The sequence below is a fragment of the Aotus nancymaae genome, unplaced genomic scaffold (assembly GCF_030222135.1).
Source record: "Aotus nancymaae isolate 86718 unplaced genomic scaffold, 86718_ANA_hifiasm-v0.15.2.pri h1tg000040l, whole genome shotgun sequence".
Classification (NCBI taxonomy): Eukaryota; Metazoa; Chordata; class Mammalia; order Primates; family Aotidae; genus Aotus; species Aotus nancymaae.
In genome coordinates, this window is record NW_026988454.1 from 104,578,216 (window position 1) to 104,722,394 (window position 144,179).

The 144,179-nt window shown below is 37.9% G+C and overlaps 1 pseudogene; it reads left to right on the forward strand.

Annotated features, from left to right (window-relative positions):
• Positions 1-88,447: 88,447 nt before the first annotated feature.
• LOC105709591 (prohibitin 1-like) lies at positions 88,448-89,271 on the forward strand (annotated as a pseudogene).
• Positions 89,272-144,179: the final 54,908 nt, after the last annotated feature.

Genomic DNA, 144,179 nt, shown 5'->3' on the forward strand with positions numbered 1-144,179 from the left:
AGTAACATCAAAGATCACTGAGCATCATAACAGATACAATAATAATAAAGTTTTCAAACTTTATTTGTTCAGCTGTGAGAATTCTAAGGTCCCCTCAAGAGACAGAATAATAAAGTTTGAAAACTTCATAATTATATCTGTTATGATGATCTGATAAGAATGAGAGGAAAAAAGAGAACTATAAAATATTTCAAACTTTATTATTATTGTATCAGTATTAACAAAATGAGACACAGAGAAATGAAGAAAGCATATGCTGTTGTAAAAACAGCAATGATAGACTTACTCAATGCAGAGTTGCCACAAACCTTCAATTTGTTAAAAAAAAAAAAATCTGTGAAACACAATTAAGTGAAGCACAAAAAAATGATCCATGGCTGATTTTTCCTCATATTTCATTAGTTTTTATATATAATATTTGAATAATAGCAGTTTATTTGGGATTATACTATAAATTTTCATTGCCAAATATAGTAGCTATCTGCAGTTGCAGTGTCACTAGTTTCTCATATTACAGAAAAAATTTTGCTTGACAAAATCCTCAAAACAACCTAGTAATGATGACAAGAAAGATTTAAAAGGTAACATCAATTTTTTTGCCATTGTTAAGAAAAACGTGTAATTTTTTTGATTTGAGGGGTCCACAATTCCTAAAATCTATGAGAATTGTGCTTCTAGTAACAAACAAAAATATCCTATGAGAAGACTATATGAAATTCTGGAAAGGTGGGAACCCCTTGTTCCCTCTCTTCTTGACTCCTATCCAGCTACTAAACATCCCTTAAATGAAGCAGCTGTTACCTTCTCCTCCATCTACCCTCTCCTAGTAATAGGTTCCAGGAGTAAGAAAGAAAATGAACAGACACACCACCTTGTGAAACAGAGCTACCAGAGGAAAGAAATGACTACCGAACAAAAAATGCATGTGGATTAAGATTCAGTATTACAAAAGATTTTCTAAAAATCGACACTATTTTCAAATTAAAAATTCATTAAATCTCAGGATTGGAAGAATTTGCTTAAAAAAATTTAATTCAGTAAATAAATTTAGCAAAAAGACTTCTAAATCTCTTAGGTCACTAGCTCAGGTCCCCAAAGGGCAAATATCTTAAGGGAAGATATAAGGGGCTTCAAGGGAAGATCACAAAGAGTAGACAGCTGGGGATGGTGGGGTGTAGGAGTAGAATAAAATGTGATAATGATGCAGATAATAGATAAAATTTCCCTGAGCTGAAGAAAATCTTGAGTTCTCTTATTAAAAGAGCTCACTAAATCCAGGAATGTTTGACACACACATAAGCACATCATGGTAAAATTACTGATTTTTAAGAATGAACACAAAAATATTATACAATGTCCTTGATTATTAGTAAATGTTACCTTGCAATATAACGTAAGCAATCATCAGACCAGATATTTCAAGAAGGATAAGGAAAAAATAAAGCAGGGTGTGGGGAGGTTGAGGAGGGATAACATTAGGAGAAACACCTAACATAGGTGAAGAGGGGATGGAGGCAGCAAACCACCATGGCATGTGTATACCTATGTAACAATCCTGGAAGATGTGCACATGTACCCTAAAACTTAAAGTTTTAAAAAAAGGATAGAAAACCATAGTCACTGAATTTTAACTGAAGATCTTTAGAAGCAATGAAGATCAGAATCAACACTGCGTTAAATCTAATTGGAAAAAACCTTTAGAATTTTATGTGCAATGCAGAGAATATAATTAAAAGATAAAAATTCACCATCACAGATAGAGCTACTCAAAAGAAAAAATAAAACCAAAATAGTACAAGAAGTTATAATAAAAATAACTCTCCTGAACTTGAATACGAATCTGTATATTTAAAATAACATTTTAATTAAAGCACAGAAAATGAAAGTCGAAATTTGGACATAGCTTGATAAATTTTTTAAATTTTAATAACAGTGATTCATATGTACCCAAGGACGAAAAAGAATTTGTCATATGTTAACAAATGCAAATCAAGCCATCTTCATTAAATAGTAAAGTATAATAGATCGATGTCTACAGTATTTTGAGTGAAAAAGGTTGTATCTAAGCAGTTTGTATTTAATCCTGCTGACATTTATATGTGAAATCAGCAAATATATTTAGTCCATCTGTAGACTCAGAAAACATACTCTCCACATACAACAAAATCAATTTCCAATATAATAAAAAGTAAAATGTACAACAATAAAATGAAAAATATTAGAAGAATATGCTAATGACTGATATTCTGGTCTCATAATAAGGAAGACTTTTTTAAGCATAAATACAAAGGCAAAAAAACAGAGGAAGAGACTGATGGAGTTCATGTAAAAAATTAGCTCATATACATAAAAATCAAAAGCCAAAAATAAACTGGAAAAATTAAGCCCACATATAAGACAACTAGAGCACTATTACTTTTACTACATAAGGAAAATTCACACAGCAGAGTGAAGATAACCCAATGAAAAAAGGGCCAAAAACATGATCAGTTAAGCTTCTGAAAGAAAATTAAAAATGCATTAAACTGAAAAAAAAATTAAAGATCAACATTGCTTTTAAACAAAGGTAAATTAAGGTTAAAGGCAATTAGTTTTGAATTGATCATTATAACTCATCCTAGAACGTGAACACTTTCATATATTATTTCATGGAATATAAAACTTTCCTTGAGAGATTTCTGGCAATATATTCTATTATCTTTAAAATACGTATATGCCTTAACATAGCAATTCCAATTTCAAAAAAAACCACCCAACATGGTTTACAGTGGACCAAGATGTGATAGCCAGAAAAGCTCACCAGTACACCATGTTACTATTTTAAGTTACCTGTATATGTAAAATATCCATAGAAAAAGTAATTGAAAGATGTATGCAAATATATTTATCATGACTATCTTTGCAAGATGAAGTTGTTGATGATTTTTACTTTCTTCACTATACTTTCATGAAGTTTCCAGAATTATTATGGTAAATATCTATTAACTGATGGCATTAGTCAGGATTCTCCAGAGAATGTATTTGTGTGTGAGTGTGAGTATGAGTGTGTGTGTATGTGTGTACAGAGAGAATATACAATCGCATATATTTGTGTGTGTGTGTGTGTGTGTTTGTATATATATGTAGGCAACACTGATGCCTATAGATAGAAATAGACATTTATTGTAGGTATTTGCTCATGCAATTATGGAGGCTGAGAAATCCCACCATCTGCAAGTTGGAGAACCAGAGAAAACCAATAGTGTAATTCATTTCAGTTCAAGTCTGCAGGCTTGAAAACTGTGGTGGTTATGGGTAGGAGCCCCAGAGACCAAAGACCAGAGAACCAGGACGTCAAATATCCAAGTTCAAGAGAATCTGGATGTCCCAGCTCCAGAAGGGAGACAGAGAATTCATCCCTTCTCCACTTTTCTGCTCTATTTAGGCCCCCTATGGATTGGATGATGCCTAAGCACATTGCCCAAGCGAAAATGCACACAATGTTTTTTGTTAACTCAGTTCTACTGATTCCAATGTTCATCTCATCTAGAAACACCCTCTCAGGCACACTCAGAAACAATATTTTGCCACCTATTTAGGCATCCCTTTGCCCAGTCAATTGACACATTAAAATTAGCCATCGCACTGATGTAATAGGAAATAAGTACAAAAATTTTGTGTAAAGCATTTGGCCTAGAGTAAGAGATCCATTAATTGCAGCTATTTTAAAGTACGGCATATATTAAAATGAAGTAATTATTTTCCTCTTTAATCAAAAGTAGCTCAAGTCCAGAGACAAAGACAGCTAATGTAACAATAAATATTTACTGGCCATGTATTTGTTATATTAAACCTTACGTTATTTTAGAATCCTTCCTCTCTTATATGGAATTATTACATTATATACGAGAATTGTTAGTCCTCAGCATTTGAAACAGCCATTCTAGAGTTTCTCAAGGGCTTGAATTCCAGCTCATTTATTGGGTCATTTCAAAGGCATAGTACATGACCTCTGGTTCATGACACACAGGAGTGATCAATCAATGTTATTTTAACAAAACTGAGCTGCTGAACATATCATAATTATATGATTGTACAGCAATTGATTTTTAAATAAATTATCACGTTAAATCAAAGAGATGAGCTTTTCTTGTAAGAATTTTTTAAGATCTCGACCAGAGATTAGGATGGGGCAGAGCGAGTAAACTTCCCTACCTTCCACGAACAGATGAACATGCTCGCAACTCATGCTTTCTGTGTACTACAACCACTTCTTCACTATACAAAAACTCCTAATTTTCTAGGAGTAAGAATGCAATTCCATCATTCCTGTATATTCTGCAAGCTGTAATACAACTTCCTGGCATCAAAATAATTAGTTTTGCAGAGCGAGGAAGATCTAGCATTAAAATTATATGGAAGAAATAATTACAATATAGTGATCACAAAAACAAGCATACATCAGACACAACTTGCAACATAACATCAGCCACCACCTTGACAAATTTATCTAAATTTTACAAACAAGACAAATGAAAAGGAAGAGTAAGGAAAAATTATATAGGAAACTGAATATCCATCAAGGCAAATTATCTGGAAACAGGCTTATGTGGTTAAAGTAAGCAGGTAAGGCCATTCAGTTCCACAAAAACATCCCTTGCCTTCCTCATTTGTGAGCTTGATGGTACCATCCTAGCCAATATGGTGAAACCTCATCTCTACTACAACTATGAAAATTAGCTAGGCATGGTGGTGCACTTCTGTACTCCTAGCTACTCAAATGCTGAGGTAGGAGAATTGCTTGAACCCTGGAGATGAAGGTTGCAGTTAGCTGAGATCGCACCACTGCGCTCCAGTCTGGCAACAGAGCAAGACTCTGTCTCAAAAAAAAAAAAAAAAAAAAAAAAAAAGATATTATCTGTGTTATCCCATCCAAGGTTGAAGTCTACACATGCTGTATTGTTAGCATGGAGACACTGAGGAAGTTAAGGAGTATCAGACAAGATGGATGCATCTGTCAAGAAAAAAAGGAAAATCCCAGTTTCTCCCTGTCTCCTGAGCTTTAAAGTAAGTGGATTCCTTCATTTATCTGTGCTCAAGACATCATGATTGTACATACTGCATTATCTTGTAATGTGTATGATTACAGATGAACAGTTAGACTAGCATACAGCCTCTGATCTGAGCTGATGACATGTAAACACACACAATTTTTGTAAATAACAATCAAAATGGCAATCTATATGGGTGCATCACATAAAAACTGAGAATGTTTACATTGACTTCTCCACTATGAATCGTGAATCTTTTATGAGAATAGAGAATATATTTATGAAAAGCATATTTTAAAATAAAAATAAAGCTTCTTTAAAGTAGCGATATGGTTTTGTTAAACATACATTAGGTATTATTGCCTATAACTATGACACTTAATTTTTAGAAAATAATATATCTGTCATATATTATCCTTTTGTTGTATACCCTTAGTTAACTGCAGTTTTCAAAATTAGATACCCCTGTCTAACACAAGAAGTTTCGTATCTTGAAGACATTTTTGCAGTTATAATGTTAAGGCCATTAGGAATTCAACAATACAATATGTAAAGCTAAAATAGGTATGCATTCAATCAAAACTGGAAAACAAGCATTCTCCCAACTCTCATGGTTAATATGTACGATTAATGGAATTGTAGTTTATGTATTCGCTTTTTGAAATTTGATTTGCTGTCATTTTATTGTTTTGTGAATCGGAATAACAATAATATTAATAAATCATGTAATTTTGGACAATGTAGGAGAAATAAAATAGGTGGAGTCATCAGCGGCACAGTTTAAAATATACCCAAATTCATCTATCTCAAAACAAAAACTTGATGTACAGTTTGAAAAGGTTTTAATCAGTGCATAAATGCAGGAAACAAATGAATGGTGTAATTATAGAAAAGGTAAATTCTTATTTTACATATTTTAGAAGTTCTAGCCAATGCAACGAAACTGGAAACTCGCTTTTGAATATTATCTATTTTAAAGTATTTTTGTAATTTCATCTGGCTAAATATATTAGGATTATATGAAAGATCACCGGAATTCAGAATTACTTAATCCCAAAAAACAAAATCCAGTAGCTCTCATATATATTTTTGCAGTGACCAACTAGAAAACAAAAAAGAAGACCCTCCTAACAGAATGGACTAAAAATTAGCAATAAATCTCTAGGACAAATAAAAAACTTAATACCTTATAGGTAGAGAGAGATAACATGAGCCAATGAACAGATTTAAGTATGTTCTTTAATGAAAATGTAAATATTACAAATATTTCAAAGCTCCCTAAATTAATGTATAAACTTAGAACTAAACAAAATAATGTTGAAGCTTATCAGAAAGATTATATGACCCAGAAAAAAATAGCCAAGAACAATTTGAATACAAAAATGAGAAAAAAAGGTAACTACCAGATATTAAAATCTAAGATTAAGAGTAAATTAAATAACCTAGTAGAGTCTCAATTTCCTATTATGGAAGTATTCAACTGAAAGATGTAACAAAAAGGGTGTAATAGAATCTTCTTATTGGACCATAAGTTGTTCTACATCATTTCTAAGGTTCCTGAAACTCTAAACTTTGCCTGTACATGTTAACAAAGATGATGTACCAGATATCCCCTGAAAAACATATTGTTTTATAGCAGGACCTTATTTTACATCAAATCATTATATGCAAACACCTGCTAAGCCTGCTAGCCTATAACTAGGGTACCCTAAAATAGCACGTAGTGAAACCTACACGTCCCCAGAGGGTATGTAGTAGCCTTTCAGTTTATCCCCCAGACATATATGGGGATTCAAGCCAGTACCCAGAGCCTTGGGTCTAGGTACCCTCTAGTATCTTGCATCTAGGGGCTATACAAACTCACTTCCCCTAACTTGTCAGGTAAACCACACTTCACTCCAAGTCTGGAAACTCCTTTCTCCCAAGACAATCAGGGTTTCTCCATTTATGTGATTGCGAGGTATCCTCCAGCCATCATCTTTAAAGAGCCAATGCCCCATAACACTAACAGAATTTCAGGTTCCCAACTTTACTCTGACACACGGGAAGCTTTCCTCACCGAAGAAAATAAAACTAATGTAAAAGTTAATCTCTGGAGGATTTTCACTCCCAAATCTCACCCATTTCAGGGGACCTTTTTATAATTCTCCCAAATCAGATCTACTGAATCAAACTCTTTTGAGAAGGAGTTCAGGGATAGCTATGTCTTTTAACAAGCTCTCCATGAAACACTTAGATATTAAAGTTTGAGCATCACTGCCCGAGGCGTTCATCACTTTGCCACTGTCTCTTCTTCCATTTCATCAACATAAAACAATATTGCATTATCTCAATTATGCTTTCTATTTCTGTGGCTTCAGCAAAAAGTTCTTATGCAATTTGAAAGAATAGGAAGACAAGCCACAGAAATCATGGCGTGGTGGTGGGGATAGCTATCACAAACAGGAACAACAAATTATGGATTCTTTTGCAAAAAAAAGTAAAGTTAGCAACAAGGAGAAGGAAAGGTGTAGATTCATAAACTGCAGAGTAGAGGCAAACTACTCTGTCGGCCAGTCCTTTCACCCCTGTAAGCACATACACACAAAAAAGCTTCACACATCTTGCTGCCATTTCCGTGCATGCTCTCTTTATTAATTCATTAATTTAGAAGGTTATGCCAAGCACTGTGCTAGGTTCTGCATATTCAACGATGAACAAAACAGACAGGATCACTGTCATTATGGAACTCACTATCTGGTAAGGGAAATAAGCACTAACCAAGCAAACTCTCAAAATTTTAAGTGTAACAAGTTCTAAAAGATACCGGTGAGTGATGGGAGAGAATACTGGGGAAGGTGAAAGAGAAGGCCTCAATGAAAAGGCAACACTTAAACAGACTTTCTAGATTAGTGTGAACTAGGTAGAGAGTATGGAAGGAGGAGCTCAGGGTGCTCAGGAAAAGATCCATAGGCACAACATAAAGCAAGTGCAAAGGCCCTGAGGCAGAAACAACATTAGTGCCTTACTGTCTAAGAGATACAGTAGTTGTAGAAAATCAACAAGTAGAAGGATGAAAAGATATTATGTTGAATATTCAGATATCAAATCACACAGAATCTTAAGGACATTGTCAAGATTTGGGGCTTTAAGTGTCATGTGAAGTCAATAAAAGGTTTTAAGCCAAGACAGTTAATCTCCTTTTTAAAAAATCACTCTGGGTACTATGTGGAAAATGGATATAGATAGTTAAGAAAGGAGATGAAGTGAATATTCTAGGCCAGGGATGTTGTAGTTTACATAGAAGTGTTTGCTTGTGTGGCAAGCTTCGTAGAAACAGGACACCAATAACTAAATGAAAATAGGGGTAGAGCAGGCTTGTAGGATAAAACTCAGAAATTTAATCTTGGGCACATTATGTTTAAGATCTCTTGACAAATATGAAAAATATAGGCAGCATAATATAGGTATCAAGTGCAAAGAACTGTGGACTGACCTTGAAGTATGAATTTGAGTTCTTTACCTAAAAGTGCTACTGAAAACTGTGGGATTACATGAGATTATCAAAAGGTGGTACGCACCTAAAAAGAAAAAGAAAGCCAAGATGAATCTTTGTTAATTCCAACATTAGAAGTTTATGGGAAAAGAAGTTACTTGTATGTAACTAATCTCAAGAAACCTGACAACAGTGAGCCATGCCAAGCAGTCAATCAACAGATGAGACGACTGGGATTTGCCATTGTAGGACACACTGTAAACCCTCTAGTTTTGTGTCCCATCATGTCAACAGATATATTTCTATCTCTATGTGCATCATAACCCAATAAAAGCAGTTCAAGGAAAAGTTACTAGTTATCGACTATTATATCTCAGATATTATATACTGATCTATGTACTTTGCATGTATTAGAAGATACTGGGCTTTGGAGACCAACGGCTAAGCATAGAGTCCAAAGTTTCTTTTAGAAAGACCTACAACCTTGGTACCAGGCAGCAGTGGAACACTCCAGCAGCAAGAAACAAGGTCAGCAAGTGTGTCATACTCAGTATCTCTCCATCCAGCATGTAGAAGACTGATTGCTTCCATCTCCCACTTTGCACTAATTAAGATCCCAGGGCTCTTTGCCAATTCTGGGATGGAGAAACTTCGAGAGGATGATAGGCTTTGTGTAATAGGGCAGAATGGTACTCAAGTGAAATATGTTCATAAGTGTATCCAAAGCTGGTAGAATGGTTAATGGGGGTTAAATATATAACTAGGATATTAAATTAGCATGCTCAGTAGGATACAATCTAAAAATACCATTTTGTTCTTCCTGCTATCTTTCCAGTCTGTTCTACTGTATTTCACATCTCTTTGGTGGGGTGCAATGGGGGCATGCTCCTATTTCTCAAACAGTAGACCAAGAATGTTTCCCAATAATCAGAGCTGACTTTTTATTAAAGAGTATGGGCAAAACCATCCTAATAGGATTCTCTCCTTCAAAGACTGCGGGGGTGAAGCCATAGCATCAGGAAGAAGCTGTATGGGAAATTGGGGTCATGCCTTTTAGGCTGAAAAATCTCAAGTAAATCCTCCTTCTTGTCAGAGTAACTCATGAGAGCTCTGTTATGTGACCTTTTATGTCTCAAGTAGCTTTGGCTAGTTAGCAAGTCACTCCATTTACAATGTTTGGGATCTTGTTATCTATTGTGTTTAGCATTGAGTTTCCATCCAGAACGTTCAGACAAGATGGTAGCCCATTAAGTAACTCCTTTGTCATGGAAGATACTATCTCCATCTTCCGAAGAAGAAAACCAAGGTCCAGAGAGAATAAGTGGCTTGCTACCGGCACAAGTCCAACAAATGACAGTGAAAGATTTTCACTTCGTTCTGTTGAACCTCTAAATTGTTTCAGTTGCACTGCAGCAATCTGTGTTTAAGAAATCAAGCCACATAGAATATAATTTAGAAATTAGCCACATAAGTAAATAATTTGCATGTAACAGATTAAAGCAGTGATTTTTATTTTCAACCAGGGGTATAAATCAGAACCACTTTTTAAAACTATAGATGTCAAAACTCCGATCTTGGAATTCTTTTAATTTTTATTATACTTTAAGTTCTGGGGTACATGTGCAGAATGTGCAGGTTACATAGGTATACCTGTGCCATGGTGGTTTGCTGCCTCCAGCCCCTTGTCATCTACATTAGGTATTTCTCCTAATGTTATCCCTCGCCAACGCCCTACCCCCAGCTATTCCTCCTCTAGCCCCATCAACCCCCAGCAACAGACCCTGACGAGTGATGTTTCTCTCTCTGTGTCCATGTGTTCTCATGGTTCAACACCCACTTATGAGTGAGAACGTGCGGTGTTTGGTTTTCTGTTCTTGTGTCAGTTTGCTGAGAATGATGGTTTCCAGCTTCATCCATGTCCCTGCAAGAGACATGAACTCATCCTTTTTTGTGGCTGCATAGTATACCATGGTATATATGTTCCACATTTTCTTTATCCAGTCTATCATTGATGGGCATTTGGCTTGGTTCCAAGTCTTTGCTATTGTGAACAGTGTCACAATAAACGTACGTGTGCATGTGCCTTTATAACTGAATGTTTTATAATCATTTGGCTATATACCAAGTAATGGAATTGTTGGGTCAAATGGAATTTCTATTTCTAGATCCTTGAGGAATCACCACACTGTCTTCCCACAATGGTTGAACTAATTTACACTCCCACCAACAGTGTAAAAGCGTTCCTATTTCTCCACATCCTCTCCAGCATCTGTTGTCTTCTGATTTTTTAATGATCGCCATTCTAACTGGATGAGATGGCATCTCAATGTGGTTTTGATTTGCATTTCTCTAATGACCAGTGATGATGAGTTTTTTTTCTTATGTTTGTTGGCTGCATACGGACTTCATGACTAAAACACCAAAAGCATTGGCAACAAAAGCCCAAATCAACAAGTGGGATCTAATTACACTTAAGAGCATCTTCACAGCAACAGAAACTCTCATTAGAGTGAACCAGCAACAGAATAGGAAAAAATTTTTGCAATCTACCCATCTGACAAAGGGTTAATAACTAGAATGTACAAAGAACTAAAACAGATTTACAAGAAAAAAAAAAAAAACAAAGCAATTCAAAAGTGGGGGAAGGATAAGAAGAGACACTTCTCAATCTTGGAATTCTGATTCAAAAGTATGAGACAAGGTTTGTTAATCTTTATATTAATTTTTAATGTGGGAAATTCCTGGGTTAAACTTTCAACTTTTCTTTAGTATGTTATTTGAGGTTGTCTTGCCTACTCAAGCTCTTAGTGAATAAGTATATTTAGAAATCTGCAAACTTAGGAGTAGAAGTAGATTGAAGGATATTTGTTTAAGGTGAAATGGGAGCAGGAAATTCTACTGTTGTATCAGTCACTCAGGTACACCAGGACTAAGGAAGGTTCTTTCTGTAAGCAAATTACAAAACCAGCACAAAGGTAAGCAGTGATTACAAACTTCAACTAACCTTACCATTGCTTGGATTCTGTCCAAATTTTATCAAAACATAGCATAGGTGCATTCATAGCATACCTTACTCACATTTTCATCACTTCAAAAGCAAATCAAGAGCCAACAAGATTTCTTATTTAAAAAGGCTCTTGTTTACATTTCTTCATGTTGCCTTTCCTATCTTTTAACTGAAGTACTTATACAAACATAGGAAAAGATGAAAACACTCCACCACCTAAAATTAAGATCTAGGGACAACTTAAAGCAAACACCTAGAAAGAATCTCCACAAAGCACAAGACAGATAATTAAGTTTGCCTTCAAATGGAAGCCTGAGTACATTTTTTCTCTCAACCTGACTTCCAAGTATAAATCTCAAAAGTAGATTCAGTCATGACTCAAATGGAAACAGAGACTGAAAAAAGACAATCTAACATCTTGCCCATGGAAAAATACATTTAGGCAGATAGAATCTCTTTCAAAAATTAGTAAAGGAAAGAGCCAATATGAAACACATAAAATATTTCTTTATCACTGACAAAGATCAGAAAAATATTTCTTAATAAACTTAAGACTGATATTTTTCTGAATACCACTTCATCTATATCTCACAAGTTTATATACATGTTTTTATTATTGTTCAGCTCTAAAAAGTTGCAATCCATGAGTTATTTGAGAATGTTTTAATTTCAAACATGATTTTTTCTTCTATTTTCATTTCACTGTTACCTAAAAATGTTTTAAGATAAATTTAAGATAATAAAATTGCTTCTAATAATTTTGTTTTCAAATAAAATTGTTTTAAGATAGGAAAAATGTTCCATACAATGTCTATGTTTTGAAATTCGTTGAGCTTACTTGTGAGCTAGTTGATGATCAATGTGTACTTGAAAAGAGTATGTTTTATCTTGTGTGTATGATTTTCATGATTTATCTTTAGATCAATAGTATCAACCTACAGCCGGCCCAGATATAACATAAAGCAGAAAAATTATAAAATCCCACATTATCAAGAGTAAACAGGAAAGTCAGTCTGTGGGACTAGACAAATTTTGTTTCAGATTTCAGAGGAAACATGACCCTGTCAATACTTTAATTTCAGTCTTCTAGCTTCAAAAAATGAGACAACAAATTTCATTGTTCGAAGCCACCTAGTCTGTGATACTTTGCCACCTAGTCTGTGATACTTTGCTATGTCAGCCCTAGAAAATTCACACAAAGAAGTTTGCAGATATTTCTTAGAAAATCTAAAGAGTTTGTAACAGCATCAAAATATAAAAAATTCCGGCCGGGCGCGGTGGCTCACGCCTGTAATCCCAGCACTTTGGGAAGCCGAGGCGGGTGGATCACGAGGTCAAGAGATCGAGACCATCCTGGTCAACATGGTGAAACCCCATCTCTACTAAAAATACAAAAATTAGCTGGGCATGGTGGTGTGCGCCTGAAGTCCCAGCTACTCAGGAGGCTGAGGCAGGAGAATTGCTTGAACCCAGGAGGCGGAGGTTGCGGTGAGCCGAGATCGCGCCATTGCACTCCAGCCTGGGTAACAAGAGTGAAACTCCGTCTCAAAAAAAAAAAAAAAAAAAAAATTCCAAGGAATATTTTTAAATTAAAAGTGGGATAAAGATCTAGCTGGAAATCCTGAATGAATATCAGAATAAAATTCTGGAATGAATGAGTGGCATGAAAAACTGGAATTCATTTCAACTCATTGCCAATGCTCAGTCTTGAAAAGTAAAAAATGATACAGGTGGGTATTTTAGCATTTTTAAATTACTGAGTGAAGAGCCAAAATGGCTGACTAGATACAGCCAGGAAGAGTTTCTCCCACTGAAAGAGACCAGACCATGAAGTAGACTAGCACACTCTAAACAGATCTTCAGAAAAAAGGCATTGAGAATGGATAGAGGGAGGATGCCGATCTTGGGCTGAAAGGGGAAAAAGCTAGGAAGACTGCACAGGGCTGCAGAATTCACTCCTTGCCATGAGCACATCCTAGGGAAGGGTAAAGGAAACTGGTGTGTAAGAGCCCACTCTTGCTACAGACCTCCAGGATCCTAGCTGTGGAGACTGAATATCCCCCATGGACATTTTGAGTTTTGGAGGGAGAATTGCCTGTTGAGTTGGCAGAGACAGAATGCCAGTCTGTACAGAGCCCAAAGGGTTTGGTGTGGCAATGGCTATAAGAGCGTAGCCATTGCTCATCCTCCAAAGTTCATACTCCTCTATGTGGCTTTAGCTTTAACTGCCAGACCAGGAGAAGAGCAGGGCTGTCTTGCCCACAAGACACAGCCAATCTAATATGAATGCCTTCTCTATCTGCTGGCCTCTCCCAGGGTCCCTGACTGGATGTACCTGCTTACAGGACAACCTCAGTTGCCCTGCCAAAATGCTTGCCTGTGGTCACCAGCATAGCTCTTTTACTGACAGCCCCCATCATCCCATCGGAGTACTACTGCAGATGGGCCCCTGCTAGGGCACACTCACTGGCAACCTCCCCTCATCACCTTGTTGGTGTGTGCACCCATATATACAGAAACCCCACTGCCCCGCTGGTTCACACATACACAGGGCCCCCTGCTACTCCACCAGCATGCACATGTCTGTGGCTCATCTACCACCCTGTTGGTGTACATTCACCCATACTCTGCCTACCCCACCCTTCACTAGTGCACATGTGCCTGCAGCTGTCCCGCTGGTACACCCTCATCAAGGACCCTCTGCTTAAATGCACTCTCACACAGCAAACCCGCTGTCCTGCCAGAGCACTTTTACCAACAGCTCCCATCAGAATGTTATTGCCTGTGAACTGGGAACACCTCTTCCCCTCCAGTACAGCTGGTGCTTGGCCTTGAGGAACCAGACAGCAAAGCCAGGGTCCTCATCCCAGGCCCCAGCATTAGAACACCTAGCCCACTAAAGTTTATAGCACTAAATACTCACATCAAGAAGTTAGAAAGATCTCAAATTACCAACCTAACATCACACCGAGAGAAACTAGAAAAATAAGAGCAAATCAACCTCAAAGCTATCAGTAGAAAAGTAACAACCAAAATTAAAGCTGAGCTGAATAAAATTGAGGTACAAAAATCCATACAAAAAGATCAATGAAATTGAAAGTTGGTTCTTCAAAATGAACAAGATAGACTAACTAGAGTAATAAAGAAAAAAAGAGGGAAGATCCAAATAAACACAATCCAAAAACACAAAGTAGAAACTACAACCAACCCAACCAAAATAACTAAAACTGTCACAGAGACTTTTACAAACCCTTTCATGGATACAACCTAGAAAATCTAGAATAAATAAATTCTTGGAAATATACAACCTCCCAAGATTGAAGGAAGAAGATATGGAAATCCAAAATACACCAAGTTCCAAAATTGAATCAGTAATTTAAAAAACTACCAAAAACAAACAAACAAACCAAAAAAAAACAAAAAACAAAAACAAAAAAAACAACACAGGACCAGATAGATTCACAGCTGAATTCTACTAGACATACAAAGAAGAGCTAGTATGCTGGTACCAATCCTACTGAAATTACTCAAAAAAATTCAGGACGAGAGACTCCACCAAACTCATTCTATGAGGCCAGCATCACCTTGATATCAAATCCTGGCAGACATAACTGAAGTAAAAAAACTTCAGACCAATTCCCCTGATGAGCATAGACACAAATATCCTCAAGAAAACTCTGGCAAATCCAGCAGCACATTAAAAACAAATGCATCACAATCAAGTAGGCTTTGTTCCTGGGATGCAAAGTTGGTTCAACACATGCAAATCAATAAATGGAATTCACCACATAAACAAAATTAAAAATAAAACCATATGACAGTCTCAACAGAAACAGAGAAGGCTTTCAATAAAATTCAACATCACTTCATGTTAAAAACCCTCAACAGACTAGACATTGAAGGAAGTTACCTTAAAATAGTTAGCGTAATCCATGACAAACTCACACCCAGCATCACACTGAACAGACAAAAGCTGGAAGCATTCCTCGTCAAAGCTGGAACAAAAGGATGCCCTCTCGTGCCACTCCTATTTAACACAGTACTAGCCAGATCAGTCAAGAGAAGAAATAAAAGGCATCCCAATAGGAATAAAGGAAGTCAAGTTATCTGTTGTCACAGATGATATAATTCTGTACCTAACACACCCCATAGTCTCTGTCCAAAGGCTCCTAGAACTGATCAACAACTTCAGTAAGGTTTCAGGATTCAAAATCAACATACAAAAATCAGTATCTGTACACACCAACAACATCCAAGCTGAGAGACAAATCAAGAACGTAGTCCCATTCACAATAATGACAATAAGAATCAGATATCTAGGAATACAGCTAACCAGGGAAGTGAAAGATCAATACAACAAGAATTACAAAACACCACTGAAAGAAATCAGAGATGACACAAACAAATGGAAAAACATTCCATGCTCACAGATTGGAAGAATCAATATTGTTAAAATGGCCATACTGCCCCAAACAATGAACTGATTCAATGCTATTATCAAAATACCAACATCATTTTTCAAAAAAAATAGACAAAAACTATTCTCAAATTCATATGGAACCATGAAAAGCTCAAATAGCCATGTGTATTTTGAAAATAGCTCCAAAGACAGCCATGTGTATAAGATTGAAACTGGACCCCTACCTTTCACTATTTACAAAAATCAACTCAAAATGAAATAAAAACTTAAACATCAGAGTAAAAGTATTAAAACCCTAGTAGAAAACCTAGGAAATGCCATTCTGGAGATAGGTCTTGGCAAAGATTTCATGTCAAACTCTCCAAAGAAATTGCAACAAAAATAAAAGTAGACATGGGGGACCGAATTAAACTGAAGAGTTTCTGCACAGCAAAAGAAACTACCAACAGGGTAAACAGAAAACCTAGAGAATGGGAGAAAATATTCATCAACTGTGCATCCAACAAAGACCTAATATCCAGAATCTATAGGGAACAGAAAACCTAATACCACCTATTACCACTAATAAAGGGGAGCTAAATGCTGAATACACATGGACTTAAAGGCGGGAACAATACACACCAAAGCCTGTTTGAGTGGCGAGAATGGGAGGAGAGCAAAAGTTAACAAACTGCCTGTAAAGCACTATGCTTACTACCTGGGTAAAAATCATCTGTACATCAAACCCCAGTGACACATAATTTACCCATGTGAAAAACCTGCACATATACCCCTTGAATCTAAAGTAAAAATTGAAAGAAAAAAATATCCTAAATTAAGCATAACAGAAAACTTAGTAAACAACTGGTCTTTGTCTAATATATGCCTGTCTTGTTTGCTCTTAGAAATTCCTAATAATACACTATTTGTGGTTCCTTTATTAAATCTTAAATTACCTAGTGAACATATACATATGTATCTAACCACATAAGACTTGGGGAGGGTTAGTCAAGCTTTTCCTTTGGATATCAAGTCTATGGTTTATTTTATTCCATTCAATAATGAGATTGAGCAAGGGATAATTACTTGTGTAGAAGAGTTCAGCAATAATTTTTTTTCCAAAGAAGAAAATACAATTTGGAAATAGCAAATGACTGCTATAACCAACTGAGCAATTACATCCCTTTTTAATAGTGCATAAAAACATGCATTCATTAACCCTTGTTATGGTAGTACGAATAAATTAACATAGTATGAATAAATTGACATCACTTATTTCTTTGGATTACCTGGACTTACCTTTAAAGATTATAGACTGGCCAGTTATAAGTTCAATGGCTTTTTAAAAATGCGTAATTAATTACATATAATGACAGAGTTCATATGTTATCAGTCTTATCTTTGCTTTCTTTCCTGCTCAATGATAGGAAAAAATGATCATTTTCAATAGAAGTCTTTAAATGGCACATTTCATTCTTTAGAGTAAATTAATTCACAAATTTAGGCTCTTCTCATATGGCTATAAAGACAGGCCTGAGGTTGGGTAATTTACAGAGAAAAGTTTAATTGGCTCATGGTTCTGCAGGCTGTACAGAAAGCAGGATGCTGGTGTCTGCTCAGCTTCTGGAAAGACCTCAGGAAGCTTACAATCATGGCAGAAGACCAACGGGGAGCAGGTACTTCACATGGCCAGAGCAGGAGCAAGAGAGAAAGAGGGAGATGAGTAGGGGAGATGCCATACTTTTAAACCACCAGATCTCATGAGAATTCACTCACTATCACTAGGACAGCACCAAGAGGATGGCACTAAACCATTCATGAGAAGTCCAGTTCCATGATCCAATGACCTCCCACCAGGTCCCACCTCCAACACTGGGGATTACAATTCAACCTTAGATTTGGGCAGAGACACACATCCAAACTATATCATTTACCATAAAACAAAAAGAAAGACAAAAATCGCCTGAAGTGTACTTTATGAAATCAGCTGTGTTACCGAATTTTCACTCTAAAAGAGCTCTGCTCATCATTTGTACACCAATCCTCAGCCACATACAATTCACCTGTGTACAAAACTGCCCATGTACCCCCGAATCTAAAATAAAAATTAAGAAATTATGTTAAAAAAATAAAGTAACATCAATTTAAATAACTCTTACTTCCAAATATCTGTCCTTTTTTCTACAGAAATCAGATTAACATTGAAATTATGAGTCTGATATGCCAGGAAAATGTATTTGTATTAGTCCATATCACATATTTATCAATTGAGAAACATTTCTCAGAATTAAAAATGAAAACAGAAGAAATATGTTATTTTCCTCCTCTAATAGCACAAAAATCCTGAATCCTTCAGAAAAAGGGAAAAAAAAAAAACAAGAGCTCTGCTATGGCGTAGTTGACCCTGTTTTTTCCTAAATAAATATGTTTCAAAAAATTAATATTTTCTCAGAAAAAAAGCACATCTGTATAATTTTTTTTGAGTTTTTACTTTAAATGGTTACTGCTGTAACAATATATAAAAACTATTGCCATTATTTTAAGAATACAGACCTAAACATGTAAGGCTAATTATGCTTCTATACATTAACAAGTCATGAATAAGAATAAACTATTAAAACTCCCAAATCCAAAAAAGATTTTGTAGCACATATAAATTGAAATTTTGCTATAGCAAAAACAAATTCAATTCTATCTGTGCTACATATATGTATAATAAAATAAGCAATCAGATAATCTATACACATAAGTGACGTAAAAACTGGGCATTGATTAAATTTAGTGATATTTCAAATGCTAGCATTTTCTTTAAACTGAAAGGAAATGTATCATTGAATAGAAATCTTATACTAGAATACAACTATCAAAATGTCTAAGTTTTTAATCTAATTTTAAGTAACCTAACCAATGAAAACAAACACTCAGTGGTTCTAAATTATTTGTATTTGTGCCACCTACGAATCTGACCACAACAATTCTAGCAGTCAACACTAATATTGAATTAATTCAGGTATTAAGCACTATAAACAGGGTCATACAAGACAGCTGCATATGCATTCACTTTTGCAGTGTATGGCTCAAGCCTGTAATCCCAGCACTTTGGGAGGCCGAGGCGGGTGGATCACGAGGTCAAGAGATCGAGACCATCCTGGTCAACATGGTGAAACCCCGTCTCTACTAATACAAAAAATTAGCTGGGCACGGTGGCGCGTGCCTGTAATCCCAGCTACTCAGGAGGCTGAGGCAGGAGAATTGCCTGAACCCAGGAGGCAGAGATTGCGGTGAGCCGAGATCGCGCCATTGCGCTCCAGCCTGGGTATCAAGAGCGAAACTCCGTCTCAAAAAAAAAAAAAAAAAAAAAAAAAAAAAAAAGAAATATATATAAAATACTTGTCATTGTCCATTATTATTGTATGGATATTTGTTTCAAAGTGGTTATTTTCTTGATGGGGTCTCCAATATATATATAATCAGGGGACATTTTGAAATAACCTAATAAATACGTCGCTTTGTTTCCAGTTTGACGTCATAAGCCCCTTGCCTCTGACTCACAATGAAGTGTGTATTTCCCTCAACACAATAATATGTGGATTGAGCCTTTCCTGAATCACCTTTTATTAAATATACCTAGGAGGAAAAATTATTCCTCTGCCCTCTCAGGTTGAGTGCCCTGTTAAATTGAAAGAAAAAGGTCACTTAACAAGAGAAAAAGTTTATTCACATTCAAAATGGAATTAACTAAAGAAGTAGCTGGCTCATTAAATGAGTAAAGTTAGAGACTTACACACCCAATTTAGAGAAAAAGGGAGGTGGGACAAAAGGTTTCTATCCTAGGAATAAATAGGTTTCGTTAGGATGCCACATGTGGTTTTAGGAGAACAAATGGGAGATGAAAAATTTTGCGGTAAGTTTTATGCAGGTGAGAGTGGTCTTTCCAGCTTCTTAAAAGGCCATGAAACTTTTTGCTCCCCCAGGAGATTTATGGCAGGCTTCCTCTTGGTCTTTCTCTGGGGAATAGACTTGAAGTGATTTATGGCAACCTCATTTCTAGGAAGTTTCCACTTTCAATCAGATAAGAGAAACTCCTAGAAAACGCCTTTTACAAAACATGATTGGTATCTTGATATCTGTAAGTAGGTCTGTATCACAGCTTTACTGTCACTCACTCTAAGACTTGGGTTATTAAAAACTAATTCCTAGAATATTTCAATTACGATACTATTAAACAATTTCTATTACTTTCAGTGACAAAAACCACAATTACTTTTTCAGCAACCCAGTAATATCCCTTTGAAGCTGCCTATCAACGTTACTAGTCATTTTATTAATAAGAACTTGTGATTTTAAGTTTCATCCACATCTGTTACATGCTACTGAAAGTTTTCCAGGACACAACTCTAAGCCTTTTTTTATCCTTCGTTTTAGAATGTTTACATCTCTCTAGAAAATCTCCACTCACTTCTTTCAGGATGTAACACAGTTATCAAATCCATATAAACTTTCCATGTCTATTTCTTATCCTACGTGCCTCCTACTAGGGCAATGAATAAAATAGTCAATTATATAGAGAGGATGGAATATTATACATTTATTAATAACTTGCTTAACATACATCATGAATTAAATTTCAAAGTCAATGTTCAAAGTAAAGCAAAACAAGTTTATTCATATAATTTTTTTAAAATACCCAAACGGTATTGCTATAAAGAAATGCCTGAGGCTGGGTAATTTATAGAGAAAAGTTTAATTGGCTCATGGTTCTGCAGGCTATACAGAAAGCATGATGCTGGCATCTGCTCAGCTTCTGGAAAGGCCTCATGAAGCTTACAATCATGTCAGAAGACTAAAGGGGGGCAGGTACTTCACATGGCCAGAGCAGGAATACAAAGTAGACAGTAGAAAACATGCATAGGAATGATATACATGAACTTAAGAAGTGTGGTAACACCTAGGGAAAAAGATTTAGCTACGGTTGCAAATTTTTTTTAAGACAGAGAAAGAAGGAGAGAGGGAGAGAGAAAGAGGGAAGGAAGGAGGGAGGGAAGGAACAAATTGTTAATATATTTTTAATTTCAATGATGTATATGTAAGTGCCTAACGTTTTCTCTACATTTTATTATGAGTTAAACATGTTTAAAGCTTTAATTTTACCTTAAAGCTTACATAATTTTAATCACTCTTTAAATTTTTGGAGAAAAAAAAATGTCTTTATTGGTTCAATCTATCCATATATACTGACCATCAACCCAACAACCTAGAAACTCCACTCTCTCTCAACTAGAAAGAAATCACAATGGGCCGGGCGCAGTGGTTGTGCCTGTAATTCCAGCACTCTGGGAGGCCGAGGTGGGCAGATCATGAGGTCAGGAGTTCCAGACCAGCCTGACCAACAGAATGAAATCCCACTCTACTAAAAATACAAAAATCAGCAGGGCGTGGTGGCACATGCCTGTAGTCCCAGCTACTCGGAAGGCTGAGGCAGGATAATCACTTGAACCCAGGAGGCGGAGGACGCAGTTAGCAGAGGCAGCGCCACTGCACTCCAGCCTGGGTGACAGACCGAGAGTGCGTTCTCAAAAACAAACAAACAAACAAAAAAAAAAAAACAAGAAAAGAAATCAGAGTATCTTATTCCCTCAAGAGAGCTGGGCAGTTATAAAAACTGCTTTCTTCCTTTAGTATTTTCGTGTGCCAAAATGGGAAGAAGTAAAATGGTACAAGTATCCAACTGTCTATAGCTACAGCGGGGGAAAAAATGAAATCGGCCTCTTAAGGGGTTGAGGGCTTGGAGAATTCACACAACACGTCGTAGTTCTTTGATTTCCACTCTCCTCTAAAGGAATGAATCTTAGGAACAATAGTAAGTATGTCAAGGTCATGTTTACCTAATTCCAGTGAAGCGAATCATAAATCTCCAATTGTTAACCATCTGCAGGGAACAAGTGAATCTTTTTTTTTTAGAAGCCAAGTAATTAAAATGGAAAAATGTGGTTAGTGTTAAAAGAAACTAGAGTGTATCTATATTAGATAAGGGAACAGTCCGTGACCACATAATGCCATTAATGTGATAGGAAATTATGTGGTCTTTTAAATTGCTTTATTTCCCTCAGCAGAATATTAATTTCAGGTGAGTAATTTAAATTGCATTAACAGCAGACTCCTTAAGATGACACTTCATTTAGTGTTGAAAGTTGCTGCTGTTTAAGATATCCCCCCAGCCTGCCATTTCACACTGGTGCTAACTTGTGCCAGATTGTATATTGTTTTTTTTCAAAATACCATGGGGGTGTCAAATGCTTTATTGCAACCCTGCTGCTTTATGGGAATACGCAATGTAAATAAACCAGAGAGACACTTCTGTAAATTGCCCTATTTTAGAAGGAAAATGTTTCAATTAGATGTATGAAATCAACTGACAGTTTTATGAACCAAACCATTTTGGAAATATCCTTCACATGCACTAGGTATCATATTTTCAGACACCATATGGTATAAAGTATATCCACAAGATCTTCAAGGACAGGTGAACTTATATTTCTATCCCAATGCCTATGTCTCCTTCACTAACAAAAACCCAGGTAAGACAACTTTCGAAGCTGCTAATTTGGTAGAAAGCAAGTATCAAAATAATTTTTTAAAAAATGATCAGGGTTATTTTCCTTATGTAAACAAGATAAATGCACATTCCTCTGTAGCAGGAGTGGCCACGAGAAACAGAGCTCTCGAACACCGAACGGGGAAGGAAGGGGTTTATTATTAATATTATTATGGCCAGGATCCGGGCGATGATTTGTCTAAACCCAGCTAGTCTAACAAGGAAAGGTTCTGCCTTTATATAGGCTTACAGTGTAGCCTTAGAAATCTTGAGTAAAAGGGTTTTGGATTTACAGCTTTAAGAATTACATGTGAAAAGGTTTCAGGTTTACAGTTTTAGAAAGCACATATGAAAGGGTTTCAGGTTTACAGTTTTAGGAATCACATGTGAAAAGATTTTGGGTTTACAGTTTTAGAAATCACATATGAAAGGGTCTTGGGTTTACAGCTTTAAGAATTACATGTGAAAGGTTTCTGGTCTCCAGATGGGGGAGTGGGGTGGGGGTTTGAACTTGTTTAAGTGAAAACAAGCGTCTTCCGGAGAGTTTCCCCAAGACCAAGCCTGCCATCTACAGGAAGGTGATTCAGGAGGCGCCAGTTGGCCAGCCTTTCCTTTATTGAAATGCAGTGTGGAAGTCAAGGGGGCAGGTGATCCCAGATGTCTGGGTGTCCTTCCTGACCTCTACTCTTGCCTGTATCATCAATCCAGTAACCCAAGTAGAGACAGATCATCAGAACCTGGGACACGGGCTGCAGGGTTAAAAACATGTTTTTATAAGCAATCTTTGTTAGGAGCCTTTAACACCAATTCATAACATGGATAATCATTGGCAGGAGAGTAAGAGTTTCATGGATGACTGAATGAGATTATTAAATGGCTCAAGAAACTTTCACACGAGTAGTAAATAAATATATTATACAATTTGAATTTACCTTTGATCTTCGAAGCCCTTCGCAAAGGGAAGAATATACTCTTAATTAGATTTGACAATCATTGGTTCAATCCCCTTCACTTTATCAAATAACCCTGTTTTTCCTTTTTCTGTTCCTTTTTCCTATTATTATAAATGGTTTATAAGCACTTCAGAGATACATAATGATGTAATTTTTTTTTATTTTTACAATACAAGGACTTTGCTTTCCCAACCCTAATTCCCTGTGACATGCTTTCCTTTATTCCCCCAAGCTCTCTATTCTAATCTGTGACACTTCTCTTCTGTGACACCTCTCTCTGTGACTTGCAGGCTCTCTGAATTTCGCTTCCTGACAGCTGTTTTTCTGTGCTGCCATTGCTTATTCTTTCAAGCTATTCCCATGGTGTTCAACTCAGCTGCCATGATACTCTACTGTCCCTAGCTTTTAGCTGCCTCCTGAATCCAGCTCACACACTCCAGAGCCATCTTTCCAGCAAGGAAGTTTCAGGCCACGGACGCTACTCCAGCAAATAACTGATTTGACTGAGTACATCTTTCTCATTAATATAGAATACAACAAATTATTTCTCCAGAAACCCTAAGTTTAAAAAGAAAAAATGTGCAACATTCCCAGAAGACCAGCAGCAGGAGCAACATTCCAGAATCCCGAATTTAAAGTGCTTCCTGTTTACTTCACTGAATTATCGCTGCCACCTCTCACCTGAGGTAGCCAAGCTGCCTCCATCCAAGGGGCTGCAGGGGATGAGTGTGCATTGCTATAATACTCAAAGAGAGAAATTTGAAAACCCTTGAGAAAATAATGATAAAGGATCTAAATCGCACAGCAGGAGCCCAACAACCTAGCCAAGAACATACAGCGATGAGGGATGTTGAGAATAGGGATTTCTTGAATTACGGGTAATCTCAAGTTAGTCTCTGTTAAAAACATAAGAAAAAGTAACCTAAAAAGAAGCAAACGCATTACCATTTTTATATTAATCACAAATACAGTAATATGCTTTAACCTTCAACAAAAACTGGCACAATGTTCCAGAAAACTGGTCTGTTTCTTTCTTATTAATGAAATGAAGCCAGAAATAAAAAGAAATTATGAATAAGGAAAAAAAATCAAGACAGTCTTCACTATGACAACTTTACTATATTTCCTTCCATATATAAGTTGCTTTCAGGGTGCTTCTATTTTAAAAGATTATAGAGATGGGGCAACTCTAAATGAGAAAGCCTTTAGCCCTAACTCTTGTTAAATATAATCTGGGTCATTTGTCACTCTTCCCTCAACACACTGTGTAGCAAAAAGCAGCAGGACTCTGAAGACTGATGCTGCAATTAAATGGGCTGAGCAGCCAACAGAAATAGCACCACTTAGTCCCAGGAACTAAAGGCAATTTGTAGGCTTATTTAATTTAAACCATCTTCAAATGGCATTATAAAGTTGTAGGAGAGCAGTTATTGTCGTGGTAGCATGAAAAACATAGAAACCAAGATTCCAGAAGAGCAGGTGAATGGAGACATTTGCAGGTCGATGGATTAGGAACTCAGCTATGAACCAGCCAGAACAGTAAGAGCAGGTACTTTTAAGACGTGCCCTAGGCTAGAAGGGCAAACAGCTAGGAAAGCTGCCTTTTCAACAGGAATCTCCCTCTCCATTCTTTAACATATAATTCATATGCTTCTAGCTTCAGATGATATATCTAAAGTGTTCTGTGCCTACCTCTTCAACTATGGTCAGCCTATATAATACAGCCTTTCAGAAAATTCCTTCCCCAGAGGAACACAGCTTGTTTACCACCTTTTTACTTATTACACAACTCCTTTAGTTTAGATACAAACATTTATTTGCCCCATAGGGATTCTATTTAACATATCAGAATAAATTTTTAATATTTTTATTGTGGTAAAATATACATAATATAAAATCATTTTAGGCCAGATGCGGTAGCTCATGCCTGTAATCCCGGCACTGTGGGAGGTGGAGGTGGGCAGATCACTTGGGTCAGGTGTTCAAGACCAGCCTGGACAATATGGCAAAACTCTGTCTCTACTAAAAATACAAAAATTAGCTGGGGGTGGTGGCAGGCACCTGTAATCACAGCTACTCAAAAGGCTGAGGCAGGAGAATCATTTGAACCCGTAGGGCTGAGATTTCCATGAGCAGAGATCCCATCAGCCTGGATGACAGAGGGAGACTGTCTTAAAAAAAATTTTTTTTAAAATCTTATTAACCACTTTTAGATACACAGTTAAGTGGTATTAAGTACATTCACATAGTTACGCAACTATCACCATTATTCATCTCCACACATTTTTCATCTCCCCCAAAGGAACTCTGCACTTATTACACGTAATTCACTTTCTGCCCTTCCCTTTCTGCCTAAAAGCAAGGCATAAGTTTCCCTTTGTAAAGGTGACATAAGTTTCTATTTGTAAAGGTGATCCTGTGTCTTGTACTAGGAAGACCAAAAACAGCCCTTAGACTGCATAACAAACCTTACTAAGCATTCTGTATCTACCATACATTTCCTAGTACCTTCCTACAATTTCTATCCTTAGAAACACAATGCCCTTTTCCTTTTCTAGTCACTTCTCCACAACTTATCACCCTTTGTAAAAATGGTATGTAAACGCTTTAGTCTAACCACTTCTTTGGGTTTTCACTTCTTTGCAGTGAAGTTCCTGTATATGTAAAAATATTAGAATTTGCATGCCTTTTCTACTGTTATTCTGTATTTTTTTCAATTTGATGAGCGTGTCCCAAATAAAGAACTTAAAAGGATAGAGGGAACGTTTTTCTTCTCCTAAACTACTTTCTTTCTCTATAAATTTGACTATTTTAGGCACCTCACAGAAGTACAGTCATACAGTATTTCTCTTCAGTGCCTGTCTCATTTACTTAGCATAATATTCTCAAGTTTCATCCATGCTGCAGCAGGCATCAGAAGTGGATGTATGTATACCGAGTGGTATATATACCGAGAAGTGGAATTCGTAGATCATATGGTAATCTATGCTTAATTTGTTGAGGAACCACCATACTGTTTTCCATAGCAGGTGTACCATTTTACATTCCCACCAGCAATGCATAAGGGTTCCAATTTCTCTATATCCTCACTGATACTTCTTGTATTTCATTTTTTTGGTAATAACCATCATCCATCTATGGGTATGAAGTGGCATTTCAATTTGCATTTACCTAATGATTAGTGATAATCATTATATGAATAACTGATATGTCAGATTTATGGCTATTTTATTTCTCTACTTATAGCTGCATTTATTTTTCTCTCTTCAGAACTTTATCAGCATTATAATTTATATACAGTAAAATGAATATATTTAAGGTATGCAATTTGGTAAATTTTGACAAAAGTATGCATCTTTGAAACTGTCACCACACATTAAAACAATATCCATCACTCCCTAGAGTTTCTTCTTCTCTTTTTATAACTCCTCTCAGCCATACCTCCTCTCCTTACCTCATCCACTAACAAGCACTGATCATCTTCTTTCTGTAATTTTAGATTCACTGGCATTTTCTAAATTTTATGCAAATAGTTATAAAATATGTACTTTGAGGTCCATCAATGTTTTGCATATATCAATAGTTCATTCCTTTTCACTTCTGAGCAGTTTCTATTATATGGATATATCACGTGATATATATAGAATTACTTGCTGATGAATATGGATTGTTTTCAGTTTTTACAATTGCAAATAAAACTCAACACTCCTGTGTAGTGTTTGAATTCAGATAATACTTTCATGTCTCATGGGTAAATATTGAGAAGTGAAATGGCTGGGCCATTATTAATAATTTTATTACTAACTATTTAGGAAACTACTTCATTTGTATTAGTCAGAGTTCTCCAAAGAAAGAGAGAGAAAGAGTGAGAAAGAAAGATTATGGAAATTCACTCATATGATTATGGTAGCCAAAAAGTCCCACCATCTGTCTTCTGCAGTCTGGAGAGTCAGGAAAGTCAGTGGTGTAATTCAGTCCAAGTCCAAAGGCCCAAGAACCAGTGAAGCTAATGGTATATGTCCCAGTCTGAAGCCAAAGGCCTGAGAACCTGGGGGGAAGAGTGCTGCTGCTATGAGACCCAGAGTCCAAAGGACTGAGAACCAGGAAGCTTTGACATCCAAGAGAAGAAGATGGATGTCCTTGTTCACACTTCTTCTGCCTTTTATTTCTATTTGAGCCCACGATAGATTGGATGACATCTGCCCACTGTAATGATGGCACATCTTTTTTACCCAGTCTGCTTATTCAAATGTTAATCTCATCTGGAAAACCTCATACGCACACACCCAGAAATAATGTTATACCAGCAATCTGGGCATCCTCAGTCTAGTGAAGGTGATGTATATAATTAGCCATTACAACATTACTGCTACTTTAAACTACAGTGGCAATGTATGAAAATGCCAGGTCCTCCAACATTCTTGTCAACACTTATATGGTCAGTCTTTTTCATTTTAGTCATTGTAATGGAATGCTGTAATATCTCATTGCGGATTAATTTGTATTTTCCTCATGGCTAATGATAAAAAATACTTTACATGTGCTCATTTGTCATCAATATATTTTCTTTAGAGAGGTACTTGTTCAGATCTTTTGTCCAATTTTTAATTGAGTTGTCTTCTTATCAAGTTATAATAGTATGCCATTATACAAATATATCACATATATCACACAAAGGATAAATATAATACTGTGAAATGTTTTTTTTGCAAATTTTTCTCCAACTCTGCAGTTTTCCCTTTCATTTTTTTAACAAGCTTTTAAAAAGCAAATTTTTTAACTTTGATAAAATCCAATTTTTCTTCTATAGCTTGTGCTTTTTCTGTCAAATTTAAGAAATCTTTGCTAAACTTAAACTCACTAATATTGTCTCCTAAGTATACCTAGTATCTTATTTCTAAAATAAACTGAAAGTACATCATGTACACAAAAGAAAGAAAACTGACTATCCAACCCTACTTTGAATTAGTGCCACAGAATCTGTTAGTATCTTTAAGCTCCCTGTCCCTGATGGTCCTGCTGACCCAAAAGAATATTCTTTGAAGAATGCTGAAAACTCCATACATAATACAACAAATCCTAAGAACTGGACTAGCATAGATCAGTGGTAACCACTCAATACCCTCTATAAAGGCACCTGTATAGTGATGCCTAATCTATCATCCCATCTTTTACTAATTCTGTTTTTCCTTTTCAAAGACTGTAATAAGGCAAAAACAGGCAAGAGGGCTGACTAACTGCAGCCAGATAGTGCTACCCCCATGAAGAGAGACTGGGATTTAAACCAACATAATTTGAACATACCTTTGGAGACAAAATGCTGAATGTGGATGGGGAAAAGATGCAGATGTTGAGGTTGAAGAGGAAGGAAGCTGGGAACCCTGCCTGGGGTGCTGAATGATGAAGCTGGTTCCTAGCCCTGAACTTCTGGGGAAGGGAACATAGCTGCAAATGCCAGCATACACAAAGAAGCCATGAAGTTGAGTAAGAGCTTATCTACAGCCCATTGTTTTCAGCTGTCTTCTATTGGATTGCAGCCAAAACTACAACATCCAGAAACCCTTGGCTAGTTCTGCTCCCCACAAAATCAAGGGCAAGAATTCAACAACAAAGACCCAGTACAGAGGCTTAGCCCTCTGAAAACTTCCGCAAATGAACCCAACAGACTATGCTCAATTTAAAACAGTTAAAAAACACCAAACCTTTCAGATTAGAGGGAATCAGTGCAAGAATTTTGGCATTTCAAAAAGTGTGTGTCCCCTTATCTCCAAATGAGCCCACTAGATCCCCAGCAATGGTTCTTAACCAGTCTGTCTGAAATGAAAGACATGAAATTCAAAATAAAAATGGCAAGGAAGCTCATCAAGATCTTGGAGAACGTTGAAAGTCATTCCAAGGAAGCCAAGAGATTCAAGAGTTGAAAGATGAAATAGCAATTTTAAGAAAGACCTAAATTAAACATTTTAAACTGAAAAATTCATCACACAAATTACGTAATATGATCAGAAGTATTAATATTTAACAGCAGGCCAGTGCAGTGAGTGGCTCACACCTATAATCTCAGCACTTTCAGAGGCCGAGGCCGGTAGATCACTTGAAGTCACAAGTTGAAGATGAGTCTGGGCAACATGACAAGACCCTGTACTACAAATATGAAAAATTAGCTGGGCATGGTGGCGCACGCCTGTGGACCCAGCTACTCAGAAGACTGAGGTGAGAGGATTGCTTGAGCCCAGGAGTGGGAGGTGGCTTGCAATAAAGCCAGGATCACACCACTGCACTCCAGCCTGGGTGACAGAGCAAGACCCCGTCTACCCTGTCTCAAAAAAAGAAAAAAAAAAAAGTAGTACTAATAGAATAAACTGAATAAACCTAACTGAACAAAGAATCTCAGTGTGCAACCAATTGTTCAAATCAACTCAGTTACACAAAAACAAAAAGAATTTTTTAAAATAAAACCAAAATAGAGGATTATGTAAACAGAAAAAAATCTGTATCACACTGGCATTCTTGAGAGAGGAGGAAAGGGAATAAGCAACCTGGAAATATGTATTTAAAGATATAGTTCACAAAAATTTTCCTAATCTTGCTAGAAAGGCTGGCAGGTAAATCTAAGACATACAGAAACCCCTGGCAAATACGATAAAAGATGACCATCCCCAAGGCACATACTCATCAGATTCACCAAGAAGGCCAAAGTAAAAATCAGATGACTAGATTGCAAAAACTTTCTCCCATGGCACATGTATACCTATGTAACAACCTGCTCATTCTGCACATGTATCCCAGAACTTAAAGTATAATAAAAAAGAGACTCATTTCATATAGCAAAACACACATGCTTAAAATAAAAAGATAGAAAAAAATCTACTAAGCAAACAGAAAACAAAAAAGAGTACTAAGTACTATCCTTTTATCAGATAAAACAGACTTCCAAGTAATAAAAAATTAAGACAGACAAGGAAGGGCATTACATAATGATAACAGGTACAATCCAACAAGAAGTCTTAACTATTCTAATATATATGTTCCCAACATTAGAGCAACAGGGATCATAAAACAAGTTTTTCTTGATCTACAAAAAAACTTAGACAACCATACAATAATACTGAGAGATTTCAACATCCCACTGGCAGTGTTAGATGGATCATTGAGGCAGAAAACTAACAAACTCTGGACTTAAACTCCACATTTGAATCATTGGACCTAACAGACATCTACAGAACATCACAACAAACAACTACAAAATATTCATTCTTCTCATTTGCACGTGCAACGTATTTTAAGATCAACCACACGCTGAGTCATAAAGCAAGTCTCAATAAATTGAAAAAAAAACTGAAATCATGCCAAGCACATTCTCAGACCTCAGAGCAATACAAATAAAATCAATATTAAGAAGATCTCTCAAGACTACATAAGCACATGGAAAGTAAACAGCTTACTCTTGAATAACTCCTGGATGAACATTTAAGGCAGAAGTCAAAAAATTCTTTGAAATCTACAAAAATGGAGATACAACTCACAAAATCTCTGGGCTATAGTCAATGCCATATTAAGAGATAACTTTATAGTGCTAAATGCCTTCTTCAAGAAGTTAGAAAGATCTCTTCTTAACAATCAGACTTTGCACCTAAAAGAACTAAAAAACAAAACGAACAATCCAACCCCAAAGCTAGTAGGAGAAAATAACTGAAATCAGAGAAAATGTTAATGAAAACTGAAATGCAAAAATTCCTATGAAAGATCAATAAAAGCAAGACTTTGCTGTTCAAGTAAACAAATAAGGTAAACTACTAACTAAATTAAGAAAGATCCAAATAAGTACAATCATAAATGACAAAGGTGATATTACAATCGCACAGAAATTTTTGAAAAGACCCTCAGAGACTACTATTAACAACTCTACACATAAAAATTAGAAAAACTAGAGGAAATAGATAACTTCATGGAAGCACATCATCTCCCAGATTGAATCATGAAGAAATCAAAACCTTAAACAGACCAGTATCAATTCCTCAAACTAGATTAGTAAAAAACGAACCTACTAATCAAAAAAAAGCCCTGGACCAGATGGACCTACTGCTGGAATCTACCAGACATACAAAGAACTGACACCAATCCTACTTATACTATTCCAAACATATTAAAGGGAAAGAGTTCCTCTTTAACTCATTCTATGAAGCTAGCATCAGCCTGATACCAAAATGTGGCAGACACACAATAAAAAAAGAAACATTCAGGCCAATATCCTTGATGAACATATATGCAAAAATCTTCAACAAGATATTAGCAAACCAAATTCAGCAGCACATCAAGAAGCTAATACATCACAATCAAGTAGGCCTCATTCCTGAGATGCAAGCCTGGTTCAACATACAGAAATCAATAAATGTGAAACACTACATAAACACAATTGAAATCAAAAGCCATAGGATCATCTCGACACAGAAAAAGCTTTTGATAAAATTCAACATCGCTTTATGTTAAAAACCCTCAAGAGCTATGTTTCTAGGCACTGAAGAATCATACTTCAAAATAAAAAGAGTCATCTATGACAAACCTGGGGTAATATCATGCTGAATAAACAAAAGCTTGAACCATTCCCTTTAAGAACTGAAACAAGACAAAGATGTCCTCTCTCCATCACTCCTATTCAATATAACACTAAGTCCTAGCCAAAGCAAATGCAATAGTATGAAATAAAAGGCATCCAAACAGGAAAAGAAATCAAACTATCTCTCTTCACTGACAATGTGATTCTATACCTAGTAAAATCCTAAAGACTCTGCCAAAAGACTGCTAGAGTTGACCAATGACTTTAGGAAAGTTTCGGGATACAAAATCAATGTATAAAGATCAGTAGCATTCCCATACATTAACAACGTCCAGGCTAACAGTGAACTTAAGAACACTATCTCACTTAAAATAGCCACAAAGAAATGAAATGTCTAAGAAGAATACAGCTAATCAAAGAGATGAAAGATCTCTGCAACGAGAACTACAAAACACTGCTGAAAGAAATCAGAGATGAAACAAATGGAAAAACATGGCATTTCAAAAATGTTTTCCATTATTATCATGGATGAGAAGAATCAATATTGTACAACTGTCCATACTGCCCAAATGCTATTTCTATCAAACTACCAATATCATTCTTCACAAAATTAGGTATAACCATTTTAAAATTTATATGGAATGAAAAATAAGCCCAAAAGGCAAAGAAATCTTAAGCAAAAAGAACAAACCAGAGGCATCACACTACTTAACTTCTAACTATACTATAAAGCTATACTAGCCAAAACAGCATGATAATAGTACAAAAACAGACACATAGAGCAATGGAACAGAATAGAAAACTCAGAAATAAAGCTGTACTCCTATCATCTGACTTTAACAAGGCCAAAAAAAATAACCAATAGGGAACACATTCCCTATTCAATAAATGGTGCTGATATAATTGGCTAGCCATATGAGAAAAGTACTCAGCATTATTAATGACCAGAAAAATGCAAATCAAATCCACAATGAGATACCATCTCACACCAGTCAGAATGGGTATTACTAAAAGGTCAAAAAAAAATAACATGCAGGCCAGACTCTGAAGAAAAGGGAATGCTTATATGTTGTTAGAGGAAATATAAATTAGTGTACACAGTGTGGAAAGGAGTCTGCAGATTTCTCAAGGAACTTAAAACAGAATTACCATGCAATCCAGTAGTCCCATTATTGGGTGTATACCCTGAAGAAAATAAATTATTCCACCAAAAGGACACATGCACTAGTATGTTCACCACAGCACTATCCACAATAGCAAAGAGATGGAATCAACCCAGGTGCCCATCAATGGTAGACTGGATCAATAAAATGTGGTACATATATACCATGGAATATTATGTAGCCATACAAAAGAATGAAATTATGTCCTTTGCAACAAAATGCATGCAGTTGGAGGCCGTAATCCTAAGTGAATTAACACAGAAACAGAAAACCAAATACTCCATGTTCTTACTTAAAAGGGGGAGCTCAACATTGAGCACACATGGACATAAATATTGGGAACAACAGACATTGCACACTAGTGGTGGGGAAGGTGGGAGAGGGGAACGGGTTGATCAACTACCTATCAGGTACTATGTTTCACTACCTGGGTGAGGGTGACAAGATTCATACACCAAACCCCAGCATCACACACTATACCCATGTAACCTGCACATGTACCTCCTGTACCTAAAATAAACACTGAGATTTAAAACTAAATAACACATTGCACTAATAATTCAAGTGACAAAAAAATTAGATTTTTCTTGAGAGTGTTATAAATAGATACTTGCTAAAAAATGCAACCACTATTTTGTGGGATGGCAACTGTATTTTATATGGGCTTATATTTGAAATTATTAATTATACAAAAGACTGTAATTCTAGTATCTATTTAATGAATTTCTTCTTCAGGAGAGCTTGACCAGAAAGTCCAAAACTCCAACTGCAAGGAAGTTCCTCTGGGTAAAACTCTTAATTCAGCAGTTTTGACAATAAGTCAAAAATATGCAATCCATTAGCTGACAAGATCCTATCAAATTTTTAGAAACAGGAAGTAGACTCAACCATTAAATCCAACAGAATCAAATCCATTTTCTTCCTCAATCTTATAAAATTGAATGGAAGTATGAAATATAAAATTCTTACTTATATTTTTGTTCCAAAGGGCCAGAGTTATTTATTAATACAAACATTTCAAGCATGACTGGGTGCCTATGAATTTCTAAAGGCTAATGTTCAAACAAATGTGCAATTCACCCCTTTCTAGAAAATTCATTCTGACTCTCATTATCCCTGTGTCTTCAGTAACCTCTGGCTATAAAAAATATACCTCCAGAAAATACACCTCCAGATAGTTTGTGCAACATAGTGAAGTTTGTTATAAAACAAAATAGGAGTATTACTCAGAGCCCAAGACAGAAAGGAGATGTTATGAGGACCCAAAGCTCTCACCCCTCTTTTTCTCTCAGACTGCATGGTCACACATTTACCTTGCAGAATGTCCATTTATTCACCAAATAACTTTCTTTGTTTCAGCAGGTACACAGTTAATGATGACGGCCTGATAACTGTCAAGTTTACTTATCTTTAGGACAAGTGACTAGCCTGCAGAGTCAAGGTGTCTCTCAATTTCAATTCTAAATTTGTAGAAGGAAAAAAACCTAACTGGTTCAGCTTTATTCATCCAAAGCACCTATGGCCTGGAAAACAGGGCCATGACGTACACACCTGGCTGATAGGACCCTTCTCTGTGTGTTAGGAGTGGGGACAAGAAAGTTCTCATAAAATGGGGTGGGGGTTAAGCTAGGGAGACATTCCATAATGTGTTCACTACATATATGAATAAATAGGCTTGTAAAGTTAAGCTAAGAAGGATGAGGGTTTCTAGAGATCCATAATTTGTGAATGCTAAAAAAAATTGTTAAGCACTACTCTCACACTCTGCTGAGAAGTTTTCACCTTTAATTATGTATAAAAATATTACATATAGGATAGAAATAATATTGACCACACTGTAACCAAGTAAGGATTGGTTCTCCTACCTATTTATTTGCCAAAGTGCCATGCCAGACCCCTATTAACTCCAATAGGAATGGCACCATTTTCAAAAGGCCAAAAAAGACACCCAAAGCTAGCAAATGAAACGTGGAGTTTTATTTGGGCGAACTTACTTACAGAGACAGTTCAGTAGCAGTGAGCTGAAGAGAAGAACCACAATTTCTTGTGAAAATCAGTTTTATAGCACCTTTACTTAACATTCTCCTCCCAACAATGTCTACTGCAACCCTCATTCCTCAAGTTATTGTTGTCAGGTCCGTCAAATCAGGGTATGCTTAAAGGAATTGCTGTCAAGTGTGTCTACCATACACAAAGACAACAAGAAAACTTGGCAAGGTAAGACTTAAAAACAAATTCAACAGGCGTGTCTGGTTGCAGGTCTGATATGTAAAGAGCTTAGAAATTTTCAACCTCACCTTACAAGAGAAAACTGAACTAACTGAAAATCAGTAACTTTTCCTGGCTGCATCAGAGAAATGAGAACCCAGAGCAAGTAATCACCCCCAAAATCTGGAAAGACAGGTGCATCCAGGGAGATTCAATACTGAAATCTGGTCATGTGAAGCGGAAACCACTGGTGCTATCAACTGGTAGGAACACCTAAGTGGTAATTTTGATAAATTGCCGTAGACTCAGTGTGAACTAGTGTCGGAATAAGAAACTCTTGGAGCTTCCATCTTAGGGGAAGCCCCACACTTTCATGAACTTCCTGTCCAGGAAAAGCACCAGGATCTTACAGTGAGGATGCAAGAAGTAATCCCTCCTGGCTCCGGCAGTGGGAAGGTAAGAGTAACTGTGGTGCTTTCTACATAGAATAGGCCTTATTCAAAATGGATCAGGAGCATTTCAGCCAGAGTAGGGAGTAATGGACAAAGGGGAAAAACCTATGCACCAAAGAAGAACTGGAAGGCCCCAAGACACTGACCCTCAAAACCTTGAGGCTTAATTGGAAGGTCATGAAATGTTCCCCTCTCACATACCTTACCCCCATCAAAATAGGGCTCCAGTGTAATGATGTATCACCATTATACTAGGTGAGAGAGCTATAAAACACATAGGACACTAGAGAAATTTGGGCCTCTAGTACCTATAGCTACAGCAAACACTAAACATAGCCAACTACCATCCAGATGAACATAAAACCACACACCTAAAGGTCTTTTACCTCAGTGGTCTAATTAACCAATACAATATCCAACTTTCATGCAGGTGAAGGGAAATAGGATGAAATATTTAAAATGCTGAAAGAAAACCTTCAATCTAGAATTCTACGTCCTGCAAAATAATCCTTCAAAAATTGAAGGAAAAAGACTCCTCTGTAATTCCAGCAATTTGGGTAGCCGAGGTGGGTGGATCACTCGAGGCCAGGAGTTCAAGATCAGCCTGGTCAAAATGGTTAAACCCCATCTCTGAGAAAAACACAAAAATTAGCCTGGTGTGGTGGCATGCACCTGTAGTGCCAGACACTCAGGAAGCTGAGTCAGAAGAATTGCTTCAACCCAGGAGGCGGAGGTTGCAGTGAGCCGAGATTGTGCCATTACACTCCAGCCTGGGTGACAGAGCAAGACTCTGTCCCAAAAAAAAAAAAAAAAAAAACAGACTTCCTCACACAAACAAAAACAGAGAATTCATCACCAGCAGACTTGCCCTGCAAGAAATGTTAAAATAAGTTATTCAGACAGAAGAAAATGGTGTAAGTCAGGGTTTACATCAAGAAAGAAAATGCACTGGGGAAAGAAGTAAGATAAAATATTTTATTTTTCTTATTTCTAATTGATATAAAACATCTTTTTAAAGTAATAATCATAACAATACATTGGATGGCTATAACACACAGATAAGCAAAATGAATCACAGCAATGTCACAACAGACTGAAGAAATTCAGGATATTCTGTTATAAGGTAACTCTACCCACATGTGACATGGTATAATGCAAGTTCTTCAAAGGTGTACTTAGATTAGTTAAAAATGTGTACTGTAAACTATAAGTCAACCACTAAGGTGTTTTTAAAAGAAGTCACTGATACGCCGAGAAAGGAGGTAAAAGGGAATCATACAAAATGTTTTATTAAAACAAGAAAAAGATGGTGGACAGGGAGAGAAAACAAAGAACAAATGCAACAATCGGAAAACTAATGTAAGTATGATAGATATTATTACAACTATATCAATAATCAGTTTAAATATGAATGGTATGATTGGGTAAAGACTTATTGACTTAACTAGGAATTTTAGATGCAGGTTACGTGAGAAGTCTTTACTACCTTTTCCACTTTTCTGTAAATTTAAAAGCAATAAATATTTTAATTATTCTAAAATTAAAAGATTATTTAAAACAGATATTCAGCTAAAGCCATAGAGTCTATAACCTTGGTTTTAAGTATTCCTCTCAAAATGCAATGCATTAATTCCAAGAGGATTTGGTTTATCCACAAATGCAAATTTAAAGACATTATTGTCTAGAACAGCACTGTCCAATAAAACTTACTGCCGTGACAGAAATGGTCTTTATGTGGGCAGATCAATATGGTAGCCACAAACCACATGTGGCTACTGAACATTTCAAATGTGGCTAATGTAGCAAAGAAACTAAGTTTTTTATTTTATTTTCTGTTACTTTTTAAATTTAAATAACCATATTGTACCATATTAATACAGGAGTCTTGTGCAAGTTGAATACAAGTCTTCATTTAAGCAATCAACACACCCTCCCACCCAGTTCTAGCATTAACTTATATTAGGTGCTAAAATTTTCATAGTTAGAATTTAGTGATATTATGAACTTATTAAATTTTTTCCAGACTTTACCAGATTAACTACGAAAGTATAGTTCTGAAATGTAGTATCAGGAGAGAAATAAGATTAATTCCAATTTTAGAAACATCTATTTAGTCCAAATTATGGACTTTTATTGTTAGAAACTCACTCCTTTCATCTCAACAAAAGTTGCATATGGACTTCACTGTGCAACTGCAGAATGGATTTCAAGCTATCATTACACACCTTTAAAGCTTCTATCACGGTACTACTACGAGCTTTCAGTTAAAACAGAGCCTGGTTAGAAATCCCTGAAATGGAGCAATCCAAATTCCCACCAAAATATCTTTGAAAGCAAAAATAAAGGCAATACACAACAGCACTGAAAACTAGAATCAACCTTATGGAGGAATTTTCATTAGTTACTAGGCTAAAGGATCTGGGTTGAGAAACACAGGTTTTTTCCTTCTATTGGTTTAGCTATAAGACACAGGGATAATTATTGTGCCTAAAATGAGGCCAAAAGCCATTAGTCCTCCAGAGACTACTTTCTACTTCTTAAGACAAGATCTTTATTTACCTGAAAACTGGGTAACTGTTCCTCTACCTCAAAGGAAAGCTTATTGATGGAGCCCCAGCAAGTACTTCTCTTTCTTTGCATATTGAGAAAACAAAATTTTTAACAAAAAACTGGGCTGCAAATGAAGGCCCCAGAGATGGGTGTTGAATACTTGCTGGCACCATCCCCAAGCAGGACTGTCAGAAGAAGTGGAAGCCAAAATATCTGTAGTGACACATGGTGTACGGTCTTGTCAAATTAAGTCTGAGGTGGTATCAGAAGAAACTGCCTTCATGAGGTACACGTATTCAGTGTCACGGGGAACTAAACCAAGGCAGAAATATCCACACGCTTGTTTCAGAGGAGAGGACACCTGGCATCAAATGGAAACTGAACTGGAAATGTAGAAAACTATAGATTCAACCACAAACTCGATTAAGAGGAAGATGATCTGAAACTCAACAAAAAATGTTAAGAGGTTTAAAAAATAATGAAAATTTCACAGATGTGGAGCCCAGGGAATGAAAAAACCATGTTAAGAATTACAGTTATTCCCAAAGATGCAACTAGAAACACGTAACAGAGGCCATGGTGAGTGACACAATTGAATAAAACTTGTCTAAGCTAGCTAAAAACATTATAACTTAGTTTAAAGGGCCAACTCAACGATATTCCAAGTAAATCTCCACCAACAGAGCAAAATCTACATATTCTATGAATGTGCCCAATTAACAGGCTAAAATAAAGTCCATAAGGCCCTAGGCAGAAAAAGCAAGGAAACTGGCCTCTCCATCAGGAACAATATTAGGCTGGCCTGCAATTTTTTCTTTGCAATAGGTAGTAAGCACACAATGAATTTTGAGGGAGAAAAGGCTATAAACTAAGGATGCAACCCTGCCGAGTTGTCATTCACATGCGAAGATAGCAAAAAGACAGTTTCAACTACACAGGGTTCAGAAAACACACCACTGTTATACCAGTTTTTCTTAAAAGATTAAGTGTAGTTATGTAGTGGAACTCTTTTCCTTCACATTTCACATCCCCAGCTCAAACTATAAAAACCACATTCCTGCTTCAGCCCAAAGTCTACCTTCCTAGGGAGGCTGAAGAGAGTTTTCCAAACTTCTTTGCTTTCTAAGAAGGGAAGAACTGTGGAAAGAACCTACCTTGTATTGGTTCTCACTATTGGGGAACAGTCGTCGCGCCTCGAAGGAAGAAATGAACTCCACTGAGTTTCTCTGCTGCCCCTTTTCTGACTCTGTTTTAACTATGTGCTCAGGTGAGCATGCTTTCCTCATTTTCTTGTTCCCAGGTGTAGACCATCAGCTTACAGCCTCCAGGCTGGGAGGAAAAAAAGGCCTGCAGCACACCTTTTCTGCTCATGACTGAGTGGAGAAATCCATTTCTGGGTACGTCCTTGGCTTCCTCAGCTTCAATATTGTGGTGGATAAGAGACGTGGCTCTGGACATCCATTCCATCCTCTTTCTATAGAATATTCCTATAAGCAGAGAATGGAAGACCAAACAATTCAATTCATAGGCTACGTGGCACTAAAGTTCCAGGTGTAATTCAGGTTTGACCAATCAAATACATGTGCAGGAGATTTAGAAAAAGCTGCAGTATTGCAGAAGGCACTTTCTCCAGCTGCTACTCCTATTTCTGCTGGCAGGAGTCATGAAGGACTTAGTTTTTCTGAGGCAGCAATCATAGTCCAGTCCCTAGCTTCATAGTTGTCAAAAGGCAGACCATGGGTCATCCATTTTGCCCGCACACTTTCAAACAAGTGGGATGTGGTTGTGTAACCAGGTGCAGAAGCAGCTTCCTAATCATGGCTGTGACAGAAGGACTCTGGAGCTGGATATTTTCTGAATATAGCAGTGGAGGAAGCTCCACAGGTGACCCAGTCCTGGGCTGTAGCTTGGGAGTCACTCCTGTATGTTTCATTTTAAAAACTATTTAATGTCATTTATACACGCACACACATTATTTTTCCTGCTTAAACTAGCAGAAGTGGATTCATTTCTGATATTGAATTCTCTGCAGCTGAACTCTGACCAATACAACCATTAATTTTAGACAAAGCCACATTTAAGATAAAAATTATTAAGTGGGCAAAAATTATCATTTAAAAAAATCAAATCCATAAAACAGATATACACTTTCATTTGACAAAACATGAAATAAAAACTAAGAAGTACAAGGAGAAATATATAGGCACATATCTGCTAGGGAAGCTCATAAATTCAAGCTCTGGCAGACCATATTACTGTTACTACAGGAGAACATAGATATTTTAAATAATATATGGAGAGAGAAAAAACATTTGTTCTTTATAAAAAAGAAATAAACTTTCTAGGAATATTCATCTGCTCCCAGTAGAAAGGAAAACAAACACTTTTCTTTGAAAGAAAGTTGAGTTTCAACCTGTTAAAATGTTTTTAATTCCAGGTACAAAGATTCATGTACATAACTATTAACAATAGTTACCATTTTAGTGCTTACCATGTCCCAGACATTATGATAAGAGGTTTACATATATTTTATATGCAACCATGACATTAATAAGTTAAAAACAGAATGAAGAATGTTCACTAACCTAGAACAGTCACATGATATAATATGAAGTGGGACGCCAAGCTAAATAAGAGTGCATGTATTTGCGTGCCTGTGTGCATACATACAAATAGTATGATCAACCTTTGCAAAACACAGACAAAGTCTGAAATGAAACAAAAGCATACATATGGTAATGGTAGTTTTCTCTGAGTAGTGCGATTACAAGTGATTTTGTGGTTGTTGTTCTTTGTATTTTTCTGTAGTTTCCAAACTTTCTTTCTAGAATTCACTATTTCATTACGAAAAAAAATGAGTTTTTTTAAAAAAATACATAGGGAAAGTTGCTGATGAACAAAATGTCAACTAATTACAATATGAAACAAGGCCCCTTATGTTAAATTTCGCTTTAATAATTTGAAATAGCAACCAGCTGAACTAAATAGATGTTCCCCTCACTGTAGCAATGTTGAGGACATAGTTTAGCATATCTACCTAGGAGTTGACTTGAACAAACCTATTAGCTAGCTATAGTAAGGAAAAATTTTAAAATAGCACCTTAGCAGAGAATTTGACAAAACCAAAATACCACTTTGGTATGTGGCAGGCATGTTCTTATACAAGCCACTTTATTGATTGTGGCCAAGGCAGTTGTACTTTACAGAATAGGCAAATAAAAAACATTGTAGAAATGAAAGTCTACAAGATACTTATACATATGTAGGGGGAAAAAGTTACTCAAAAAGTTGATACTGGTTAAAAAATTAAACTACCATACTTTGAAGAAAATTAGTAGCTCACAAGACAAAAATGAATAAAGGCTTACTTGGAGAACATGAAACCCATGAGGCTTATGGTGAGATGGAACACATGTTTTTGCGAAATCCAAAATCAACAGGAATAATCACTAGAAAATTGGGGGTGTAGGAAAGTGGTTTTATGCTTAAGAATTTGCATACAAACTATCATCTAATGTTCTTCATCTCCTCCATAAGATCTGACAAGTATTTATGTAGATAAAAGATACATGAATAAATGTGCAATAACAAGTGATGCATGATTATAATTTGCCACTCATTAAGTTCAACATATTTGCTTAATTCTTTCATCAACTCCATGTAGTAGACATTATTAGTATCTCCCTTTTACAGATGAGGTAACTAAGGATTAAAGGAAAAATAGTGTTTTAATTGTCCACTGCAACTTCCACCTCCCGGGTTCAAGTGATTATCCTGCCTCAGCCTCCCACGTAGCTGGGACTACAGCAGCATGTCACCATGCCCAGCAAAATCGTAAAATCGGAACTTAGATACAATTTCATCTGACTCCAAACTCCTACCCTTAACCATTATGCTGTGCTATATAATTAATGTCAGTAGATATTTATATTGGAATGTCAAATGAATTATTTGTATCAACTTTTCCTCATTGTGACTGCCTTTTGCACAATACTACAATTACCTTGAATCTAAATTAATCATAAATTTAAATGTTAAGAGCAAATATGGTGACTCAGTTAGCATTACACTCCCAAAATGTTTCCAGTTTGTAATTGGTAAGTTCGAATTTTCACGAGAATTAGAAAGTGGAAATGGTCAGCCATGATGCTCAGAAAGTCAGTGCAGTTTGGATGCAGAGACTGGCATGGAGTTGGCAGCAGGTTTCAGTTGGTCCTGGTTCTCTGTCTGCATCCACCTCTTAACAACAGCAGTCCCAGGTCCACCCCCAGACTCTTGGTAGTGAATGCACAGAGGCCTTAGCTACCCAGCGTCACAGCTCCCCATGGACTTTTGCAGGAACTTTCCCTTCAGTCTCATTTTGGCTGCTGGAAATCCTTTGCAAACTTTTCATATCAACTGGTTGATAATCCTGCCTCTGATCCTTCAATTCCTTTTTGGACCTCTTCTTTTCCAACTCCTACCAAACTGTACAAATTCTAATTCCTATGATAAATCCCTTATAACTCATTAATGGTTCTGTTTCTATGATTCAACCCTGACTAATGCAACAAGTTTAACCTTTTAAATAAAACCAAAACTTATGAAAATAATGTCAATGAAATATTTTTTTTTGTTAGAAAGGAAAGAATATCCAAATCAAACAGATATTTTAAAGTGAAGTAGGGACATTTATTAGCTCATGGAACTTAGTAAAAGGACAAGGATAATTCTGAGCACAGCTTGATCTAAGATCTCAAACCACGTCAGCAGGACCGTGTCTCCTCATCCAAGTTCTGCTTCCTTCTGTGTTGGTTTTCAATCTAGGAAGCCACTCCTATCATGAGGACAGAAGAGAGAATAAAATGGCTGCCAGCAGCCCCAGAATTACATTCTTTTCTTTTCAACCAAAGCAGAAAAGAAGAACTTCTCTCCTCTAACAGGTTCAACAAAAGTCCTGGACCTAGATTCCATTGGTCCAAATTACGTCAAACATCTATCCACAAATCAATGCCTGTGGCCAAGAAAAGAGAAGCTTCATAGATGGGCTCAGGCTGCAAGCCAAGCTCAACGCTGACCAGATGGCATTAAAAAAAGGAGAATGGAGGCCTGACAGATCTACCAGAATGTCTACAGGTGTCAGATATCCCTTTTGTAAACTACATAAGAAATGAACTAAAATGAGGAAATGAACTTAGGGAAGCATCACCCAGGTGTACTTCTTTTATCTCGGCAATTGCTAAATATTCTGCTTTTCTTGGCCATGTAGCACTCACTATAACTTTATCCTGGTGTCTATGACGCTGAGAAACATGGGTATCAAGAAATCTACTATTACCCAAAGGATACTGATTAGATCTGTCCTTGCAGAATGTACTTTAAAAAAAAAAATCAGCTTTAAAAAAACACGTTGAACTAACCATCAAATTTCCAATCATGCTTCCAGACAGATCAGCATTTGTGATAGGAACTATTCTCAATTTTTATTAAAAATCTCATTTGCCAGTAGGTTCATATATTTTTTAGATGTCTGGCCTAATTTCTTTCAAATCTGTATATATCACATATTTTTCTGGCTATAATTAGTCACTAAGACTTATTAGCATAGTAGTAGCTCCAAGAAACACTAAACTACAAGTCAGCCTGGATTTTTGCTTTTATGTCTTTCTTGACACTCGGGAAAAGTGTTTTGGTTTTTCCCCCTGGAATAACACATTAGGTTGCCTCTTTTCACCCCTTGAGGATAACTATTATCATTAGAAGGGAGCATTAGAATAATTCTTAAGTAACACATCTGAAGGATTGGGTTGTGTTTAAGCAGTCTCCCAATTCTGTGACTATAGTGTAGCAAAACTTCCAGGCACCAGGAAAAAAAAAGTTATAACAAACCCTTTACCAGCTGCTACATGTGGGGGGTGAATCAATAACACTAACTGACAACTTTTCATATGAAATTCAAACAGTCTGAAGTTTCCTTTTTCTATTCCCTGAATATCTGTTCTCTCCACTTCAAAGGACTGTCTGCTGCAGAGCAAGGAGAGGTGTGTTATATACAACGGCACTCCTCCTCTGTTTAAATCCTACCATTCAGCAGTTCTGGGGCTGTCAGGCAATGATAAAAGGGCACATGGCTTTGATTGTTTATTCTTCAATACAGAGGCAGAGAAGCACCATGAACAAGGGCATAAACAAAGGAGACAAGCATGGCTAGGTTCCAACCACTGCTCTGCCACTTATCGGTCTTGCGTGCGACCTTGAACAAATTACTTAACTTCCACGTTACTCCTTACCTCATTTTTAAAATGAATATAGAGTGGTCTCTTGGCATCCAAGGGAGATTGGTTCCAGGACTTTTCTACCTCCCTATACCAAAATCTACGGTGCTTAAGTCCCTTACATAAAACGGTGTTGTATTTGCATATAACTTATACAAATTCTCCTGTATACATATATTTAAATCATTCTAAATTACTTATAATAGCTAATATATTTTGTATTAGGAAGAGAATGTAAAAAGTATTGGGCAAGACATCAGAGAACTGCAAATCAAAACTACAATGAAATATCACTTCACACCCATTAGGATGGTTATATTTTAAAAGACAGATAAAAACAGGTCTTGGTGTGGATGTGGAGAAATTGGAACCCTCGCATACTGATTGTTGGAACTTAAAATGGTACAACTACTTTAGAAAACAGTCACACAGTTCTTCAAAAGGTTAGACATAGTGTTATCATTGGCCCAGCAGTCTCACTCCTGGGTGTATATCCAAGAGAAATGAAAACATGCCCACACAATCACTTGTACACAAATGTTCATAGTAGCATTACTCATACTAGACAAAAAGTGGAAACAATCCACATGTCCATCAACTGATGAATGGATAAACAAAATGTAGAATATCCATACAATGGAATATTATTCAGATACAAGAAAGGAAGGAAGTACGGATACATGTTACAACATAGCTGAACCTCAGAAACATTACACTATGTCAAAGGAGATGGTCACAGAAGACCACATATTATATGATTGCATTTACATGGAATGGTCAGAATAGGCAAAGCTACAGAGAAAAGTAGGTTACTCATTGCTAGAAACCAGGGTAAGGAGAAATAGAAAATGACTGCGACTAGGTATAGGGTTTTGGGGGAGGAGAAGAAAATGTTCTAAACTTAGTAGTGATGGTTGCAGAACTCTGTGAATATACTAAAAATTATTCCATTGTACATTTTAAATGATTAAATTGTGTTACATGTGAATTATATCACCATGAAGCCATTTTAATAAAAATGTTACGCATTGTGTAGGCAGAATAAATTGCCTTTACCCAGAGTATTTTTCTTTTTGTCACTGTTCAGTATTTAATTTCCCTGGTATGATTTCATAGGTTTGGGGAAGGCCTTCGTATGCCAGAAATATCTCCTGCCCTTAACCCGCTCCTGTTTCACTAGTTTATAAAATTATACCTTATTAATTTCATTCCTTCGGCTGAAGGCTGTGCTTCTAACAAATATTCAAAATAGCTCAAGGAAAGATTTCTCATTGAGCTTTATCAATCATGTGCTATTTAGTATGAATGAGTTTGTCAGATCTTTTGGTGACATCGGAATTTGGTTGAAGGCAAACAAAATGAGGATAAACTGCCAACAGATGAAGGAAGAGGGCAATCTAATGAAAAGAGGGTACAGAGAAAAGAAGGTTGGGGACACATACATTTTCATATTTTCATCCCTTAATGTTTTTGTTTGTTCGTTTTTGATTTGCTTTGTTTTATTTTTTATTTTTTTTTTTTTTGAGACGAAGTCTCACTCTGTTGCCAGGCTGGAGTGTAGTGGTACGATCTCAGCTCACTGCAACTTCCACCTCCCGGGTTCAAGTGATTATCCTGCCTCAGCCTCCCAAGTAGCTGGGTCTACAGCAGCATGTCACCATGCCCAGCTAATTTTTGTGTTTTTAGTAGAGACAGGGTTTTACCATGTTGTCCAGGCTGGTCTCAAACTCCTGACCTCAAGTGATCCACCCGCCTCGGCCTCCCAAAGTGCTGGGATTACAGTCATGAGCCACCGTGCCCGGCCAATTGTGGATAGGTTTTGTTTAGAGGATCAACTTCAGTTTATGGTCAGGAGCTATCTGAAAACGACTCCAAACCATTCTACCCTCAGCAAGGAGGTATGCTGCAATTAACTAGCTATGTCTACAATTAACATGGGAGGGAGTAGAGAATATGCATGCCACTCTTCACTGTTGTCATTGCTTAGACAGTCCTTTGTTATTTGATACTTCCCTCTGCCTTATAATCAGACATGAGTTTTACCTACACAGTAGAAAAACTTACTTCATTTTGGCACACCAGCATAAGCTGCCTTGTTAGTGAGATCATTTGCTAATAATTCTAACACTCTGTACTCTATAATATCATGTGACACTACAATATTTCATCTGTTATTTCACAACACTACCTATGTGACTTACATCTTCTAACCTCCATGAATAAGAAAAATATTTTAAAAATATGTATACATGACATATTGCACAGCACACACTGTTGACTTGCTAACCAACATCCATCCACTCAACCCTCATTCAGAAAACAATTACAATGTTGCTTCATTACCCACCCTTCCCCATGGGTCCAGGTGATTCAAGGGAGGTTGGGGTTACTACAAATCAAAGCCTTGAAGCCAAACTTGACAGTTCTATTCCTCTGCCTGAGTTTGGTTTCAGCCAGTAATGTGATGCAACTCTGATGGGAAAGGAGGTTGCCGCTGGATTATGGAGCATCTGGGAAAGTCTCTCTCTCCCTCTTTTCAAGACTCACAGAAATAGATTTTCTCTTCTTTCTCTGAACATTGTTGTGTGTGGATACTATGCCTGGAAAAGCTATAACCTTAATGCTGTGAGTCTAAGAACGGTCTATCCACAGAGGAGAGTGAAACAGAGACAATGACAAAGAGGCAGAGTCAGAGTCATGACAACCTGTACCTGGGGTATGCCAACTTGCTCCATCACTGGGCTTCTTAAGAGAGGTATAATCCTGGTAATAATGCTGGCACTCCTTAAACCCACTTGATTCCAATTTACTGATTTTTCTCCCTAGTGATATATGTGGCAATTCCAAACTATAGTTACGCCTATATATTTGACAACACAGATATAAATATTTATCATTACCTTCAATAACCCAATCTCATGCCACTTTGTGTAATAAAGTGATAAGTTACTTCTCAGTTGCCATGGACCCTAAGGTGGCAAGTTACGTAACCTGAGTATACTCAGATGAACCAAGCATGCAACCATGGACAAAACCTAAGGGCTCAGAGCAAGGAATGGTGACTGAATTAAGAAGCAAACACCAGATGGCGTGATCCAGGTCCAATCAGGCCAAGCCCTGTCTTCACCTCATGGCATAGCCCAGTCAATGTACACCTCCTGGCACCACCCCATCACAATATCCAATCAGATCACACTTCACTACCCTCTGACTATAAAACTTGCCCCAACTCCTACCCTGGAAAGACAGATTTGAGCTTGACTCATGTCTTTTTGCTCAGTTGCCTGGTGGTAATAAACCTTTCTTCCTACAAAACCCAATGCTTTGGTGTTTGGCTTTCCATTGCACACAGGCAAATAGACACAGTTCAGTTCAGTAACATGTCTCTCTCTCTCTTTCTCTCTCTCTCTCTATCTCTTTTTGTCTCTCTTCCTCCCCTCCCGCGTGTGTGTGTGTGTGTGTGTGTGTGTGTGTGTGTGTAATTTCAGATGTTCCTTATAACAATTTTATAAAGTAACTATTTTACAGGAATTATCATCTTCAATTAAAATGTAAAGAAACTGAGGCCCAGACATGCCAGAGATCACACAATTGGTTAGTGACATTCTTCATTCATTCATTCATGTCTCTAGACCCTCCAAGCCTGGATCTACAGTGGCATTATTGAGCAACACAATTGTTTCATCCAAGAAAAACCAAATGCATTTTTTGTGCCAGGCATTGATCTAAAGACTGGTGACATGCCTGAAGGAACTCTGCTGTCATGGAGCTTCTAGTTTGTAGAAAAAAATATATGTGATAACTATTAGGAGAAAATGTTACACAATTCAGGTCAAGGGCAGTGGCTCACACCTATAAACCCAGCGACTTTGGGAGGCTGAGGTGGGTGGATCACTTGAGGTCAGGAGATCAAGACCAGCCTGGCCAACATGGTGAAACCCCCCTCAATCAAAAAATACAAAATTAGCTGGGTGTGGTGGTGAGCACCTGTAGTCCCAGCTACTTGGGAGGTTGAGGTGGAAGAATCACTTAAACCTAAGAGGTGGAAGTTGCAGTGAGCCAAGATCATTTCTGTGTACTACAGCCTGGGTGACAGAGCAAGACTCTGTCCCCAAAGGAAAAAAAAAAGAAAATTTTACACAATTCAAACAGTAATATGTCCTAAGAAAGAAAAGGTCTTAAGACTGTTGAAGAGAATATGAAAGTATATTAGAGTAACCTAATCTGAACCAGGATGTTAAGAGTTGCCTTCCCTATGGAGCTGAAGATAGGAAGAAGTTAGTTGTGGGAGGAGGAGAAGTTGACTGAAAAGCATTTCAGGGAAGAAGAAACAGTATGTTAACATGAGTAAGGCCCTAAGGCAGGAAGGAGCTCATTCTTTCCAGAAACCAACCAAAGGCCAATGTGCCAAAACATGATGTACATAGTAATGTGGACATACCAAAGACAAGGCTGACATGGGCCAAGAGTGTTAAGAACCGGAAGCCACTAAAGAGTTTTAATTAAGGAATAGAATTGGATTTGCACTTTAAAAGACTTGGAAAGAGGCTAAGAAGAAGGAGTATTTGAGATTATTGAAGAATAGATAAGTAATGATGGTGACTTAGACAAATTAATTAATTTATATTAAATGCTTCTGCCACACAAATCCTCCCTGCTGTCCAAAGCCCTGTGTAGCTCCTATCCTGGCAATAGCACAATCCATAAACCTTTATGGCATTGAGATTCAACTACCTTTTAATCCAAGAGAATGAACAAGAGTCACAGAGAAGCATTCTCCTGGAGCCTGTCACAAAAGCATATGCCTTAACTTACAGGTCACATTGTGTTCTTAGAATAATATTTTTCATGAATTTGAAATACTGGTTCTTCCATATACAGGGCTCATGCCAGAGACCCCTCAGACCTGGGTGTAAGGGGTGACCTTGCTGAATAACAAAAGGATTTGTTGTTGGAATTGTTCCATCCAAGATAAACCCATTGCTAAGTGCATGCTAATTGAATGGATTAAGCTGCTATAAAAACAAAATTATTAAATATAAGCCAGTTAAATGTTGAGGAGCAACTATCAAAAATGACAGTGTTAGTTTAGAACAACAGACTCGTAGCTCGTCTTTTTGTTAACAATTATGTGGCAGGGATGGCTGGTTAGGAGCAGCTCAGGATGGCAGCTCCCACTGAAGGCGCAGAGGGTGAGTGGACACCGCATTTCCAGACGGATTTTTATTGCCCACACACCAGGAGATTCCCAGGCAGCGGAGCCCCATAGATCGCCAGCCCAGCTGTTTTGGCTGGCATGGCTGTTTAGCCGGTGCCCTGGCTCAGCGGTTCCCGGTGCAGAGTAAACGGGACTGGGTCCCCTGTTAGCCAGCAAGGGGAGTTCTGGGAAGGCAGAGTCACTCATTCATCTGATTAAAAAGAAAAGGGGGACTGAAACGGGGAGCCAGGCCAGGAGATTCCCGGGCAAAAAACCGCCACAAATCTCAGTGCCGCTGTTTCAGCCAGCACAGTGGGTTGCCACATGGGAAATCACACAGATCCCAGTGCCTTTTCAACAGGTGACTAAAACACCTGGGAGAGAGTCGACTGTTCAACTAAAAAAAAAAGGCTCTGAGGCAGGGAGCCAGGTGATCAGGCTTGGCTGGTCCCACCCCCACAAAAAAAAAAAAAAAAAAAAAACAGCAATTGGAAACGCTCTGGGTTGAGAGTTTCACAGCAAACACAGCTGAACTCGGGATGGTCCAGCTCTGTGGGGGAGGGGCATCTGCCATTACAGAGGCACTCCACCACTACAGAGGCAGTCCGCCATTCCTGAGGCAGCCTGCTGTTGCTGAGAAAACCTGCCATTACAGAGAGAGTCTGTCATTACAGAGGCAGGCCACCATTGCCGAGGCAATTCTAACTACACCCATATAAACAGGACTGCAGGGAAGTTCACATGGCAGCTGGGCGGAGCCCACAGCAGGTCAGCGAAGCCTCTGCAGGCAGAGTGACTAGGCTGCCTCCTTGCTGGGCAGGAAAGTCCTGAAAAAAAAAAGGCAGCAGCACAGAGGAAACTCATAAATAAACCCCTAACTCCCCGGGACAGAACACCTGGGAAAAAAAGGGGGGTTATGAGTTCTGCTGCAGCAGACATAAACGTACCTGCTCAGAAGCTCTGAATGAACAACAGAGCTCACAGCTCAGCACTTGAGCTCCTATAAAGGACAGACTATCTCCTCAAGCAGCTCCCAGACCCTTGTATATCCAAAGAGTCACCTCATAAAGGAGAGCTCAGACTGACATTTGGTGGGTATCCTTCTGGGACAAAGCAGTAGAAGAAACTGGTAGCAACCTTTACTGTTCTGCAGCTCCTACGGGTGATCCCCAGGCAAGCAGGGCCTGGAGTGGACCTCAGCAGTCCTACAGCAGAGGGGCCAGACTGTTAGAAGGAAAACTAAGAAACAGAAATAACTTCATCATCAACAAACAGAACATCCACTCAGAGACCCAATCACAAAGTCAGCAACTACAAAGACGACAGGTGGATAAATTCACAAAGATGGGAAGAAACCAGCACAAAAAGAATGAAAACACCCGAAACCAGAACACGTCTCCTCCTACAAGGGATCACTACTCCTCACCAGTAAGGGAACAAGACTGGATGGAGAATGAGCATGATGAAATGACAGAATCAGTCTTCAGAAGGTGGGTAATAAGAAACTTCTGTAAGCTAAAAGAACATGTTCTAACCCAATGCAAAGAAACTAAGAACCTTGAAAAAAGATTGGATGAAATGCTAACGAGAATGGACAACTTAGAGAGGAATATAAGTGAATTGATGGAGCTGAAAAACACAACACGAGAACTTCACGAAGCATGCACAAGTTTCAACAGCCGAATTGACCAAACAGAAGAAAGGATATCAGAGGTCGAAGATCAATTAAATGAAATGAAATGAGAAGGCAAGATTAGAGAAAACAGGGTAAAAAGGAATGAACAAAGTCAACAAGAAATATGGGACTACGTGAAAAGACCTAATCTACGTTTGATAGGTGTACCTGAATGTGATGAAGAGAATGAATCCAAGCTGGAAAATACTCTTCAGGAAATCCAGGAAAACATCCCCAACCTAGCAAGGCAGGCCAATATTCAAGTCCAGGAAATACAGAAAACACCACAAAGATATTCCTCTAGAAGAGCAACCCCAAGGCACATAATCATCAGATTCATCAGGGTTGAAATGAAGGAGAAAATGCTAAGGGCAGCCAGAGAGAAAGGTCGGGTTACCCACAAAGGGAAGCCCATCAGACTCACAGCAGATCTCTCAGCAGAAACCCTACAAGCCAGAAGAGAGTGGGGGCCAATATTCAACATCCTTAAAGAAAAGAACATTCAACCCAAAATTTCATATCCAAACTAAGCTTCGTAAGTGAAGGAAAAATAAAATCCTTTGCGAACAAGCAAGTACTCAGAGATTTCATCACCACCAGACCTGCTTTACAAGAGCTCCTGAAAGAGGCACTACACATATAAAAGAACAACCAGTACAAGCCACTCCAAAAACATACCAAATGGTAAAGAACATCAACACAATGAAGAATCTGCATCAACTAACGGGGAAAACAGCCGGCTAGCATCGAAATGGCAGGATCAAATTCACACATAACAATATTAACCCTAAATGTAAATGGACTAAATGGCCCAATCGAAAGACACAGACTGGCAAATTGGATAAAAAGCCAAAACCCATCGCTGTACTGTATCCAGGAAACCCATCTCACACGCAAGGATACACAAAGGCTCAAAATAAAGGGATGGAGGAAGATTTACCTAGCAAATGGAGAGCAAAAAAAACCAGGAGTTGCAAGTCTCATCTCTGATAAAATAGACTTTAAAGTAACAAAGATCAAAAGAGACAAAGAAGGACATTACATAATGGTAAAAGGATCAATGCAATGAGAAGGGCTAATGATCCTAAATATATAAGCACCCAATACAGGAGCACCCAGATACATAAGCAAATTCTTAATGACTTACAAAGAGAATTAGACTCCCACACAATAATAGTGGGAGACTTTAACACCCCATTATCAATATTAGACAGATCAACAAGACAGAAAATTAACAAGGATATCCAGGACTTGAACTCAGACCTGGACCAAGCAAACCTAATAGACATTTACAGAATTCTCCACCCCAAATCCACAGAATATACATTCTTCTCAGCACCACATCACACCTACTCTAAAATAGACCACATAATTGGAAGTAAATCACTCCTCAGCAAATGCAAAAGAATGGAAACCATAACAAACGGTCTCTCAGACCACAGTGCAATCAAGTTAGAACTCAGAATTCAGAAACTAACCCAGAACCGCACAACTTCATGGAAACTGAACAACTGGCTCTTGAATGTTGACTGGATAAACAATGAAATGAAGCCAGAAATAAAGATGTTCTTCGAAACCAAAGAGAATGAAGACACAATATATCAGAATCACTGGGACACATTTAAAGCAGTCTCTAGAGGAAAATATATAGCAATAAATGGCCACATGAGAAGTAAGGAGAGATCTAAATCTGACACCCTATCGTCAAAATTGAAAGAGCTAGAGGAGCAAGATCAAAAAAACTCAAAAGCTAGCAGAAGACAAGAAATAACTAAGATCAGAGCAGAACTGAAGGAGATAGAGACACAAAAAAACCCTTCAAAAAATCAATGAATCCAGGAGCTGCTTTTTCGAAAACATCAACAAAATAGACAGACCACTAGCCAGATTAATAAAAAAGAAAAGAGAGAATAATCAAATAGATGCAAAAAAAAAAAATGATAAAGGGGATATCACCACAGATTCCACAGAAATTCAAACCATCATCAGAGATTATTACAAACAACTCTATGCACATAAACTAGGAAACCTGGAAGAAATGGATAGATTGCTGGACAGTTGCTTCCTCCCAAGCCTAAACTAGGAAGAAGTCGAAACCCTGAATAGATCAATAACAAGGTCTTAAGTCGAGGCAGCAATTAAGAGCCTACCACCCAACAAAAGCCCAGGTCCAGATGGGTTCACAGCCGAGTTCTACCAGACATACAAAGAGGAACTGGTACCATTCCTTCTGAAACTATTCCAAATAATCCAAAAAGAGGGAATCCTTCCCAGATCATTTTATGAGACCAACATAATCTTGATACCAAAACCCAGCAGAGACTCAAGAAGAAAAGAAAACTACAGGCCAATATCCATGATAAACATAGATGCAAAAATTTTTAATAAAATACTGGTAAGCCAATTGCAACAGCACATCAAAAAGCTTATCCACCATGATCAAGTAGGATTCATCCTGGGGATGCAAGGCTGGTTCAACATATGCAAGTCTATAAACGTAATTCACCACATAAACAGAACCAAAGACAAAAACCACATGATTATCTCAATTGACACAGAGAAGGCCTTTGAAAAAATTCAACAGCCCTTTATGCTAAAAACCCTCAATAAACTAGGTATCGATGGAACGTATCTCAAAATAATAAAAGCTATTTATGACAAACCAACAGCCAATATCATACTGAATGGGCAAAAACTGGAAGCATTCCCTTTGAAATCTGGCACTAGACAAGGATGCCCTCTCTCGCCACTCCTACTCAATATAGTACTGGAAGTTCTAGCCAGAGGAATCAGGCAAGAAAAAGAAATAAAGGGTATTCAAATAGGAAAGGAGGAAGTCAATTTGTCTCTATTTGCAGACGACATGATTGTATATCTAGAAGACCCCATCATCTCAGCCCAAAATCTCCTGAAACTGATAAGCAACTTCAGCAAAGTCTCAGGATACAAAATCAATGTGCAAAAATCACAAGCATTCCTATACACCAATAACAGATTTAAAGAGAGCCAAATCAAGACTGAACTGCCATTCACAATTGCTACAAAGAGAATAAAATACCTAGGAATACAACTAACAAGGAACATAAAGGACCTCTTCAAGGAGAACTACAAACCACTGCTCAATGAAATAAGAGAGGACACAAACAGATGGAGAAACATTCCATGTTCATGGTTAGGAAGAATCAATATCGTGAAAATGGCCACACTGCCCAAAGTAATTAACAGATTCAATGCTATTCCCATCAAGCTACCAAAGACCTTCTTCGCAGAACTGGAAAAAACCACCTTAAACTTCATATGGAACCAAAAAAGAGCCCGCATAGCCAAGTCAATTCTAAGCAAAAAGAACAAAGCGGGAGGCATCACACTACCAGACATCAAACTATACTACAAGGCTACGGTAATCAAAACAGCATGGTACTGGTACCAAAACAGACATACAGATCAATGGAACAGAACAGAGGCCTCAGAGGCAACACAACATATCTACAACCATCTGATCTTTGACAAGCCTGACAAAAACAAGGAATGGCGAAAGGATTCCCTGTTTAATAAATGGTGTTGGGAAAACTGGCTAGCCATGTGCAGAAAGCAGAAACTGGACCCCTTCCTGATACCTTACACTAAAATTAACTCCAGATGGATTAAAGACTTAAACATAAGATGTAACACTATAAAAACCATAGAAGAAAGTCTAGGCAAAACCATTCAGGACATAGGCATAGGCAAGGACTCCATGACCAAAACACCAAAAGCATTGGCAACAAAAGCCAAAATAGACAAATGGGACCTAATCAAACTCCACAGCTTCTGCACGGCAAAAGAAACAGTCATTAGAGTGAATCGGCAACCAACAGAATGGAAAAAAATTTTTGCAGTTTACCCATCTGACAAAGGGTTGATATCCAGAATTTACAATGAACTAAAACAGATTTACAAGAAAAAAACAAATAAGCCCATTCAAAAGTGGGTGAAGGATATGAACAGATACTTTACAAAAGAAGACATACATGAGGCCAACAAACATATGAAAAAATGCTAATCATCACTGGTCATTAGAGAAATGCAAATCAAAACTACATTGAGATACCATCTCACGCCAGTTAGAATGGCGATCATTAAAAAATCTGGAGACAACAGATGCTGGAGAGGATGTGGAGAAATAGGAACACTTTTACACTGTTGGTGGGAGTGTAAATTAGTTCAACCATTGTGGAAGACAGTGTGGCGATTCATCAAGGACCTAGAAATAGAAATTCCATTTGACCCAGCAATCCCATTACTGGGCATATATCCAAAGGATTATAAATCGTTCTACTATAAGGACACATGCACACGAATGTTCATTACAGCACAGTTTACAATAGCAAAGACCTGGAACCAACACAAATGCCCATCAATGATAGACTGGACAGGGAAAATGTGGCACATATACACCATGGAATATTATGCAGCCATCAAAAACGATGAGTTCACGTCCTTTGTAGGGACATGGATGAACCTGGAAACCATCATTCTCAGCAAACTGACACAAGAACAGAAAATCAAACACTGCATGTTCTCACTCATAGGTGGATGTTGAACAATGAGAACACATGAACACAGGGAGAGGAGCACTACAGACTGGGGTCTGTAGGAGGGGAGTGGGGGGGACAGCGGGGGTGGGAGTTGGGGAGAGATAGCATGGGGAGAAATGCCACATATAGGTGAAGGGGAGGAAGGCAGCAAATCACACTACCACGTATGCACCTATGCAACAATCTTGTATGTTCTTCACATGTACCCCCAAACCTAAAATGCAATAAAAAAATTAATAAAATGAATAAAAACAATTATGTGCCAGATTCAGTTTTCTATTAAGCATATTGCTATTTTGTGACATAACAGTCAACATCGGAGGACAGGGTGAGGATGGGAGTGGCATCTCTAGACCCCACGTGGGAGGAGTGTGCCAGAGGAACCCACCTGCACTGCCTGGTACCGGTGGAAGGTGTCCAGGTTCTTGACTTTTTGAACAAAGAATTGGACAAAATGCACAAACAAAGCAAGGAAAGAATGAAGCAACAAAAGAGCAGGAATTTACAGAAAATGAAAGTACACTCCACATGGCGGGAGCAGGCCCCAGCAGTCACTCAAAGGCTGGATACAGAACCTTCTCAGGTCCAAATACCCCCTAGAGGTTTCCCACTGGCTACTTGGTGTTCACTCCATGTAAATGAAGCGGTGGTAATCAGTCTGATCTCCTGTGGTGGTAATCAATCTGATTGGTTGCGGAAAGTAGAGGCTGAAGTAAATTTACAAAGTTACACTCCTATGCCAACCTCTGATTTGTTGCAAAACTTTCAATTTCCCATCTGCCCTGCAGAAAAGGTGGGGGTTTGCAAAGGGAGTAGCCTCTGGTCTTTTTGTCACTTAGGCTGGAAGGTTAGGGTTTTCCTTTCAATTTAGTTCTAGGACATCAGTGTGAAATGGCCTTAGGTTTCCTGCCTCCAGAGCCTATTCTCCTGCCTAATGCCCAAGTGGGCTGTAGCAAGAGCCTCCAGGTGCTCAACTGAGTGCACAGTGAGTGGGCCCATGGCCATAGAGGCAGTGGCTGCAGGAGTCAGGGCTTGGGATTGCCTGAGGGTCACAGAGCCATCGCCCCCGTGGTGTGTCCAGTATAGCCATTTCATAGCCAGTGTGAGGAAGGGTGTTTGCCTGCACCCCATCACCAGACCTTCCTGAGGCCGGCATCTAGGGTAAGCTTCTCTGGAGTAAGCACTGGATGGGGTGTCAGGGCAGAGTAGAACCGGGCCTGCAAGGGGCAGTCGCTGTCACTGTTGTTCCCTCCCTGCAGGGCCCCAAAGAGCACCCTAAGCCACCATTCTCTGCTCCCCACAACTGTGAACAGGCCCAGGGGCTTCTGTCCTGCCTTGGTGTAGGACATCTGGACGTGGGAGTACCTGCCTGAGGCCCACAACCCTGTGGCAGCCTCCCTCCTGCAGAGTGGCCCCTCGTCCTGGCAAGCCACTGGCTCTGTGGGCCACAAATTAAGAACTCGAGGCTGTGGGAGAGGATGGAAGATGGCAGCCTGCAGCATGAGGAAGGTGCTGGGGAAATGACGTCTCTGAACATTAAACTGTAGATCCAAAATTGTTAGCACTTCTGGTGATTTTGTCTTGAAGTGTAAAACGAAGCAAGGCTGGATGTTTTAAACTTTGGAAAGCCACAAAATTGGACTTAACATGTTGAGCAACAGTTAGAAACTAAGTGAAAATATACAAAATGCATAATTACTTTCTGGAAACTTCATAATAGATGTTTTTATCATGCTAAGGCACAGATAAGAGTAGTAAAAGCAGCAGCCCAAAGAATACCCAATCTCATGTTTAAACAATTGAAATTAACCCTGTAAGATTAAATTGACCTCAAGGTGTTCAATGCATAATAACAAAAACAGAAGTCTGAATCACAAACTGGACCCTGAAATTAAGAGAAGAACAGAAGAGAAGTGTCACTGTAGTACATATTAGTCTACTTCTCCTGAATCTCCTTTGTCTCTTGTTGCAAAATCTGTTGGACTGAAATAATGCAACTAGTGCGTTCAGTGGTAATGATGACGGTAACAATGACCATGATGGCGACAACAGTAACAGGACTAACAGAGAAAGGGCATCTCCAAACCCAGACAATGTAGCATGTTCTTCCCTAGCACCATTCTCTGGAAAAGTAGAAGCAGCACTAAATAAAAATACCTGCAAAGTAGAGCATAAAGCATTCCCACAGGTTCATAGTTAAAGATGGTTACATTTCACAGGAAAGCAAGAACAAAATGACCAGTCTGGCAATTATACTGCCAATACACCCGTAAAAGGTCATAAAGTGATTTATCCAGAAATTTTAGTTGATCCAGAAGTTCATTTGAGGATGTCAGTTTAAACTGTGGAAGTATACTAGTAGGAACATTCTTCTATTATAGAGTCTATAATTTTTTTTTGTTTAGACTTTGTCAGGATACAGCTAGAAGAACCAAAAAATGATCCTGCAGATACTACTTTAAATGCCTCTGGCCAAACTAAACGTGAATGATGTAATGTCTGAAAATTACTGGTAGTGTTTCTGCAGATGGCACCAGCAGTTTTTCAAAGGCTGGGAATAAGTCTTCATGTGAAAAGGATAGATAAATTTTAGAATAATTACAAAGGAATAAATAGGTTAACAATTCAGGAAGAACAAAATATTATTTTAATTTGTCAAACTAGCCTTAATCCTCTAGCAAATACAGCATTTGAAAATATTGCCAACATTAGTATAAGGAATAATATTTCTAATTTGTCTAAGAAAATTCTCTTTGAAGAAGCCGATAGCAGATGCATTGCCTGTGAAGGAAGCATCAAAGGAAGGCATATGCAAAACAAAAATTTGAAATGTGTACTTTGAATCTAAAATACCACCTTGAAACAAATGAGATTCCAATGTTTTGATAATAAGAATCAACAAGAGAGCCAGGCCATTTCCATTAATCCTGTAAAAATATTTAGTAGTATATTTACCACCTCCAGCTAAGGGAGACATCTGTTACTAAAGAGGACCTACACTGCCTAAATGAAGGAACATTTCTTAATGATGTCATCACAGATTTTTATTTAAAGTAAGTTAATTTTCCATTAAGCTCTTAGCAAAATAAATAAATAAATAAATAAATAGAGATGGGGTTTCCCTATGTTGCCCAGGCTAGTCTTGAACTCCTGGCCTCAAGCAATCTGCCTGCCTTGGCCTCCCAAAGTGCTAGGATTATAGATGTGAGCCACCATACCAGGCAGTTAGCAAATCTTTAACCTTCTATCATATTATGTACATTCACTTCCTGGTATCAAACTGGATTTTGAATTCTAACACTGCCACTTACTATGTAACATTAGGGAAATTTATCTGTCTCTACCTGTGTTTCCTCATTTTAAAAATGCAGATAAGAATAATAGTATTTACCTCAAAGGGTTATTGTGAGAATTAAATGTGATCATACATTAAAGTCCTAGGGAAAGTACCTGGCACACATCAAGCATTCAAAAATGCTAGCTTATTGTGTTATTGTAGTATTGTAAGACTTTAGACAATTGTCACTATCCTAGATTAGGTAATAATGTGTTAACCACGTACGAAAGTATGATTTCATTAATTTCTTTCAACAAAAAATATTCTAAGTGACAAGAAAAAAAATCATATCATCACCACCATCATCACATCTGAAAATATACTTATTATCTTATGTGGGGGTATGCTTGTAGCCAATCAAAAACAGCTATTAAGCCATGGGACAAGTTATAAAAAAGGAGAATCAGAACTCTGTCCTTCTTGCACAAAAGCAATTGTTATCTGATTAATCAAAAGATTGCTAATAACCTCACCTCTCCCCATAACATTTAAGGCACAATTTAATATACACATGAATAACTTCAGAATGCAAATTTGGTTTTGCTATAATCAAGTTCTGCTTACAAATTTTAGGTCAATCAATTCTTGTCTACATTGTCAAAACTGCAAACAGTTTCACACTGCTGTGAAGACAGGTTTCTATGAGGTGACAGAGTATGATAAGTCTAACAGAATAGCTATGCTTAAATCTTGCCTGTTTGGTAGGAGGGGACGTTAACATAAAAAATCAAATTTGCAATTCACCAAGAAGAACATGGCCTAGATTACAATCTAATCAATCTGTAATTTTTCCTTTAAAAAAGAAAAAAATGGACTATATTTTAGGTAAAACATGGCATTAATTAACAAAAAAATTGGCAGAAATTGTAACATACCATGTGAAGTCTGAAAAATTCAAAAGATAAAGCTATCCACAAATATCTCAAACCCTTAAGTCAATGACAGAAGACAAGGAAGCATATAAGCAATTCCTTATAAAATTCCAAGCAAATGATCTTTTTTTGTAAAGCTGGTAAATATAAATATGTAACCAGTCCTCTGACTCACTTTCCAAAATCCTACCTCAAGTAATTATATCTCAAAATCAATTCTTACCAGTTTTTTGGAGCTTTCCACCTAGTTTTATTTTACCAATTTTTTTAAAAACATTGATAGTGTTTTGGGGTGCTTAGGGAATATTTCTCCTTTGCCCTCTAAACGTTCACTGAAAAATCAACTCACAAAAAGGCTATCAAGCTATGATTCATGTTATAAAGAAGGAGATTAATTGGAGTCTCCATCTTTTTGTGAGTTGATTTTTCAGTGAAACTTCAGAGGGTGAAGGGGAAATTTTCCATTAGCCCCAGCTGCCAGGCATTGTGAGCAAGACATTGTGAGCCAAAGCTTTGCTCTTCTGGAAGCCTCAGTGAAGAGAAGCCAGGACCCAGCAAGTTAGCATAAGGGTAGGAATTTCTTACCAGCCAGGCTCCCACCCTCTCTGTATAATCCAGCTGAGAGTATGGGAAAAATCACCTTTCCTCTGCAAAATTATGATTAATGAGAGAAAAAGATTGTGTAACTAGTCTTGGTATAGTGATTCTTGTGTACTTTTTGGTACTTTGCAACGTTAATATTTGCATTGTTTGATCCTTTTCCTCCCAGAAATAGTTATTGTATTTGTTTTTCTGTGTTGTTCTGTCACAAAGAGGGGTACCAAATGAGGCTCCCCCTCATGGTATGTTACATTTTTGAGAGCTTGATTTGTAACCTTGTGGGAGCACTCTCTCTCTTGGTCTTGCCATCCAAGTGGTGTCATTTTCAGGTCACATCAGGTAGCCAGTCTGAGAACAGCCCAGAACCTGAGACTTTCTTCTGAGTGTGTCAAGCTCTTAGGAGAGTTGTTCTATCTTAGCCTATTTGGGGGAATCTTTGAAATTGCTTCTTCTCTGAAGAGGCTATCAGATTGAGTCATTATTGGAATAAGTACACTGTTGGAACTTCTAATTAATCAGTGGCCAAAAGATGGATCCTTTAAATTACACAGCTTCCTAAATTTTAAAAAGAAAAAGAATTTTAGAGATTATTCTAAACAATTGACGGGAAGATTAAATTAGAAGACAGACACATAATAGTGCAATGGCTAGCCTTAGAAATTGTATTGACTAAATAGCAAAAATCTGACCTAAAACAAAGTTAAAATCCTTTGTATTCTTAAACCACCTGCTTTAGTTTCTCCATGGGAGTAACAATAAAGCCCACTCCACTTTGGAGTGACCTAATAGTTAAAATTCTGTGCTCTCACTGCCATGGCCGGGTTCAATTCCTGTTCAGGAAACTACTCCCTCTTCATTTTGGATATTTGTGTGACTTTTAACTTTTCAGGGTACCCATTTGTTATTGATCCTTTTCCCATCCTTGGACAGCTTTTGATTTTATGTCTTTTTATATCTGTGGAATGCACGCAAGGTTTTTGGCCCTTTTTTGTGTAGACAGGCAGCTGAGAAGCTGAGACCCTAAAACGTATTCTAGAGAAAGTTTCCTATCTTTGAGCTGTCTTTAGAATGATTCTGGATATTGTGAAGACTGCTTTACACCTCTTTGAAAACATTTCTTTCATCCTTGGTTAAGCTGTAACCTTGGTTAAGTCTTGACTTTAAAAGATACCTTTGGTTAAAAAAAAAAATTCATAAGCCAGAAATATCAGTAGTTTGTCCTGGATAAAATCTGACAATAAGAGACTTAAAAGGATTTTTTTAAGAGCTCTATGATTAAAAGTTATTGAATTAAAACCTGATATTCAATTTATATATACACATACACACATATGTATACTCACACATAAATATACATACATGTTTACATATACATATATACATACAAGGCCTTTCTGTTCTTTCTGTTTGAATTCTTCTTAGAAATTTTATTTTCAGTGGACTAAAACCTTTTTTTTTCTTAATTATGTGTTTGGTCCCTGTTTGCTTTCTTTCTTAAAAACTGGGGAGGCCAAGGCGGGTGAATCACGAGGTCAAGAAATCGAGACCATCCTGGTCAACATGGTGAAACCCCGTCTCTACTAATACAAAAAATTAGCTGGGCACGGTGGTGCGTGCCTGTAATCCCAGCTACTCAGGAGGCTGAGGCAGGAGAATTGCCTGAACCCAGGAGGCAGAGGTTGCGGTGAGCCGAGATCGCGCCATTGCACTCCAGCCTGGGTAACGAGCGAAACTCCGTCTCAAAAAAAAAAAAAACTGTTCTTCCACCTCCTGACTCAGACCCCTTAAGGAACTCAGTAAAAGCACCATCCAGCCCCTTTCAGGGCTCTTCTACTTTCAGAAGAGTTTCAGAAGTCACCGACAGTCCTTGAGGAATCGCCACACTGTCTTCCACAATGGTTGAACTAATTTACACTCCCACCAACAGTGCAAAAGTGTTCCTATTTCTCCACATCCTCTCCAGCATCTGTTGTCTCCAGATTTTTTAATGATCGCCGTTCTAACTGGCGTGAGATGGTATCTCAATGTAGTTTTGATTTGCATTTCTCTAATGACCAGTGATGATGAGCATTTTTTCATATGTTTGTGGGCCTCATGTATGTCTTCTTTTGTAAAGTATCTGTTCATATCCTTCGCCCATTTTTGAATGGGCTTATTTGTTTTTTTTCTTGTAAATCTGTTTTAGTTCATTGTAAATTCTGGATATCAGCCCTTTGTCAGATGGGTAGCCTGCAAAATTTTTTTCCATTCTGTTGGTTGCCAATTCACTCTATTGATTGTTTCTTTTGCCATGCAGAAGCTATGGAGTTTGATTAGGTCCCATTTGTCTATTTTGGCTTTTGTTGCCAATGCTTTTGGTGTTTTGGTCATGGAGTCCTTGCCTACGCCTATGTCCTGAATGGTTTTGCCTAGGTTTTCTTCTAGGGTTTTTATGGTGTTAGGTCTTATATCCATCTTTAATCCATCTGGAGTTAATTTTAGTGTAAGGTGTCAGGAAGGGGTCCAGTTTCTGCTTTCTGCATATGGCTAACCAGTTTTCCCAACACCACTTATTAAACAGGGAATCCTTTCCCCATTGCTTGTTTTTATCAGGTTTGTCAAAGATCGGGTGGTTGTAGATATGTTGTGTTGCCTCCGAGGCCTCTGTTCTGTTCCATTGGTCTATATCTCTGTTTTGGTACCAGTACCATGCTGTTTTGATTACTGTAGCCTTGTAGTATAGTTTGATGTCTGGTAGTGTGATGCCTCCCGCTTTGTTCTTTTTGCTTAGAATTGACTTGGCTATGCGGGCTCTCTTTTGGTTCCATATGAAGTTTAAGGTGGTTTTTTCCAGTTCTGTGAGGAAGGTCATTGGTAGCTTGATAGGGATAGCGTTGAATCTGTTAATTACTTTGGGCAGTATGGCCATTTTCACGATATTGATTCTTCCTAACCATGAACATGGAATGTTTCTCCATCTGTTTGTGTCCTCTCTTATTTCATTGAGCAGTGGTTTGTAGTTCTCCTTGAAGAGGTCCTATATGTTCCTTGTTAGTTGTATTCCTAGGTATTTTATTCTCTTTGTAGCAATTGTGAATGGCAGTTCATTCTCGATTTGGCTCTCTTTAAGTCTGTTATTGGTGTATAGGAATGCTTGTGATTTTTGCACATTGATTTTGTATCCTGAGACTTTGCTGAAGTTGCTTATCAGTTTCAGGAGATTTTCAGCTGAGATGATGGGGTCTTCTAGATATACAATCATGTCGTCTACAATTAGAGACAAATTGACTTCCTCCTTTCCTAATTGAATACCCTTTATTTCTTTTTCTTGACTGATTCCTCTGGCTAGAACTTCCAGTACTATATTGAATAGGAGTGGTGAGAGAGGGCATCCTTGTCTAGTGCCAGATTTCAAAGGGAATGCTTCCAGTTTTTGCCCATTCAGTATGATATTGGCTGTTGGTTTGTCGTAAATAGCTTTTATTATTTTGAGATATGTTCCATCGATACCTAGTTTATTGAGGGTTTTTAGCATAAAGGGTTGTTGAATTTTGTCGAAGGCCTTCTCTGCATCAATTGAGATAATCATGTGGTTTTTGTCTTTGGTTCTGTTTATGTGGTGAATTACATTTATAGACTTGTGTATATTGAACCAGCTTTGCATCCCCAGGATGAATCCTACTTGATCATGGTGGATAAGCTTTTTGATGTACTGTTGTAATCGGCTTGCCAGTATTTTATTGAAGATTTTTGCATCTTTGTTCATCATGGATATTGGCCTGTAGTTTTCTTTTCTTGTTGAGTCTCTGTTGGGTTTTGGTATCAGGATGATGTTGCTCTCATAAAATGATTTGGGAAGGATTCCCTCTTTTTGGATTATTTGGAATAGTTTCAGAAGGAATGGTACCAGTTCCTCTTTGTATGTCTGGTAGAATTCAGCTGTGAAACCATCTGGACCTGGGCTTTTGTTGGGTGGTAGGCTCTTAATTGCTGCCTCGACTTCAGACCTTGTTATTGTTCTATTCAGGGTTTCGACTTCTTCCCGGTTTAGGCTTGGGAGGAGGCAACTGTCCAGGAATTTATCCATTTCTTCCAGGTTTTCTAATTTATGTGCATATAGTTGTTTGTAATAATCTCTGATGATGGTTTGAATTTCTGTGGAATCTGTGGTGATATCCCCTTTATCTTTTTTTATTGCATCTATTTGGCTATTCTCTCTTTTCTTTTTTATTAATCTGGCTAGTGGTCTATTTTGTTGATTTTTTCAAAAAGCCAGCTCCTGGATTTATTGATTTTTTGAAGGGTTTTTCGTGTCTCTATCTCCTTCAATTCTGCTTTGATCTTAGTTATTTCTTGTCTTCTGCTACATTTTGAGTTTTTTTGATCTTGCTCCTCTAGCCCTTTCAATTTTGATGATAGGGTGTCAATTTTAGATCTCTCCTTTCTTCTCATGTGGGCACTTACTGCTATATATTTTCCTCTAGAGACTGCTTTAAATGTGTCCCAGAGATTCTGGTATGTGGTGTCTTCATTCTCGTTGGTTTCGAAGAACATCTTTATTTCTGGCTTCATTTCATTGTTTATCCAGTCAACATTCAAGAGCCCGTTGTTCAGTTTCCATGAAGCTGTGCGGTTCTGGGTTGGTTTCTGAATTCTGAGTTCTAACTTGATTGCACTGTGGTCTGAGAGACTGTTTGTTATGGTTTCCGTTCTTTTGCATTTGCTGAGGAGTGATTTACTTCCAATTATGTGGTCAATTTTAGAGTAGGTGTGATGTGGTGCTGAGAAGAATGTATATTCTGTGGATTTGGGGTGGAGAGTTCTGTAAATGTCTATTAAGTTTGCTTGGTCCAGGTCTGAGTGAAATTCCTGATTTTTAAAGTTTAGATGTTCTGCCTTCCAATTATGCCTGCTTTTCACATTTTTAAATTATTAGGCCCTAAAAACTGCAAATACTTTGTTTGCCCTGCTTCTTAATGGGCTCAGCCCTGAGTTCTGTGGTTCAGTTGGAAAACATTAAATGAAAAGCTACCTATGTAAATGAAATTGTTCTCTTTATGCAATCCTTTGGTAAATTCCTATGATTTTGTGTTACTTTGGAATTCATTTTTTACGTTCCTCTAACACAACTAAACACTTTCTTGAAAAAGCTCAAATTCTCTCTCTTTGCTTTGAGATGTAAATGTACTGCCCCTTTTCTCTAAAACTTGTTAAGGTCTTCAGCCATAACTTGTTCATTTACAGAGGTACAATTTAATCTCACTGTCCTTTTAAACTGGTGAGTTTTAACTGTCTCATGGCTAAAATTTTAAAAGCAAAACTATAACATCTTTATTAATGTTTGTCTACATCTGTGTGTACATACATATATGTCTGTCTATATACTGTCTGTATCATATTAAATTAGCTTATAAATAAACAAGTTCTCATAAACTAAGTAAAAGTATAAATTACTTTTCAAGTTCATATGACTTCATTAATCGTTGGTAAATAAATATAGTTTTTAAGTTGTTGGCAAAATAAAAGCATCTTAATAATCTAATATGGACATTTTTGCCTGGATCTATTGGTTAGACAGGTTTATGCTGTTTCTACTAGATATTTTAAGGTAATAGAACTGTTTATATAAATATATACTTTAATCTGTATGTATATATATTTATATATTTTTTTTAATCTGTGAGCTTATACCTTTGGATTTCAACCTTTGAGTCATGGTGAGGCCTAGGGACAACACCCAGCCTGTCCTCTGGTATGGCTGCGCTTCCTGCCATCCTGGGATAAATTAGATTCCCTGATCATTTTCCTTTGCCCTGGGTTCTCCATCTGATACACATAATTAAAATTGCTTATTTCCTAGAATTTTCAAGAAAAAGAAGGGTTACCAAGAGCTAACATTGTAATTCATATATGTAATTAAACCAAATAATTCTCTTTATAAATGTGTTTTAAAAGTTGGATGTGTTTTTAGTAAAACAAAAAGTTATAAGAAGACAAAAGAATGTAGTTTGTTAAAAGAAAAAATTGTCTAATTAATAATGTTTTCATTGTTTTAAATTAAATAAAAAGTGAAAAATAAAACTAAAATATTAAAAGTTCAGGAAATTAAAAGTGGGAAAAATCATAAGAGGTTTTAAAAGGCTTATAAAACCTTATTTTATGTGGTCAAAGCTGATTGAGATTAGATAGATTTGTTTTTAAAATTTTGTTAAAATTAGCTTAACATTAATAATACATTGATACAAAATTTTTCTCTTTTGAACAAGATCTTCTTGTAGTATTAATAAGAGGTAGTGAAAGACATTTGTTTACATTTTGAGTAAACTATAACATAAGAGGGGCAAGAAAAAGTGACAGATTCAGTTTGCTTCATGGTATCTTTATTAGGTCTTAATATTGTTTGGAAAACTGAGTCTTCTATCAGAGAGTAAAGATGGCTGTTTTTTGAAATATTTAAGTTTTGGCTTTGGCTAAATCAATACTTTATTTTACAGCGTGACCTGTATATTATATTTAGCAACTGTGTTAAACCTTTGATATTCAATACTTGGTAAAATCAAAATTTCAATTTCTAAATACCTCAAGCTAATTTTTTGGATATTAGGGCACCTGGAAGTCCAAGAGAGACATACAAGCTTTATTTGGTATGTTAAATCATATATAGGAATGCCAACTAAGAAATAGTGTCTAACTTTTGGGGAGGTTATATTTGTATAAATATGTTATCAATGTGTGTTCTAAAATAGTATGTGATTCCTAAAATTCTGATACTATGCCTTAATATATTTACAAATAATTATTATATTAAATTGTTGTATGCCACAAAAATAACCAAATTTTCTTGTCAATTGTGTTTTTAACCATAGCTAAGACTTTTGTCATCCACAGACAATTATTGTTTTATTTGGATTCTCCTCAAAAAGTACTTTATAATTAGATACAAACCAAAACTTGCTTCTTCTTTAAGGAAATTCATGGAAAGGACTCTTAGGAGTACTCTTGAATACAGCTTTCTGATCATCTTGGAGATCACACTATTGGACTAGCAAAAAACTTCTAGGATTCTAGTAGAAAAGCTAATGCATTCATGAGAAATGCTAACCCAACATCAAGCAGACAAAAGTTAATTACCTGCAACTGAACTGAAAGAGAGCTGAAATAATTTTCTGTGACCTTTTTGATTGAAACATTGCTGATTCTTCCTATGCTTTGTTGAACAGAGTCAAGAAAATTCTTTTTTTCCTTTTAAACTGTTTATAGCTTATAACCAATTTGGCAAAGTATACTTTCACAAACAAAATCGGAAGAATTTATCTTTCTCTCTACTATATTTCTCCAAAATTTGGAAACTATTTGTAAATATTCTTAATTTACTGGGTGGGCACAGTGGCTTATGCCGGTAATCCCAGCACTTTGGAAGGCCAAGGCGAGTGGGTTACCTGAGGTCACGAGTTTGAGACAAGCCTGGGCAACATGGTTAAATCCCATCTCTACTGAAAAAATACAAAAATTAGTTGAGCATGGTGGCAGGCACCTGAAATCCCAGCTACTCAGGAGGCTGAGGTAGGAGAATCACCTCAGGAGGCAAAGGTTGTAGTGAGCTGAGATTTCGCCATTTAACTCCAGCCTGGGCAGCAAGAGCAAAACTCAATCTCAAAAAAAAAAAGAATCATGGCAATATAATTACTTGCATAAGTTCAATAATTATCTGTTTTGTTTTATAACAAGATACAAATGGAGACACGAGTTATTTCACTAGGGCTTAACTAAAATGCCACATTTTCAGATATGCCCAGACTGCTTTGAGAAATTGATGTTGACTTTATTGAGCCAATAAAGCTTACCTTGGAAACACTATTCTGGTACCTTGTCCACGTGGTTTCTTTACAAGCTTCCTCACCTGCGGTAAATAAAGAATGTCAATTTCTGACAGGCTGAAGTTATTTTGGGACGTTGAGAGAGAGGAATTCAACCAATTTATCTAAGTATTATAGATACAGTTGGGCAAATCCTTGGCTTGGCTTTTTAGCCTTGAACCTTATAAAAGACTAATCTGAGATTTCTTTTGAAAAAGTTCCAGTAAAGCCAACTCTAAAAAAGCCTATATTGTTTAATCACTATTCTCAGTGAACTTTATGCATATAATCAAGACAAATATGTGACTAAAATTTATTTTGCAAATGAATTGGTCCTACTATTTGTCTTTGGTAGAAATGGTGGACTGGAGAGAGAAAAGTTATGTTTTCAGCAGAAATCTATAGTACACCTGTTATTAGAGTCTAGCCTTGCCCATTGCTTTTGAATATATATTATTTGCCTATAAATTTGGAGTGGATCTTGCATTCGTTCATGTCTGCAAGTATTCGAACTAATACTACTGATGTTTCCAATTTCTTTCCATTTTTCTGACTTGGAATCACTAAAATTAAAAGTACTTTTTCCTGAAGCCCTGGAAACTGAAGGCAGAAACCTTTGAAAAAAATCATCACAGCAACCTAATATATGAACAAGCTCTTTGCCTGTTGATATACAGACTGCTCAGAAAGTTCACTGGAACACCCGATACAAACTGCAAACCAGGAAAATGTGTCAACTTGCCACTATCTGCTCTCACTTCCTGAAGATTCTTCAAGCCCAACATCTAAAAATCTTCATGATTGGCTGCCATCTGGACTCACACAATGAGTTTATAATTTGTTCTAACCACTAACATTTGTTTTTATTTTATTTGCAAAGAAATATCTCTTAACAAATACCTAATTGCTCAGATCATATAGAGGCCTTACTTTGGTGGAAGCCCATCTATATATCACTGCCTGAAATAAAGTGCAGATGTTAAATGTTTAGTTGGGCTGGCCTATTCATGGAATTGAAAGGTTCAGTTGCTTATGAGACAGTCCACCAACTCAATTTCTGGACTGTAAACTTCTTGGAGAAGTTTCAAACTGGTAATCTTGGGACTCAGAAAGCAATAACCCAAAATGAAAGCCTCAGAATCAACCTCAAAAGAAATTATTTTTCTCTGACCTTTCCCTGCCCTCCTGCCTCTCAGTCCCATTCTCCCTCAAAGCTAGATATAGAAATCAGAACCCCTCTTCCCCAAGGTGGGTTACAGCAACCAGAATCCCTTTTTCTCAAAGCCAGCCAGAAAAACCTAAAAATATTACTCTAACTTTCCCTCTACATTTCTATGTAAAAACTACTCATAAAATTGTATCTGACCTACCTGTTTGACTGTAGGTCATAAGATCCTCCCACTCAAGAGATGTTCACATTTACACCTAGAGGAAAAAGTAAAAAGTACATGTTTAGAGAGGCCAAGAACAATCTGGACAGACAGGTCTTGCTGGGTTTCCCTACTCAGTTTATTAACAATCGATCATATGCTTTTTGTTCAATTCTGTTTCCACATGGATGTCCATACTTTGTTGAACTTAAGTATAAAAATAGACAATTTTCCCTCTATGTTTGGGTCTTCCTTCTGAAGGCTTCTGTGAGTATATATTAAATGAATTTGGGAGCCTTTTCTCCAATTAATATGCTTTTTTTAAAGTTGATTTTTCAATGAATCTTCAGAGGGCCAAGGGGAACTTTCCTTTTGGCCCCTATAGTTTAAATTTGATAAAAATCACCGGTGGAAATGTTTCGTTTCATATGCCAAGCACTAACTGGTCTCTTTTGTTTTTTAATTTTGTTTTGGTTTATAGTGTTTTGTTTTATTTGCTCCCTAAAAGGCTTTGTCAAAGCAAGCATTAGAAGGTGATTCCTACCTTTTCTAGGATACCAGCTGCATCAAACTGTTAAGTTATCAAAACTGTTAAGAGGAAATAAGATGTGAAATCTCCTTTTACACCACCATCATCAGTTGTGACCGCAACAGAAAACCAATATATCTTAAAGCCCCTCTGGTCATCACAGTCTTCTCTTTATTCTAACCATGGGTAGTATTGGCTATGGTTTACTTTTCTTCCAAAGATAAAAATATTTAGTTCAAGGCATCTATCCTGAGATGGTATAAGCAAAGAAGGCTTAATATTCAGTGTCTAAATTGCTGGTCCCCAGAGAAGAAATACGCCTAAAGTCTTCACTAAGGTTAATGCATCTGTCTCTAAAGAAGAAGGCTCACAAAAATAGGACCTACTTCAATCACTCCAGAAAATGACTCCTTGAGATTGAAATCAGTTCTGGTCATCAGTGACTAATGATAATAAGCTCAATCACAGTGTGTATAGAATAATAGAAACTAAAGTATCACCAAAAAGAGAACCAGCCTGTGGTATACAGAGTGTACCTTGACTATAATGGCTAATTGTTAAGAAAAATCCTTCTCATGTGAACAAGAAACTCAATAGCAAGCCAAAACCTAACCCCAAGCAATCTTTTTAACCTTTAGTCAGGAACAATTGGAAAAAAAAAAAACCTAAAACATGAATATGGCAAAGTGAATATTTTGACTTCTGTTGCAGCTGTATGTATTAAAAAACAAGTAAAGCTACATCAGTGTCCTTTGTTTAATGACCCCAACTGGCCACCTTCCATAATATAGGGAAGATAATGGATCTTAAAAGGTATGTCAAAGGTAGCCTTAACCATCAAATTCACTACTCAAAGTGTAGAAACCTGTCACCGATCTTAAAAGCCAAGCACATCCAGTTCCAGGAAGAAGATTACAGGTTTCTAGAGTCTTATATAATAGACAGTGTTATTAGTGAGAGAGACAAATTAGGAAAATTATCAAGAACTTTCACAATGAAAGACTAGAAGAAACTTAAAAGATTCAAAATATACTAAGAATAAAATATAATAAAAATAAAGGCAAAGTGAATTTTTTAAAAACTAAGAAAAAAACTAATTTCTGAATAAGAATTAAATATTAAGTTAAAAATAATGAAATATGAGATGCGATTTAAATTGAAAAATCTCCATACCAGTAGAATTTTTAAAACTAAAAACAGGAACACAAAAGATGCAATGAATTTTTTAAAATTTGAGTTTAAAAATGGAAAATTATGTGAGATTAAGGTTTAGATATAGAAACAGAATTAAGGACTTGAAAAGAAAAGTGAATAATAGTAAAACAATTTAAAAAGGGGGGAATGGAAGGTTATTTTGAAACAACAAAAATATGTTAGAAAATTAGAAAAAAGTGAAATAAAAAATTATACAAAATTAAAATAGGAATAAAATATTTAAAATGCTGTTAATAATAACCAACATTTCTTGAGTGCTTTCTGTGGATATATTAAACTTTCTATTTCTTCTTGTATATACTATAATTGCTACTTTCTGAATGTTGTTCTTAAGTAAACTTTGGTTTATTACCTTTATTGTCTCCTCATTTATAGAATGAAGATAATAATGGTATCTCCTTATATGGTTCTTGTAAGGCTTGAATGAGTTAATTTCTATCAAGAACTTAGAATACTGAGCATCCCAGATTCACGAGGAGGAAAAATAGATTCTATCTCTTAATGGGGGAAGTGGCAAAGTCACATTGCAAAAGAGCAGGTGGGATGGGAGATGCTGTGGCCGTCTTTGGAAACACAATCTGCCACAGCAAGAACATATAAGAAATGTATAGCAGTGGTTACCAGCGGGAGTGGGTGAACAGAGTGTGAGCTGGGGTAAGAGGAAGATAGGGGAAGAAATATGTAACTTTTTGTATACTTAAATTTTTTAAGCTAACCTAAAAAACCTGTTTTAAATAAGCCATTTTTTTTAAGTACAACAAATGCTGATGAAATTGATACAGTTTTCCTTGAGTTCATTGGCTTCATTTTTCATGCTCCCTAATCTTCATGCCCAGAGAAAACCTCACTTCACCTTCAAGTTTACATTTCCAATACTATAACTAAAATTCCACCAAGATATTCTTGTAAGGTTGGCCCATGCTTTTGGAATTACATTATAGTTCAATTATCAAGATCACAGTGTGTCTTCATCCTGATATACTTGGCACATTTCCTATATGTTATAATTTGAGATGGAAATTCAGGAGTCTTTAATAATCTTCTTTATAAAATAATGTCATATATATTTTATAAATAATAAATATAATTTTAAGATACTAAAATACCTGCATGCTTAAATATATTCTACAATAAACATATTGCCACTGTATGTTATTAGTATCTGGCAAGATTGATGCCTATCTTCCCTTTGCTCAGACAAAACTTTGAAAGGAACCCCCTTTTAAGTTTAAAGGGCTCCTAACACATTATTCATACTTTTAACCTGCAGAACTCAGGGCAATCCTAGCCTTCCTCTGCTCCCAAAACATATTAAACAAAATATCAAATAGAAAAACCCAACAGTTCTCACATTCCTTTCACGGTAACAGAGTGGCCGAGCCTTGTTATTACTCCCCAGATAATACTAGCTTCTGTCCTCCCAAAGCCACTTAATCCTGCTCAGTTCAAACATCAAGTCCCCTGGGAGAGTGAGCAGAGCCTGTGAGCTCATTCTGAGGCCCATCTTTGTCTTTTCCAGCCCTGCCTCCCAACAACCTCTGCTGACTCCATGCACGCGTGGTTGGAGGATATGATATGTGTTTTGATAGCTGGATCTCTGAGCCATTTTTTTGGTCAGAAATCCTTTTAACAGCCTTCGTAAGGATGTCTTGGAGAAAAATAAGCAAGTAGAAAATCAGGCCAAATAAGCAACTGTTGCATAACAGAGCATGTTCTATAGGATCCATGTCCAGGATTTGGAATGAAATCCCACTTTGACTTTTTAAGTAAGATCTGAAGTCACATATATGCATTCTGACTTTAGTGACATCATGCTATCCTTATTTCAGAACACAATGAATTGGTATATTACATGTTAACATAAACCTTTCAGTTAAAGTAGATGTGCAATGTCATTCGTATATATGACGTCAATTAGTATGCTGAGGAAGTTTTGGGGGCTTGGGCTTTTTTTTTTTTTAATGGAATCTCACTCTGTTCCCCAGGCTGGAGTGCAGTGGCACCATCTTGGCTCACTGCAACCTCTGCCTCCTGGGTTCAAGCAATTCTCCTGCCTCTGCCTCCTGAGTAGCTTGGATAACAGCCATGTGCCACTATACTCAGCTAATTTTTGTATTTTTAGTAGAGATGGGGTTTTACCACATTGGCCAGGCTGGTCTCGAACTCTAGACGTCAGCCTCCGAAACTACTGGGATTACAGGCATGAGCCACTATGTCCGGCCAGGGTTTTTTGTGAAAAACAGTAACTCAGCCTAGCACAGTGGCTCACGCCTGTAATCCCAGCACTTTGGGAGGCCAAAACGGGTAGATCTCAAGGTCAGGAGATCAAGACCATCCTGGCCAACATGGTGAAACCCTGACTCTACTAAAAATATAAAAATTTTCTGGGCATGGTGGCGTGCCCCTGTAGTCCCAGCTACTTGGAAGGCTGAGACAGGAGAATTGCTTGAATACGGAAGGCAGAGGTTGCAGTGGGCCAAGATCGTACCACTGCCCTCCAGCCTGGCAACAGAGTGAGACTTCATCTCAAAAAAAAAAAAAGGAAAAGAAAAAAAAACTAATTAACTCATTAAGAGTGCTCTCTCAACCTAAAGAGGTAAGGAAAACTCATTAACATATGCAAAGTATAATCATTCAGTAAGGAAAATGATCTCCACGTGTGGCCTAAGAAATTCCATGCTTTATTTTGTGGTCGTATCTACCACAGCTGAACTGCTATCCCTTCTATAGTATCTATCCCTTTGAATACTTTTCTTTAAATGAATCTCAATATGTCCAATACCTAGGCCAAATCAATCATTGAAACATACAATAATTTTCCCATATTTTCTGATCGGTGCATTTTACTGTGACAAATATTACATCCAGTATTCAGTTGCAGCAACCAGTAATGTAACAGTCTTTATACCATGTTCCAAACTAATGAGGATGCTTAATGGCTTTCAAATACATGCTGATACAAGATCATGAAGTCCCAATAAGTTCATAAAGTAATTTTTTTCATTGTTTCTTCTTTTTAAAAAATAATACTAACCCTCAAAGTAAAAACAAACAAAATTCTATCAAAGCATTCTCAGAAAAAAGCCAGGTCATCACCCATTTGTTAGGTCTAAATAATATGCCTATATTATCCTCCCCACCTTGAAAATAGACTCTTCAATAAACACATGAGGAAAAATAAATAGGTTAGCCAGGAGAAAGGTCATGCCTTGTCTGTTGTAATATAGTCTGATCACCTAAGATGATTGATTTCTTAAAGGAATCCATATCCATGACTCTTATAGACATTCTGCCACCCTGCAGCCATCTACAAGGTAGCTTATGCTTCCAAGGTTATTGAATACTTGTGGTCCTCTGAAGGAATCAAGAAGTTCAGTAGTCTCATTTTTTCTGTAAAGTAAATTTTCTCAGACTCCCTTTTTTAAACAAAAGCTGTAAAATGGAAGTTTTAAGTCAGAATAATTTAACAATACTACATAGTTTTGCATATCTTCAATACCATTAGCTCCAATCTGGAAATAAAATCAAGGAAAATAAAATCAAGAAAAAATCCTGTACCATAATAAACCAACCTCTTCTCTTCCCCCGTCTCCTTCTTTTTGAAAAAATATGTGGTGGCACAAGCTGAACACACTTGGCTCTTGATCCAGTCAAAACAGAGCTAATGTGAAGAAACCGCTGGCTGTTTTCAACTGCTTGGTGTGAAAATATGAACCATTCTGTTACTTCTCCATTCTCATCCAGTGCAGTCTTTCTTCTCCCCCACACCAGATTCTTTCTTCACCAACCCATGAAACAGAGTAATGTAAGATTCCTAATATTGCCCTAAAGTCAGTGAAAGAAATAAGCACTGAGTTTGCACCACACAGTGGCTACTGATTTATCTTCCTCCTCCAATGAAATACTACAAGAAAAATTGACCACAAATAGAGAAAAGAAAATAATTCCTTCATACTATGCTATAATTTTTTTTCTGTCTAACTTGTTCCGACCTTTTGTATAACCACCACCCTCCACCACCATTGTTACTTACTTCCATTACTGTCAGTAATTATTTAGCAAGGAAAAACTAAATTTTAGTTCAATGCAGTATCTTTAATTTGACCTAATAACTTAGGCGTTAGGTCTTTCTTTAGGTAACTCAGTCTCTGTTTATATGACTTCCATAAATTGTCCAGTTTCATTCCACCCATCCTCTCCTCCTCTTCAAGATGGCACCGGGTGAAGGGGGTAGGGTGTGACATACAAGCCAGCAGAAGTTGGGAGAAGGGACCTGAATCCACCAGTCATCTCTGCAGAGCAACCGGTCTGGTCTCCTTCTTGTAGTATACTTATAGTAGGTCAATATTTTGTTACATTTATTTTTCTGTTTTTGGTGAGAGGAAGATGTCTTGCTGGTTCTCAAAAGCGAAGCCCTTGAAGTTACTCCTTGCCCCTAGTCTTATAGTACAGAATACTGCTGCCTTGTGACTCCAGGACTCTCTGTACCTCCATATCCCTCCCCAGGGCACACAGACATTTCCACATCCCTTTACTAATCAGCCTATCTGAAATAGCTGTGTTAAACTAACCCAGTGTGATCAAAACACAATTTTTATTTTTATTTCCCTTCTTTTAAACACTTTTAAGATTAATAAAATCTCTTTCCACCCCCACCCGCACCCCCTATAGATGTAAAACTTTCACACATATAAGTAATCATTCAGTCATTACAACTCAAAACACTTTCTGAGTTGGTAAATTAAGGTGGTCCATGTGATAATCAAAACTCTAAACATGACTTTAACTAGTCTTCCCTCTGCTCTCCCTTGCTGGGGCCTAAGCTGGCAACTTGCAGTGGGAAAGGTCAGACAGAGTACTCCTCTCTTACTAAGCTAATCCTACTCTTCTACCAGCTTGATCAGCAAGATGCAGAACTGTCCAGGATTGGCCCCACAGGGAGAGAGCATTAAAGGAAAGGGCATGGACAGTGGCATGTCAGTTGTTGCACAGTAATGGGGCCTTCTGGGAAGCGTGTTTAATACTGACTCCTCCTCACAGAGGCTTTTATGGGTTCCTTAGAGAGTGCTCTCATTGGAAACCACCATTTCTGGCCACATTGACATGTGGACACCTGCCCTTCCTGAGCCCCTGGCTTTTACAGTGCCCCACTCAATTTTGAACTCTCACTACTAAAAGACTCCTCATACTCCCAACTCTGGGAAAGATCTCTCTTCCACATGCCCAACATGGGAAACACTCATACATCCTTAGTCCCAACAAACTCTAGAAGTGTTCGTCTGTTTCCACACTGCCACATTTACCCTTATGTTGCAGACAGGCATTGCTCTCTGTCTTACCCAAGTGAAGAGAATACATTTCAAACTGACTGATCCCATTGGAGCCTCCTCTCAAACTGAGCTTGAAGTGAAGGAGGCAGAAACTCTCTTACTCCCCATCCACACATACATACACACATCCCCTTCCCCTTCTCAACAATCTCTCTAGGTCCATTTTCCCCACCTTTTTACCATCTTGATGTGAATGTGAGACCCCTACCTGAGGGGCTCATGAGGTATGCAATTTGGTATTTTCCGTTTCTTTTGCAAATTCTGTATATGGCAATCTAGCACATTACTTTAAAATTTCAGATATAGTATAATAATTTTTACTGGTGTGATTCCCAAAACTTGGATTTTACTCCCTGTTTGTCCTTCTCTATGACTTATGCCATCTCAATTATGTTATGCTAAGCTGTGGCACTGAGCTGAAGGCTGGTTTTCCCCTAAGCACCTGCAATTGTTTCCTTATAAGTCCAGGGAAGCTGGCCAATAAATCCGGGCTACTTCCCACAACTATTCACTTGAACCCAAGTAACTCTCTTCCACAAAAGAGCTTAATGGGAGGAAGGGAATTAGACATACTGTTGATACCCTCTCCTTCTTTCTGTCCACAATCTACCAGAATCAGAAAGGATTTCTTTCCTCTAGTCCTCTTCCTGAGGGGAAATGACTGCTTTCTCATTACACCCTCTCATTAAGTATGCCAGGCTTTGTGACTTGGGAACACTCTCATTGTTTCTACCAGGAATACTGCAATAAGCAGCAGACTTATTGAAATAAATGTCCTCTATTACACATATTGATACTGTGATTGCTTGAAATTCTGCCCTTTTAAACTCATGAGTTTTTCTTTTCCTTCTAATTGCTGTAATAAGAAATATGACCACTTCAATACTTAAACCAAATCTGATTTATTACCTGAACCACATGGGGAGGTTTTAAAATGCTGATTTCTGCATGCCCCTTTCCTCCATCTGCACCATCTGCCCCCAGATCATTGAATCAATTACAGGGATGGAGATCTGTTACCTAACTATCATGATTTTAATGGTTAACTATGTTTGGCAGCCATATTCTTTACCATTAAAATTGAAAAGTCTCTGCAGAGACTACAAGCCAGAAATACAGAGAAATATGAAGTATAGGCAATAAGAATCTTGTATAAGACTTTTAATTTTCATTTCCTCTATATTTCTAGCAACTTCCAGAATATGAGGATTCATGTTCATCTCTAAAGTTTTGCTACTGATCAATAGTCAATATAAACCTATTATTTAAGCCTTAATTTTAGGAAAGTCAAATACATGGTTCTATTGCAGCAGTTCACTCAGAGTTTGTATACGGATAATTTAAATTGATTTTTTAGGAAAAAAATTTTCACCTTGTCTTCATCTATAAAAGTTCATAGAAAGCATTAATAGATTTCGATACCATTTTTTGTAATGCTAAAGGAACTAAAGCTGAATGGCATTTTGACAAAAAAAGATGTGATACTCACACTACAAGAGAATTCAAAATCTGCTTGATGTCCAAAGGATATATAATATGTGAATGGAATACATCCAACATTTTAAATGTCTAAGCCTCATAACATAAGTTCTAAAGAAGAAAATGTTATTATCAAGAAGCTTTTGAGGATAAGAAAAGAGTCTTTATTGTACCTATTCCCAAATACACTTGCTGATTTTACACAACAACACAAAAAGAGACTCAGGATAAAAATTTTAACAGACTTATATCTTAAGAAGTTATACCTACGGATACTAGCCTTTGTACAAATAAACTTGAATAGCTCAGATACATTTCAAAAAATTCATAAATTCTAACCTAAAGATGGTTTTACCATCAATTGCTCCTGCAAATAACATCGGGGGCCCTTTGGTGTCTCTAAAACATACAGCCATGCTTCCATCGTGGCATATGGATATGGCTTCAAAAGTTAGAAAGCAAGTAGAAAACATTTAGAGAAAAAAATAGAGAAAAAAACTGTCTCATATTTATTCCTGGATTGGGGGAAACCATTGCCATCTTTCCCAGAGTTAAATATATTGTACCCTAAGGTTTTAAGAAAGTACTTATAAAGAAATGAATTCTAAGCCTATAGCTATGTAGAACAGTGATTTCCACATTTATATAATAAACAAATCTTAATTATCTAAAACAAAGGAGAAGTAATCATAAGTTTTGTTTTAGATGTTCTCACTCTCCAAAATAACATCCCTAACCTCTTTTATGCCCATTTTTCTTGAATCAGTTTTTTTCCAGGATCAATTACATTAGTAAACATTTCCACTTTCCAACAGCCTCAGAGCATTTGTAGCTGTGTCTTCATTAGAACCATCTTGCAGTTCACAAGCTAAGTTCTGAGGTATTTTGTCAGAATTCATTAGATCCTCAAGACACTGAGAGAATTTCTCATAAATGTTACCTAATGGATTTAACACTATACCTCAGTCAATGCATATTTGAGTTAACCTATACTTTAAACAACTTAATGAGAACTTAATTGCTAGATTTCTCTTCCCTAAAGAGTAGTCCTTAATGGAATTCATACTGAGTAGCAGACTTACATGAGGTGTTTCTGAAAAGTCACTGGGAATCATAGATACCTTATTTAATTGAAGACCTACTAGGATTTCTTGACTATGACACTTTGTCTTTATATCTATTACCATAAAATAAAATAGTACTCACCTTAAATAGATACAAAGATTTTTCAGATTATTAACTCATACTATTAAAAAGAGTTGTGTCCAAGAGGGCATTCTCTCTATCAGGAGGTACACAAGACAATCCATATGAGTTGAAAAGAAAATATTTTAATTTTAATTCATTTTATTTAAAAAAAAAAGATAAGCTTTATCAATTTTCAGCATTTACTATTCAGATGAGCACTCACATCCTTGTCCATCTGTGTATCACACGGTCACCATCACATAATGGAGATGAGGTGTACTGGGGAAAACGTTGCTCCACAATACAGAGGAGTTAAAAGTCATGCCTCACATGTGCATTTCTTTTTAGTGTAGTAGACACATTGCACTTGAAATGTGACTGGCTAATCAGATTTATAGATAATTTTCTAATTTTAGCTAAAAGACTCTCCTAAACTAGACAACTAGTTTAAAAACACTACTGCCAACTAATTTTTGACAAAGGTACCAAAAACATTAATTGGGGAAAGGACAGCTGCTTCAATAAATGATGCTAGGAAAACTGGCTATTCCTATATAGAAGACTAAAGTAGGCCCCCACCTCTCACCCTATACATAAATCAACTCCAAATCGATTAAAGACCCAAATGTAAGATGGGAAACTATAAAACTACTAGAAGAAAACACAAAAGAAACTCTTCGGGACATAAGTGTGGGAAAAGATTTTATGAATAAGACCCAAAAACATAAGCAAAAAAAATGTAAACAAATGGGATTTTAAAACTAAAACATTTCTACACCGTAAAGAAATCAACAGAGTGAAAAGATAACCTAAAGAATGGGAGAAAATATTTGGAAATGATTCATTTTACAGGAGATTAATATCCAGAATATAAAGGAACTCAAACATTGCAACAGCTCCCCACCTCCACCAAAAAAAGCCAGTTTTAAAGTAAGGACAAATGATCTGAACAAACATTTTTCAAAAGAATACATAAAAATAGCCAACAAGTATATTTAAAAAATCTTCAGCACCACTAATCATCAGGAAAATCATTAGGAAACAACAAAATCATCAGAAAAAACACCATTAATCATCAAAACCACAATGAGATATCATCTCAACTCAGAATGACTTTATCAAAAAGACAAAACATAACAAATGCTGGGAAGGATGTAGAGTAAAGGAAATGCTTGTACACTGTTGGTGGGAATGTAAACTGGTATGGAGAATAGCATGGAAATTCCTCAAAAAACTATAGGTAGAACTACCATTTAATCCAGCAATCCCATTACTGGGCATTTATCCAAAGGAAAAGAAAGAGACATCTACATCCCCATGTTTATTGCAGCAATATTCAAAATAGCCAAGATAGGAATCAACCCAAGTATCCAACAATAGATGAACAGGTAAAGACTACATGAGGCCAGGCACACTGACTCACACTGGTAATCCCAGGACTTTGGGAGGCCAAGGTGGGCAGATCACTTGAGGTCAGGAGTTCAAGACCATCCTGAACAACATGGTAAAATGCTGTCTCTCCCAAAAAATACAAAAATTAGCCAGGCATGGTGGCATGTGCCTGTAGTCCCACTACTCAGGAGGCTGAGGTGAGAGAATCACGACCTGGGAGGCAGAGGTTTGCAGTGAGCCAAGATCACACCACTGCACTCCAGTCTGGGTGACAGAGTGAGACCCTGGCTCAAAAAAAAAAAAAAAAAGAGGATCACTAGCAGCTCGGGCTCCTGGCTCCCAGTGAAAGCGCAGAGAACGAGAGGACGCCACACTTTCAGACGAATATTTGTTGCTCACGGACTAGGAGATTCCCAGCAGAGGAGCCCCATGTGTCGCCAGGGCAACTCTTGTGGCCGGCGCGGCGGTTTTGCTGGTGCCTTAGCGCCAGTTTTTGGTGCAGAGTCCGGAGATTCCCCGGCAGAAAAGCACCATCAATCTTAACACCGCTATTTTGGCCAGCGCAGTGGACTGCTCAGATTTTGGCACTGGGAATCAACAAGTTGGATGTCTGTTCAGAGACCTAGTTAGAAAGTCGGTAATTACAAAGACAACAGACGGATAAATATATAACGAAGGGAAGAAATCAGCGTAAAAAGGCAGAGAATACTCAAAATCAGAATGCCTCTCCCTCTACAGGGGATCGCAATTCCTCATCAGTAACGGAACAAGGCTTAATAGATTACGAGTGTGTTCCAATAACAGAAGCAGGCTTCAAAACGTGGGTGATAAGAAACTTCTGTGAATTAAAAGAACTTGTTCTAACCCAATGCAAAGAAACTAAGAACCTTGAAAAAAGGTTTGACGAAATGTTAACGAGAACGGACAATTTAGAGAGGAATATAAGTGAATTGATGGAGCTGAAAAACACAACACGAGAACTTCGCGAAGCATGCACAAATTTAAACAGTCGAATTGATCAAGTAGAAGAAAGGACATCAGAAGTCGAGAACCGGCTCAGTGAAATGAAACGAGAAGACAAGATTGGAGAAAAAAGGATGAAAAGGAATGAGCAAAGTCTCCAGGAAATATGGGACTATGTGAAAAGACCTAATTTACGTTTGATAGGTGTACCTGAATGTGATGAAGAGAATGAATTCAAGTTGGAAAATACTCTTCAGGATATCATTCAGGAAAATTTTCCCAACCTGGCAAGGCAGGGTAATATTCAACTCCAGGTAATACAGAGAACACCACAAAGATATTCTTCAAGAAGACCAACCCCAAGGCACATAATTGCCAGATTTATTAGGGTTGAAATGAAGGAGAAAATACTAAGGGTAGCCAGAGAGAAAGGTCAGGTTACCCATAAAGGGAAACCTATCAGACTTACAGCAGATCTCTCAGCAGAAACCCTACAAGCCAGAAAAGAGTGGGACCAATATTTAACATCCTTAAAGAAAAGAACTTTCAACCCAGAATTTCCTATCCAGCCAAACTAAGCTTTATAATCGAAAGAAAAATTAAATCCTTTGCGAACAAACAAGTACTTAGAGAGTTCACCACCACCAGGCCTGCTTTACAAGAGCTTCTGAAAGAAGCACTATACATATAAAGGAACAACCAATATCAGCCTTTCCAAAAATATATCAAAAAGAAAAGAACATTAACACAACAAAAAATTTACACTAACTAACGGGCAAAACAGCCAGCTAGCATCAAATGCTAGTATTAAAGTTATATATATTCTAATCGGATAAAAAGCCAAAACCAATTGCTATGCTGCATCCAGACCCATCTCACATGCAACGATACACAAAGACTCAAAACAAAGAGAAGGAGGAAGATTTATCAACCAATCATAGAGTAAAAATAAACAAATAAAAAGCAGGAGATGCAATTCTCGCCTCTGATAAAGTAGACTTTAAAGTAACAAAGAGCAAAAGAGGCAAAGAAGGACATTACATAATGGCAAAAGGATCAATGTAACAAGAAGAGCTAACGATTTTATAGATCAACGAGATAGAAAATTAACAAGGACATCCAGGACTTGAACTCAGACCCAGAACAAGTAAACTTAATAAACATTTATAGAACTCTCCACTTCAAATACATAAAACATACATTACCACCTCACACCTATTCCATAAGTGACTACATAATTGGAAGTAAATCACTCCTCAGTAATCGCATAGCATTTCATAGGTTTAAATGAAATACTGGTTGGCTGCTCATTTGTTATTTTCTTCCCTTATTCCTTCCTGTTTACATCAAGTATAATTATTGGTATAAAAGAGGTTTTCAATACCCATTACTAAACTGTATTCTAGTCTGGGCAAGAAAGCAATACTCCCATTCTCTCTCTCTCTTTCTCTTCCTTTTTCCTCCTCTTCTTTATTCTTTTTCTTTCTTTCTTTCAAAATAAATAAATAAATAAATAAAGCATAAAAATAATAGAAGTTTGGTAGCTTAGGAACATAAAATATCATTTATATTGTTAGAAGAAAATAGCCAAAAGCTATAGTTATGTCATGATTTTACATAATGTTTTCAAATAGAAAAAAAGTGCTTGGAAGTCCTTAGAAAATTTCTAATAATTGAGTGGATCACTGTAACTCTAGTCACGTGTACTTATTGTTGTAAAGTGTAGAAGTATTTTATTCTTCAGATTTACTGGATATTTATCAATGTGAATTTTTTCTTTCTTTTAATCCACTCTTCATCTCATTTTTTTTAATCTCATTTTCAGACCCTCCGCCCATGTTAAAAAAAAAAAAAAAAAAGAAAGAAAGAAAGAAAGAACCTGTGGTATATATACCCAATGGAATATCACGCAGCCACAAAAACGTATGAAACTGTCATTGGCAGTAACATGGGCAGAACTGGAAAACATTATGTTAAGAAATATAAGTCAAGCAAAGAAAGACAAATATTGTATTATTCTAAGTCATATGTGGAAATTTAAAAAGTGAATCTCATGAAGATAATGAAAGATTGGCAGTTATCAGAGTCCAGGAAGGATAGGGGAGAGGAGACTAAAAAGAGGCTGGTTAAGGAGTACATACAGTTACCTAGAGGAATAAGACCTAGTGTTTGGTAGAACAGTAGCATGACTATAGTTAACAACAACCTATGGAACATTTCAAAACAGAAGAGAATAATTTGAATTGCTGAATGTTCCTAGCATAAAGCAAAAATAAATATTTCATTTAAATATAAAAAAACTGGATAGCCTGGCAACCCTAATTTGATCTCTACACATTATATGAATGTATAAAATTAGCATATGTACTCAGAAAAAAGTAAATTATATATCAATAAAACTTAAAATATATAAAACACTAAAAAAGTTGATGTCATAGAGGTAAAAATAGAATATACTAGAGGCTAAGAAGGGTGGGGGGAATAGGGAGAGACTTTTTAAAGATACAAAAATACATGTAGAAAGGAGGACTAAGTTCTAGTGTTCTACAGCACTGTAAGATGACTATAGTTAATAATATATATTTTTAAACAGCTAGAAGATACTGAGTGTTTCCAAAACAAAGAAGTAGCAAATGTTTGAGGGGATGAATATCCTAATTATCCGGATGTGATCACTATATATTGTATGTATTGAAGCATCACTGTGTACCCCATAAATATGTGCAATTATTATGTGTCAGTAACCATTTTTAAAGGAAAAAATAAAATAAAATATGAATTTACATTTACTATGGTTAAGTTATTCTTGTCTTAACTCTTGTTGTGCCATAAGCTATTAATAAATGATACTATCAATAAATAAATATCATAGCTATTAATAAATGATATATTTGAAGCAAGGCCAGGTACAGTGGCTCAAATCTCTAATCCCAGTGCTTTGAGGCCAAAGCAGGAGGATCACTTAAGACCAGGAGTTCAAGGCTGCAGTGAACTATGATTGTGCCACTGCACTCTAGCTTGGGTGACAGAGGTAGACTCCATTCCTTAAAAAAAATACACACACATATACATGGGCAAGATATTTAAAATACATTTTTTAGTTTATGTTTAAATTATTGTACATATTTTAATGTACATATATTAGTATAATAGTAAGTGTATTTAATGTATAAATACATAAATATATATAAGGATATTTGGGGAGTACATGATAAAAGTATTTTACCAACCTATGAGTTAATAAAACAGTTTATAGATCATTAACACAAAAAGGGGCAGAAAGAAGAGATACGGTAGAAAACATCAAGTAACCCACGAATAAAGTATATATACCACTGGGATGTGTTTTCTTGTTTTCATACTTATTCTGAATACAAGTGTGGTTTATGTTTTGGGAGTATACACAAAGCAAAAAATAAGTACAAAATCCCATATTGAAGATTTCATTTAGAGAAAACTTAAAAGTTCTAAATATGTTTTTTATCTTTCCTTCTTCAACACATTTCTTCATTGTTCAGTTCAGACTGAATTAGGAATTGCTCCTGAGATCTAGAAAAAACAGCAATTTGAGTTGTAATACAATGAAGTTCTTCTGTTTCTGGTTTAAGGGAAGCTACGGCAATTTATTCCAGATTAAAATATGCCCGAGAAACTAGGGTCATAATGGAAGGAAAATATCTCTGCACTGATTTTACTAGCCATGCCTGAAATCACAGCTCTGCCCACAGTGCCTGGGGTGGAGTGAAAGAGTGTTCACTAACATTAGCGCCTCAGAGGAAGAGTCAACCGATAGTTGCCATCACCTGTGAGCAGAAAAGAGCGAACTTTCCTCATAAGTCAAAGATGTAACTAAAAGACCAAACACTTTACAGATAACAAAAATGCCTTGTGATTATCATGAAATTCAAAACCAAGACACCTGTGAGCCACCTACCACCTGATTGAATGTCTCATATTTTTTCAGAAGTTTAAATATTCTGTGAGCTGACCTTTTCACTTCTCTCTGAGTTTTCCCTAAGGGTAAATCTTTAGTGGAAATAATTTGATGGAAGGTTCTTACTTCAAGAGTGGCAAAAGCCTCAGAGAACTTCCCTAGCATATGAAAGCTATCTTTTCTTATCTTCTATAATTTTAGAAGGTATTTTAAAGATGTTCCTGGGATCAGACTTTATGTGCAACATGTCACGAGAGAGTGAATATTGACGATCAAACTGCTCTTCTAAAATGTATCATAAAATCAGGTTTATAGTAAATGTTCTTCAGACCATTAGCTATCATAATTCTCCAGTCCTTTCCTTAGCTGTTTTATTAATAGTGTACAATCCTCATTACTACTAGCTGTTACTTGTTAAAAATAGACCCATCTACCATAAGCCACATCTCCTCCCACTCCCTGTTTTACAAGATACCCATAAGTAGCCTCAAAACCCATCTGTCTGGGATGGTCAAGGATCCTCCCTCTCGCAAGGAAGAAAAAGGAGCTCAATGGCCTCTTCTGGACTTTTCCATTACTAGAGCTTAGTATGCCTTAAAATGCAGCCTGGATTTATAATTAATTTAGTTGAATTTTTTAAATTAATCCCCTGGTAATCTGCTGTGCAGAAAGAAAGAAGGAAATTCACATTCAGAAAGATGAGAGAAAGAGTGGAAGAAAACTCCAGAAAAAAAGAGAAGTCTTTTCTCTCCTTCATGATTACTTTTGAAGCCAATGTCATCTCATAAAATCCACTTAGTAAAACTGACAGAAATGAGTATGTTTTGCCTTGAGGCTCTGTCTTGTGCTATCAGAAGTAAATGGAGGTACCTTCTAAAGGTCTCTGACTATCCCAGAGGAAACTTTCTGCTTCCTCTCTGAAGCCCAGTGGGGAAGGCTCATGGCAGTTCAGCTGAACCATATTGCTTATGTGATGAGGATGGACAGGAGGAGAGTGAAGCCATTCTGCAGAGTAGATGGCAAATAATCAAAGAGAAGGCAGATAGCAGGAACTCTAAGGACTCAAGGGACAACATCTAAGGCAAAGTGACATTGATATTAACATCTAGGAAATGATAGAGGCAGATAAATTGCTCAGGCAAGAAAAAAGAGATGGGATGACCCAGTTTAAGCAAAAAGTAATTTGCTAATCACAAAGCAAAGAAATAATACAATAGGCTTCTCTTTTCACTCATACGCAGCAGGTAGAGCCATTATCCAGATAGAGCAGTGGACAGAAGAGGAGATCAACTGCAATGTGACTGACTGGTACTCAGACCACAGAGGGCTGCTTCCGAACAAGAGCTCACCCCAAAGAAAAATGGGCAGCCAGTGCCACCTGCAGAGGAAAGATGTATCTTCTGCCGGCACTCACTCTCCAAAGCTGACAGGCTGATAGATTCTGCTGAATAAATCGAAAAACTTTCAAGTGGTCTAAAAAAGGTAGTCTGAAGTAGACTGCACTGCAGGGATCCAATCAAGTTAAGAATGTCAGGAGCCTGTGGCAAGATCCACACCAGGAAAAAAGACTCATAACCTCTGAGTTAAGTGCAAATGAGAAAATAGCATGGCGGGTTTTGTTTCTTTGTGTATGTTGTGTGTGTGCGTGTGTGTGTGTGCATGCATGTGTGTGTGTAGCTACATATTGTGATTTTTTAAAGGACACAGAACTGCAAAATTGTTCTCTCCATATAAGGAGTAAATCAGGCATGAGAAGTATTTTTTCCTGGAACAGAAATCAAGTGTGTTATTTTCTCAGAGAATTTTTAGGCTTTTTGACTCCACCTGGAATTGACTTTCCCTTCTTCCCGGCTCTGCTCAAGCCCTGCCTCCTCCACAAATCTCTCCCAATGTATACAGCCCCGATTGTTCATGGCTTTCTCTCAACTGACAACTTACTTATTGCTTGAACCATTCAATGTGGAGCTTAATTGAATACTATCCTACTTTCTGCTTATTGCTTACTATGAGTAAATTTAAACTCCCAAACGAGACTACAAGATCCTTGAGAGCAAGGATTATGTCCAACATGTATATCCTATTTCCCTCAGCTGGTTGAGTATATATATATATAATTTATCTCTCGTCATCTGAGGAGGGTGGGAAAGGCCTCCTGGTGCACAAAGGTACCTCTCCCCTGTGTTTATTTTCTTTAACCCAAATAATTCACTCGTTTGGATTAAGAAATTAACCCAGGCAGTATGCGTGGCTGGGGAATCCGTGTGGAGGTCAGAGTGGAAGCAGGTTGTGAGAGGGTCCCACAGAAGAAAACATGGCTGCCAGCATGTTTGAGTCCATCAGCAAGTTTGGCCTGGCCTTAGCTGTTGCAGGAGATGTGGTGAACTCTGCCTTATATAATGTGGATGCTGGGCACAGAGCTGTCATCTTTGACTGATTCTGTAGAGTACAGGACATGGTGGTAGGGGAAGGGGCTCACTTTCTCATCCTCTCATCCCATGTGTACAGAAACCAATTTTCTTTGACTGCCGTTCTCGGAAACGTAATGTGCCAGTCACTGGTAGCAAAGACTTACAGAATGTCAACACTGCACTGCACGTCCTCTTCCCATCCATTGCTAGCCAGCTTCCTCGCATCTTCACCAGCATCGAAGAGGACTATGATGAGCATGTGCTCCCATCCATCATGACCAAAATCCTTAAGTCAGTGGTGGTTCACTCTGATGCTGGAGAACTAATCACCCAGAGAGAGCTGGTCTCCAGGCAGATGAGCGACAACCTTACCGAGCGAGCAGCCACCTTTGGGCTTATCCTGAACAACGTGTCCTTGACACATCTGACCTTCGGAAAGGAGTTCACAGATGCGGTGGAAGCCAAACACGTGGCTCAGAAGGAAGCAGTGAGGGCCAGATTTGTGGTGGAAAAGGCTGAGCAGCAGGAAAAGACGGCCATCATCTCTGCTGAGGGCAACTCCAAGGCAGCTGAGATTATCACCAACTCACTGACCACCTCAGGGGACGGCATGATCAAGCTGCACAAGCTGGAAGCTGCGGAGGGCATCGCATACCAGCTCTCATGCTCTCAGACCATCACCTACCTGCCGGCAGGGCAGTCTGTGCTCCTCCAGCTGCCCCAGTGAGAGCCCACCCTGACTGCACCTCTGCAGACTGACTGGGCCACAGCCCCGATGATTCTTAACACCGCCTTCCTTCTGCCCCCACCCCAGAAATCATTGTGAAATTTCATAAATGGCTTAAAGTGAAGGAAATAAAGGTAAAATCACTTCAGATCTCTAAAAAAAAAAAAGAAAGAAATTAACTCAATGATAGTAGTAACAATCCCTGGGATGATTTCTCCTCGCAGCTATTCTGTAATGATATGCAAAATAATAAGTTTGGGACTTCAAGGCCTGGATTTGATTCTCAACTCCATCGCTTCCTAATGACATGATCTTGTTATTCACAACTCCATAAAATTTGGTCATCTATAAAATGAGGAAATAACATTCTACTCATGGTTATGTAATAATTTAAAAAATGCATGTAAAATTTAGCCCATAGTAAGCACCTAATAAATGCTAACTTTTTTAAACAATAATAATAATAGTGACAATATGTACTGAGATATAAACTGAAAAGTGTGAGATTCAACCCTACTTGCAAGCTGACAAAAGAGCCTGTCACTGTATCATGGATGCTGGAAAAAGACACTAGACTATTGCATCAGACAACGGGCTTTGTTAGAGCATAGCCAATAGCAGAAACACAGTTCCATTCATCCCCTAAAGTCCCACAAGGGTTGGGTCACAGTTAAGGCACTCTGAGCCCAGAACACTCAAATCGTACATAATGGGCTGCAAGCAAGCTTGTCCAACGTTTGTTCTGAAGGTGAACATTATCCTAATTATGCTATTTAGTAATCGTGCATGCTCTCTGCTTAAAAGAAAGACACTATAGCTTCTAGGGCTTATAGTATACAAACATCCTTTAAAAAAAAATGTCCGAACAAAGACTATCAGAGTCTCTGTTCTCAAATGCCAGGAAACAAGCAATCCAGAGAATTGCCTTCCAACAAAACTCAGCTCCTACTAGCAAGGACCTTACAATTTGCAGGAAAAAATAGATAAGTAAATTTTAAAACAGAGAGATTGGGAAATAGTACTATTTTAAAAATCATTAATATAATAAATGCATACAATTTAAAAATATCATACAACTATAAAAGATAGTGAAGCCATATATTTACTAACATGAAAATCGTTTATGATATATTGTTTGTAGCAAAAAGTATGTCTAAAAAATAAGTATAGTATACTCCCATTCATATGTACAGGTAAATCTCATAAATCATTGACATGGGATACTGTAAATAATCAACAGATAATTTCATTTACATAAAATGTTAAACTTATGTAATATTTGTAAATACCGTCCTGGAATGATATAAAGTCCAACATGCTGTGTACTTAAGAACTGTGCACAAAAAGTTATCTTAAAAAGATGAGGAATCCAGGCAGGCTTCCTAGAGAAAGTAGTGATTAAGTGGAATTTCAATGAGATGTAAAAAGTGGGAAGAGAATTTAAAGCAGAAGGCAGTTGTGAACCCACTGAACTTGGACAGCATGATGGATTCATAAAATAGTATAAAACTATCCATAAAACTGCATGTTGTTTGGAGGAACCAGGATAAAAGATAAATACAAAAAAAAAATAGTAGAAGGTAGGACTAAAAAGGTAGACACGAGTCAGATAAAAGCAGCCAGTAATGTATTTTAAAAGGTAAGGAGACGGTAAACGGCATCGACCTCAGAGTTCTGCCTGCAGCAGGCTCCACTCTGAGAGCCAGATTCAATGCTGTGTATATGCAGCTGCTTGATGAAAAGGGATTGGACTTACAGCCTCTCCAGCACCCTCCATCCCTGAACTACATTCATCCAACAGGTACAGGATGTCTCCACTAGGATTACTCCCGGCACATCAGACTTGTCATGTCCAAAATGGTATACATTATCTCCTCTGTCACACAAATCAAAACCCAAAAGGATCTTTCTAGAGTTCTTCCTAGAACTCCACTACTAGTTCTTCCTATTAGCAGAAGAGTTTTTCTCAGCCCTACTCCCTTCCCCACCCCCCACCCCATACACTGGCCAGTCAGACATATTTTCTTTCCTCCATATCCACCACCACTGCCTCAGTTCAGTCTCTCGCATGCCTCTCTGAATGCTTGCAGTAGCCTCCCGCCAGGTCTCTCAGCCTCCCCTCCCAATTCCTCTAGTCTATATTCCACACTGCCACCAGAGTGGAAGTGCTAATCTCTTTGTTTCTCTCTTAAAAATCCTGTAATCATTCACCAACATCTACAAGGTGAAGTCTATCTTCTTTATCATGCCATACAAACTTATTCATAATATGGCCCTTCCTACCTTTCCAGCCTTGTCCTGACCACCACCCTTAAGCACTCCATAGTCATGGCATTTCAGACTACAGAGGTTCCTCAGAATACACCATGTTCTTCTGATCCTTTTTATCTTCTCACAGGCACAGCCTCTGCCCAGAAAGTCCTGTCTTTCCTTATGACACTCCCAGTTCTTTCCTTGGCCATCTAAGAAACTATTCACTTTTCAAGACCCAGATGAAACATCAACCCCTTAGGGATCCTCTCCTGATCAGTTAAGTGCTTCTTCCTGTGCAAGCATCTAGCGTCATAAGTAGCTAATAACTGATTCATTATAAATACGGCAACTGAAACACTGCTTTATGTTTATATGTCTCTTTTATGTAAATCTTTATTAGATTGTGAAACCCTTAAAGGGAGGGTAAGATCTTATTTTTGCATTTTTATTGCTCACCACATAATGAGGACTTTATAAATGTTGGATAACTAATTGGCTAGATATATGGATGAATGGACCACTTCTAGTTATTTGTCTGTATTAACACAACTCAAGTTGCTAAAAGAAATTTTACAATAGAAGAGGCTTTCACAATGGAAATATGCTTTCTTAGTTCTAGTTCCTCAGTGGCTTAAACTCTTCTTTTTAAACACAAACACACATACGCGCATGCACACACACACACAACACACACACAATAAGTAGCCTTAAAGTGAAGGTCTTGTTAGACAATCTGCTTAGCATTCACCGAAGACACTATTACTAATAAATATCTAAAGAACATTTACCTAACAACAATTCCCCTTATCAAGTGCTTACAATGAGCTTTATGTATCTTATCTTATATATAACAGTACGCTGTGAATTTGATGTTACTCCCATTTTACAGATGAAGCAACCGCCTCTTAGAGCATGTGAAGGACATATAAGTAAGGAAAGGACAAACTGAAATCTAAAACCATGAATCCCTGACATGCAGTCAATGCTTTGATCTACTAATAGAATTAAATCATCAAAAGTTCCATTGTGCCAAACAGATAAGATGTGACTTTAATCATTATGTAAACAATTACAGTATTTTCTTGGATTGTGCTAAACACAGGATTTACCCAAGAGCTCTGCCATGAATACAGCAGGAAGCAATAGCCAAACTGGTGAATATGAAAATTCATTTCCATACCACACACAGTTTATACTGCCCCATTTGTAGTTTGTTCTAAAAAAAAAATGAGTTTGCCAACAATGATCTATAATTATTTCTTCAGTGAATATAAACAAGACAGCAATGTTTCTGTTTTCTTAAGTGTTTTCAAGCAATCCAGAAACATTTCTACTAGGTTAGAGAACGGAATTCTCAGTTAATATTGTCATAACAGTTTTTCACTTGTAAGAAATGATTTTTTTCTATTTTCCTATCATAAGAAGGAAACATACAAAAAATTGGAGCTTAGCTATACTGTGGAGAACGTTTTATATAGAATTTGGTTTGCTCAGCTTTGTCTCAGATAACTGCTTAGAATATTGAAAAATACGCAAAACTCAAACTAAGAAGAAACATCTACGCGTTACCTTTAAGGAAGCTGTGGTAGGCAGCCCCAGGATGGCCCCCGCTGCTCCTCGCCTCCTGGTGTGTACACTTTTGTATAGCTCCTTCCCAGTCATCAGGGTTGATCTGTGTGACCAAAGGAATACAGAAGTTATAATATGTGACTTCAAAGGCTAGGTCATTAAACACATTTTGGTTCCTTTCTCTTTTTCTTTCTCTTAGCTCACTCACTCTGGGAGAAGCTAGGCTGCCATGGCCTGAGGCTAGCTGCCTCTCAAGCAGCCCTACAGAGAGATCACCATGGTAAGGGACTGAGGCCTCCTACCAACAGCCAGTGAGGCACTGAGACGACCTTGGAATTGATCCTCTGGCCCCAATCAACATCTCAGTAACTACAGACCTTCTGGATATCTTGACTGCAATCACAGAAGACACTAAATCAAAGTCACCCAGTGTAGATATCCCAAACCCCCAAACCCTGACTCTTGAAAACTGTGTGAGAAAATAAAGGGTTTTTTGTTTGTTTGTTTTAAGCTGCCAGATTTGGCGAAAGTTTGTCCAACAGCAATACATACATAATAAAGACACTATTCAGAAGTCCCATATGACACTTCTGCTTGAATCCCATTCCTCAAAGATGTAGCTTCCCAGCCACAATTTGATAAATGTTACTAATAGAATAGGAATATTCTAGGTGGCCATGCATCCGGTTAAAAATAAGGACTTTTATTACCAGACTAAAGGGTAGAGGCGAACAGAGATTAAGAGAGAAGTAGCAGCCTGTGGCAGATACACTGATAGTCCCCAATTAACCACAACGCCCAATATTCACACCCAATTAAAGTTCCCTCCCATGTGGACTTGGCCAGGTATTCGCCTTGATCAGTGGAATATTTGCAAATATATTACAAGCAGAGGCTTATGCATCAGCTCACTTCCTCTTAAGAGTCTTACTACCACCTGTAAGGAGGTACTAGCTATCCTGCTAAAGAAAGAGGACATGTGACAAACCAAGATGTCCCAACCTAGCTCTCAGCTGAATACAGCTGCATAAGTGATCCCAGTCAACTCCATGTGTGATAAAAGAATCACTGCAGAACCACAAAAATCAGTGGTGTTTGAAGATCCCAAATTTGGGGATAGCTTGCTAACACAAAGTAGATAACTGAAATGCAACCCTATCACATACAAAATATTTTACCTGGAAACTTGGAAAACTGAAAAGTGTTTCTAAAATAAAGGGCATTTTTATTCTGTCAGACAATATGGTATCTGCTATCCTTGATTTCAATCATATAAAGTCACTGACATATAATGGAATCATACAATTTATTATTCTTATAATAAAAAGACCAAATCTTACAGGTTATGGAAACTGTCATTCTTATACCATGGCTAACTAATGCTTGGACTTCCTCTTAAACATCGTTTCTTAAACCGTAGCTTGAGGTTCACTGATTGATTTCAGGGGCCATATGAAATAGATGCCAAACCATTTTGTCTTTAATTTTTTCTGAATAATTTAAAACATAACTTTGTGATAAATATTTCATTTAAAAGACAGTAAGTTAAAGTATTGTTAACTCTAGATAACTTAGAATATCAGCACGCTATTTGTACTATACATGGTTAGTTTTACACAATCCATCATTGTTTCCATGCTAAGATATCTAGACTAATTTTTATTTTAAAATAACTAAAGAGAACCTAAACTGTCATTATATTTATGGACAGATGATTTTTACAAATTTATTTTACAGATCCTTGCTATAAATTGCCAAGAAAAATAAAGCATGATAAAATTTCCATATTCTTAGATTTAACTTACATAGTTGAACATAAATTGAAAAAAATCTTAATTGTTTTGGTGTTGAGACTTTTTTTCTAAAAAAATATATGAAGGCAACAAAATTCAAAGGAGCACCTTATGTAGGTCCATAATACATTAGAAAATGTGAATCTTTATGAAAAGACAGCTGGATTTTAAAAGTCTGGATTTTACTAAATCTTGGATTTGCCCCAACACAAAAATCTTGTCTTGAAGTATTTGAAAGGTAGCCCACATGACTGAAAAGCTCTCATTGAAATCATGTGTTCTGTTTTGTTACTTGGAGCAGAAAAATGTTAATGAAACAGTGTCCTTGTCAAACAATGTTCCTGACTCTATGAAGCAGGTCATGAATTATGGGCAGCTATGCCATTTGCCTACACCCGAATGAAACCATCCAGAGCTTTTAGTGCAGAAAAAACCTTGGTTCCTTACATAATACACACTGATTTGGTAAGATTCTTTCGGATGTTGTAAAGGCTATATTCAAAATAGCAAAGTAGTTTTTTGCCAGGAAAATATCCAACTGAAAAAATCATGATAATCTTTCAGAGGCTGAGCCATAATTCTAATTTTCCTCCTTTGTTAAAGAAAGCAGCTTTACCCACTACTGGGATTTGTTGCTTCTAGTAGCATCATACCTTGGTATCGAAGACTGCTAAAACCCCTTTAAAAAAACCCTCAGATCTATCTCACTGAAAATCTTTAATATGAACAAATATAAGGCTTCTACTACACAGAAGTTTATTGACATTTAAGAGAATATAATGTAAAGAGGCAACAGAACTTGATTTCAATCCCAAATTTCTCATTTACTAATTGGGTGATCTTGAACAACTTCTCTAACCCTTCCGAGTCTAGAGTTTTCCTATCTGTAAAGTGATAATTGCATCTACCTAAAAAATGTATGGTAACAATCAAATATGATGATATACAAATGGATCTAGCAATATGTTTGGTGTTCAGTAAATGTTGGGTTGCTTTAAACTAAATAAGCATCTCAAAACCTTTCTTGTTCCTTCTTCTAAGGTTCCAACTCTAAATTTTCCCAGTGGACAAAGAGCTTATTTCCTTAGGCATCATTTCCAGTATCTATGGTGCTTCCAGGACTGGCAAAACAAGTTTCTCTTAGAACTGCCTGCCAAGAAGCTCCCTTTGCTCAAGGTCAGCCTATGGCTTCTGCCTGAAAAACTACTAGTTACCTCTCCCCACCCAGAATAGAGAACTATTTCCATTCACTGCCCAGTCTATGCTCTTATCTGCTCCTTCACAGTGTATTGGAAAGCCTATTCACTTAACAAGGCAAAATTTTTCCCTGAGTTATGAATAGTTGTCTCCTCTAAGGAGCAGACCTACTCCAACTCTACCTTTATCATTGAATTTTTATTCAGTTAGCATCTGACATCTACTAATCATCCTCTATGCATATGGATATTGGGTTATTACATGTAATAAGTGCAATACTCATCTGAACCCTTACTTTAGTAAGTGTTTTAGGTAATTCATTACTCTATCTGCAGATTTTACAATTTAGTCTAACCATTGAGTAATTCTGTTGTTTTTAACTAGCATTCATTGAGTGTTTTACACTTTACCAGACACTTTCTAATATCAATTTAATCTTCACAAAAATCCTCACTTTTTTTAGATGAAGGACAGAAAGTTTAAGTCAACTGACTAAAGCCATGTGGCAAATCCATTGACAAAAAAACTAGATCCTACATCTTGTGGCTTAAGACCTGTACCTTTTCCACTGTAATATACTGTCTTCCAGTGTCACTGAGTACTATCTTTTATCCAATTGGCAATAAAAATAGTCAAAATGAAAGGAGACCTCTGAAGTCGGCATCAAGGTAAGTGTATCAAACCAAATAATTCAGCCAGGCGCAGCAGCTCACATCTGTAATCCCAGCACTTTGGGAAGCCAAGGTGGGAGGATTGCTTGAGAACAGGAGTTTGAGACCAGCCTGGGCAATACAGTGAGCCCCTGTTTCTACAAAACATAAAAAAAATGAAAAAATTAGCTGGGTGTGGTGGTTCACACCTGTAATCCTAGCTACTCCAAAGACAGAAGTGGGAGGATAGGTTGAGCCCAGAAGGTCAAGGTTGCAGTGAGCTGTGACAGCACCACTGCACTCTAGCCTGGGAATTAGAGTGAGACTGTTTCAGAAAAAAAAAAGTGATTAAAGAAAGCAAAGCTGGGCTGGGCACAGTGACTCATGCTTGTAATCCCAGCACTTTGGGAGGCTAAGGCGGCCGGATCATGAGGTCAGGAGTTCAAAACCAGCCTGGCCAATATGGTGAAACCCTATCTCTACTAAAAATACAAAAATTAAACGGGCACGGTGGCACACACCTATAGTCTCAGCTACTCAGGAAGCTAAGGCAGAAGAATCGCTTGAACCCGGGAGGCAGAGGTTGCAGTGAGCCAAGATCACACCCCTGCATTCCAGCCTGACTGACAGAGTAAGAATCCATCTCAAAACAAAACAAAAGAAAAAAAAAGGAAAGCAAAGCTGTACCAAGAAATACTTTTTCAAATTTGGATTTAAAACGTTACATCCTTCATAAAAGTAAAAATGTCTTAAAAATTGTTTTTTATGTTAAAAAATTACTCATAATTATAGGAAATATAAATAAGGAAAATACAAATCACCTGGGTGTTACTTTGAGTGTATTGGATACTTATTGAGCACTTTGTGTATGCAAAAGATGTAAGGTGATTTATGTTTTTAAACCATCCTGGTGGCTGCTCTGTACAGAATGGTGACAGGCAGAGAGAACCACTTAGGGGGCTACTAAAGATCCAGGAGAGAAATTAGGGAGGCTTGGACCAGGTAGGAGCACTATGGGTGCTAAAATATAACATCTGGAACTGGGGTATTCTTTGAAAGTACAGCTGATGAAGCAGCTCTGGGCTGTGAGCAAAAGAAAGAAGCCAAGAATGATTTAGGATTTTGGCCTGAGAGAAGGTTGGATGATTGGTATCATTTGGTCCAACAGAAAAGAGGAAGACCGTCGCAGATTTTTCAGAAAGAAGTGGAGAATTCTGTTTTGAATGTGTTAAGTTGGTGTATTAGTCCGTTTTCACCCTGCTGTTATTAAAGACATACCTGAGTCTGGGCAATTTACAAAAGAAGGAAGTTTAACTGGACACACAGTTCCACCTGGCTGGGAAAGCCTCACACTCACGGCGGAAGGGAAGGAGGAGCAAGTCCCGTCTTACGTGGATGGCAGCAGGCGAGGAGAGAATGAGGAAGTCGCCAAAGCGGAAACCCTTGATAAAACCATCAGATCTTGTGAGATATATCTACTACCACGTGAACAGGATGCGGGAAACTAACACCATGATTCAATTATCTCCCACCGGGTGCCCCCGCCCGCAACACGTGGGAATTATGGGACTACTATTCAAAATGCGATTTGCGTGAGGGCACAGAGCCAAACCGCATCAGGTGGCTATTCATGTGGACTGTCCAGTGGGCAGTAGGATGTACAAGCAAAGAAGGCAGAGGAGGGTTGGGGCGCAAGACAGAATCGTGGATGTATCGTTATTATATCACACTGTCTCACTGCACTCATGCAGCTTGAAATTTGTCTCAAACAGTGCATGTGAGATCCACATAGCTGAACAATCAACACAGTTATTTCAGTCACTTAGAAGGTCAATTTAAATCAACTCATTTAAATTAGCACCCTGTGTGGCTGAATGTATCAAATTGATAATGCTACACTTGACCAAGCTTGGTAGAACTCATATGAATCCATTTGCCTCCCTAATAACAATGTTTCCATTGATTATCATAGGAAATCTTTCTTGACATTACTTGCTCCCACATGCTTTTTGGATTTTTGTTTTGTTCTCTTTTTTTTTTCTTTCTTTCTTTCTTTCTTTTTTTTTTTTTTTTTTTGATAATTGAGTACATCCCCATATCTTTGTATTTATGAGGCAGAGATAGTTGTTTAGACACATAAAACAATTATGTTCCATTTTTATTTTTAAATTGTTCATTTAAAATAGCAATTGCATAATCATTAGCTGTCTGGTTTGATAACTGAAAAATAATTTCTGAAGAACTAAGTACTTTTATCCTCTCAAGTCTGCAGCAATGATGGCTAAATCAAGCAACCTGGGGGAGAGGGGATCCTCTTACATTGACTCGTGGACTGCCAAGACAACTTCTGATTTGATTCAGCTTCCTGTCTCATGCCTCGAAAGAATACACTGGCCTGCAGGAACGTTATAATCCTCACTGAAAAATATTACACTGATCTTGTGAAATATAATAAATAAATAACCAGACTTTTCACATGAGAAGGCAACATGCAAAAGAGATATAATAAGATTTGGAAGAAACATAATGAAAAGAAAAAACTGAGAGAAGATAGACTCAAATGTGCAGCTTTCACATCATTAGAAAGAAGGACACAGATTCAACAACGGATAGTGATAGCTGAGAAGAACAGCAAGGATGCCTAACACAAGATGAAAAGAAAATCAAATCACTCTTAAGTCTAAGTGAACACTTTTCCCCACAGACACCTGCACTAAGGTAACGTCTTTGAAGAAGTGATGCACAGCCATTGTGGGTAAATAGCTACCTCCCTATGCCTTGTTAGGTTTTGACAGTATCAAGTTATCAGAAAAAAGGAAAAACAAAGGCATAGTAAAGCAGTAAAAAGGGGTGCAGAGAGAAGTTGCTATACACAGCACAGACTAGTGACAAGCTAGGCTATTCATGATCCAATATTGGGTCCATGACAATATTTCGTGATATGTACTATATGGTAGGTACCATGCTAAGTGCTTTACATGCATTTCCTCATTCCTCCTCAATCTTATAGTACCACCACCCCTTTAGGTTAATTTTCTAAATGGTGTAGAAAAAGCACACAACAGAGCTGCTTACAGGTACCAATCATAGGCAAAACCAGTTTGAATGAATAAGAGGGGAAAACAAAGTATGTTGGATTCATACAAGCAACGTGTGTTCACACTGGGTGATGGTGCAGCTGTTTCAGGGCAACTGGAAATAGGGCTGGAAAGTTGGAGAACTCTGCCACTTCTCTCTGCTTTTCTCACTACGTGGGCTCCATTCCCTCTTTCTTCAAAGTGGCTTCCTCCTCATGGTGGGAAACAGAGCTGCCAGCAGCTGCTAGCTCACATGTCCCAACTTCGCCGCCTGAGAGAGATACTCTCTTCCTAAACCTGGTCCACTTCGCTGGCCAGGGTATGCTGCCCTGACTGGCTCAACCCTTTAGATGTCTCTAACCTCTGTATCCATCGTGACCTGAAGAGCAAGAGAGAAGCACAGAGAGCCCTCCTGGGTGACCTTGGTGCTGTAGACCACAGATGGTGTGCAACACACCATCCTAACCATCCTAAGCAATGAAATCTCCTTCCAAACAAAGCCAAAGGGAAGAAGCAGAACCTTCAAGGGAAGAAAATAGGACCTGGTCACCTCACTGCGTAAGTTTAGTTCCAGAACATCCAAAAGAGATTAATTATGGGTTTGTCTGTTCTATGTGATACCAGAACCCAGAAAATAAAACAGTTCAGATTTTAATTTACCGTCACCTGTGAAGCAGTACCTCCATGCATCAAACAATCCTTTTCCCCAAATATTAGGAAATACAAGGTAGAGGTTTTAACCTTTGGGGTCCCAGTTCTCTAAGAATTTGAATGGGGCCATGGGGCCAGTGATTAAACTATTATCTCTGAACTTCAAAACCCCTAGCTTTGTGACACTGCAAATCACACTTCTGCTTCACTAGCTGTCACCTGTTAGGGTTCATCAAGAGGCGGTGCTTTGGGGTAACGGCAAGACTGGAGGAGGAAGAAGGATCCTGTTTCTTCCTGTAGGAGAACTGTCTGCTGTGGCTGCCGTACTTCCATCCTCGCAATGCCAGTCTGTTTTGGAAGCTTCATTTGAGTCCAGTGTGAAGAGATTCCAGCACTCAGAACGAGCCCCATCACGCCCCCTCAGAGACCCTCACACCAGCTGCCTGGCATTCTTTCTAAGAGGTCTCAGCACCATATGAGCAGGGGCTCCTTATAGAGCTGAGTTTCAGGTCTGTGGGACCTCTCCCCAAGTTTTTAAATTGTAATGATTCTAAACCCTCTTTTTTTGTGTTTCTTCAATTCTGAGAATAGCAGTAGCTTCCTGCAAATGCTACCCATGTGACTACTTAGAAGTCACACTAGCTATTTTTCCAGAAAGAATGCAGGTAAAGGATTGCTAACTAAGGTGAAATGTGTTAACAAGGTAACTGAACAAGCAAAAAGAGAATTCTATCTCCTAAAGATACATTATGGACATATCCCCAGAAATATGCACCTATTACATACATACACAGTCACATGAAAATTGTAATGTGTTTATTGGTACTCTAAAATTCAATTATAGCCAATTATAAACTCCATGAATCTAAAACTGAGAATCTTAGTTTGATCTCTTGCCCTTCAGACCGTGATGGATGCAGAGGTTAGAGACATCTAAAGGGTCGAGCCAGTCAGGGCAGCATACCCTGGCCAGCGAAGTGGACCAGGTTTAGGAAGAGAGTATCTCTCGCAGGCAGCGAAGTTGGGACACGTGAGCTAGCAGCTGCTGCCAGCCCGGTTTCCCACCATGAGGAGGAAGCCACTTTGAAGAAAGAGGGAATGGAGCCCATGTAGTGAGAAAAGCAGAGAGAAGTGGCAGAGTTCTCCAACTTTCCAGCCCTATTTCCAGTTGCCCTGAAACAGCTGCACCATCACCCAGTGTGAACACAGGTTGCTTGAATGAATCAAACATACTTTCTTTTTCCCTCGCACTTGTTCAAGTTGGTTTTGCCTATGATTGGTATCTGAAAGAGGGCTGCCTAAGGCAGCTCTGTTGTGTGCTCTTTTTCTACACCGTTTAGAAAATTAACCTAAAAGGGTGGTGGTACTTAGAAGATTGGGGAGGAATGAGGAAATGTGTGTAAAGCACTGAGCATGATACCTGCCATGCTGGCTCTGATGCAGGGCACTTCAATAATGGTTCTTAGAAAACAATTTGAAAGTGTCTTGAGTTCTAGGTACTGGTCACTTAACAGTCCAGTTTCATAAGTAAAGCATTTACCTGGATTGTGTTCTGTTTCCCAAAAGGTGGCGTGGCATTTCAAGTGAGACATCAAATTAAAAGACTGTATGTTCACCAGCTAAAAAAACGAAATGGTTAATAAATTATGATCCTGAAGGAGACTTTTATGATCTTGAAGAGTTTGTTTTCTGTCTTAGTTTATTTTCTGAATAGCTTTGAGAACTAATTATTTAAAGTCTATTCTTGTAATATTTTTCAACCTTTATTTTGGCAGGTCCAAATGAATCAAATTCCCGTGGGTTTAAATAGACTCAAGGTAAAGGCTGATATTAAAGTCTTCTGGAAAATTGTGGGCCAGTGTCATATGAGAAGTGTCATCTTTTTCCTCCAACAGGGAGAACTCCAAGATGAAATGCAGATTGCCCAAAAAGCAGGCAAGATGATCTTCTGGGGCACATAAAGAGCTTTTAGAACTTCTGTTTATATTCACATTTCATCTCATGCTTTCTAAAATTTATATTTTTGAGCATGTTTTATAATGTACATAATTTGTTAGTTTGATAAAAACATGTAATATTTTATACACAAAAATAAAAATCTAGATATCTAGGCTGTAAGTAGATTCTCAAAGTTTTTTAAATAAGAGGGGTACACTTTAAAAATGTTCTGGGGCCGGGCGCGGTGGCTCACGCCTGTAATCCCAGCACTTTGGGAGGCCGAGGGGGGTGGATCACAAGGTCAAGAGATCGAGACCATCCTGGTCAACATGGTGAAACCCCATCCTTACTAAAATACAAAAATTAGCTGGGCATGGTGACGTGTGCCTGTAGTCTCAGCTACTTGGGAGGCTGAGGCAGGAGGATTGCTTGAACCCAGGAGGCAAGATGCAGTGAGCTGAGATCGCGCCACTGCACTCCAGCCTGGTGCCTGGCGACAGAGCGAGACTCCGTCTCGAAAAAAAAAAGATGTTTTGGGTCCACTGCTCTAATGACAAAGAACTATGTGCTTTGGAACAAGAGTCAGTGAACTTTACCTGCAGGCCAGATCTGACCTATATATGTATGGCCCTTCAAGCTGCAAATGAAAAAAACAAAAAAAAAGAATATACAACAGAGACTCTATGTGGTCTACAGACTAAAATATTTACTGTCTTCCCTTTACAGAAAATGTTTGCTGAGTGCTGCTTTGGAGTTAAGCCCACACAAAAGATATTCAAAATTCTTTGAAAGGATGAGAGAGATTCCCCTTCTACTTTGTTAATAAAATTAGTACAAATGAGAAGGGAAAATGGGTGTAAGTTCATAGGTCAGTACTTGTGATCCAACTATGGATGTTACAGACACCAAAAATAATTATTTAAATGGGGACGAAAAGTCAAGTTCAAGAGCAACAGTGAATGCATTGAAAACTTCTTTAAGAATGATGATGACTCTTGAGGATGGACTATTACACTGTCCCAAAGGGTCTCACAAACAAGCTTCATTTTATGAGAAAGAAGCAAATAAACAAGGAATAAGTTGACTCTAGGAGTTTTACGTCAATAGCTATGGCTATAAAATTTCGTAATAACTGATACTTAACAGGTGATTCTGAATCACCAAAATTAGGCCAAATTGTTTTCAGTTTTCTCCTATTAAGGAGTGAGAAACACATTTTAGTAGCGTTTATGCCACAGAAAAGGGCTGAAATAAATATTCCTAAACTTGCAGGTTAATTCACATCCAAGAAACTAGGCTCCATAGAATGCCTTGATACCCAGCTGACCAATTGTTGATAATACAAAGATGGAAACAGAAGCTTAAAGCCAAAATGCTGAGAGCCAATTCATTGAAAATGCCCCCATATTACCTATTAATGAAGAAGAAGAAATTAAAATATACAGTAATTAGGCTACCTATTTTAGGGGTAATAAGGCTTTCCAGTAGGCCTATTAACTATGACATGTTAATTCTGTTCTATTTTAGAGTTCACTCAATATGCTATTCACAATATCTGAAATCCGGAAGCTGAGAATGTATCTGTCCTTTGACCACTGGATCAAGTAGAATTAACCTTTTTATGTCTAAATATAAGTGTCTAATAAAAAGCGAACACCAGCTAGAGTCTGTTACTGCCAGAACAGAAAGTTTTTATTGCTCACGGAAGTACCATATTGGAACACGAACAGCCTGAACACGTATCATGTCTGTGGCAGACACTGCCCGTCAACCAGCCAGTATCTATTCCACCTTCTTCCTTTTTAGCAGAATTTCAATTTTCTTTGGGGAAACTGTGTACCTAACTAAAAATGTCCAATCTCCCAGCTAAGAGTAGCTATGTAATCCAGAATTTGCTAGTTAGTATGAGGATGAAGTCCCTGAGAAGGGCTTTCACTCCAGAATAAAAATACAAAGCTTGCAAGTAGAAGGCTTTTGGGTCCTTCCACTTTAGGCCTGGAGGAACAGCAACCATTTGCAACTATGATGACAAGAGCCACATGTTAAAAAAGCAGAGCAAGCCTATCTCTGGAGCATTAGTAACCAACCAAACTGGCTCTGGAATATCTATTTCCAGCCTTGTAGTTATGCAACAGGGGGAAAAAGTCTTCTTTTAAGCTACCAGTAGCCAAGTTTTCTGACACTCTCAGCCTAATGCCATCCTAACTTTTACAATGCGATTATTCGTGTTTAGTGCTAAGTGCTTGACGTACACTATCTAACTTAATTATTTCAATAGCTCTACAAAGAGGAAAATATTATTCCCCACTTTACAGGGAATAATAGTTAAGTAACTCATCCAAGATGACCCAATTAGCATACAGCAAAACTCAAATTCAAATTCAGATCTTATGGTCTCTATCATTTCTTCCTCAATGTTAAACCCAGTGCATTATACATCGATGATTGCTCAATAACAATTTTGTTCAAGGATATTTGCATAACAGGCAGCCATAGAAGCTAGAGAGACTATCACTGTCCTAGTCAGAGAGCAGATTTATTTAGTCACTTCGGGATAATAAAGTCTCCCTGCCTTCTTCAGGGGGGATTTGCTTACATTCCAAGGTAATAGAGATGTTTTCCTAGAGGGGAAAGATTAGACAGGTTTGCCAGCAGTCCCTTATAAGCTCTGGGGTTTTCTAAACTTGGGGTTCCTCAGCAGTGATGTATATCCAGTGTGTACCATACCTACCTGGGCACGTGTCTGCACCAACCCTATGTAACTTACAGAGCAAGGAAAACTGATGCAAACATTAAGCTCCTGCGTAGACTGTCTAAATACATTTGGGCTAGTTGTCTCTTTTCCAAAGAAATGCATGGAAGTGTTAGAAGTCATACCAGAAGATCTCACTGTCCTTCCTGCTTAAAAGCTCCTTGACCACTGGACCATAGGCAGGAGGCAATCCAATTGACATAACTCTTTTGACCCAAAGAGATGCTGTTGAAAGAATCAACTACATAATATTCAAATGCCTCAAACTATTTTTTAAAAGATATAATTATTCCAAAACAGTAATTCTTAACCTTTCAGTATTTGTCACACTTTTTTGAATCCTAGAATTTTGGCAATGTACTTGAAGAGACTAAATACCAAAATCATCATCAAAGTCACCAACAGTAACATGAAAATCATGTAACACCTCACAATTTCCATAAAAGCCTCCCTAGTTATAGCTTCATGCATTCCCTTGCAGCCTTTCTGCACTGTGTAGCTGTTTGAATAGAGCTGTCTCCTGCTCTGACCTTAACCACTTATAATCTCATGGTACAAACGTTCTCACATGTTCCAGTAAGCATATGCTCTTTCTTTACTGATAGTTTTATGTTAACTAAACTGCATCATACAATCCATTTAGTCTATGTCATATTTTACAGAGTTTTGAGTGACAGTATTCAGTAGGTTTAAAGAAAAATCTGTGATATATTGAAAAAAGTTTTGAGTCATATGACTCGGTGAAGGAATATGGCTACACCTCTGTACCCCAGTATACTGGATATGAACTGTATCCTGGGGACCCTGTATAGAACATCAATATTGACTAAACACTCACTGTGTGCAGAGAGTAATATTCATGATATTCTGGCACAGTGGAGGATTATGACAGATGTTTTTAAGTGATCCCCACTATCAAAGATATATTTTGAAAAGTGGGACATACGTATGTGAAATATCCAAGAACACACCTAGAAACAATAATTACAAAAGCCAATTAATGCAGTGGGTATAAATCTTAGTCTACAATCCAGGTACACAAAAAATATTGACTTTCTTTATTACCTTTAAACAAACCTAAATTCAACTCCAAATGCCCAGCCTACTAAGTTTTCCTTCCCTTAAGAACACACAGAGACTATGTGTGTTACAGCACCAAAGGTAGAGAAGAACAGCCTCATCCCACCCCACCCCCAATCCAGACTCACTAATCACTGTTGAGAGTCTCACAGTCACGACTGAGATTATTCCTCACGTCCAGGGCTCTGCAGATCCCAGGGCTGTGGGAATCTTCCGCAAGACTGAAAAGACCCCATGCCCAAAGGGAAGCCACCCTCCATGAACCATGCAGTCTTCTTCAAGGAAACTCTCCACCCATTTAGAAAGTTCATTTCCAAAAATGAATGCCAAGGAACATGCCAGCTGTCACCACCAGCTTCTCTCCTCTTCCTCGTTAGAAGATTGCACGCCCCCGCCCCCCACACCATCTCCTTCTCTCTTACATTCTCTCTCTTTTTTTTAATTGCATTTTAGGTTTTGGGGTACATGTGAAGAACATGCAAGATTGTTGCATAGGTACACACATGGCAGTGTGGTTTGCTGCCTTCCTCCCCATCACCTATATCTGGCATTTCTCCCCATGTTATCCCTACAAAGGACACGAACTCAGCATTTTTATGGCTGCATAATATTCCATAGTGTGTATGTGCCACATTTTCCCTGTCCAGTCTATCATCAATGGACATTTGGGTTGGTTCGTCTTTTCTTTCTTGGACAATTAGCATCATCTCAGTTATAACCACAACATCTAATGTCGTGTTTATTATGTATCTGACACTTCTAGTGCTTTATTATATTTATTATTTTAATCCTTATACAACTCTGTAAGATATCACTATTATTATTCCCATTTCACAGTTGAGAAAACTAAGGCATGGAAAGGTGATTTTGTTCAAGGTAACATAACTGGTAAAACTAGCTGACTGCTGGTAAAGACAAGAGGAGCTGCCGACCTCAAGAAGCTTCTTATTTTCAATATCCCTTGTTAGCACAATGCCGTGGAAGCTATTTCACAGAATATGAACTACATACAAAGGCAGGACATGAATATGTTCTGGCTTTCCTCTTTTTTTAAACCATAAATTAGGTTCAGCCAAATTTTAAATATCATTCTAAAAACCTTACAGTGTTGGAGTTTTCTTATGATAGCTTTTAAACTTAGAACTGGTTTAGGTTTTGAATAACAGTGCCAGGCTTAAAAGTTTTAACCTGACTCTTCGAAAACAAAGAACATTGAACTTTGTGAATTTATTACTCAATTTCATCTGGATTTGAGGCAGCTGGATAGCAATCCTGTGGTGATGAATTCTACCAATATTAATTTGTGTTTTTTTAGGAGGTAGGGTCAAGAATGCTTAGATCACAAATCCTTCATCCTGATCCTAAAATTTCAGATCCAAAGTCCACAGGAAATTTCAAATAACATTCAAGTGAGAAGCAATCTCCTGGCTTCTTACAAAGTACTTCTTAGAGGGCGCCTGCCTTCCTGGGACAGAGAAAAGTGGGAAATAATGAAATCTCACTCTTTGTCTTTTCCTTCCTTCCTTCCTTCCTCTTTCTTTCCTTTTTTTTCTTTCTCTGTCTCTCTCTCTCTCCTCTCTCTCCCCACCCCATCTCCTCTCCCCCGACCACCACCACCACTGTGTGTATATGCCTATCTTTCTAAGGAGTTTTAAAAGCTACAGTCAATCAGTATACTCCTAATCCTATATTTCTAGGAAATGAGATTCCTGAGAAATCTAGAATTTGTTCCCACCTGAATGAACATTGTGAAAAATCAAGGCTTATTTTTCTTCTGACCACTTACCTAATATAATCAAATGTGAAAATGATAGAAATTTTCTGCGACATATTTTTCTTTTTCCTGATAGTAACATGACGCAGCCTTCATTTTTAAAGAGGAATCACAAAGTCTGATGGGTATTTCAAAAAGAAAAAACAATAACAATTGATTCACACTATCAAAGCCTGTCATGAAACAGCTGAGTCCTGGCACCACCATCAACAAACAACAAATGTGCCAAAGACAGCAAGATGCATTTGGGAGATACAGCACAGCTTCCTTCACGCCAAAGCACCTACTTAAACAGATGAAGAGAGGGCACGAATACTGCTGGAAGAAGGTGGATGCTGAGAAGGAGTAGTGATGCCCCAGCGCTGGGCGGTCATTGAGAATGTCGGTTTCATTCCAGACCCTCTGAGACAGGGCAGCTGCAATGTGTCTTTTGACATTGCCACTTGGAACCAAGTCATCTTTCTCATTAGGCTTTTAAATGCCACCTGGCCATGCTGAGCAATCTTCTGCAACACAAAGAAGTATTTTAGTGTTCCCTGAAGAAACACATAGAAAAAGCTAAACAAAGACAACGTTCATTAACACGTTGCAAAACTGTAACCAGCCACTGGTGCATTATCCTTCAGTGTTATCACAAATTATGGGAGCTATGTCTAAAAATCTCACTGCAAATCACAGAAGAGTTTAGCAGTTTTTCTCTTACATCATTGCTGGAAGAATTATTCATGGGCTGAGCCTACCTATGCCTGAAACTTTGTCCTGAATGACATCTTTTTACTCAAATCAAGAATTTGATGGCAGGCCTCTCAGTACCCAGATTTGGAGCAGCCAGAATATGTTTCAATCCGTCTCCAATCTATTACCATAAATCAATCAGAAAGCCTCTAAAAAAAGATATCTAGAGCAACTGTGTGAGCTTCTTAGACCATGGACAGTTACTTACTGCAGAGTCCCTAACTTCATCTTTAACTCCTTGGCCACCTTATTTCACTATTCTAGATAAGGGAGAATCAAATAGAAGAGGAAAAAACCATTAAGACCAGAGATAACAAAGGTTGAAGTGATTGCTATTAATATATCCACTGACACTGAAAAGCAGAGAAATGCTAATTATTTAACAATTAACAATGCCTTCCCCTTAATTAGAAGTATACCACATTAGGAGAAACTTTGCACAGTGGCTCACATCTACAATCCCAGAACTCTGGGAAGCCAAGGCTGCCGGATTGCTTGAGCCCAGGAGTTTGAGACCTACCCGGGCAACATAGTGAGACCCTATCTCTACAAAAGAACTTTAAAATACGCTGGGCATGGTGACACACTTCTGTATCCCCAGCTACTCGGAAAGCTAAAATGGGAGGATTCCTTGAGCCCCAAGGTTGAGGCTGTGAGTTGTGATTTTGCCACTACACTCCAACTTGGATAACAGAGTGAGACCCTATCTTTAAAAAAAAAAAAAGAAACTTGACCAAATAATTTCCACCTTGATTGCAATGATTATCAATCCTAAAAGCAAGGACCACTTGGGCACAACCTAATATTAAATACCAGGGAGATCTGTAAACACAATCTGGACCTTTGTTATAAGGCTTCTGTGGTTTTATATCACTTAGAACAGTAGTGCTTACACTGTGGTCTACAGATCTGCACGGATTCCTTGAGATTGTTTCAGGGGTCAAAACTAATTTCAAGCTAATAAGAAACTATTTGCCTTCCTCACTAAGGTGATATTACACTTACAGCGCAAAAGCAATAGTGAGGACACCAGCTGGCACCGAAGCCTGAGTCAGTCCTTACCCTCATTCTCCTGTAACACACACTAGCAGTGGCTGGGGCAAAGAAGGAGGGGGAGCCAGTGTTAGTTAAAGTATGAATTTTATGAGATCTCAACCCTTCAATTCATTTTTAAAAATATTTTATGTGATATACCTAAATATACCTAAAGCCCTTCTCCTCCATATCAAAGTACAACAGTCAACCCAAGGAAAACATGCACGTGAGTGCTTGAGTTGTGAAGTGAAATAGCTGACCAGATGTTTCAGTCAACGCAGAGTGCAGTAGTCTTGGGAAGATAATAGGCTGTTAACTCATTCAATCATATTTCTTGAACTTAATGTTCTTCTTAATCTAGATTAGACATCAGCTCACTTTCAAAGTTGAATGATGCGTTGGCTGGTTTTCAATCATTCTTTTTTAATAGCATCTTTATTGACATATAATACATATGCTGTATAATTTACAAATGGTACATCATTTAAAAGGTTTTAATATATTCACAGAATTGTACAATCATTACAATAACCAGCTTTATAACATTGTTATCACCTCAAAATAAAACCCCCATACTCAGCAGTCACTCCCCATTTCTTTCCAACTTCCTCAGTTCTGGAAAGTTGCTAATCTATGTTTTCATTTCTCTTGAATACATACATGGAGATGAAATTGCTAGGTCATAGAGTAACTCTATGTTTGACCTTCTGAGGAACTACCAGGCTGTTTTCCAAAGCTGACATACAATCATTCACTCCTGAAAGCTTTAGGCAGTAATCCATTCACTCCATTTAGAAAATATTTATTGAAAACCTAGTATGCCCAATTTCATGTGCTAGCTATTGTTGAAATAAAAGAAAACAAAGAAGAAAAGCAGAGACTCTACCATAGTGGAGAGTACAACCTAGTAGAGAGACAGACAAAATCATAACTTTATGGATGAGTAGAATGATAGGGAAAGTTCAGGTACCAAAATGTAGGTAGTAAAGGGACCTCATCTATTTAGAAGCCTGGCGAGATCTTCCTGAGAAAGAAATGTTTATGCTGAGATCCAAGAAAAGGCATAACCAGAAATAACTTGGCAAAGAAAGGGGAAAGTGTTTAATACAAAGGAACAGACTCAGACTCATGTAAGACCTGAGGGAGCATGTCTGTTTGAGAAACCAAGACAAATTCACGGTGACAGGAAACCGTATAGTGTGCAAGGCGCGAGGGTAAAAATTGAGTCTGGAGAAGCACAGAGACCACTGAAGGGTTTTTAATAGGGCAATAACACTATTTGATTTGTGTTCTAAAAGAACACACTTGTTTCTGCCTGGAGAATGGATTGTAAGGAAGCAAAACTAGAGCTTGAAACCAGCCCAGAGTTTACAGACAAAGATAGTCAAGAAGCTTTTGTGGCCTGAACTACAGGGGCAGTACAGTTGTGAATCCAAAGGAAATAAAAAGAATGCTTAGAGAGTAGAATCGATGGGACTTTGCGATTGATCGGATATGAAGGACAGGAAAAAGGAAGGGACCAAAATAGATTTTCTGTTCAGGTACTGGGTGGATGCTAATGCCATTTGCTAAGCCCAGGCCACAGGGAATATGCCAAATCATGGTCCACAGGAAAATTTCCTGTGCGCTCACTAAATGCAAGACACTGGGCTAGTGGTGTGAGTATACAGAAAAATAAGGACACTGTAGGCAGAATAATGTCTTCCCTTAAAACATATCTGCACCCTAACCCCTGAAACCCAAAAATAAATTACCTTATGTGGTATGAAGGAACAAGTTAACACAGCAGTCTCAAATTGCTATCCTTTAAAAGACCTACCTCTAGGATTGGCCCTTGGATGGTATCTGGGAATTTAGACTTTAGAGGGTTCTCACTATTAACTGATAAGGGTTGCTCGCTGTGCCTAAAATGTTTTGGCAAACAATATAGTTTATGTTGAATGCCATCTTTGCTTTCAGGAGTCGGGAATTTCAGTACATGATAGGTAGACATTGCCTATATGACCAGCCCCAATAAAAACCATGGACACTAAGTCTCTAATGACTTGCTTCAGTTAACAACATTTTACCTGTGTTTCACAACCCATTACTGGAAGAATTAAGCACATTCTTGGTGACTCCACTGAGAGAGGACACTGGAATCCTTGTGCTCAATTTCTTCCAGACTTTGCCCAAAGACCTTTGCCTTGATCGGCTTTTATTTGTTTTGGGATTTTTTTTTGGCCATAATAAATTATAGCTGTGAGTATGACTATATGCTGAATCCTGTGAGTCCTCCTAGCAAAAAGTTAAACTTGGGAGTGGTCTTGGGGATCTCCAACACACAGAGCAAAAGGGATTTTGCAGACATGATTAAATGCCTTAAGATAAGGAGATTATCTTGGATTATGTGGGCAGCCCAATGTAATCAAAGTAAATTCAGAGTGATGTGTTGCTGATTTTGAAGACGGAGGACTGTGTCATGAGCCAAGGATTGCAGGTGGCCTCTAGAAGCTGGAAAAGGTAAGGAAATAGATTCTTTGCTCCAGCCTCCAGAATGAATCCTGCTGACACGGATTATTGCTTAGTGAAACACATTTTGGACAGAGGTAAGCTAGTAAATTTGTAGTATTTTTACTGGCCGGGTGTGGTGGCTCACACCTATAATCCCAGCACTTTGGGAGGCCGAGGCGGGAGGATCACGAGGTCAAGAGATCGAGACCATCCTGGTCAACATGGTGAAACCCCATCTCTACCAAAAATACAAAAGTTAGCTAGGCATAGAGGCACACGCTTGTAGTCCCAGCTACTCAGGAGGCTGAGGCAGGAGAATTGCTTGAACCCAGGAGGCGGAGGTTGCGGTGAGCCGAGATCACGCCATTGCACTCTAGCCTGGGTAAGGAGAGCGAAATTTCATCTCAAAAAAAAAAAAAAAAAAAAAACACCAAGTTTGTGGTAATTTCCTTCTTTCTTTTTTTTATTTTTTTATTTTTCTTAGCAACAGGATTTTGTTCTATTATGCAGGCTGGAGTGCAGCAGTACAATAATAGCTCACTGCAACCTCCAACTCCTGGGCTCAGGCAAGCCTCCCACCTGAGCCTCCCGAGTAGTTAGGATTACAGGTGCATGCCACCACATTCTGCTAATTTTTTTTATTATTTGTAGAGACAAGATCTCACTATGTAGGCCAAGCTGGTCTCAAACTCCTGGGCTCAAATGATCCTCCTGCCTTGGCCTCCCAAAGTGCTAGGACTATGGGCATGAGCCACCACTGCAGCCTGTGGTAATTTCTTATAGTAGCAATAGGAAAGTAATATAGGTGACCTCATAAACCATTAATTTTGGGGATGAGACAAATACATAAACATGCAATACTTTCCAAAGATTTCAGCAACAAACTTTGACCATTATGTACTTTTCTTTTGATCACAACTATTCCTTTTTCTAAGGACAGTGACGATAATTATAAATAATCAGAAAGTAAATTTCAAGGGACAGCTTGTTATAGATTGACAGAAGCAGAATAAAACTGGCTTACTGGACATTTTCCACCTCTTCTCACACATGACAAGCCTGTGTAATATGTTATGACAAAAGGGATTGCCAAATCATGAGCCAGAAAACGTAATATACCTCACCCATGACACCTTTACACATTTTGAGGGAGTGGGAAAAAGTCTAGCTGGCAGTTTATCAGATTAGAAAACTCTGGTAGGTTTTCCTGATATAAACTAAAAGATAACATGATGTTAATTATCGTGAGGAAGAGTTAATTAATGGACTGGTCAATAATACATATAAAACAAGGATTCCACTACCAAGAAAACAGGTGTCTGCTTGATGGAAGGGCAAAGTTAGACAATTCAACCACCTTTAATTTCACAGTCTGTGATTCTTCATAAAACTTTTAAAGATCAATTATGTCCTATCAATGTTAAATCCAAGCCAGACTAAGTGATTTATGTACAAATACCCTCACACATGGAATAATTGTTGATTGAGTAACTTATCTTTATTAAATACGAACTCAAGGGATTACGTTGGGAAGCAATTTACACTTACGACTTTTCCCTTTCTGTTTTAAAAATACATCCTTTAAAAAACTAGAGGACAAAAGATATTGCATTTATTTTAGAACTAATTTAAACACAGTAATTGAATGCAGTGATTCAGATTGTTTCCACAAAATTCAGGTGATACTATGTTTAATTCAGCTTTCAAAACAAGAGTTTTCAATGGTGCTTCACAGCAATGAAAATTCTAGTCCTTGGGAGTTGGCTTCACGTATTCATTCTACAGACACTTGTATAGTATTTATTACTAGATTGAAAACACAGTGTGAGACATCGATGAATAAAGAACAACCTCTAACTTCAGGGACCTCATAGTCTAATAGCAGGAACTGACATGAAAACAGGTAGTTATAAAAATGGGATGGAAAAATACAGTAATAGGCATATGTAAAAGAGAGGCACCTATCCCAGCCCAAGGGTAACAAGAAAAAATATCCTGCAGTCAGCATCACCTGCTATGAGCCTTAACGACTGAGCAGAAGTATGTAGACTCCAAAAGATGAGACTAAATCAGTAAAGACAGAACCTGAATAAAAACACCTAGTATGTTCAGGGAATCACAAACAGTTGCAAGCTGCTGGAGTGTGGATCATTTATCCAATGGCTATAGATCTGTTTAATTTGACTCACAAATTATGCAGTAATTAATGAGTAATAGTTGAAGTGTCATAACAGCACGCACTTAGTTGGGGAAAAGAGTATTTAAAATTCATTTTTGTTTTAATTGTACCATTTTGGATAGGTCCCTCTATGCCCCTGCACCACTCAATTCACTATAAACAGTTAACGTTTGGAGTCAGTTTAACACTTTCCCCAATTTTTATTTCCATTTTGTACTATATCCTGAGTGGTTTTATATTTAAATGTTTAGTCAAGGAGAATCTTGTCTGTTCTTGCTATGCTTCTTAACAATCGTAGATGAAACTCACTGAAAAGAAAAATCCCTCAGAAATAACACTAAATCCAAGAAGAATCTGGAAAAATACCCACATGCAGCCAAACGCACCAATAACGTTACTAAATCTTTATTATCCTCCTGCTCTCATGCTGTCCTGAGCTGTAAATGAGTTGAAGTGTATCTGCAAAATCCACCCTGTGGAGACAATCAGATTAGTAGGAATGTATTCCTGAAGCACACTGCAGCAATAAAAAACTTACTCACATATCACCCTAGAATACCTAGAATTGAAAGGAAAAATCCAAAGATTCACTTAATAACTAGACTCCATAATCCTACCATGGAAAATGGTGATAATAGGTATATAACCCATTTATGAATGAATAAATAAATAGAATAAATGGAATTAACTATATGCCTTCCTATCATTTCTATTTCTACTAACCCATGAAGGAAGAAAAAGAAATCGTATTATTATTCAGGACTTTACACTTCATTAAAGTGTAAAGTACAATATTAAGAACAATATAGGCATAGAATCGAAAGCAATTATGCTTTGCAAAATCTTAGAATGCTTTCAGTTCCTTCGAACTACCTGCGGAAAATATGTTAGGCAAAGTGGACTATCTTAATCTTTCAGGTGCAAGTTTTCTATCGGAATATATTTTTAAAAAGGAGAGTTAGAGATATGAAAAAAATGAATTCTATTTTTGTACTAAGATGTAATTCTCAGCTAAATGTAAACCCATCAAGTCAAAATTCACATCTCAAAATGGCACTTGCATCAATTAAATATATCTACTATTCAACAATTCAGTCTTACTAAATGTAAAATAAGTTGTTAAGGATTCCATAGAGACAGAACCTTAGATACAAAAGTGTGACAAATCTTATTTTGCTTATCCAATAGCCATCAAAAAAAGAAAGAAAAAGAAAAAGAGTTGATCATCTACTCTGTTCCAGATATGAAACAAGACGTGGAGAATACAAAACACCGTGTGAAAGTGTTATAAAACCAATATGACCAACGAAGTGGGAGACGCAGAAGATGTGGAAACAGCTCCCTGGGAAATATGGAGACAGCTTCACAGAAGAAGGACCTGAACTAGGCCTTGACCATTGAAGTTTATCCAGCAAAGATGGGGAGAAAGGGCATCCCAGGCTCAGGGGTCATCAGAGGCACCAAGGCACAGAAAGACACGGGATTGTGCAGGGAATGCTGTATAGTTCAATGTTGCTAGGGTACAAAGGCACAAGTGAAAGTGACAGAGAGTGAAAGAATAATTAGGGCAACGTCAGGAAGGGTTATGTGTTATACTGAAAGTAAGTAAAAAGCAACATGCAGGAAAGTGTGTAAGTAGAAAGATAATTCTGGGGCCATGCGATAACCTGGAAGCATAAACAAACACAATTAGGAGCCTGCTGTACCTGTGCCAGCGAGAGCTGATGGGGGCCTATACTAAGACAGCAGAAATGGAGAAAAGGAAACGTACTGGAGAGACATCACAGGCAAAATAAACCGGAATTAGTGACTGAGTAGGTAAGAGAGGATGACAAGCTTACCAATATGGGGAAGCTTGGGATGATGTTATTTAATAGAGAAAGGGAACACAAAAGAAAGGAGTAGGTTTACAGGGGAAAACAGGACTTTGGTATTTTTCCGCATTGGAGATGTCCTGCCAACGGGACTTCCAAGAAGAGGGGCTTTGTTTGCAATCTGCGGTTGGAACTGCAGAGGTGAGAAACTGAATAGGAATTATTAATATCAGATCTGTGAGAGGCTAACATCTGAGCATCTGAGCCTTTGAGGCCAGGGTCTTCCTTTGACCTTCAAGTCTCTGCCTGCCCCTAGTGCCTTGTACAATATTTGGCACAGAGTAGGCACTCAATAAACATTAGCTATTTAGTTATCTTTCTGAAGGAATTAGCAAAAATAAAATAAAAATAAAATAAAGCACTAAGAATAGGACCTTATAAATATAATTGGGCACAACTATATTTAAAGGACAGGAATGAGGTTCTAAAAAAAAGGAGAATGAGAGAATATCAAAGGAGAGGGAGGGATCGAGGAATGAAAATCAACTTAGAAGCATAGAGAGCACAGTAATATGTAGGGAAGAAGATAAGAGAGCTAGTGTTTGTGCTCAAAGCAAATCACAAAGAAGAAAGCTTATACCAAAATGCAAATTAATTCATTTTTAGAACGTATAACCTAAGTGGACATATCATGTGCTGTAAACTAACTTTAGAGACTACAAAATTTGAGACTGGTAATTAATTTAACATTTACATTTGCAAATTTCTCAGAAATACTCTTTATATTTAGCACCATAATCATGCAGACATAGTTTCATTTAATTCGAAATAGCTGATAAGATAATGGGACCTAGAGAGACATGTGACATGCCAGAGTTCCCAAATTGTTACACATCTTTTCATTACAGCATTTTTCAATGGCAAGAGTCTTTTGTCCTAAGGTCTTTTATAAAGCCTGTTAGAGGACCTACCCCACCCAACTCCCTGTTAACGTAAGTGCCCTCTAACCTGAGGGTTTCCCAATGCCTCCTCATCTGGAAATACATTTGGGATGTTTTCTCTTCATCCCAACAGGGGCCGTAGCATTTGTTTGAAATACTTTTCCAAAATGTACCATCTTTGGCCAGAAACTAAACTTAAGCAAAGAAGTATCCAGATAAAGTAAAAGACATCTGCAAGGAACTATAACTTCAATACTCATAGAAACAACAGTTTGAAAATCCTTAAATGTCATCTAGTCCCAAAGGTTCTCACCTTCAGCGTTTATTAGAATCGGCTGGAGAGGTATTTGAATATATATCAGTGCTTCCCAACATTTTCCTACCCCACCTGCATCAGACCCTAAAGAACCCGCAAAGAGGCTGTTCATGGGCCAAGGTGCCAGGCCTGGGGGCACTGGCCACCTGAGAACTGATGAGATCAATAACTCCAACCACAACTGTATCTATGTGTACAGTGAAGGGTTAATTCATCAGGCCAGGATTACTCAAACATGGCACTTTCTGGAAAAAAAAAAAAAAAAAAAAGCTGGCCCTTGACAGATACCTGGTGATAACCTTTGAGCCCTCAAAATATTCTATCTGGTAAGAGTGGTTTTGAATGCCCAAAGCGGTGGGTCACACTATGAATGGCCATGCTGTGTACTCGGTATGATCTCTGGAATGCTAGAGATTGAACAGCGAAGGTCAGACACTCAGGTGATGATTGCCTTAGTGACTGACCCCCAGTGAAAACCCTAGACACCAAAGCTTGAGTGAGTTTATCTGGTTGGCAATACTTTGCACATGTTGTCACACATTGTTGTGGGAAGAATTAAATTCATTCCCATGCAACTTCAACTGAAAGGGGAGATCTGGAAGCTTGCACCTGATGTCCTTCTTCCTTTGCTGATGTTAATGTGTATCCTTCCACAATAAACCACAACCACAAGTCTAACAGCTTTCCTGAGTCCTGTGGGTCCTCCTAGTGAATCATAAAGCCTGAAGGTGCTCTTGAGGACACCTGTAGGAGAGAAAAAGTAATATCTTTCCCTCACCCATTATTAGGTTCATGGTGGAAGCACATATAATAAAAGTCACATTAACAAGATAAAAGCATACACATTTATTTAGTATAAATTTCACATGACACGACAGCCTTCAGAAATGAAGACCAAAAGGTGGTTCTATGAAACAGAGAAAACTGTGTATTTTTATGCTTAGGTTTGATGGTGAGTAGACAGTAACGTAGAAGTATGAGTGGACAAAAGGAGGTATGATCTAATGGTAATAAACTGGGAGGAATTTAGCAAAGCCTATCTGTTCAGATTGTTCTTGGCATCTCTGTGTCTTTTTTTGTTTCCTCTAAATATAGGGCAGGGCACATTTTCATGAGGGTCTTCAGGAGAGAAGGGAAGAAGGTAAGCGAATGACCTTCCGAGGTTTTACGGCCTGCTTCAGGGAGGAATGGCAGGCGGTCAGAGAGACTTTCCTGCTTTCACTGTTTTCTTAAATGCCAAGGCATCACATTTTGGGGTACAGCATCCTGAACTCCATCACTGTCAACACTATGTGCATTGGGAAACTCTGATCCACATTATGGGACTCTCCCAAATCTCACTGGATCAAAATCTCTATCCAGTGATCTTTATATTTTATATACTCTAACAGCCAATGAGGCCATAACTTTCAGAAGAGGCTTTTAGGAGCTTCTGATCTAGACATCAGCTATTTTATGCTTAAAATAACCTTAAAAGAAAAAAACCTTTGAGATTTGGTTGATAAATTCTAGGCATAGTAAATTCACAATCTCCCAAGACAGCCCTCTTCAATATTTAAGTGGTTCGCATTGTTGGAAAAATTTTCCTCCTATGTAAGGAAAATATCTCCACATTACTTCTAGTCTTTGCCCTTAGTTACATAAAATGAGGCCATACAGAGTAAATTTCATCTGCCTTCCATGTAACAGTGCAAATACTCCAGTGTTCTTGTTTCTCCTGAGTCTTCTCTTGTCTTACTGTTAAGCGTTTCTCTTTAACAGTTCCCAATGCGGCTGACGAGAAAGGAGCTTTCCAGCAGTCATCTATATTAAGTCCTTCAAGATAATCACCACAGTGAAATATAAGGATGTAATATATTTTTTAATCTGAGAAAGAGGTTACAATTTTTATATCATAGAATCTTTATTCTAAAGCTTTACTTTATAGTTTCAATACTATATCAAACACAGAAAAACTAGTTTAATGGGAAGAAAAAACCAGACAGACATTTTATATATATACATATTGTCATCACAAAAACATAAGGATTTAGAGAAAAATAATGGTGTTGGTGTTTATTTGTTCATTTGGTTTCTTGCACAGATTTCAATTTACAGAGTCAATTAAAAATACCATAAACTCCAGGCAATCATAACAGGTAGGCAGATGGGAGGAGGATGTATTTCCAAGGAGGAGAAATGGCTTTTCTGATTGGTGAGCTTTGAAGAAAGTGCTAAGCCAGCATGAAGTCATCTAATGTCCTCCAGACTTTCTGTGTTCGCTTTCCTAGATACCTGCCTACAGATAGGGTACACTTGTTCTGCTCTTTGCCATGCAGTAAGGTCCTATCTTTGTGCAATGACCTGTGGTTGTCCAGATCTTCCAATGATGAGATAGATAATTCTGTCCAAGTTAGCAGTAAAGTATTGAAAAATGCATGTAGCCATCCATCACTAATGTTGTCTTGGCCCCTGTAGACTAGAGAGAAGAATCTTCCCCTCTTATTTGTTTAGTGCCTTCAACTTACCGCTGCTAAATTTTATTTTCTTTCACGTACATATGTGTATATTTGGAGGAAATGACCTAGGTTTTATACTTCTTTTTGTCCCTCAGCTGCTTTCACAGTGCTGTACATAGAGGAGGCAATCAATAATTGTGGATGGCTGAGCAGTTCTTCCAGGCAGCTTGGACATCCACGATGGAAATCGTTTGCGAGTCACATTAATCTCACAGTCTACAAATAACTAGCCTTTCCCCTTTTCCAATTTGATCCATGGCAGGATACAAGGCTTATTGCTGTTAATTCCTGCCTTTCAACAGGGCTGCTCTGCTACTTTAAGTCAGGTGCCAGTTTGCCCTTGAAGCATTTCTTCTGTCCATTTCACATACAATTACATTCCTTCCATTCACCACACACCAAGGGCCTTGGCATCCTGGTGTCATCCATTCTCACTGCATTATTGGCCAAGCAACGTGGAATTGTGATAAGCTTGGCATGAATGCCTATGAAAAATTTCTCTTTCCAAACCTCCTAACTAAAGACCATTTAATGTGAAATAAAGCAAGCAGGTGTGGTGATGAGCTCTTTCCTTAAGCCAATAGAATGTTGGATGCTAAGAGGTCCAAATGTCACACCCATACCATAAAAAGAGCAAATTTTGCTTTGTTGACCTTTGCATTCTATAAAAGCCAAGTTCTCTTCTTTGCTATAAAATCTCTGTTAGAAAATTGCCTCTTGGAGACAACTGTAAAAATCAAATGTTTCTCTGCAGTGTGGAGCCTAGGAGGGAAGTGTTAAATAATCCCAACTCTTTTATTTATCCTAATATGTTCCTAATGTTCTCCTTACTTTGTTCAGGAAGGGCAATTGGACATAGAACCTTCCAACTGAGCAGCGAAGGCCTCAGGATACAGTGTATAATTTAAGACATCAAATAAAGCTGACAAGCAAAGACGCTAAAGGAGACTTGGGTTAAATTAGCTGACTGGAGTCAGAAACACTGGGATCTGGATACAAAGTAAACATTCAAGATTGGGATGCAGTTCAGGCACAGTGACTCACGGCTGTAATCCCAGCACTTTGGGAGGCTGAGGTGGGTAGATCATTTGAAGTCAGGAGTTCGAGACCAGCCTGGCCAACCTGGTAAAACCCCATCTCTACTAAAAATACAAAAATTAGTCATGTGTGGTGGCAGGCACCTGTAGTCCTGGCTATTTGGGAGACTGAGGAAGGAGAATCACTTGAACCCAGGAGGTGGAGGTTGCAGTGAGCCAAGGTTGCACCACTGCACTCCAGCCTGGGCAACGGAGTGAGACACTGTCTCAAAAAAAAAAAAAAAAAAAAAAAAAACTGGGATGCAGGTTGAAGACGATACAGAATGCAAATTTAGAAGCGCACAGTTCACTCTCCACCACGATGTCAGGATAATCAGAGACCAGTGTCAGAGAGTATAAAGTCTCTCCTTTGAGCTCAGAGCCTGGAAGGAAAATGCAAGTCAGCAGGGGTGCCTCCCTCACCCTGACAACCTAAGCTAGTTAAAGCCAATCTGAAATAGCAACACCAACATTTACATACCAATGCCTCTCAAATGTTTAATGTCAACAGAAATTTTGCCAAAATTCAGACCCTGATGCAATCAGTCTGGGACAGGGCCTGGAGATCCGCACTTTTAACAAGTTCCTAGATGATGCCAATGCTGCTGATCTACAGATCACACTTCGAATAGCACCTACTATGTGCCAGATACAGCTTTATATTCTTTGCATAAATTTACTCATTTAATCCTCACTCTAGTTATCATCATCATCATCTTTCTCATCTCAGAGGGCACAGAAAGGTTACAAATGTAGTCAAATTTTCCTCACTGATAAATGGCAGAGCAGGCTTTGAGCCCAGGCAGCCTGATCCCAGAGGCCGTGCTGATGTAACCACCAGGCTGTACTGCTTTTCCTAGGGTATGTGGCTGGTATTGCTTCCTAGATTTGTGTAATAACTAGTGCTAAGACAAATCTGGATGACCTGGCAGAGTTAAATCACTGTAACTATCAATGATTTAGTGTTCAACCTAATCCGACAAGAAGAGCAAGTGACTCTAATAATATTTACTCGGAGGAAGAAAACAGTCATATGATCTGCAGTGTGCCGGTTACATCTTCCTTGTACAAAAATTGTTTGTATGTGCATACACTTTCACTCACCATTTATTTATTGTATCATTTCCTACCTGAATATGTCCTTGAGACGTGAAAATAGACAGCAGATTAGCACAATGAACAATGCACAAAGATTTGCTCTCATAAGAGAATCTGGCTCAACTTCCTCCTCAAGATTTTGTATCTTACCAGCCTCTGTTTGTACAGTTTTGCTTGTCTTTGTGAGGCAGAGAAATGCTGGCATCTCCCATGGATTAAAATAACTGTAAAAATCCTGATTTGAAAGGGCCTCTGGGCTTGCTGCCTGGCTGCTCTAGGCAGCTAAATATTTGAATTCTATTGAATTACAATCTACTGTGGTCAGAGGCAGCGGTGGCCAGGGAGGGAGCGCCAGGCTGGCCGCCTGATAGTGCAGCTGCCATGAGTCTTTGCACAAGGTCCCAGCAGCTCTCCAGCCTTTAGCTGCAACTACAGCAAGCAGCCAGGCAAGGGCTTCATCTCAGAAATGGCAACCCTCATCAGGGAGGTTCAGCTCGCTTCATGCATTCCCGAATGCCCAGAGAGGCTCATCTAAGTCAAATATATGCATGGAGACAGAGGGACAGAGTGGGACTGCAGGAAACAGTGGAATGACTCTGTTTGCATGCTACCCTGGAGAGAGAGTAAGAAATGAATAAAATATTCCTTTATAAACAAGTGAAAACAAAAAGTACTCCCTCCACCATGAGAATGCTTCCTCTTTTTAATATGTACTGAATTTATTTATGATACATTTCCATCTCGGGCACAAAGTAATAACATGTAGAATAGGCAGGAAGCTTAAGGGTGGAAAATGGCTCTGATTTCAGTCAATATTAATGACAGGCAAATGTGTAGCGATTTGCCTTTTTCTGTGATGCTATCAATTGCATAAGAAGAAAAGCAACTTTCCTGTAACAATATATATTTTTAAAAGACATTTGTATCTTTAAGGGAAACTACTGTAGTTACATAAAGTCAGCCTATGAAGTACATTATTCTTTTACAACTTTTTTGAGGTGTACTATTATAAAGCTTAGAGTACATCCAATTTTCCTCTCTGCCAAATGTTCAGAGAAAGTGCTTTTACTTACTATACTTGATTATTTCAGGATAAGTGGATGTAAGTATATATGTTTAGATAACACAAACATATTCCAATTAGCTAAGTGTCTGAAACACAAACAAAATTTTACATGATTTTCTTTTTAAATTTACTTTTAATTTTAATTCATTAACCAATGTAGCAGGATAGCAAATATTTAACTCACAAATCAGTTCAGATGTGGTAGGAAAATATAACTTCTCGATTTGTCTATCAACCTATCTCCTGAGGTGGTTAGCAAGAAAAAAATTACCTAAATGTCCAATGTGTTTATTCGAGGTCTGATTCTATGGTTTAAATAGTACCTTTAAGTATTACTGAATTTCTCTTAGACAAAAGTGCTTCACAGAGCTATTCCCTCCCTATGTTTCTATCCCTGAGTTTGTTTCTAGGTGTCTGAGAGTTAACGGGAAGACAGGTGAGAAGGAACCTGAATTTGGAGCTAAATATGGTCCTTGGATCCATGCTGAGTCTTGGTATCACATCATTATCTTGGTATCACATCACATCACACCTGAAGTCAATGACAAGTTTAGGTTGTAGTTTGTTTTCTCTTGACTAGGTCAAGAGAAACTTTTAAAATAGTGTCATCTTGGATCTCAAGACTTACTGAAAAATCTCATCCTTCATGTTAAAGGTTGACCATTACCTTATTCATTCTCTTTTCATTTTCTCTGAAACAAATGCTACACTTCTCATACACACTGTATTAGTCTGTTCTTATGCCACTATGAAGAAATGCCTGAGACTGGGTAATTTATAAAGGAAAGAGGTTTAATTGACTCACAGTTCCACATAGCTGGGGAGGCCTCAGGAAACTTACAATCATAGCAGAAGGGGAAGCAAACATGTCCTTCCTCACATGGCAGCAGGAGAGAATAGTGCCGAAGGGAAAAGCCCCTTATAAAACCATGAGATCTTGGAAGAACTCACTATCATGATAACAGCATGAGGTAAACTGCCCTCATGATTCAATTACCTCCCACCAAGTTCCTCCCACAACACATGAGGATTATAGGAACTACAATTCAGGATGAGATTTGGGTGGGGACACAGCCAAACCACATCTGACAACTTGGTTTTGGGCTAACGTGGGGAAAGGTCTAGTCCTCAGAAAGCTAAAAGAGCACATTATCAAAACATCCCATTAATGGTTCAAGACAAACTTAGCATTTGAAAACCATTGGGCTTATATTCTTTCTGTCTTACTTGATTATTAGCTTACTAGGTTCAATTACTACTCACTTGGTGGAGAATGATGTGGCTAAAAGAAAAATCATAAGAAGAAAAAGTTCTTTTCAGAGAAATAAAATGTATTCTTTAGCAGCTTTTCTGTTATATGAAATAAAAATAATACAAACATTAATCTTCCAACCCTGTCCAAAAAGTCACAGGAAATAAGGCTGCTGAGGACTAACTCTCTTTCTGTAGGCTTTCTTAGGTTGAGTCTCTGCATAACCTAATAGAAGGTTAGGCAACTAAGGGAGGTCTCCTGCCCCACCTTCAGCCAGGGAGGATTGAGGCAGCTCTCATTTACTTTCATTTAACTACAGGCAACTTTCCTCCAGTTCTCTGAAACATCAGTACCAAAATCAGAAAAGCAACAAAATGTTCAATGTACCTTGTAAAATAACTTTTTTGGAGCTTTGTCATACTGGTGGTTTTTTAGACAAAAACCACAGTAGGAAATAGTACCACTTGAAGTGATCTAACATCCTAACCATAAAGCTGAAATATTAGAAACTTCCAGTTTGCCATGGAGAGTCAGTTCACATTAAGCTGTTGAAGAGTGTAGAAGAGATTCCTGGGGCCCATGATATCTTTTACTCTTCTTCTAGACATGCCACTAAACCACATTATCAGCTCTCTTGCAGTTAGGCTAAAACTGAATGACTGATTTCTTGCCAAAAGAATGAGTGGAAGTAATATATGCTATTTCTATGTCTGAATTATAAACATATCCCACACAAAATTAGTCCAGGTGTCAGCAAACTATAGCTGACAGCTAACTCTAGCCCACTGTATGTTTTTATGAATAAAGTTTTACTAGAACAAAGCTACAGCTACAGCTGCTCTTGCATTACAGTGGCAGATTTGAGTAATCGCAAGAAAACCACAGGGCTCACAAAATTAAAGAAACATGTACTATCTAGCACTTTATAGAAAAATTTTTTCAACCCCTGCTTATTAGAGCAATAAGCAATATCTATTTGCAATAACCTTAGAAGCCATATGTAAAGATGATGTTCTATATGAAAGAAGCTTGAATTCTTAACAGTATGGAACAAAGCTTCTCCTACCCTCATTTTATGTGAGTAAAAAGAATGATATTTTGTCATGCAATGTCATAGAGATTTTAGAATTGTCTGTTCCAGCAGCTAGTATCACTTTCCCCAGAAGATCCAAAGGCTATACAAATATCCCTATGTGCTCTTGACTAATCGTTCTGATCATTAATTTGCCTGTGAACTGGAAATATGTCTCCTTATTATGCAATCCTTCTGAAAATTATTCCTTATCAATGGCTATGAAAGTATACATACTCCAATAATCTTTAACTACACAAAACCCAAACTAGCAAGTAACTCTAGAAAAGATACAGTCACATCTGTATTCTCTGTTTCTGCAAAGGTCAAAATCTCTACTGGCTTAAGACAGGACTAAGAGAACAAATGACTATCAAACTCTCTAATTGTCAGTGTGGATTCATAGTTTCTGTACATTGAACAAGACTGTGAAAGTGAATAGCTTCAAACAGGAACATTTCACACCACATTTCCCAGAAGAGCTGTTGACCCTGAAAGGCCACACAGAAAAGATGTTGATGGCTGTGACCTGGCTGTAACCCAATACTACCCGCATAAAGCTCAGACATGATAGATAAGGATAGGACCTTTGCCACTGTGCATATGGATATCCCTATTCAGAAGAACACCTGTTCCCCTTCAACAAGGCAGGAATTCCAAGATTGTTAGTCACCTTGGCTGCTGTACACTTTAAAACTGTAATGTGGACCCTAAGGGTAGAGAAGAGCACATTTTAATCACGAGCCAGAGATTCTTGACTTGGGGAATATGGAAGGGTAAGACACATAAAATGACTTGTAAGACTTTCACTACCTCACTCCTGTGCAGCAACTATAGCAAGAAAAAGCACAAGATCACTTTCCATGGAGCCAAGTAACTCTTCTGACAGTGGGGCCCCAATAAGAGGCTATCCCTGAGAATGAGTTCTCAATAGGACCAGTGTATCTTGATCATGAGAATAAACTTCCTTCTGTAATCTGGTGCCAAGGAAGTTGGAAGGGTGAACCAAAGCAGTGAGGAGGACAAGCACGTTTCAGATTCTAAGTTGTCCCTTACTGGGTGGTTTTGGCAAAACAAAACAAGATAGAAAAATGGGAAATATGAAAAAACAAACCTGAAATCGTTCAATCCAAAACAGAAAGAAGCAATTCCAGATGCTCCACAGCCTGTACTATCAAATACTATTAAATTATTTACAAACTCTCTCCAGGCCTGGTTTTCGGCAGGCATGGTATATGTTATGTACACATCGTTATCTTTGAATTGCAGTATAAATGCAAATCCAAGCATATTGGCTTTTAACTAGAATTGTACTTGTTAAAGGACATACGAAATTTTATTCTGTATGCAAGTCTCCTTATAGGAAATCTCTTTAAAATGTATTTTTTTTGTATAGAGCATACATAGAGAAAGGTAATATTTCATCTTGACATGGTTTTGTGGTGATTCACATAAGAAATCATTTACAATCTTTTAATCTTACTAGGAGACTGGTCATAAAATCATGGTAACCCAGAAAACACACAAATAAACTAGGACTTTATATCAAAGTACGCCCCCATCATCGCCCACCCCCTTGCAAAGATCACTTCCCACTGCTGTACAGGGAAAGAAGAGGTGGGGTTTCTGTGAGTTCTTCCTATACTGCCTGCTCCATGGTCTCTACTTACTATCCGGGCTCCTCCTGACAGAGCACCACAGGGGACTGATACCCCTTAGATCCTGAGATTGAAGTAGCTCCTTTGTCATGTCTCTGGAGAGTGGATCGGGGCCAAGTCACATTCCTCTTTACTCTCAATTTATTCTTAACACTGTCACACATGGCTGTACAGGAGAATTTAACGTTACCCAAGGGATGGAGAAATGGAAAGCAATTATGCATGGGAAAACTGAAACTGTATAGTAAACATAACTTTTACCATAATCCAAAGGAAAAGCATCCAAAGAAGTAAACCTTCCCAGGACTCCTCGCACAGTCACATCCACTTGTGACCTTTCTCTGCTGCCCTGACATATGCACTTTTCCACCTCCTTCCTTCTGTTATATTGGGGTTCAGGGTGCCCTCAGTTCCTGAGAGGACGTTTCTCCAGGTTCTTGGTCTATCGCCCTCTCAAGAACGAGAGAGGAGGCCATGACTCAGGGCACAGTAAATGCCAGACTCAAGCGGTGTTGCAGAAAGTGATTTATTTAAAGCAGAGAGAGAAAAAGGAGAAGGAGAGAGAAACAGCTAACTCTCACACTGAGGGAGTGAAAGAAAAGCCGCTCTCACACCGAGGGAGAAGGGTTCCCAAAGGGGGAAACCCAGAGAAGGAAAGCTCCTCTCGCACTGAGTGAGAGAATCCAGAAAGATGGAATCCAGGAGAGGAAAGCAGCTTCCATGCTGAGTGGTAGGGAATTGAGAGAGAGGGAGAGACATGGAGTTTAGGAGAGGAAAAGCAGCTTCCACACGGGGTGGAAGGGGACTCCAGAGGGGAAATCCAAGAGAGAGAAAGAAGGCTTCACCGGAGGGAGTGTTCGTGGAAGGGGACCCAAACATGGAGTCCAAAGGAGTGTGGAAGAAGGGAACTTTTAACCTGGGAGGAATCCCCACCTTCCCTAAGACCCCTGGCCAATGAAAGGAGTTCCTTAGAACTTCTGCTGGAGTGACTGACTTTTGATTCTTCCTGCACCTGTGAAAATTAAAACAGAGACCATTAAATCTCCCAGATGGAGAGAGATGGGAGGGGGGCATGGCACCAGGAAGTTCTTGCCCTAGAAACTACACCCCCTCGTGGACCGGGTAAGAGAATATATTCCCTCATTTCCATTCCACTCCCAACCCCACACATGGCTGGAGACCTACCTGGTGGGAAGGTCTTTCACTGTATGCCCACAGCATTGTTTTCAAACAAGATGAACCTATTTCTCCCAAACAGTGTAGTAATTCGAATCAGATTAATTTGGTCTAGAATAAAGTCTTTGAGGGCCTCAGTTTTATAGTAGGTGGTGATATCTGGTATTCTACATCTGAAGAAAAGGCTTGACGAATGAAGGACTTGATACAAAGAGGACACTTCAAGTCTGGTGCCCTTCAAAATTTACCCAGCAAATGAGTTTCAACTACACCTTTTCATTTTTCCACCTGTTTAAGCACTTGCTCACCTACACAAACAAATACACATACAATCACAAACATACACAGACCTCCTTATAAAACAATCATTCGCTCTCTGAAAAAGTACATGTTAAACAGTAGAGTCATTTTTTCTTTTATTTTTAAAAAATATTTCCCCTTGATGTCAAATTGTGTTTGCTCTGATATGCTGAGAATATAAAGTAGCCATTTCTCTACTCTCCTTTTAATAGCGCCTTCCTTAGTGGTGCAGAGACTGGCCCTGGATCAATTTTGAAATTTGGCAGCAAAAAGCAGACTGGGCCTGATCCACCTTCATCTGCCTTCCAGTCAAAAGACCCATGAAAACAGAAAAAGATGAAAAGTTGTGACAGAATTTAAATAAATCATTTACTTCCTAGAGATCTCAAGTTCTTTAATTCATGCCCTCATTTTACTTCATTATCAATGAAGGAATTTCCCAGTTTTGGAAAGAGTTTATATCTAAATACAAAGCAGATGAATAGACCTGAGAAATGATTAGCACCTAAGTCACGTCTACAGCACTTTCATGTCTAGAGATAAGAGGTGGGAAAAGGCTTCTAGAAACCCCTAATTTGTACAGTTGAAACTACAATTATATACCACACAGCCTGAGAGTCACTCCGACTCCCCACCTCCACCTCATTCTACAAAGAAGCTCTTTGCCCAAAGGAGCTTTATATCCAATCAGGAGACCACAGCCCCAGTAATACAATATAGGACAGTGTGCAACATACCTCAGCTATGATACCAGGAATACAGCTCTAGTGGTCAAGAACTGTCATTCCATCAGTTGACAATTATGATAAAGGCAGTATGATTTAGCATTAAGACTATAAATATCACAGTCAGAAAGATAAAGAGTCCTAGTCCTGACTCTTCTACTTAGTAGTTGTGTGACTTGGGGAGATTATATAAACTTCCAGAGGCCCTAAATTTTTATTTGCAGTATGTAGATAATACCTCATATGACTGTTTTGCATATAAAACTATTTAAGAATTTATCACAGTGTCAGCAAATAGTAAACAATATGTAGTAATCAACAGCAAGTAGAATAATGAAATAGAGTGTAAAGTCAGGAGCTGGAGTTACCCTTACAGTGAGGTATGATTAGGTTTTGGCCAATAGGATGTGAGCAGAAAAAAATGTGAACATTTGGATCACGTTCTCAAAGGGAGGCCCTCCTCTTTCCTTTTTCCTCTTTTGCTGGATGAAATGCAGACATGGTAGTAAACCATTTTGGATCACTCAGATTAGGGTAACACACTACAAATAGTGAATCAACAAGATCACTATCATTCTACTCCAACTTTGATTGCTGTTTAGATCTGACCCTCAGTTGTCATTATGACACCACCAGCATTTCTCTCCTTAGTTGATTCCTTTATTTCCTAGATCTCAAGTTCTTTGCTTTAATTCATGCCCTAATTTTACTTCACTAAAAAAGGGTATATGGAAGGTAAGCCTTTAGGGACCTTCTATGTCCAAAAATATATTTTTTTCTTTCTGTCAATGATAGTTCGGTTAGGTATAAAACTCTAGGTTGGAATTACTTTTTTGTCAAATTTTGAATACTATATTGCACCGCTTTCCAGCATTTGATATTTCCATTGAAAAGTATGATACATTTATTTAATTTAGCATTTAATAGCCCTCTTTCATTAGAAGATCAATGCCATTCTTTAGCTGTGAAAAACTACATGCTTTTACTCCTTTTTTGTTTTTTGAGATGGAGTCTCACTCTGTTGCCCAGGCTGGAGTGCAGTGGCATAAACTCTGTTCACTGCAACCTCCACCTCCCAGGTTCAAGCAATTCTACTGCCTCAGCCTCCTAAGCAGCTGGGATTACAGGTACCTACCACCACGTCTGACTGATTTTGTACTTTTAGTGGAGACAGGGTTTCCCTATGTTGGCCAGGCTGGTCTTGAATTCCTGATCTCAGGTGATCCACCTGCCTCAGCTTCCCAAAGTGCTGGGATTACAGGCATGAGTCACCATGCCTGGCCACATTTATTCGTTTTCTAATGTGCTCTGTTGAGTTTTTCTGTTCTCTCTTTCTGAAAGCCTATTATCATAGGAGTTTCTGAAATTCTTTTCTTTTCTTTTTAAATATATATAATTTTATTGCACTTTAGGTTCTGGGGTACATGTGCAGAGCATGCAGGATTGTTGCATAGGTACACACATGGCAATGTGGTTTGCTGCCTCCATCCCTCTGTCACCTACATCTGGCGTTTTTCCCCATGTTATCCCACCTCAATCTCCCTACCCCCTGCTGTCCCTCCCATAGTACCCCGCAACAGACCCCAGTGTGTGATGCTCGCCTCCCTGTGTCCATGTGTTCTCATTGTTCAACACCTGCCTATGAGTGAGCATATGTAATGTTTGATTTTCTGTTCTTGTGTCAGTTTGCTGAGAATGATGGTTACCAGATTCATCCATGTCCCTACAAAGGACACAAACTCATCGTTTTTTATGGCTCCATAGTATTCCATGGTGTATATGTGCCACATTTTCCCTGTCCAGTCTACTAATAATGGGCATTTGGGTTGGTTCCAGGTCTTTGCTATTGTAAACAGTGCTGCAGTGAACATACATGTGCATGTGTCTTTATAACAGAATGATTTACAATCCTTTGGATATATATGCAGTAATGGGATTGCTGGGTCAAATGGAATTTCTATTTCTAGGTCTTTGAGGAATCGCCACACTGTCTTCCACAATGGTTGAACTAATTTACACTCCCACCAACAGTGTAAAAGTGTTCCTATTTCTCCACATCCTCTCCAGCATCTGTTGTCTCCAGATTGTTTAATGGTCACCATTCTAACTGGCGCGAGATGGTATCTCAATGTGGTTTTGATTTGCATTTCTCTAATGACCAGTGATCATGAGCATTTTTTCACATTTGTTGGCCTCATATATGTCTTTTTTGAGAAGTGTCTGTTCATATCCTTCGCCCACTTTTGAATGGGTTTGTTTTTTTTCCTGTAAATCTATTTTAGTTCTTTGTAGATTCTGGATATTAGCCCTTTGTCAGATGGGTAGATTGCAAAAATTTTTTCCCATTCTGTTGGTTGCTAGTTCACTCTAATGATTGTTTCTTTTGCTGTACAGAAGCTCCGGAGTTTAATTAGATCCCATTTGTCTATTTTGGCTTTTGTTGCCAATGCTTTTGACATTTTAGTCATGAAGTCCTTGCCTATGTCAATGTCCTGAATTGTTTTGCCTATATTTTTTTCTAGCGTTTTTACGGTGTTAGGTCTTATGTTTAAGTCTTTAATCCATCTAGAGAAATTTTAGTGTAAGGTGTCAGGAAGAGGTCCAGCTTCTGCTTTCTGCACATTGTTAGCCAGTTTTCCCAACACTAGTTATTAAACAGAGAATCCTTTCCCCAGTGCTTGTTTTGTCAGGGTTGTCTAAGATCAGATGGTTGTAGATGTGTGGTGTTGCCTCCGAGACCTCTGTTCTCTTCCATTGGTCTATATCTCTGTTTTGGTACCAGTACCATGCTGTTTTGATTACTGTAGTCTTGTAGTACAGTTTGAAGTCAGGTAGTGTGATGCCTCCAGCTTTGTTATTTTGGCTTAGGATTATCTTGGCTATGTGGGCTCTCTTTTGGTTCCATATGAAGTTTAAGGTGGTTTTTTCCAGTTCTGTGAAGAGGGTCATAGGTAGCTTGATGGGGATAGTGTTGAATCTATAAATTACTTCGGACAGTATGGCCATTTTCATTATATTCATTCTTCCTAACCATGAACATGGAATGTTTTTCCATCTGTTTGTGTCCTCTTTTATTTCCTTGAGCAGTGGTTTGTAGTTCTCCTTGAAGAAGTCCTTTGCATCCTTTATTAATTGTATTCATATATATTTTATTCTTTGTAGCAATTGTGAGTGGGAGTTCGCTCTTGATTTGGATATCTTTAAGTCTGTTACTGGTGTATAGGAATGGTTGTCATTTCTGCACATTGATTTTGTATCCTGAGACTGTGCTGAACTTGCTTATCAGTTTCAGGAGATTTGGGGATGAGACAATGGGGTCTTCTAAATATACAATCATGTTGTCTGCAAATAGAGACAATTTTACTTCCCCCTTTTCTAATTGAATATCCTTTATTTCTTTTTCTTTACTGATTGCTCTGGCTAGAACTTCCAATACTATATTTAATAGGAGTGGTGAGAGAGGGCATCCTTGTCTAGTGCCACATTTCAAAGGGAATGCTTCCAGTTTTTGCCCATTCAGTATGATATTAACTGTGGGTTTGTTATAAATAGCTTTTATTATTTTGAGATATGCTGCATTGATACCTAGTTTATTAAGTTTTTAGCATAAAGGGCTGTTGAATTTTGTTGAAGGCCTTCTCTGCATCTATTCAGAAGATCATATGTTTTTTGTCTTTGGTTCTGTTTATGTGGTGGATTACGTTTATAGACTTGCGAATGTTGAACCAGCCTTGCATCCCCAGGATGAAGCCTACTTGATCATGATGGATAAGCTTTTTGATGTGCTGTTGCAATCGGTTTGCCAGTATTTTATTGAAGATTTTTGCATCCATGTTGATCATGGATATTGGCCTGAAGATTTCTTTTTTTGTTGAGTCTCTGCTGGGTTTTGGTATCAGGATGATGTTGGTCTCATAAAATGATTTAGGAAGGATTCCTTCTTTTTGGATTGTTTGGAATCGTTTCAGAAGGAGTGGTACCAATTCCTCTTTGTATGTCTGCTTGAATTTGGCTGTGAGCCCATCTGGACTTGGGCTTTTTTTTGGTTGGCAGGCCATTAATTGCTACCTCAACTTCAGCCCTTGTTATTGGTCTATTCGGAATTTTGACTTCTTCCTGGTTTAGGCATGGGAGGGTTCAAGAGTCCAGGAATTTATTCATTTCTTCCAGGTTTACTGGTGTGTGTGCATAGAGTTGTTTGTAGTAATCTCTGATGGTAGTTTGTATTTCTGTGGAATCAGTGGTGACATCCTCTTTATCTTTTTTTCTTGCATCTATTTGATTCTTCTCTCTTTTCTTTTTTATTAATCTGGCTAGCGGTCTGTCTATTTTGTTGATCTTTTTAAAAAATCAGCTCCTGCATTTATTGATTTTTTGAAGGGGTTTTTGTGTCTCTATCTCCTTCAGTTCTGCTCTGATCTTAGTTATTTCATCTTCTGCTAGCTTTTGAGTTTTTTGGATCTTGCTCCTCTAGCTCTTTCAATTTTGATGATAGGGTGTCAATTTTGATCTTTCCTCACTTCTCATATGGGCATTTATTGCTATAAATTTCCATCAAGACACTGCTTTAAATGTATCCCAGAGATTCTGATACATCTTGTCTTCATTCTTGTTGGTTTTGAAGAACATCTTTATTTCTGCCTTCATTTCATTGTTTATCCAGTCAACATTCAAGAGCCAGTCATTCAGTTTCCATGAAGTTATGTGGTTCTGAGTTAGTTTCTTAATCCTGAGTTCTAATATGATTGCACTGTGGTCTGAGAAACTGTTATGATTTCCATTCTTTTGCATTTGCTGAGGAGTGATTTACTTCCAAATATGTGGTCAATTTTAGAGTAGGTGTGATGCAGTGCTGAGAAGAATGTATATTCTGTGGATTTGGGGTGGAAAATTCTGTATATGTCTATGAGGTTTGCGTCATCCAGATGCGAGTTCAAGTCCTGGATATCCTTGTTAATTTTCTGTCTCGTTGATCTGTCTAATATTGACAGTGGAATGTTAAAGTCTCCCACTATTATTGTGTGGGTGTCTAAGTCTCTTTGTAGGTCATTAAGAACTTGCTTCATATATCTGAGTGCTCCTGTATTGGGTGCCTATATATTTAGCATCATTAGCTCTTCTTGTTGCATTGATCCTTTTATCATTATGTAATGCCCTACTTTGTCTCTTTTGATCTTTGTTGGTTTAAAGTCTATTTCATCAGAGACTAGGAATGCAACTCCTGCTTTTTTTTGCTCTCCATTTGCTTGGTAAATCTTCCTCCATCCCCTTATTTTGAGCCTTTGTTTATCCTTGCATGTGAGATGGGTTGCCTGGATACAGCACATCGATGGGTTTTGACTTTTTATCCAATTTGCCAGTCTGTGTCTTTTGATTGGGGCATTTAGCCCATTTACATTTAAGGTTAATATTGTTATGTGTGAATTTGATCCTGTCATTTGATGCTAGCTGGTTGTTTTTCCCATTAGTTGATGCAGTTTCTTCATTGTGTTGATGTTTTTTACCATTTGCTACATTTTTGGAGTGGCTGGTACTGGTTGTTCCTTTCTATGTTTAGTGCTTCTTTCAGGAGCTCTTGTAAGGCAGGCCTGGTGGTGATGAAATTTCTCAGCAATTGCTTGCCCATAAAGGATTTTCTTTCTCTTTTGCTTATGAAGCTTAGTTTAGCTGGATTTGAAATTCTAGGTTGAAAGTTCTTTTCTTTAAGGATGTTGAATATTGGCCCCCACTCACTTCTGGATTGTAGGGTTTCTTCTGAGAGATCTGCTGAGAGTCTGATGGGCTTCCCTTTGTGGGTAACCCGACCTTTCTCTCTGGCTGCCCTTAGCATTGTTTCCTTCATTTCAATCCTGGTGAATCCAATGATTATGTGCCTTGGGGTTGCTCTTCTTGAAGAATATCTTTGTGGTGTTCTCTGTATTTCCTGGACTTGAATATTGGCCTGCCTTGCTAGGTTGGAGAAGTTTTCCTGGATAATATCCTGAAGAGTATTTTCCAGCTTGGATTCATTCTCTCTGTCACATTCAGGTACACCTATCAAACGTAGATTAGGTCTTTTCACATAATCCCATATTTCTTGGAGGCTTTATTCATTTCTTTTCACTCTTTCTTCTCTATTCTTGCCTTCTCTTTTTATTTCATTGAGTTGATTTTCAATCTCTGATATCCTTTCTTCGCCTTGGTCAATTTGGCTATTGAAACTTATGTATGCTTTGTGCAGTTCTTGTGTTGTGTTTTTCAGTTACATCAAGTCATTTATATTCTTCTCTAAGCTGTTTATTCTTGTTAGCATTTTGTCAAATCTGTTTTCAAGTTTCTTAGGTAATTTGCATTGGGTTAGATCATGTTCTTTTAGCTCAGAGAAGTTTCCTATTACCCACCTTCTGAAGCCTGTTTCTGTCAATTCATCAGATTCATTCTCCATGCAGCCTTGTTCCCTTGCTGATGAGGAGTTGTGATCACTTGTAGGAGGAGAGGCATTTTGGTTTTGGGTGTTTTCATCCTTTTTGCCCTGGTTTCTTCCCATCTTAGTGGCTTTATCTACCTGTGGTCTTTGTAGTTGGTGACTTTCAGATGGAGTCTCTGAGTGGACATCCTTTTTGTTGATGGTGAAGTTATTTTTTTCAGTTTTTTAGTTTTCCTTCTAACAGCCAGGCCCCTCTGCTGTAGGACTGCTGGAGGTCCACTCCAGACCCTGCTTGCCTGGGGATCACCTGCAGTGGCTGCAGAACAGTAAGGGCTGCTGCCAGTTTTTTCTTCTGTTATCTTCATCCCAGAGGGATACCCACCAGATGTCAGCCTGAGTTCTCCTTTATGAGGTGTTTCTTTGGATATACAGGGGTCAAGGGGCTGTTTGAGGAGACAGTCTGTCCCTTATAGGAGCTCAGGTGCTGGACTGTGAGCTCCTTTGTTCTGTTCAGAGCTGCTGGGCAGGTGCATTTAACTCTGCTGCAGCAGAACTCATAACTGCCTTTTTTCCCAGGTGCTCTGTCTTGGGAAGGTGGGGCTTTATTTATAAGTTCCTGACATGCTGCAGCCTTTTTTCAGACCTACCCTGCCCAGCAAGGAGATAGCTGAGTCACAGTCTGCCAGCAGAGGCATTGCTGAGTTGCTGTGGGCTCTGCCCAGCTACTATGTGAACTTCCTTGAGGTTTTGTTTATACAGGTATAGTTAGAACTGCCTCAGTAATGTCTGTCTGCCTCAGTAATGGTGGACTGCCTCTGTAATGGCAGACTGCCTCGGTAATGGCGAACTGCCTCAGTAATGGTGGATTGCCTTGTTAACGACAGACTGCTTGGGTAATGGCGGACTGTCTGCGTGATGGTGACTGCTTCAGTAGTGGTGCACTACCTCGATAATGGCAGATGCCCCCACTCCCCCCACAGAGCTGGATGATCCTGGGTCTAGCTGCACTTGCTGCGAAACTCTCAATCCAGAGCGTTTCAGATTACCAGTCTTTGTGGTGGTGGGACCCACCAAGCCAGACCACCTAGCTCCCTGTTTCAGCCCCCCTTTTTTCTGTTGAATGGACAGCTCTGTCTCCCAGGCATTCCAGGTGCCAGTTGAAAAGGCCACCTAGATTTTTGTGAGTTTTTGTGTGGGGACCCGCTGTGCCAGCTGAAACAGCTGTGCTGGAAACTGCTGGAGCTTTTCAGTCCAGGAATCTCCTCATCTGTGGGCAGTAATAACTCATTTGGAAATGCAGTGGTCACTCACCCTCTGCGTTGTTCTCACTGGGAGCTGCACTCCAGAGCTGCTCCTATTCAGCCACCTTGGATCTGCTCCTCTGAAATTATTTTCTACTACTCTGGCTTTTATTATAGTTCATATTTTCCCTTTATTGTCTTCTTGTTTTGTTTTACATTGTGATATTTTTTAAATTTACCTTTAAATTCTTGAAATTTTATATTGATAGCATAACTTTATTTCTCAAGCATTCTTTTTTGTGTGTAAGTTGATTTTTCATTTTATGCTGTTCATATTTAGGGATTCAGTATCTTTGTAAATGATCAAGTTGTGCCAAACTCTTTATAAGGATCATCATATTATTTCCTGCAATCACTCTCTGAGGAATGAAGGAAAATTTTCATAATAAAAAATAAGTTTAGCAAGATTATGTTAATTTCTTAAGATTAAAAAAGCAGAAGTGGTAGAATTGGAATTCCCCCTTAGGTAGTCTGACTTCAGAGCTAACAACTTTGTCTTTACCATAACATTATAGTATCTCCATTTTCTTCATATAGACTGTAGCAAGTTGAATAATGGACTCCAAAAGATTTTTATTTCCTGATCCCTGGAAACTATAAATATGTTACCTTACATGGCAAAAGGGACTTTATAGGTATGATTAAATTAAGGACTTTGAGATGGGGGAATTCTCCTGGATTATCTGAGTAAACTCATGTTATCATAATCCTCAAAAAGTGAAAAAGGGAGGCAGAAGTTTCTGAGAAGAAGCAGAGTTTGAAGTACTGTAATTGCTGGTTTTGAAGATAGAGGAAAGGACCATGAGTCAAAGAATGTAGGCAGCCTCTAGAAGCTGGAAGAGGCAACGAGATGTGTTTTCCCCTATGGCATCCAGGAAGAATGAAGACTTACAAACCTATTTTGGACATCTGACCTCCAGAGATGTTAAGCCAATAAATTTATGTTGCTTTAAGCCATAAGTGTACACTAATTTCTTTCAGCAGCAATAGGAAACTAATACATTACTTTGTTTGTAATGTAAATTAGAATATTTTAAATTTTGCACATTTTTTGTTAGATTTATTGCTAGATGTCCTAAGCTTTTTGGATATTTTTAAAAAACATTCTTTCATCAATTACATTTCTTAATTTCACCTCCAAATGATAGTTTGAAATAATTTGAGTTTTGTATGTTGATTGAATGGCAAGTGTCATAGTCCATTTGGGCTGCTATAACAGAATACCATAGACTAGGTAGCTTATAAACAAGAGAAATTTATTTCTCACAATTCTGGATGCTGGGAAGTGCAAGATCAAGGTGCCAGTAGATTCTGTGTCTGGGAGAGACTACTTCTGGATGCATAGATGGCTGTCTTCTCATTATGTCCTCACAAGGCAGAAGGGGCAAGAGAGCTCTCTGGGGTCTCTTTTATAAGGGCACAAATCCTATTCATTAGAGCACTAATCCCATTTCACCAATATAACCTAATCCCTTCACAAAGGCCCCACTTCCAAATACTATCATATTGAGGTTAGGATCTCAAGATATAAATTCTAGAAGAACATAAATATTCAATGTATAGCAACAGGCCATTTTCCCTAATTCTTTTAGAAGCCCAAATGGTTTTGGTTGAAATTTTATTATTGAAAATTATGTCTAAAATTACTCATAGATTTTTATCTCTCTAATGCTCATACTTTTTGTTTCTTTGTGTCTTTGATCTATTTATTGATTACTGCTTGTTCTAGTCATTGGTTAGGATCACCTGTAATATGTTAATACTTATAACTTCTGATGTTAATGACAGTGCTTATATTTCAACTGTAAGTATATTTGATGGACTTGATTTGTTTATATATTATTTAAGCTATATGTGCTTAAATAATAGATAAAAAATAAAATGTTCAGTAATAAAATGGGTCTTTCTCTTTCTAAGTTATTCTCAGTCAGTTCTGTTATTATTGATACTCAAATCTTATGGAATTAAAAAGCTTTCCATCTCCTTATATGCTCTAAAACAGCTCATTTACATAAATTATCTGTTTTCCTATTTTTAGGAAAAACTTAAATTCTTCTGGACCAAGTGCTTTTTATATGAACAAATTTCTGATTACCTTATCAACATTTCTATCAAGACATATTCCTAATAAGAGTTATTCACCTTTATAATTTAAGTTTTGGTGACATATTTTCTTAGAAAACATTTTATTTCATATAGAGATTCATATTTCTTAATATAGTATTGTATATTATTGTGACTAATTGACTTCAGGAAAAATCCCAATATTTTGTCTATTTCAAATGAGTTAAAATTGATTAGTTTAAGTTGACACAAAATAGTCCTCAGGTGCTGTGATCACTAAAGACAGAAGAATTACTATTTTCATCATGCCATATCAATGTGATCCAAGGTTAAAAAAGTTACTTTAACCAGTCTACAATAAAGATATTTGTAGTAAAACTTTAATAATTGAAAACAAAAACATTTAAAATACTTTTCTCAGAATTAATTTGTTTGTAATCTAAATTAGAATACTTTTAAATATTTTGCAGCTTTTTACTTTAAAGTGAAAAGTATCTTTGCCTATCACTATGAATATATTTAAACACCGGTAATACAAATTCCATGTTGGACCTTCTCCTACATGTTTCTATGTAATAACTACTTTTTGAGGTCCTGCTTGCTAAACTACAAGCATCAGTGTCAAGGAATATATTTCAGTGACTACAAAAGTGTCTATAGCATAAGAACATAGGATCTCAAGAGATGAAAAGTTAAAGGAAGACATGAAAGAGTATTTGGTGATCACAAGTAGCTTGATTCATCATTTCACTATGTTTTTCTTTCTTTTCCTTTCATGTTTGTTTGTTTGTTTTTAGACAACAAGGTCTTACTCTATTGCCCAGACTGGAGTGCAGTGGTGTGATCATGACTCACTGCAGTCTTGACCTCTAAGCTCACACAATCTTCCCACTTCAACCTTCTAAGTAGCTGGACTACAGGTGCATGCTGTCAGGCCTGGCTAATTTTTTTTTATATTCTTGTAGAGACAGGGTCTCATTGTGTTGCCCAAGATGGTCTTGAACTCCTGAACTCAGACAATCCTCCCACTTCAGCCTCCCAAGGTGATGGGATTGTAGGCCTGAGTCTCCACACCCAGCCAATGCAAATATTTTTTATAAAATTATTTCTTTCTCATTTAAGCATTTTAAGTTATTAAATTTAAGACTTTAAATTTCTAGCACTGTTTTGAATTAAAAAATACATATTCTAAGAAAACTTTTAACTGAAATAAATTTCATATTTTTTAAATTCATTATAAGAGAGGATTAATTTTCTTTCCTTAAAAACTACTAATCAAAAAAATGTGTTTTTGCCAATTAACATGAGATAAGATTTCACATTTTATGTCCAATACTTCTTTTTGCAATTGCATCAAATGGTTATTCCAATTTTAAAGATTAATATACTTTCCATTAACACAAGAAATCACAAGTGTGAGTAACTGCATATACGTGTACACAAGTTTACTCCATGAACTTCTTGAGAACAAAAGTCATGCTTTATTTCTCTTTGTATCTTTAGCCCTGCTCTCCTGACAACATGAGAAGGAGATTAGAAGTGAGAAAAATGCAGGAAAGGAGGAAAAACAGCAGAAAGACAGCAAGACAACATCTAGCATTGGCCTGGCACATGGTAAATGCTCAATAAATATTTAACAACTGAATAATTAGTGAATGAACAAAATTCAGAAAAAAAATATGGAATGAGCTGGAAATCTATGTACCTGGCTATTTAACTATCATGGAAATTCTATTAACTAATACAAAGCACAACTTTTTATAATATTGACAGACCAGTGTTAACCTATTTTGTTTTTCATGCTTTGCTTCTATAAGGACCTATGAAAGAACCATTTGGCAACCAATAAAATGCTATTCCAGAAGGGAATGTCTGAGCCTTAAAACACTGGCAAAATAAAACTTTACGTTGTTTTATTTAAGACTAAGGAAAAAGATGTCATAAAGCTTTTACTTTTGTGTCTCAAAGACAGTCTGCAGGCCTCATAAATGTATGAAATCCCAAGTAATGAGTCCTCAGAATTCGAAGATAATTTTCTAAATTTGGAATTTGAAAAATACGCTTCACTTCCATGATTCCTCGGAAGGCATTTTAGCAACTTATATTTCTTCCTTTATGTGTGTAGTTCAAATTATAATTGATTTGTGATACGTAAGAGGTGGAGAGAGGACTTGGAGGTGGAGAAGGGACTTCGTAAAGATGGTATTCAGTTCTATTTATTGAAATTATGCTTGTGGTTAATTGGTATGTATAATGTCTGTGTCTATTTGGGCTGCTACAACAAAATGCTTTAGCCTAGGTGGCCTATAAAGAACAGAAATTTATTTCTTACAGTTCTGGATTCTGGGAAGATCAAGATCCAGATGTCAGCAATTCGATATCTGGTGAGGACTGGTTCTCTGGTTCGTAGATAGTATCTTCTCACTCTGTCCTCACATGGTAAAAGGAGCAAATGAACTCCCTTGGGCCTCTTTTATAAGGGCACTAATCTCATTTATGAAAGCTCCACCTTCATGACTGAAACACCTCCTGAAAGGCCCACCTCCTAACACCCTGGATTTCAACAATGTGAATTTGGGAGGGTGCACATACATTCTCCATATCATGTGTTTAAGTGAACAATTCTATGTAAAGCTACGTTAAATGAGATTTAATTCTGACATTAATTTGTTTTATGTGGTTTCAGTATGACACTGGTTATTCTCTTATATTGTTCTTGGAGGTGGGTTAACCAACTAAAAATATATGGATACAGAAAAAAACTAGGCATCCTTCATCACCACTGCACTAAGAATTCAGTATTTACATGCTATAAATCTAAGTGTCTTTAGGTACAAGTGATCGTACCAGATTCTGTTCTCAACATGTCCAACTGAAGACATCTATTTTCTAATTTTTTTCACCAGTTCCAGAGTTGTATAGACAGGCAAACCCAACCAGCTGTGGTTCTCTTTGTAGATCAACTGTCAATTCTATCTCTGGCATCTCTCTGGCTCCTTCATTCCATCTCCACTTTTTAAATTGTGACACTCCCATCACATGCAAAGATTTTTGCAACCTCCAATTTGATTTCCCTAATTGCAATCAATCATCAATCTGCTCTTTACATACAGCCTAAATAAGTTTTCTAAAATACTTTCCTACTTAAAACTCCTGGTGGCCCTCCCTTGACAAGACTGGGGTAAGAGAACCCCCTAGCCTTGTCATATAAGGCCTAATTTTCCAAGCTCATCTCCTGCCTCCTCCCTGCCATAAACCCACTTAACCTTCCTTATAGGCAGATTCTCAGCTTTCTAAACACTACAAACCTTTTCCTACCTGCTTGCCTTGGTTCACGCAGTTTCCTCTGCTTGGAACGCTCCTCTTGCCAAATATCATTTGGCAGACTTCTGTTTATTATTCAAGCTCCAAGTTCAACTCTTATCTTCCCTGTGAAGCCCAGTCAATCCTCCCTCTGACCCCTCCTGAGTGAGTCTGTCCTTTCTCCACTACAAAACATCATACATTATTATTTATTAAGCACCTCACTCCACCTCTCTCCTACGACACTTTAGAATGGATGCTTTTCAAGTACAGAGTGGACCTTACTCCTATTTGTGCTTTAAGGTCCAGCACAGGGCTTAGTATACAAAGGCAGGTCAATAAATATCTGTACTGAATATTGTTAACACTTATTTGTCATGTTTAACGGAGTACGAAAAGGAGAGTATCTCAAAGTTATCATTAGAACAAAACAACCATCTTCTCTGAAATACCTGGGAGTAGATTACCTCTGATTTCTTTAGGCACTCTCTTCCCCAAGGTGGTTTAATATTAAGACAGTAGCTCATTGGCACAGCTAGGCAGGGGGCAGGGGGAGTCAGAAGGAGAGGAGCAAGTCTTGGAGCCAAACACAGAGGAAGGAAGCAGAAGGCCTGGGGAGGACTCAGCCCTCCCCACTTGCAACAATAAAAGCTCCTGGAACAAATTACTCCTGTCCTCCCTACCTCCAACCTTCCCAGCAATAATTAAGTGCTGTTTAATCTCTGAGTATCGCTGGGGAAGTAAGACTCCCAAATTATTACTAAACTTCACTTCAGTTCCAAATGTTTACTTCTAAACATTTGCCAGAGTTGCCAGTGTATGAAATGACAAGTTGTTATCTTCTGAACCTCATTTATTAAAAATAAAAATTAAAAAACCTGTCTCGGTAAAAAGAAGGAGGCCTAAGATAAGATAAATAGCAGGCATTGATTGGGAGAGACGAGGGTTTACAATTTACTCCTTTTTGAGTTGTAACCCATTATACGATGGGAGATCGAGATGGGTCAACCTCAATATACAATCAGCTATAACGTAAGAGAGATTGTAAAGGTTTTACTATAAAAACCATTGCACTAGATTCTCCCCTTGCCACGCCAAATGGAACACACACATTCTCTCAGAGCTGCCATGTTAGTCTTCTTGGGCTGCTGTAACATAATACCCAGACTGAGTTGCTTAAACAACAGAAATTTATTTCTGGCAGTGTTGGAGGCTGGGAAGTCCAAGATCAAGGTGTCAAGAAGGTAGTTTCATTCTGAAGCCTCTTCTCTTGAACTGTAGGTGGCCGCCATCTCACTGTGTGCTCACATGACCTCTTTGTTGTGCATGTGGCAGGGAGAGAAAGAGAGCAAGCTCTCTGATGTCTGTCTGTTCTTACAAGGGCACTAATCCTATCAAAAGAGCCCCACTCTCATGATCTTGTTGAACTCTAATTAACTCCCAACGTTTCTGTGTCCTAATGTCACCACACTGGGGTTTGGAATTTCAACATATGAATGTGAGGAAAACAAAAACAGTTCACGATAACCCTCAATCTGCAAACAGCATCTAACATCTTACCTGACTTGACTGTAGATCACACATACCTCACTGAAGTACTTCCGCTAGTGCATTACTTCCTTGGTTTACGAGTATATAATAAAAGATTAAAGAATTATCCATAGTT